This window comes from Rhodamnia argentea, chromosome 4, assembly GCF_020921035.1.
Source record: "Rhodamnia argentea isolate NSW1041297 chromosome 4, ASM2092103v1, whole genome shotgun sequence".
NCBI lineage: Eukaryota > Viridiplantae > Streptophyta > Magnoliopsida > Myrtales > Myrtaceae > Rhodamnia > Rhodamnia argentea.
This window is the reverse complement of record NC_063153.1, coordinates 15,795,110-15,937,649: the sequence shown is the minus strand read 5'-3', so window position 1 is coordinate 15,937,649 and position 142,540 is coordinate 15,795,110. Positions and strand designations below refer to the sequence as shown.

At 39.7% G+C, this 142,540-nt stretch overlaps 7 protein-coding genes, 1 long non-coding RNA gene and 3 pseudogenes across 17 annotated transcripts; 6 read left to right on the top strand and 5 right to left on the bottom strand.

Annotated features, from left to right (window-relative positions):
- Nucleotides 1–12,827: 12,827 nt before the first annotated feature.
- LOC115757006 (myb family transcription factor EFM) lies at nt 12,828–15,748 on the bottom strand. The gene is made up of 4 exons (XM_030697057.2): nt 15,246–15,748; nt 14,190–14,843; nt 13,806–13,882; nt 12,828–13,601 (listed from the first exon to the last, which is right to left on the bottom strand). The coding sequence occupies exons 1-4, from the start codon at nt 15,439–15,441 to the stop codon at nt 13,059–13,061; spliced, it is 1,470 nt and encodes a 489-aa protein (XP_030552917.1). The 5' UTR covers nt 15,442–15,748; the 3' UTR covers nt 12,828–13,058.
- A 12,725-nt stretch (nt 15,749–28,473) lies between these two features.
- On the top strand, nt 28,474–31,441 carry LOC115756988 (pentatricopeptide repeat-containing protein At5g55740, chloroplastic). Its single transcript, XM_048277871.1, has 2 exons — nt 28,474–31,220; nt 31,263–31,441. The coding sequence occupies exon 1, from the start codon at nt 28,487–28,489 to the stop codon at nt 31,181–31,183; it is 2,697 nt and encodes an 898-aa protein (XP_048133828.1). The 5' UTR covers nt 28,474–28,486; the 3' UTR covers nt 31,184–31,220; nt 31,263–31,441.
- Nucleotides 31,442–31,615: 174 nt separating this feature from the next.
- On the bottom strand, nt 31,616–35,631 carry LOC115756989 (annotated as a pseudogene).
- Nucleotides 35,463–35,831, top strand: LOC125314777. Its single transcript, XR_007198208.1, has 2 exons — nt 35,463–35,612; nt 35,679–35,831. It is a non-coding gene; the product is annotated as an uncharacterized LOC125314777 (long non-coding RNA).
- A 9,058-nt stretch (nt 35,832–44,889) lies between these two features.
- On the bottom strand, nt 44,890–52,709 carry LOC115756986 (nonsense-mediated mRNA decay factor SMG7-like). 3 transcript variants are annotated; one of them, XM_030697023.2, is made up of 8 exons: nt 52,538–52,709; nt 51,143–51,280; nt 50,459–51,067; nt 50,228–50,350; nt 48,353–48,567; nt 46,354–48,273; nt 46,147–46,265; nt 44,890–45,529 (listed from the first exon to the last, which is right to left on the bottom strand). In XM_030697023.2, the coding sequence occupies exons 2-6, from the start codon at nt 51,206–51,208 to the stop codon at nt 46,377–46,379; spliced, it is 2,910 nt and encodes a 969-aa protein (XP_030552883.1). In that variant the 5' UTR covers nt 51,209–51,280; nt 52,538–52,709; the 3' UTR covers nt 44,890–45,529; nt 46,147–46,265; nt 46,354–46,376. The 3 variants fall into 3 exon arrangements, with proteins under 3 accessions (XP_030552883.1, XP_030552882.1, XP_030552884.1); XM_030697022.2 differs by having other exon boundaries at nt 51,143–51,245; XM_030697024.2 differs by having other exon boundaries at nt 44,890–45,521; nt 51,143–51,245.
- Nucleotides 52,710–56,444: 3,735 nt separating this feature from the next.
- Nucleotides 56,445–64,272, top strand: LOC115756985 (nonsense-mediated mRNA decay factor SMG7-like). 5 transcript variants are annotated; one of them, XM_048277185.1, is made up of 9 exons: nt 56,445–56,514; nt 56,658–56,937; nt 57,512–57,604; nt 57,679–58,287; nt 58,389–58,511; nt 60,289–60,503; nt 60,584–62,512; nt 62,606–62,735; nt 63,522–64,272. In XM_048277185.1, exons 3-7 carry the CDS (start codon nt 57,539–57,541, stop codon nt 62,487–62,489), a joined length of 2,919 nt encoding a protein of 972 aa, XP_048133142.1. In that variant the 5' UTR covers nt 56,445–56,514; nt 56,658–56,937; nt 57,512–57,538; the 3' UTR covers nt 62,490–62,512; nt 62,606–62,735; nt 63,522–64,272. The 5 variants fall into 5 exon arrangements, with proteins under 5 accessions (XP_048133142.1, XP_048133145.1, XP_030552881.1 ...); XM_048277188.1 differs by lacking the exon at nt 56,445–56,514 and having other exon boundaries at nt 56,662–56,937; nt 60,289–60,354; nt 60,418–60,503; XM_030697021.2 differs by lacking the exon at nt 56,445–56,514 and having other exon boundaries at nt 56,662–56,937; nt 57,509–57,604.
- A 6,581-nt stretch (nt 64,273–70,853) lies between these two features.
- LOC115756990 (transcriptional corepressor LEUNIG-like) lies at nt 70,854–78,381 on the top strand. Of its 3 annotated transcripts, none has more exons than XM_030697030.2 (13): nt 70,854–71,344; nt 72,040–72,137; nt 72,298–72,407; nt 73,436–73,732; nt 73,855–73,998; nt 74,295–74,537; nt 74,871–74,967; nt 75,087–75,196; nt 75,361–75,510; nt 76,100–76,255; nt 76,339–76,455; nt 77,483–77,689; nt 77,893–78,381. In XM_030697030.2, exons 1-13 carry the CDS (start codon nt 71,313–71,315, stop codon nt 78,034–78,036), a joined length of 1,905 nt encoding a protein of 634 aa, XP_030552890.1. In that variant the 5' UTR covers nt 70,854–71,312; the 3' UTR covers nt 78,037–78,381. The 3 variants fall into 3 exon arrangements, with proteins under 3 accessions (XP_030552890.1, XP_030552889.1, XP_048134214.1); XM_030697029.2 differs by having other exon boundaries at nt 70,855–71,344; nt 74,865–74,967; XM_048278257.1 differs by having other exon boundaries at nt 71,202–71,344; nt 72,045–72,137; nt 74,865–74,967.
- Nucleotides 78,382–84,306: 5,925 nt separating this feature from the next.
- Nucleotides 84,307–85,674, top strand: LOC115757001 (deoxypodophyllotoxin synthase-like). Its single transcript, XM_048277758.1, has 3 exons — nt 84,307–84,731; nt 84,819–85,149; nt 85,358–85,674. Exons 1-3 carry the CDS (start codon nt 84,346–84,348, stop codon nt 85,607–85,609), a joined length of 969 nt encoding a protein of 322 aa, XP_048133715.1. The 5' UTR covers nt 84,307–84,345; the 3' UTR covers nt 85,610–85,674.
- Nucleotides 85,675–105,413: 19,739 nt separating this feature from the next.
- Nucleotides 105,414–106,880, top strand: LOC115757000 (annotated as a pseudogene).
- A 1,538-nt stretch (nt 106,881–108,418) lies between these two features.
- LOC115756982 (ABC transporter G family member 32) lies at nt 108,419–119,393 on the bottom strand. 2 transcript variants are annotated; one of them, XM_030697012.2, is made up of 24 exons: nt 118,952–119,393; nt 117,971–118,091; nt 117,777–117,865; nt 117,612–117,696; nt 117,173–117,332; nt 117,012–117,088; nt 116,870–116,923; nt 115,923–116,013; nt 115,544–115,845; nt 115,191–115,472; nt 114,655–114,971; nt 114,413–114,573; nt 114,236–114,339; nt 113,209–113,365; nt 112,979–113,101; nt 112,799–112,890; nt 112,381–112,713; nt 112,019–112,309; nt 111,454–111,537; nt 111,181–111,314; nt 110,869–111,096; nt 109,597–109,768; nt 109,252–109,506; nt 108,419–108,904 (listed from the first exon to the last, which is right to left on the bottom strand). In XM_030697012.2, the coding sequence occupies exons 1-24, from the start codon at nt 119,236–119,238 to the stop codon at nt 108,632–108,634; spliced, it is 4,272 nt and encodes a 1,423-aa protein (XP_030552872.2). In that variant the 5' UTR covers nt 119,239–119,393; the 3' UTR covers nt 108,419–108,631. The 2 variants fall into 2 exon arrangements, with proteins under 2 accessions (XP_030552872.2, XP_030552874.1); XM_030697014.2 differs by having other exon boundaries at nt 117,971–118,086; nt 118,952–119,090.
- A 16,230-nt stretch (nt 119,394–135,623) lies between these two features.
- LOC115756996 lies at nt 135,624–136,270 on the bottom strand (annotated as a pseudogene).
- Nucleotides 136,271–142,540: the final 6,270 nt, after the last annotated feature.

The window sequence follows — 142,540 nt, the reverse complement described above, 5'->3', positions numbered from 1 at the left end:
GGTACGGTTAAATGATCGCTGGACCGTCGATTTTTTGTCCATCCACATGCCAATAGTGTCGGTCGAAGCAGACATTCATTTCGAGGTTTCAAAATCACCTCGATAATTCCAAGTGATATGTAATTTCTTCGTGTTCGATTCGGTCATTTCAAGCCAGTTCAAAATTTCGGTCAAAATGTTTATCATTTAAATGACAAATTTTGAATTATTGGAACTCACTAACGTTTTATAGATAGTATTGATGATTGATAAGTACATACTTATCAAGACAAAAATTGACTACTTGAAATGAAAAAAAGGGGGTCCCTATGGTAATTTTGGAACGGAAGCTACCGAAGATAATGAAAAAGTTACTTATCGTAATTTCTGTAGACCGAAACTTACTGTTATGTATAAAGATACTGAGCAAAAAGAATGTTAGAATGTCTGATATAAAAAAACTTAAATTCGTAGGTAGCAGAGACCATACAACATGTAAACCCCATGGTCAAGCGATGCATGATTTATCAATACTTCCTCTCATGTGCAAACTAGATTACGAATGACATGTGTAATTTGACGATATACGGACAAGCGAATTGTATAATTTTAATGTGGAGAATCAAATAAAATATGAAAAACTTCCCGATATCTTTCGATAGAGAAGAATTCCTTTAATTTTTTATTGGTTCAAAGTTACTTTTCTTATTCGAAACTTACTAAATCTTTCATTAAGGTTCTATTTGTTTCATCGAAAATGAATGGTTTGGAAAACACCTTTTCGAAGATAATCGTTTGTATTGTTTGAAATAATTCATGAAGTGGGAAATATTTTCATTAACCAAACAATTTAAGTCTAAATATTTTTTGGACGATGATAAAACTTTTCATTCATTTTTTTTAAGCGATATAATCTATCGGTTTTAACCAGTGAGAAAAAGTGTTTAGCCAAAGCCTCATCATGCCTTTCTTCGTTCATGGTTCGATATATATGGTGTAGAAATATTTTCAAAAATTGTAATTCTCCTCGAAACAAATTGGGCTTAAGTCACTAGTTGGTCACAATCAATGTATCAAGTGATTATATTAAGTAACTTTTTTTTTATGAAAAAAATTGGTGGTGGCTTTTTATGGTTTCTGTTTTTTTTTTTGGTCGAAGGTGGCTTTTTATGTTAAACAAGTAAATATTACCGGTAATACTTTCATGCGACCGGTAACTTTATAAGAAACCCTAGGGACGGCTCACATGAACATATTCCACTGACTTCTCTAAGCTTCACGACAGACTGTAGAAACATTTGAAATTCTGGAAACTTATTTAGTAGTGTCCTCACTGAATTTCTGACAGAATTGATTGATCCATTAAAATCTAACATTCTCTTTCAGTTTGCACCCATACAAATAATGATAGAAAATGCTTTTCGGACAAGATTATCAAGGACGATACAATCTCAACCGCAGATCCACACATCATTACCACGTGTTTTGCATAAAATACTTATTGATTGGAATGTCGTGTGGTCGAAAATAATTGACAAGACTATCAAACTGTCAAGCTAGAAGCTTCTAATTATGATAATGATTCCGGCAAAGTTGTACTGGTGAAAATGTGTTGGCTAAAAAGCATATTCATTAGTAACTATGACTTTACTTTTCCGGCCTAATAAAGTAGCGTTATCTATTTAAATAACTGCGTTAGTTTTGTATGTAGTTGGCGTAGAAATTAGATCCGTCCCTATAAGAAACAAAGTAGCTTTCATTAGTATTAGCAGTCAGACACTGTTCATATCAAACTCTCAAGGCATTAGCAAACATCAATCCTTGCAGGTGCCGGTGTTTGTTGATCCGAGCCTTTTTAATTCAACCGAAATGCCTGAGCTCGACGATCCTTCGGATCTTGGATGAACCCTAATGGTACCTCGGCCTGGAATTAGGCAATGCGGCCGAGCCTCGTCGTACTTGAACAGGCTTCCGGTGTGGCCCGTCGCAGTGAAGGTAGCGGAGCTCCCCCCTCCGGCACGATCATTCTAGTGAGATGCTTGTCTTGGAACCTTTTTCGAGTGGCCTGTCTCACCGCCCAGATTTTGCTACAGCCTTCTTCTCGCCATTGGACCTTCGCCGCAAAGGTTGCGCAACATTGGTCGGAGGCTGCTGCTCGTAGTCGTTGTCGTCAGGCTGTTCTTGTGGCTCGATCGGAGCTGGCACGTATGAAGTTGGTTGTGTCCCTAGATTAGTGAAGGTCTACCGCTGATTTGTATCCACTATAGAATCGAAATTTTTTGAGAAATTATAAGGGAGTGCCGTATAAGGAAAATTGGATTAAGGTGAAAATAATAGGAGTTGAATTTATAAAATTTTACTGACGATATGCAAAAAAATATATGATGGTCTGAGTCGGCAGAGCTCACCGATCGTTGCTACATACAGTTTTCAAATTTATATTATCAAATACACAAGTGACAAAACTTTACTGCACAACCGCAACACCATTACACAATACCATACGGAAATTTAATTTGATTATCAAACAAGCGCTTCATCCAAGTAAACTAGACAAACAGGAGTCATTTCCTCCACTAAGGAGTCATGTCTGATAGCCCATTATCGATTAGATATGTCTAACCCTAATACCAGTGATGTATCCTTACACCAACCATATCAATTGCACAAAGGATGACAAGGATGCCATATCAGATTTGACATCAATCCTCCTACATTTCAAGCCGAAACCATGCTTGAAATGCGACTCAAAGGTAGCGATCGCAGTAACATCAGACATTCGAGGCAAAATTCCTCGTCGAGACACAATCGGAACGGGTTCGGCTTGGCCGGGATCTCTGCTGAAATTGGACACAAGTTAGGGGAAGAGGACTGTTGCGGGAAAAGAAAAAGCAACTCGAGGGTAAAGTTTGGAGATATCCCAAAAGATATGGAGTGGTCCCAATGGGGATAATGTTGAGATGGCGGGGGTCAAATTGATGTTGTTTATGTTTCCACTAATTGGAAAAACGTGCGACAGGAGGCTGCGCATCGGAACTAATTTCGTTCAACCCGAAGATTAATTCCAATTTGGATAAAGGCAGTCTGACCAATTGAGGCGAGGTGAAATTCATCATGATTGTCAATATGAAGTGACCCCTTCTGTTGAAACTTGCTTATTGTTGTGCATGAAAAATGAGTTGGTTTCCTTTAGCAAACCGTCCAAGTTGGCTGTTATAAATTGATGGGACTAGACCAACACCCTTAAAAACAACTTTTTGAAAGCATCACGAATGATTTTTTTTTTTTTTTTGATGACTAGGCGGTCTAATTCAGGCAGGTACGCGAACCCGGAACTTTAAAATGTTCCACTCGCTTTGTGGACAAGATGAGGCTTGATATAACTTAAAATAGGTGGTTAAAACATAAGATATCGCTGGTAGAAAATTGAACTCGTGTCATGCGCTCGATCCACAAACTTAGATATCTTTTCTAATCATGCTAACTCTGTTAACCTTAACTAGTCATGTACATGCAGGAAGTCAGATACATCCATTGAAGAGTCAGTCAATTCAAAAGCGATTTCAAGTGGGAGGCTATCGAGAACTTTCGCACGATCCATCCTTTTTTTTTTTTTTCTCTCTCTCTCTCTCGGATTCAAATGTCATAAGGTTGAGTGGTTGAGGGGAGTGGACAGATGCAGTTGACTAATTTTTTTCTAAACTTAGAATGGCTTGCGTGGTGTGTAGTGGCTCACTTGGAATACAAATTTTTCGTGACTTGCCCGTGACTATGTATCCTCACTAACTATTTTTAGTCTCGGCAGAGCGTGACCCGAAAGCTGCACCTCCCTAAGTTTTAATGGAAACTTTTCCTTTCCTGAGTCATCTTCATATCCTTCGAATGGGCCACTAAGCGAGGAAATTGTCCAAAAACCCCTAAAGTTATTGTACTTTTGTCAATTTAATCCTAAACATTTTAATCGTGCTAATTGAGTCTTAAATATTTTTCATGTTTTGTCAATTGAGCTCATTTGGCTAATTTTGATCGTAAATACTAATGTGGAAGCCGGACATCCTACGTGACACGGTTCACATTGACGTGGATAATTTTTAATAAGATTTTAATTTTTTTTTGAATTTTTATATAAAATTTGTTCTTTTCTTCTTTTTCCTTATTTACTATTTACTTTCTTTTCTTTTTCCCTTTTTTCCCTCTGCTGGCCTCAAGCGAGGGCCACCCGCCTACTACGGGCGAGGGATGCCCGGGCCTGGACTAGTGAGCGCACCCCTTTGCCAAATCGAACTAGGGAAGCCCTCACCCAATCACCAGCCTAGGCCCTCTCGGGCCATAGTAAATGAAAATAAAAAAGAATAATTATAGAAAGAGAAGAAAATAAAATCATAAAAAGCTTTAAAAACCTCCGAAAAATTCTTCACGTCGGCGTCGGCCGGCGTCCACAAAATTGGTTTCCAGCCAAAATTGGTCAAGTGAGGTCAATTGGTACAACATGAAAATGTTTAAGACTCAATTGGCATAATTAAAAAAATTATGATTGAACTGACGAAAGTGCAACAAGTTTATGACTTTTTAGACAATTTTCTGGCCACTAAGCCAAGAGATAATGACATTGAAAATGGCCTCCGTTCCATTTGAACCTTGGCGGGGTCAGCATCAAAGATGACTAGATAAGTTCTAGGGTTTTCGCCCAACCATTCACGCAAAACGTTCTTTAGTAATTTGGATCTCCGATCAATAGTTAGGACATGTGTAGATTTCATCACATGAAATCTCAAACGTTGAGCAATTTCGCAGAAGGGGGCATGTGGGATTCTGCACCGATCGAAGCAACAAGACCCCTCCACCGCCTGTGATGATTGTGGACAGAGAACGATAAGAGGAAGAAGATGATGGAGTGGGGGTGGTGGTGACGGTCACAGGAGGGCAGGAATGAGGGAAAACAACTGACCACTTCTGCAGCCGCCGTAGTCCCTCGCGTTCAAATCTGCATCTTTACCACGACGTAATCAAGCTGCTAGGGTTTGGATTTGAGATAGGATTCGCACCAGCTCCGCTTCATTCCTAATAGAGCTCAAACACATTGTAGTTCCGCATAAATGACTAGTTGCACCAATGGGACGTAGCACTTTGGGCCACATAAACGATATCGAAGTCGATTACCTGAGTATGCCCTCGAGAGGATCGTGCAACTCGAGATTCGCCCTCGATCGACGGTTGCGCAACTGCGATGAGGCCGGCAACCGATTGCGCACGGCCCGAGCGAGCCATGCCTTGACCTCGCATGCCTTGGTTCGCATTGCCTACGTGGGGGTTGGTCATTAGCATAGATAGTGGGGGAATGGTCAGGGGCGGGTTTTGGCTTTTTATCGTAAGGGCTTCGGATGATTGTGAGAATAACAATATGTTGTGGATCCACAAATTTTCGAAGAAGTGGACCTAACAACAATCTCTAGTTATAAACAGGTTGTCAAGGACAATCATAGAATCATTTCTCTCTCTTGCGGTAATATTTGTCCTGCTATCTATCTCCACAACGTTGTCCTATCATCTAATTAAATTTGCCGACGACGATGGAAAGACTCTGATCGGCACAAATCTTACACGTCAATGAACCACACCACACAAATTAAAAGTTCTGTACCAGAAATGTAAGAAAGGCATAAGTTAAGAGGAGTAGAAACCCAAAATCAATCACTCTCTGTCTCTCTCTCTCTGTACCGTTTGATGGGCATTGGATTCGGATCTGCTGATGACCTGGTGGGGCAGGGCCCGGCATCAATGGGTGGGACCCGGAGACCCGGCACAATCACGTGTCAGTCGCTCCCCACACGGGTCGAAAGCGACGCCACCATCCCTCCCCTCTTCTTCTTCGGGTCAATTAATGATTTCCTGTGCCGGTGGTGACGCAGACCTTTCCCTCCTCTTTTTTCTTTTTTTTTACTGTAGAGAGAGAGAGAGAGAGAGAGAGAGAGAGAGAGACCCGTCATCTATGGCGAAGGGCCCAGCTCGAGACGTGGAGGGGTCATGCATGTGGATACCATATGCCTCCACGATCACTCTCTCTCTCTCTCTCTCTCTCTCTCTACAAAGCTGGCTTCTCTCTCTAAGGCTTTTCTGTGCTTCTTCCTTCTCCTTTGTCGAAGTGCTGTGTGTGTCGACAATGGTGGAAAGTCTTGATTGATTAGGATGTTGGAGTTGAAGTCGAAGTCTCGTGTGATTCATATGTTTATCTGCCAAATTACTTCGGGGTTAGTGCATGGCATCATGCCGGCGACCGACTAGAGAAAGGAGGAAAGAAAAAAAATATATATATATTTTATAGAAATATTAAAATATCATTAAAAAATATCCATCTCATCACAGATAGTACTACGTAAAGATGGCCGGCATGCAGCTAACGATTTTCAGTCGAAAATTGGCTGGATGGATTGAATCGGTACAAAATAAATAAATAAAAAAGATGTATGACTAAATTAACACAATTGCAATATATTTATGATTATTTTGATAATTCTATTGGAAAATTCCTCACAAATTTCGCCTTAAGTCAAACCTTAATCGATGAAATTTTGGTTTTGTGACCTTGGTTAAACCTAATACGTGTTAGGGTAATTACATATTAAAACACGTATTCATCTAATAGCTTAAGATTTTAGAACAATTGGTAGTGGATCCATAAAAAATATCACATTTCGTATAATACGGCCATTTAAGACAACTAAGTCGACGCACTTCAAAATTTTGTCACCTTTGGTGTATTCCAAGACAAAAAAAAAACAGAAAAGAAAAAACTTACCTCTTCGCCTTCGTTTGGACATAATTTATTGTTTTTATCGAAAAAGTCTCATACAACGAAATGAAAATCTTCTTTGAATAGCACCACAAAAAAAAAAAAAAAAGTAGCATCGTATTTAAAATATGCTAATAGAGATTGTCGTTCAATGTGGATAAACTCAAGGTTGGCAGTCATGAAATGAATTGACTTTTTTTTTTCTTCCAATGTAGTCCTAATGTAGTCTTAAACCTTTTGATAAATGCAAAGATTGTTCGTATTAGTGCTGGTCGTGTCTCGTAGGATGACCGACATTCAAGTTTTCAGTTAAAATTTGCTAGAAGGACTATAGAAAAAATCGTTAAAATGTTTCAAACTAAATTGGTTAAATTGAAAGGTTTATGGCAAAATTAATCACCATACAAAAAGTGTAGGACGTTTTGGACAGTTATTTCGTAGATTAGTAAATGCTAAGTTTTATTCCTCTATGAAAGTTATCATTGGTAAGCTTTAATAGCTTCAATTAACTGTAAACCTATAGGCAATGAATCCTTTCGCTATATCCCTAAGTGTGTGCTAGGAGCTTCATGCGTTTCTTTCATTAGCTAATAGATAGAGTAGTGATAAATTGATAATGCTTTTATTTTTATTTATTTTATTTTTTTTGGTAACCGAGGTGTCCGCACGGCCGGCTAGCTATGGCTCAAACCAGCGGTGAAAAAACACTACCCCGCTTTAGAGTTTATGAACCCAGGACCTCCCGTGAAAGGACGGCCAAACCATCAGCCCGATGGGTGGGTTGATAATGCTTTTATTTCCTGGGCTAATTCCCTAAAAAAACACCAACTTTAGATCTAATAACGATTTTGACCTACATTTTTTTTTTGTCTCATAAAAAAGCACTAGCTTTAGGTCCAATAACGATTCTTGGCCCAAACTTTTGTTCATCTCATGAAAAAGCACAAACTTTAACTCGAGTCCCAAATCCGAGCCCTCTTAATTTGGAACCATTAGTTGTCGAACATTGCAATTCCACATCATCAATAAATTCACGCGGCTTGTTGACGTGGATTTAAGATGCTATTCATCATCTTCGTAGCACAAAATATGAAGTTGTTCATCCGCTATGAGGAGGGGATAGGATGGGGCTTGTTAAAAAAAGAAGGCTCTAGTCGTGAGCTTGGCAATCTCATCCATGGCGTCTCTCCATGGGTAGTAATACATAGCTTCGAATTTCAATTAAACAACCGATGCTTACGGGTGAAGTGAAGGAGACAATGAATAGGTTAACCGTTGTCATTCAAGTTATGCTAGAGATGAAGCAAATTAACAACTTCAAATTTCGTGCTATGAAGACGATGAATAGTGTCTTAAATTTACATAAGCAAGTCACGTGGATTTATTGATGATGTGTAATTGCCACGTTGGACAACTAATGGTTCCAAATTAAGGGGGCCGGATTTGGGACTCGAGTTAAAGTTTGTGCTTTTTTATGAGGTGAAAAAAAATTTGGGCCAGGATCGTCATTGGACCTAAAGTTGGTGTTTTTTTATGAGACAAAAAAAGTTCAGGCCAGAATCATCATTAGAGCTAAAGTTGGTGCTTTTTTAGGGAATAAACCCTTTATTTCCTTGTATGTTCTACAAAATTAAAGTTTTGATTGCAAGTACTAATGATTTGTGCTTGTCCTTGTAAAGAAATGTTTTTATGCTAGCAATTTCTTGATAACGGAAAAACATAGTCTGAGACTTCCCTCTTGCTATGATCCCCCCTACACCTAGGGTATGGGAGAATTCCCAAAAGGAGTCCTAAACTTATTGTAATTGTACCAATTTAGTCATAAACCTTTTTTTTGTCAATTCAATCCTAAATCTTTTGTATTTATGTCAATTCAGTCCATTTGACCGGCCAACGTTGACGTGTATTTTTTTTTTTAAAAATCCAAAATATGATTTTTACTATCAATTTATTTAAATTAAATTCAAAAAATAAGGGAATTTTTAAAAAAGAAAAAAAAGGAGAAGCAAGCGGTCGGCAAGGGTCACCTTGCCAGCCCTTCCCGATGATGGTGGAGTAGCGGCGATGAGGGCTTCACCGCTTTCTTCTTCTTCTTCTTCTTCTTCTTCTTCTTCTCTCCTCTCTCTCTCTCTCTCTCTCTCTCTCTCCTTATTTTTTGAATTTATCGTAACATAATTGGTATTTAAAATTAGATTTGGACAAATGAAAGTCCACATCGGCGCCGATAGCGCCACGTTAGTGACGATAAGTCAAATCAACTAAATTGGCATAAATACAAAATGTTTATGACTGAATTGGAAAAAAAAAAGAGGGGAGGTTTTATAACTAAATTAATAAAATTGCAATAGATTTAAGACTTTTTTGGTAATTTACCCCCTAGCACGTTACCTGGGCCAAGAGCCATAATGAGTTGATGCTGCTGTTATTGTTTATTATTATTATTATTATTATTATTATATTTAGGTCGAGAAAGCAATGTTAATGTTAACAGTTAAAGAGTTTTTAAATAAAAAAGCGGACAAAGGGACATCCTAACATAACGATTCCCATATAGAGGATAAGGGTGGCCTAGAATAGTTGCTGTTTCCATTTGATTTTTATCGTACTAGAAAAAAAAAAAACATCATAAGACTGATCCAATCATTCAATTACACTTATTTTAACATAAGATTACTTTAAAGTTTCTCACCAAATCATGAATTTTGAGCAAACTTTCTTAACATAACGCAAACTTTTCCGTAATGTTTTTTTTTTTTTGAGTACGTCCTATGCCATCACATTGTTTCGAGCTTATCCCTTTAATTATGTAGTCATCCATCACATTATATTGTGTTGGGAGAACAAATTTATCCCTTTTTTTTTTAGAAAAAAACATAATAATATTTCATATATGTTTTTATCATTGAAAAAAATGGGAGCCAATACGGCCCCACTCGGGCCCGCAGTAAAAAAATAATTAAAAAAAAAGTCAAGAAATAAATGTTTTCTTAAATATATTATTTGCTTTAGAATTAACTTGGTCATTAAAAAGTAATTGGCTGGATTTTTCCCTGCTGCCCGACGAAAAAACAGTTCGGCCGCTTCTCAGCGACCTAAATGGTGGCCTTTAGCGACGGGACGTTCATCGCTAAAGATGCTGCGGTGAATTTTCAGAACAGAAAGCCCTCATCCCCCCACAAACGTGTGTCTGGTTGTCTTCACCAACATCATCGCCACCGCTGCCGCCGCCGCCGCCGCCCCGTCGGCGCAAAACATTTCACCCGGTGTACGTGACCAGGTCACTCACTCCATGGCAATCAAATCCAGTTACTTGACTAAGATGTGAAATACCGGTATTTTCCAGAGTGTGTTGGCGCGCACGACCTCACATTCGAGGCCGTGCGACCTAGGTTTGAGCTCGAGCACCTCCGGTAACGGAGGTTGCAAGGAGAAATATGACGGTGATGAACAGTCACGAAGGATCCAGGTAAGCAAGCAGACGGTGTGGATTCTCAGCCGACGTGGAAATGCCACGTCGAATGACCAAGGGCGCTTTTGGACGGAGTGATTCTCGACTGATTCGCCAATTGCCATGTCCATCTCTCCTACAGTGCTCGAGCCTTGAAATACGGTACCTTGATTAGTACATTCAAACTCGTAAACTTATTCATTTCGTCGTTGAATAACGGGCACTGGTTCACCAATGAAATCGTGATTTCGTCTCGGATTACTACAAAATGAGTTTATTTAAACTTGTTTTTACAAGCACGTATTGCCGCGCATCAAGGACGACATTCTAAAGATCATCATACGTGATCTACCAAATACATATATAAAAAAAAAAAAACCTTAGTAGGCTATAACTTGAAGTCGATACAATCGGGTTTTTATTTTTCCTTTCCTTTCCCTTTTTTTTGGGGAATTCCCAACTGATAATCCGGTATGCGCTAATTATGTAATCATCTCCCATAAAAATAATCTAAATTCTAGATCGAATCGACTCCGGAAAATGTTTAAATTCCTAATTGCGGTGACAATTAAGAAGAGGGCAAGTTTTTGGATTAGCTACTTAAGATAAGTCTAGAGATGGGAGGCCCGGAATTAGGACAAACGGGTCTATGTTCTTGGGCTCAAATGGGATTGGGAAATGTGAGCCCAGTGCCCAATGTCGGAACGAGGTTGGTGGTCGTAATTTCAAAAGAGTAAAAATCGAACGAAACTTGCATTTATTGATGAGATGTCGTCACAACAAAAACAAATTAGGAGAGTCAGCTCCTTTCTCGAAGAAGAAACTGTCAAATAAAATGTAAGTATCCCGTTGAAAGGACGTTTTAGTCCCTATAAAAACATAGCTATGTTTAGGCAATAGAACCGTAAGAAGGGCAATTTATGTAATACCAAGATATATTTATCTTTCTGTGAGGGGAAAAGTGCCAGAAAATTTCTAAACCTATTGCATTGTACCAATTTAGTCTTAAACCATTTAATTTGATCAATTTAATCCTAAGCATTTTTGGAGTGATACCAATTGAGTATATTCTATCAATTTTGATAGGAAATCGTTGATGTAACGGTAGCACTGACGTGAACGTCACCACTAACGTGGTCATTTTTTAATAATAATTCAATAATTTCACGAATCTTCTATGTATATATTTTTGGTTTTTTTCTTTCCTATTCTTAATTTTTGTTGCTAAGGCCAGCAAGGGCGCCTCAGAAACCCTTGTCAGCACTAGGTGAGTGGGGCCCTCGCCTAGCCCAAACACAGCGAATGCGTCCCGACCCTCAACAAAAAATAAAATAAAAAGAACAAAAATTAAAAATTAAAAAAATTAGAAGAAAGTGATATAAAAAAAATAGAATATCATTAAAAAATATATCCACGCCGGCTCCGACTGTGTAACATAAGAAGGCCATCATCCACGTCGCCGATTTCTAACCAAAATAGACCGGATTAACTCAATTGCACAAGTGCAATAGGTCTAAAACTAAATTAGTCTAATCACAAATTTATGATAGAATCGGTATCGATGTAATAGGTTTGTGACCTCTTTTTTTGTTTTAATACATTTCCCTATTTCTGTATCAATTAAATTGGGGAATGTGCACTTTAGCTTTTATCATCGGCTCAAGGTGTGAATGCTACAACTCCAAAGCTTAGGTAAAGGCACTGTTTGGATCAAACTAAAGAAGAAGGAAAAGAAAGGCAAAGGGATGAGGAGGAAAGTGAACTTAGTCTTGTGCTTCGAAAGAAAAAAAATTTAAATTAAGTTTGTGTTTTTCTGAGTCTAAGCTGCTGGAAAAGAAATCCAAGCAAAGAGAAAAAGCTCTTTTCTTTCGGTGTCTCTTCTTTTGAAGAGCCTCCCTTTTAATTTTCCCTTCATCAAATTTTGTTGAATCGTGCCAAAGGCTAATTAATTCGAAATTGGTCATTTTAAGGCTTTTACCTTTTGAAACTTCATGTTAACCCTCGATTATTCATTTCATGAAAAGAAAAAAAAAACCTGTCATTATTCCGATTTTTTTTTCGTGTAAATAGGATTTTTCTATCGAGGGTAATCTTTTTCTTGGTCAAGCCGAAAGACCATGCTTTCGATTTCTAAACTCAACTAGTTTTAGTTGGAAAAACTCCTTTTGCTCAACCAGGTGAAATTTTATCAAAAGAGGTTAAAGAAACTATACTTGATATGTTTTTGTTTCGTAAGATATAGAGTACGCTCTTGCTTTTGACATAGCGGTGGTAGAGCGCACTCCTGATAATTACGTCGTTGTGCCAGAGCTATGAGGGCTCTTAGTCACATGGATAGTTCAATGTGTTGATTATCCCTTGACCTTGATATGTGGATCATCCAAGGCATATTAGCTCTTTACACTGGAGCCCTTTTTCTACTCACCTCGTACCAGCATCATCCACTTAATATTCCATCAAATTGCGGTCCCAACTCCTAAGTTGCTATTCTCTTGGGGTTGTGGGTCAATAAATTTTAATTTGGAAGTTCATCTTTCTATATAGTGGCAAATAAGTAAATAAACCGAAAGTAACGAGACAATAGCACAAAATGCCAAAGCGTCCATATAAATACAATCTTTCAATTTTCTTCCCAAAAGGACATGAGACATATCAAGGAAACATGACAAGCGCGCCCTTTTTTGCCATTATGCGCCCTCCTTTTTTTTTTTTTATCCCTCTCTAGATATTTGCACATAAAAATCAGAATAATAAAAACAACAATAAAAATTAAAAACCCAAAAAAAAATAATCTTGATATGAAAAAAAAAATGAAACCCTAAAGAGCCTTACATGAAAATTTTATTTGTCATAGAACTTGAGAGTAATCTCACTTCCATTACTCTCCTCATTGTTGTTATCTCTCATGGTGAGCAATCCCTTCCTTTGGTCTCCGCCGTTGACGTGATCACCACTGTCACCCTTCCAGCTGCTGCTCTCGGACTTGCCGTCCTCGATGCTCTCCGACTGGCCATCCCCGCCGCCACCCCTCATCCCGGACTCCGGTGAGCTTTGTGGTTGGGGATGAGACGTCCCCTTGTAAACTTGAATCTGGTGGTGGTGGTGGTGACCATGGAGGGGGTGGTGGTGCACCACCTCGTGGTGAGCTGCCGTGGCGGAGTAGAATTCCTGCGGCATGGCCAGAGGGGTGCAGTAGTGGGGCGACGCATGGGCATTCGGGTGGGCGCCATACAGCGGTTGAGTGCCGCCATGCGCGGCAGCGGCGGCCGCGGCCGTCGCGTAATCAGGCGGCATCAAGATGCCACTTAGGACCACCAGCTGCGGTGCGGCGGCGCCGGCTGATTGTGGGCTTGGGCTGGGTCGTCTGGTGTGGAGCCTGTATTTCTGTGTTCACCAACCAAGAAAAAGGAGAGAAGAAAAGATGGGTCAAGCTGCCGTGCTTCTTCTTCAGATGTCAGTTTGAATTCCAGTACAAATGTTTCTGTGTCTCCCTCTGAGGTTGTCAGTTGGATATAGGAAAAGTCTTGTCTTATCACAGGTTTGGCATGTCTGAGAGGGAGAGAGAGAGAGAGAGAGAGAGAGAGGTACCTGGAGATGGCTTTTAACTTCATCATTAGTCAAACCGTCAACCTTCATCAGCTCCCTGATTTGCTTTGGGGTGGCCACTGCTTGTTCATGAACCACAGACACAGAAAAAGACATTAGGCCCACTCCTTAAATTAATGATTGCAACAATGATGCATGGAAAGAGACTCATGGTGGTTTGACTGTAATGATGGAGTTGCTGACCGTGCAGGTAACAGCCCAATGTTCTGAGACCGTTCTTAGATGAAACATAGTTTTTTATGTGAAAGAGGAACCAACCAAAAAAACAAAAAAACTTGAACGTAAATGTCAAATTTTTAGCCAGCTAGGGTTTTTCACCTGCAATATCCAAATACATGAATGTTCATGATGAGATTCCTGTAGTACCTTGAGAGCCGCCAAGCATCTGTAGGGCATTTACAAATCTTCGGTGCAAGTCCGGCGACCAGCACCGCCTCGCCTTTCTATGAGTCTGGCCATTCGTGGTCGTCGTATTAGCAGCGGAAACATTAGCTGCCGCCGGAATCTGCAATTCTGTGGAGCTCGTGACTCCTTTTCCCACTTCGTTCGCCGCGGCGCCATTACCGATTTTGCCGCAACTGTCTCTCCTCGAGCACGAGACTCCGTTGCCGTTCTCAGCTTCCGGATACTTCTTGTCTTCCATCTCTTTCTCGGGTGAGCCGAGAGCAAGCTCAGGGAGAGCCCTCAAGCTCGGGCTTGGGCACGACCCGTTGCGCTCCTTGGAGAACGGAAGGAAGGCTCCCCCGTTCCTCTGTTTGTTGTCCAAGCCGAGCTTCGGGCTAACAGTGAAGCCAATTTCGGTTTCTTTAGGCGCCGATGGTTGTTGCTTGTTGGGGTTATCGTTGCTTGTTTGGCTCCATAGTTGAGCGGATGTCATCCAGTTTGCCTTATCGGATAGGTTTGGCGTCTTCTCGGAGCCTTCAGATGATGAGTTTTTCATTGGTATGAATTCTTCAAGAACCGGCCTTGGTCCTTGATTTGCTCTGTAGGCTTGAAGCTGCTGCTTTGATGCTTCTACAGCTGCAACGCCAACAAAAAAAGAAAAAAAAAAGGTTCGAAATTTCGATCGATGAAATAAATTATGACAAAGGAAACTAAACAAATCATAAGAAAAAACCCTACTTTGTCATGTCTGAACACGGCCATACATATTGGCAAAAGGATTAAGAAAATTTAGAATATCTTCAACTTTGGATTATATACATAGAAACAAGCGAAAAGGAAAGTATTAGTTCACCCCCAGAAAGCCAATCTCTAACTTCAATAAAATGAAAAGAAAAGCCCCCCCAAAAAAAGGAAAAGGTCAAAAGATTGGCACTCAAAACCATGGAACGTGAATATGCATGCAACGATTAAACGATAATCTTTTTTTTTTTTTTCCTCTCTTTGAAATTAATGTTGAGATGTGTACGTGGATAATACCATTGGCGAGGAGCTGCATGCAGAGCGGGAGCTCGCGCTTGAAGGCGTCGATCTTGAGGCGCTCCTCCTCGAGGCGGGCGAGGAAGTCCTCGAGCCTCTGGGTCTGGTCGGCGGCGGCGTGGTCGCCCAACGACTTCAGGAGCATGGAGTAACTCTGGGGCTTGCACTCTAGGGTCAGTTCAGAAGGAGAAGCCATGGCTAAGTTCTCGAGACACGCACTCGAAGCACTAACAGTTACGAAACGATGCTGGTATCGACTGCACTGTGCTCTGTCCTCGGACGGTCCTATGATAAAGAATAAGAATTAGCTATTCGGGTGTGTTTGTGGGGGTGTAGGAACAAACAAGGGCAAAAGGGTGTGTATGGACTACTCTTCCCTTTCTGAGGTTTGAGATGATGATGATGAGATAGATAGAGAGAGAGAGAGAGGGGGGGAAGGAAAAGAGAGATGGTGTAGGTTTGCGAACACAAGGAGGATCGAGAGAGGATCACCTCTCTTTTAGGGGGTGAGTTCAAGGGAATAAAGTAGGGTTCTTCCCTCACAGAGAGAGAGAGAGAGAGAGAGAGAGAGATGGGAAAAGGAAAAGCGAGGAGAGATAAAGCGAGGGGGGGATGGTAACTTCTTGCAAAGAAAAAAAAAAACCAAAGGGGCAAAGGAAAGTTGAGAGATGGAAAATGGGCTGAGGTTGGTCTTTCTGAGATATAGAGACAGAGAGAGAAAGAGAAAGAATCAAAGGGCTTCTGACACCAGAGAGAGGGAGAGGGAGGAGTCATGTGCTTCAGGCCCTCCTGGTCATTTCCCTTTTCTTGGGAGAACCTCTCTTTTGTACGAATTCAAAATCACAAAAACAAAAGATGATTCTTCTTCTTCTTCTTCTTCTTCCTCGCCCCTGCTGTCCTTCATTTTGCTTTCCCTTCTCTCTTTTTCCAATTTTTTTGTTGTTGTGGCTTTCCTTTTGTCTTTTGGTCCCTCTTCTTACCTACGAATCCCTCCAAAGTAAAAACTGTATACATTCCTAGCTTGATCCCCATAACCCTCCTCGTTTTACATTGATCATGAGGCATTCCGATCAATCTGTTTCCGGCTCGATGATTGTAATCCCATGAAAGCCATTAGGTTTCCATGGCTAATGTAGGGATTTCGCAAAAAAAAAAAATGATGCATATATCCACGCGCCAACACGTATAAAGTTCAACGTTTTAAGAAGAAAAAAGATGGGTCGGTGTCATGGTTGAGGTTCAAAATGACCTAGGTCGAAGATTAAATGCTGCAAAGTTAGGCATCGGATGTTGGACACGTGTAACGTGAAGTAGTACTTACATGCTGTCCTCGCAAAATGCCTTCTCTTTTCCTTTCCTAATGATATGTATACTATTATGGATGATTCTACCATGATTATCATTTATTTATGTACATAGATGTCCTTTGGAGGGAGCTAGCTTAGCATATACTATATATCCATTATGTCTTGTTACCCATATTAATATTCACACAAAGATATACGTATATATACTCGAATAGTGCTATGTATCAATCCCCTATGCAACTTTCTTTTTAGGGTTCAAAAGTTTGCATGATTGTTCTAAATTTGAGTGCATTCAGAGAGAGAGAGAGAGAGAGAGAGAAAGAGAGAATATCTAATCTGCATGAAACATTCACCATAAAGAATAATATATTGTCTTTCAAGGAAGGAATATCTTAGTTCCAATTCTACGACTCTGAATTAAGGGAACGCACCCACAGCACACACACGAAAAAAAAAAAAGCTTAAAGGTCCAAGCAAAGAAAAGTTTAAATAAAGAATCATCTCCTAAAAAAGAATAATAAAGGGGGGCTAAGAACCGGGAATCTTCTTCTGCTACTAGCTTTAATGAAGTGGGTAGGAAGGTAACAAAGATTCTTCTGCTAATACTTTAGTGATTATAATATTGTGTTGGATGTGTTGGCATAAGCTAGGGTTTAGGGCTTGTTGGTTGTATTTTCATGAAGTATTTTGCTGCATTCTAAAGGTGTCTTCTTTAGGGTGTGCTTGACATTTTGGCTTTGGGAATATATCCCTGGATCTCGATTGGTTCTGAGGGAAATACCTGCATATTATCTGAATATAATCTTGACTATGCGCTAATGAATTCGTTAATCTATGTAGACCAAGCAAGCCAAAGATAGTTTATTGACTCGTCTACTGCATAATGTTTGATATACAAGTATAAGTTGGTTTACAAATTAATAACAATTGATGTGTTTAAGTATCCAATATAAGAATTGACAACATCATTCTTTCATAAATCGCACCGTCCTACTCATATGAGTCCGGCCGGTTTTACTCTATTGTCAACAAACTCATTGCTACCCTAAATATAAATGAGGATAATAAATCGATCCATAGGGAGGAAAAATCGTCTCACTCTTCCTATCCTAAGGAAAAGTATGACGTCAATCGATGTATAGGATCTCACAACCTTTAGTAGAACTACGTGATATAAAGCATACGTTCCAACAAGATATGCACATGGGTTAAATCATGAAATGGTTCGGAGGGAAGTAAAAGGGTCGTGAATTACCACGAGATCTCTACATCCAAATCCTGCACGTACGCATACATACATGTTCATGTATACCAAAGAGGCTTAGGAACCGAGGAATGACCAGTTGAACCCGACATTCGATCGGGGACAGTAATCTCAACCCGCTCGAGCATAAGGCCCCAAACCTAACTCACATGCAGCGACAGTAACTCATCTCTTTTTACAGAACCTAAAACTTCTTTTCCGCTTTGATTTTTTCCCTTTAATCTCTTCTTTTTGTTTTTTTTTACCCTTTTCTCTGGTTTTAGGGTTAAGTCGAGAACGAGGAACGCAACACACGCGCCTTTCGAACGAAAGATAAAGGCAAAGGCAAAAGGAGGGGGAGGAGAAGTGCATCAAATTCCCTGAGCAGCAATTATGATGGTTGGTCGCTTTCCATCACCACTCTTCTCGTACAAGCCTCCAACCCTTCCGTTTCCCTCATTTTCCATTGATTCTCTCTCTTTCTCTCTCTAGGGTTAGAGTGAGAGAGTCGTAAAAGAGATTCCCCTCGTGACACGTGTCTTTATATTCCCCCATATCGTCCTTCTGAATATCCCTTTTGTCTGGAAGCAAAATTCGGGTGGGAATATTCCCCCTTCCTTCCTTCCCGTTGTTATTTGTTTGATTTTTTTCAGCTTCTGTTTTGTTGTTTTCTGGGGACATTCTTGTGGAAAATCGACACCGAGGTTTGTGCCGGGAAACTCCAGCAACTGAAAAACGGAACTGGGTGTTTTTGCTAAGTGGAAGTTGAAGATGGCCGCCGCAATTGGTGGCGGGTTGATGGCTCGAATGGACCACCAGATCAGTGGGGACTTTAGTCTTTGCTAGACCCATCTATGGTTTGAAAAACATGTTCGAATATGTCGTAAATGGTACGACGGTCGCAGCCACACGATCGCAATCATCATGTCGAAATTATGGGGCATGTCCTACTACTTGTGAATTTCGTTTGTTTTCAGTTCTGAACTGCCATTTTGTAACTTTTGGTCTGATTGGGGAAGGACTCAAAGTGCATCAAAGTTCTAAGCTTTAAGACATACGAGGATTGAAGTGTATGGAGTTGATAATTCTGGAAAAACAACTATCTTGTACACAACGAGAACTTTAAGATTTACTTATTTTTATATACTAATTTCAAGTGGTTGCAATAATTGAGGAAGGCTTACTCTGAAAAATTTGGAACATGGTTGGTAATTTTAGCATATACTTAACTTGTCTGTAAATTGGCCTGGTTTAAATATCATGTATCATCCACCATACCCGATAATATCTTATCATCGTATATTTTAACGAGATGTGGATGACAGGTAAGAGAAAAAATGGGTTGAAAACCTTTTTTCAATATTGGCTTCGTGGTACAAATCAATTTCATTCTTTTCTTTTTATGGGTATTTTGATGTTAGTTTCTTTTTATGCCTCTACTTTCGGAGTAGGACACAGTTCACTTTCGAAATTTCTCAAAAATTGCAAAGTCAAAACCGATTATTAATACGACAGAGCAAAAGTCGAGAGAGAGAGAGAGAGAGGAGAGTTCGTGATCAGACAAACCAACAAAAAAAAAAAACCGACTATTAATTCATGGCACGTACGTGTATGTACAAGCATCTAAAATAATTGAATTCTTGGTCCTAGTCTCGTATTGTTTTTCAACAAAAATTTAAAGACAAAAGTAGTTCCTCTATACGCAAACATGATTGACGGAGGAACCTATGTATAAATTTGGTTCAAAACTTTTTACCTCTTTTTCTCATAACTTAAAAAGTGTCAAATAAATTATTAGGGTTTCTTGCACACTTTCTTAGTGGGGATCAGAGACCAGAATAGGAATAAAGACTTCCACTTCACGAATGAAATAAAGGAGTGACAACATTTGTGACTCCCAAAATGCTACATCGTTAATTCGGTCTTTCATTTTTTTTTTTTGGCTAAAAAAAAAATTAGGTCAAGATTTTTAGTTAGATAATCAAGATCATTTCATTTCTAACCTAATATTCGAGTTTCTTGTCGGCACCTAGTCCTCGAGAAGGAGACATTTCTCATATACAAATCATCTATTAAATTCTGCCTTATATAATAATCATCCGCAATTCAAAGAAGGCAATGACCAATCGTTTATGCTTGAGGAGATTGATGTCGATCAAACGGAATTACGACTAACGTTTGACACGAGTGAAAGAAAGAAAGGAAAAAACGTCAAGATTCCAATTCTCGTGAATCCACTAATAAATTAGGGTTTCTCCGTAAAAGATCACGAGTTCAAAATTCGAAAAATTCCGTCCAACTTGGTCTTGACAAAGTGGGAATACGATTTTATACTTAAAAAAGAAAGGGGGGGAGAGAGAGAGAGGGGAAGAAGAACAAAGAGAAAAGGAGAGGGGAATGGACTGACATTGCCTTTATGTTGCATTTAAATGAGATATTCCAGGGCTTTACGGAAAGCTAAAACTATGATGAGTACATTTACGGGCGGTGAGGTTTCAACAAAGAATCCATCATCAAGCTCAGAAAATTCTATCTTTTTATTTATTTGGGTTGATTGATGCTGATGGTGATGAGGATGAGAAACTCTTTCAATGGTTCTGCTAAATTCCATGCACCCACATTTTGGATTAGATTCCCAATTGGAGCATCAGAATTTTTTAGATTTTTTTTTCTATTGACGGCTAGCTGTAGGGGGGATTGAATTATTTGGATTCTTGAGAATTATCTTAATGAGATGATACTTTGTGGCTTGTGTTCACTTCTCCTTTTCGATTACCCCACACTTGTGAATTACGAGTTTATCTTGACATTATTTTCTGAATGAAGTGATGAGGAAGAAAAGAAAGGCGCGTATGTTGGGGTAGGGTTCATACTCTCTGTCGATAGGAAAGCACGTGAATCCCGATCCCGCTCCTCGATGATCGGGCGAGAGTCCAGGGAGCCATTTCGGCGGGGTATCAAGGAGGCAGTGATCTTTAGACATTGTAGGGGTTTTATAGTTTAACACCATATTTTATTAATAGTTTGGGCAACGCCTCCTGGACACCAAGGGTGTGGGGTGCTAATTATAGTGAAGTCCTCTATTGAATGTAGCAATAGTTTAAGGGTAAATCGGGATAGACATTTAAGTCTCGCTTTCTCTTTCTTGCTACTCTTTATTTTTGTTGTGGTTATGCCCGAATCCTAACAGTGTATTGGGTGGGAGCTAGGGTTTGGTGGAGGCGTTGGACTAGAACAAGTGACAACATTTTTGCTTTGAAGTGATTAAGCTTATGTTGTGTTTACTAGGAGTGATTAGATGGGAAGAGAAATAATGCTTATCATTTTGAATTATCTCACATTTTTGAGTGATTTCCAACTCATTAATTAACTAAAGAGATTATAAGAGGGATTCAAGAAGCTCTCAATACATTTTCTCTACTTTCACCCGAATAAAACAAATGAAGTGATCTACAAAATCATCTCTTCAATTCCTTGACTTCTCTCTGAATCCCTCCAACCAACATAGTTTAGTAATAGTGTTAATACCATAAAAAAAAAAAAACCTTAAACTGGTACATCCGTGATAAATTTACCAAAATCTATTTTTTTTATTACAAAAAATCCCAAATTGGTACGGTCGTGATAAATTTACCCTAAACTATTTTTTTTTTACCACCAAAAATCATATACTGGTACACCCGTAATAGATTTACACTAAAATAATTTTTTTGATCATGAAAAAACCCAAACTAGTATACCCGTAAGAAATTTATCCTCCTCCAAATTGGGTTAATACCACAAAAAATTTCAAACCGATACGTATGTGACAAATAAATGGTAAAAATCTCAAGCTAGTACACCTGTCAATTGCCACGTATCATACAACTTAGTATTTTAACGGTTAGATTTAACAAAAACTAACGAAACGTAAATTTGTTAAAGATGTATCGGTTTAGGGTAAAATTGTCACAAGTATATCGGTTTAGGATTTTTTGCGATTAAAAAAATAGTTTGAGGTAAATTTATCATATGTATACTAGTTTTGGATTTTTTGTGATATTAACCCTTAGTAATAAGAAAGCACATATCAAGTGAGGTAAATATTGGGCCCATATGATCCTCCGGTAATTTACCCCGCAGTTTTCTGGTAAGGTGCAAAACTAAAACCCTAAATGAGTGGCCCTTCAAACAAGCACCGGCAAATATGCCACTTTGGCGGGTCAAGAGCCAAACATTTAACATGTTCTTTCCATACATGTACTTGTATCATCCTTAAACACTAAGCCTCATAGAAATGCGGAATTTCTTACTAAAAGAGCCGAAGAAGCCGCTCTTTCTAATCGCCGACGGATCAAAACCTAAAGCTAATTCTCATCTGCGCTCTCGCCAAAAGTATCGGGTCTTCCGATATACTTATCCATTTATCTTCTTATTTTAGAGCGTAGAAAAATCATTTGCGCGATCGAGCTTGCCCGATTAATTCTTTCGGTTTCCCACCCAAATCCAACTGGTTGGAGTTGAGGGTCTCCCGTAGCGTGCTAATGCAATTGGAGCTCCATACGATCGACCCTTTTCTTCAAGCACTTGCCTTTGCACAATGTTTGACCAAAAAGATAAGGATTAAAAAAAAAAAAATTCAGCATCTGAAGCCAAGGCAGTGGAGGATGGAATTAGAATCGCTTTGGTCGGCCTCTTACCAAAAGACGAATTTCTCTGAATTGGAGGGAAAAAGGACAAAAACACTTGTATAAGTCTTCTTCAAGACAACCCCACTTTTCTTTCAACTACATAGAAAAGAACAACATGCGTCTACACAAAATTTAAACAAGGGTTTGAAGTTTTGACCTATTGTTGTCGCTAGTGTCAACACAGAGTACCTGATATAAAAAAGAAAATTCTCTTCCACTGTTGAAACGATTCGGCACGTAAGGTGTCAGCCGCTGCCCGGTCGAACAGAAGGCGGAGCTCATGCGATGTCTTCTTGATATTCTTCGAGAGGCCGATTCTTTATGCCTATCGTGGGAAAAATTTCTGTGTTATCGTACGATTCTGATGGCGACTTTATGGGGGGATTCCATGCTTCCTTAGGCTTGTTTGAAAGTGGTCGCCAGTGAACGACGGAATATATAAACGTGTAGGCACTTTGCTAAGTTCGTCTTCATCTTGTCGACGTCCTCTCTCTATCTCTCTCGGGTGCGCACAGAAACCCTAATTCGAAGCCATTAATCGATGAAATTATGTACGAATAAATTTGTAAACTAATTGGATCTACAAGCTGTTAATGTGACGAGTTGTGAGTGATTCTTGAAGCCGATAAAGTTTGGCACGGAATTTATTTGCAAACCATTCTGAAAAAGTACCAATCTCACTATTTTAGTATTGGGATTAACTCTTGGACGATCATGAATGAAGAGGCGAGGACATCATGGTCGTGAAGAGGTTTCGAAATGGTACGAATAACTTTAAGTCTCGACATGTTAAAATGGGTCATAAATTAGTTTTTTTAACCATTATATGATGGGTTGAGTTGTTATATCAATTGATTTTATTCAATAAATTGTCATAAATGGGTTAATTCTCTTTTACATGGATCATAGAAACTTACAAAGATCCAACCTACCTCTATAACTCTCTTTTTCCGTTCTCTCTCGCCATTATTTGATCTCGCGCTCACACGTTCCGCACTCACATCTCAATTTTGGTACGAGTTTTCCTAGATTGAGTTAAATATGAAAGTGTTTTACAGAATATGCGTTGGATATGTAGGTATGGGTAACTAGATTTTGAATGAAAATAAGTCAAAACATGTTAATGAGTCTATTTGGGTCAATCCATTTTCTACCCGGTCCACTCGCTTCACAAGTCTACTTAGGCTTAATAAACAAGGCTGGAACAAAATCAAATCCAAGCGGTATTGTTGTTTAGACAGGCTATTTTTAAATTTTTTTTTTTTTATGGAGTTATGTTGCCTTTTGATTTTGGCGCTCTAGTAGTTTGCACTACTTCAGCCCTTCTATCGTTTCTTAATTTATTTCGAATTTCGTAATTTCTCTTAGTTTTTATTTTTATTTTTATTATTGCAGGGTTTATCATGAATAATTTCGTTATTTTGTTCTCGCTGTAGACAACTTTCCTCATAGATATACATTCGAAACTTTCCTCAGATATGATTCCTACAGAATTAGTCCAATTTTGAGGATTCTCTAATTTATGTGGGCCTTTCATCTCCGGTAACTGGGCCTTACGCGGCCCAACATGTTGTGGCCCGATGGGCCCACATGCGAAGCCCAATAGATGCCCAAAACTACGACGGTTGACTTCGACTCCAGGAAATGTGATTTTCTTTACTTGTGCTTGATGTCATGCAAGTTTTTATTTTGGAGAGCTGTGCAATTCGAGACCTTTCCCATGGTTTTGTTCATCAAAAAGCTCCTGTTGATTATGGATAGAGTTCAAGCGGAGGAGAAGATAGTAATTCCACGCAAGTGCATGCTCAGCTCGAACTTTGGAAAGTTTTGGACTTTATCCTAGATCTCCTGTCTTTGATTTCCTCTCCTGTTCTTGTGTGCGGGGTTGGTGAAGATTCTTGGGCTTGTAACTTCTCATTCATTGCCTTGTGGCCCTTGTTAGAAATAGAGGCGTATGATAAAGAGGAAAGCTTTCCTCTGGTCTTTTTCTTTGGATCTTGCTGCAATTCTTAGGCTCAGTTGCTTCTAATTACGAGGATGCTATGCGCCCGACGAACGCAGTTTATACATATGGCCGCATTGCGGAAATTGAACAGCAATGTAGCAGTTATTTGTCGTCTGCTGTTGAACTGAATCTGGATAGGAACAGAGTATTGAAATTGAAGAAAGAGGTTTCCTTTTATAATGGTGATTGGGAGCAAGAGCCCGGGGGAGCGCCATTGATGCCGTTTCGTGACGACATGCTGATCTACACTCCCTCGAAGTTGGTGAGCTTTGAGTTGAAAGATGTGAATCCAGTGCGCCAGTTGAGAAATGCAGTGAGTGGGGCTGGATATCTGACTGTTGGTATATACAGGGATCTGCCCTGGGAATTCTACCCCGGATTCAAATCGGGTTTTACCGGGAGGCCCGGCATGTCCGTTCTAGTTGTCATGTTCGAAGGGGTGTATCTTGAGACGGAGGAGAATGGAGGACAGAGTGTGTTGTGCTTGCTGGGGAATTCAACTTTGCCTTCATGGAGAGGAGTTAATGATCATCTGCTGTATCTGCCGAATGATTACGGATTTGTTTCGGATGGTCAGCCCTGAATTCCAGCCGATGACCAAATTCTTCTGCTTCTACGGTATCCACAAACCTTCAATTTGACCAGCCAGCCGGGTGATCAATGGCGAAATGAAGAGCTTAAATGACTGGGAAAGCTTACGGTACTTTGATCGAGCATACATTAATTAATTCGCAGCTAAGTGATTACTAGAGATACCGATTCTCCGAAGGGATCCTTTCAGAAGCTTGTGATGTTGACCTGTACTGAGATGAATGGATTGAGGATGGCTCAATCGCGTTCACTGTTGCCGAGTTCTGCAAAGTTCTCCAGGCTAATTCTGATACAAACTTCACTGTTAAGCCGAACTACAAAAATGATTTGGCACTAAGCCATGTACACCCCAGGAAATTTTTAGGCCCTTTTAATCCTGGAAACAATATGGGAGTTGCAAACTGGAGTTATGACGATATCGAGCTCATTTTCCAACAGGTGCACTGCAAAAACAAAACTGAAGAGATAAGCAACGGCGTAACAAGGGTTTCTGCAACTGTCCGAGCTATTGTCGGGTCGTCAAATTGGTATTTGGCGAAATCCATGACTGGTCTTTCGGGTAGGACACTAGCTGCTGAGGGACTATGGAATTCTTCAAGGGGCAACCTTTGCATGGTCGGATGTCTTGGAGCGGATAATTCAGGTCCTGAAGGATGCGATTCCCGGGTGTCGCTTTACTTCCCTAGATATTTCTCCATCACACAGCAGAGTATCATCACGGGGAGTATAACCACCTCTGGAGATCGAAATGAATCATTTGTGCCATTGCGCTTCAGTTTTAGAGAACGCCCGTCTCAGCTCGTTTTGCTTGATCGGTATTGAGACTGTTATAGATATAACTTCTCCAAAATTGACCGGGCTAAAGAACTTTGGGGTCGAAACCGGCCACTCGAGATCATCAGCATCATCAAGCAATCCATCTTCACGTATCCAGCGCTGAAAAACGCAGATGGCCTATTTTCTCAGCTAAGCATTCTTTCGGAGGACCTGCATTTCGACTCAATTGCAGTCCCGAACCTGTTTTATAATGATCTGAGGTCCATCCTATTTGTTCAAGCAGATGTCCTCTCCCTGGGTCCATTTTGTTCATGTCCACAGACCTATAATTTTACTTCGAAGGATAAATCTGCCGATGAAGTGGAGCTGTTCGACAGCCGGTTCTTAAATGTCTCGTTGCACCTGATGTTCTCCAAGCCACCCTTGTTCTACAGGGAAGCGAGCTATAAGGGCGTGTCGCGACTGTTCATGGAAGGCCTATACGATACCCTCCTCGGTGAAATGTATCTGATCGGTTGCCGAGAGGTCGAAACTGGGAGCGCTCTTACTGAACGAGGCCTCGACTGCTTGATCGAGTCGAAGATTCAGTACTCTTCTGAGACTGCACGGTGGCTGAAAACTCCGACGATCAAACTATCCATCACCAGCCGGAGAAATGCAGACGACCCCCTCCATTTCGGGCCGATAAGCCTTCAAACTCTACTGATCTCATCTCCGGCTCACAAGCGAGATTTGGCCTTTCGAGTAGGCTCTGAAGGAGCTACTAGGATTCTAATCCTGGCATTGGAGATCGGAATCATATTGAGCCAGTTCCGATACATGAGCAAAAACGCCAACGTCATTCCGTGCATATCTCTTGTGATGCTCAGCATTCAAGCTCTCGGGTATTGCGTTCCTCTGATCAGCGGTGCATCAATTTTATTCAGATCGAACGAGTCCAAGTCCTATGTTAGAGATCGAGAAGGTTTCGCCCGCAACGGGCTCTTGATCCTTGTTCTCGAGTACTTTGGCAAGCTTCTTGTGTTAACCACCTTAATGCTGACACTGAAGCTTTTCAAGAATGTGGTTCGATTGCGAAAAGCGTCTCCTCTCCACGACACTACCAGATCGAAGTACGAACCAAGCGATAAGCCGGTCCTGTACGCGACCCTGGCGATCCATATCGGCTGGTTCCTACTTCTGTTCGTTCTTCCGGATGTGCTGCTTGGGTTCAGGATCGATTGGAGGGAGCGGCTTCGAGGCTATCACCATCTGATGCAGACTTTCTTCCTGCTTCCTCAGATCTTTGCCAACTTCATGGGGCAGAATCATGTGGAACCGGTGAGGAAGTTGTATCTCGTCGGCTTTACGCTGTTGGGCTTGTTGACCAGCAACTACGACCACGTTCGAGATACTTTCAACGTCGGAGGCGACAGGCCGAGCTCCGACAGTGATGCTTTCTCCGTGGTCATCATAGCGATGGCGGCCACGGTCCTGGTCCGGCGCTGCGTGAACCTGTACCAGGAAAAGTAACCTGATTTGGAATTGCTTGAAAATGCCCAGTTTCTTCATTTTTGGCATGATCATAATGTGAGTTTCTTGAGGATCATTTAAGGCCTGACTTGCATCAATTTTTAACATATCATTATTTGGCACAATTGAAAGGTTTAAAGTTAAATTGATATAAGTATAATAAATTTTACAATTCATTTGATAATTTTCCGCATCTCTTCTTCATGTGTTCTTTAGACTTTATTTATGTTTGGTCAATTGTGTTTGCACCGACACTCGGTATTTCAATGTGTTCTTTAGATCCGGGCAAAGGCTGCTTCTCGCCTCGTGGCCGGCAAGGCCGCGAAGGCCTTCGCCGCCGAACGAGGGCTCGCCGGCCATTGCCCAACTTTTGCGATCGGCGAGGGTCGCCAGCATAGAAAAAGGAAAAAAGATAGAAAATAAAATAAAATTAACAAATTGAAAAAAAAAAGTAAATGAATAATTCGAAAGAAATACTAAAATATTATTAAAATCCATCTACATCAACGCCGACCGGTCTTGCCACGTACGATGGTTGGTATCCACGTCAACGATTTCCAATCAAAATTGGACGGATGGATCAATCGGCAAAATGTGAAAAGATTTAGCATTCATTTGATAAAATTGAAAGGTTTAGAACTGAATTAGTAAATATGCAATAGATTTAGGAATTTTTGGATATTTTATAAGTATATTGGATCGGCTTCATGTTGTTGGGCTTTTTGAAATACATTTAGATCAAATGAGAACTAGTGAAACCCAAATTGAAACGAGGGTAAAAACGGGGTTAAGATTCAAATTTTGGGGTCTTGAAAATTATAGACCAACCAAAAATTGCCAAAAAAAAAAAAAAACTAGTTAAGGAATACAAGACACTTGTTACGGCATAAAGTATATAAATTATAAAAATATTAATTATACAGCAGATGAGATTTTAAAAATTCGCATTTTTTTATTTCTTCGGATTAAAAATTGAAATATTGGAAATGGAAATCAATTTTTTTTATATTAAAAATATTATTTTATTCTAATTTTAATAGAATAGTTAACTAAACTATTCTATTAGTTATAATAATCTGTAATATTAGTTATTTTGATAACTTTAACAAAACTTGGATTTTTCTGGTCAGATATTTATGGATAGACGAGAAAGCCCTTCCCGCTTTTTGTGGCAGCTACGGGCGCCGTTCGCCATAGCCATATCTCTTCGCCTCTTCCATCTCCATGCATGCATGGCTTCTCTTCCGGTCAAGACCATACCAACCCCACAACGTTCCCTGCCCAGGCATCCCAAAATCCAAAATCCTCGTAAGTCAACGCAGACCCACTACACCAATTCTTCCTCGGATGCGGAGATCGATCGTAGAGTCACTTGCAAATCTTACTTCGCCAACGTATCCGCTCTCTGCAAGGACGGCCGGATTCCGGAGGCCGTGGACTTGGTCACCGAGATGGGGCTCAGAGACGTCCGAATCGGGCCCGAGGTCTACGGCGAGCTCTTGCAGGGGTGTGTGCGCGAGCGAGCTCTCTCGACGGGCCGTCAAGTTCACGCTCGGATAGTGAAGAACGGTGAGTTCTTCGCGAAAAGCGAGTACATTGAGACGAAATTACTGATTTTTTATGCGAAATGCGACGTTGTGGACGCTGCGGATGTTTTGTTTTGCAGGCTGAGGGTGCAAAACGTGTTTTCATGGGCCGCCATGGTGGGATTGCGTTGTAGAGTGGGGCTCTGTGAAGAGTCTTTGATTGGATATTGCGAAATGCAGGAAAATGGTGTTTTGCCGGACAATTTCGTGATCCCGAATGCGTTGAAGGCTTGTGGGACTTTGATGTGGGTTGGGCTTGGGAAAGGGGTTCATGGATATGTGGAGAAGATGGTTCTTGGTGGATGTGTTTTTGTGGCAAGTAGTCTCATTGATTTTTATGGGAAGTGTGGGCTTTTGGAGGACGCACGGAAGGTGTTTGATTCTATACCTGAGAGAAATGTGGTCGCTTGGAACTCGATTATAGTCAGCTATGTTCAGAATGGGATGAACGAGGAAGCAATCAATGTGTTCTATGATATGAGAGTCAAAGGTATAGAGCCCACACGAGTTACTGTGTCAAGCTTCCTTTCGGCATCAACAAATACAGGGGCAATTGAGGAGGGCATGCAGGGGCATGCAATTTCAGTTTTGGCAGGATTAGAACTGGATGACATTTTAGGTACTTCCATTATAAACTTCTATGCTAAGAGTGGTCTGATGGAGGATGCTGAATTGGTTTTTGACATGATGGTTGAAAGAGATGCGGTGACATGGAATTTGCTTATATCTGGATACGTTCAAAATGGACATGTGGAGAGGGCACTGGAAACGTGCAATGAAATGAAACTTGAACACTTGAGATTTGACTCTGTGACATTGGCATCTCTGCTTTCTGCTTCAGCCAAGACACAAGATATAAGACTTGGTAAAGAGGCTCATGGTTATTGTATCAGAAATAATCTCGAAGATGATGTTGTGGTTTCAAGTAGCGTTATGGAAATGTACTCTGCTTGTGACAGAATTGAGTCTGCAAGAGATGTTTTTGATTTTACCAGAAGAAGAGACCTTATAATGTGGAATACTCTGATCGCTGCTTATGCTGACATCGGTGCAAGCAGTGAGGCCTTGAAATTGTTCTATCAGATGCAACTAGAAGGGGTGCTACCGAATTTGATATCATGGAACTCATTGATTCTCGGGTTCCTGAGAAATGGACTGGTTAAAGAGGCTAAGAACTTTTTCTCGCAGATGCAATCTCATGGCGTTCGGCCCAACTTGCTCACATGGACCACCCTTATCTCTGGCCTAGCTCAAAATGGCCTTGGCGATGAAGCAGTTCAGATATTTCAGCAAATGCAAGAAGCTGGTATTAGACCTAATAATGTGTGCATTGTTTGCGGGCTTTCTGCTTGCAGAGATGTGGCATCAGTTCGATTGGGAAGAGCCATCCATGCCTATGTCCTGCGGCATAACCTCTCTTCATCCTGTAAGATCACAACATCTTTAACAGACATGTATGCTAAATGTGGAAATGCTGAGGAAGCAGAGAGGTTCTTCGGTACAATCTTAATCAAAGATACTGCAATCTATAATGCAATGATCTCGGGTCATGCACTACATGGCCGAGCTCATGAAGCCCTTGCACTATACAAACATCTAAAAGACAATGGTCTCGAACCGGATAGCATCACATTTACTAATGTCTTGACTGCATGCAACCATTCTGGGCTGGTAAATGAAGCTATGGACGTTTTCAATGACATGGTCTCCAATTACCATGTGAAGCCTAGTATTGAGCATTACGGTTGTGTGGTGAATCTACTCTGTCGGCGCGGCTATTTGGAAGAAGCATTTGACTTGTCGCATACAATGCCTTTTGAGCCAGATGCATGTATTCTGGGATCCTTGCTCGCTGGTTGCAGAGAACACGGAGAAATCGAACTCAGGGAGTATTTGTCCAAAGAACTGCGAGAATTGGAACCCGAAAACTCAGGAAATTACGTGGCCCTTTCTAATTCATACGCGATGATGGGGGAGTGGGATGAAGTGTCTAAACTGAGGGGAATCATGAAATCGAAAGGACTGAGGAAGACTCCTGGGAGAAGTTGGATTCAAGTCGGGGCAGAGGTTCATGTGTTCCTCGCCGGGGACAGATCGCATGCAGAAACCGGTGAAATTTACGGAGTGTTGGCGTTGTTAGATGAGGAAATGCGAGCAGCACAATCTTGCAAACATCCTATGATTGGCGCGGGCGAACCACCTTCGCAAGGGCCAACCACCTTACTTTCCAACCATGAGCCTTCCTGATTCGACAGCCAAAACTATAATGAACAATATTTGGCATGTCCATGGTGAAATTGGAGTTCGGCATTTGCCAAAGTTGCAGATCACATGTACCTGAAAGGCTGCCGTTTATCTAGGACATGCCTATGTGTATAGGTTTTGCAGAGCATGTGTAATTACTTGTGAAGAGTGCTTCTCCGCACCTTGAAGAAGACGACTTGGACGCCGCGGCATTGGTATAAGCTAGTCGACCATAGTGGAAGAAAATCTTTACTCTGTTTAGATTCATTAAGTTTCTCTGTTCGCGAAAATCTTTTATATCTTGAGAAATTTAAAAAAATTTCTTACTCATATCAAAGCACAAATTTCCCGTTCATCCAAGTCAATCATTGCATCTTAAGCGATACAAAAATTCCGTACTTTTTTTTTTCTTTTCCAAAGCTGTAATATTTTTCATGTGATGAATGACCCATTTGAATGGATAAAAATGTCTACTCTCAAAACACTCCCAAATTCATTTTACTCTGCAAGGGATGTGAAGCTCAAGATGTGGATCCTCTAGGCGGGGTTTTCATCTCTTTAGGTGGAGTTTGACCATCCGATCCTTTCGATGGATCATCGGACACCGGTCGGGTCCCTTCCTCGGCTTCGGTCCTAGTCCTCCTCACCTCCTCCATCATGCGCGCCACGTCCAACATCCGAGGCCTCTGATCGGGTACGATGGCGACACAGGCCATCGCTATTTGCAGCACCTGCACCATCTCCGCCTCCTGATCACCGCCCCTCATCAACTCCACGTCGAAAACCTCCGCCGTCCATTCCTCCCGAACCACGGACTGGACCCACCGGGGCAGATCGATACCTTCCTCGCCAAGCAACGCCTGACTGGGCGCTTTCCCCGTGAGAAGCTCTAGGAGCAACACACCAAAGCTGTACACGTCGGACTTGAATGTCACCTTGCGAGTCTCAGTGACTTCCGGGGCACGATAGCCTACATTTCAAGTGTAACATGAGAGAGACTCAAACACGAGAGGAGTAAAAATTGACGCAAGAACACGGAAAGTGTTGCGCCTACCTACGACCCGGGTGGATGGGGTGGAGTTTGGGCTCAAGAGCTAGTTCAGCCCGAAGTCGGACACGGCGGCAGTGCCGTCGAGCTGGAGCAGGACATTGGAGGACTTGATGTTGCCATGGACCAACTTGGCTGATGTGTGGAGGTGGGCGAGGCCCCGTGCTGTGTGGATGGCGATCCTCAGCCGGTTGTCCCAATCAAGCGGCGCACGGCCTGAGCCTCGGCTACCTGCAGGAGATGGTTTTTGTTTACAACTTTTAATGGACCATGTAATCCACATTCGTGCAATCATCAATGTGTCGTGGGCAAGAGACACGGATAAAATGGCGTTCATGACGTGTCCTAAACTAACTCCTAAAGATCATACACAATCCGACGGCCCGAAATTCGACACGGGATTGAATAAGTCGCTTAATCAACCATCGCAGAAACAAATCGAAGCACGGTCCAGACGTGTGCTTGCAATGCCGCGGTTCCGCTTACTACGTAAGTAACATGATGGCCACACGTTTCGGTCCAACACATGATCACATAATGAAAGATAACTCGCGAGGGAAAGCTATGAAAGAAGCCAAAGTGCACGAAATTCACTGTGGCAACCAAAGACGATGTCGGACGCTGCTCGTTGGACCACACCCTGTTCTCACGGGAACGCGAAAAGAGTGAAGGGGATCGGGTTGACCCGTCGTCCTCATGCTATCAAAGTCCTGGAAGGGGGGGGGACGCATCATGGACTAGGCACATAGCTCTTCAGCTGAGCACACGTCCTGCAAGCGACCCCGCCCTTCAATTGCGTGATCCTTTTCTATTCTGACGTGAATGGAAGACAAAAAGGAAAAGTACAAAAAAAAAAAAAATTGTTAAATTTATTACAATGATACCAATTTTGAATCAATTTAATTTTAAATATTTTATATTTATATCAATTCAATTCATTCGGCCAATTTTGACAGGAAATCTCGGACATGGACGCTGGCCGACTGGCCATCCTACATGGCACGACCGTCATATACGTGAACAAAATTTATAAATTTTAAATGTTTTTCTCTTCTTCTTTTTTCCCTTTTTTTCCCCTTTTTGTTTTCATTTTGGCCGGGGCCACCACAAGGGCCGTGATGGCAAACCCTCGCCTTACCACTTGCGCCGTCGTTGTTTGAATTTGCTAACTTTGCTTAAGTTTTGTCTTTAGCAATCACTCCACATCTCCACTTCAATTATTCCAATAGCCTTATCTTACGAACATGTGAATTCGTCCGACGCATCTTGACTTGTCGACGCCGACTACCCTCCGTGCCACGGCAGCATCGACCTTGATTCGAGGCCCCAGGCCTCCCTAATGCCATGGACCACCTCGAATCAAGGTGGTGAGAAATGGTGGTGAGGCCGTGGCTAACTTTAGAACAAAGCTATCACTACGAGTCTACGACCAACCTTAGAACAAAGCTATCACTATGACCGTGCAGCTAAGAAAACGTTTAGATTAAATTGTTATTGAGAATGAAAATCTTTTTTATTGATTAATTATTTCAAGCGAAACGAGTGACCACTTTTAAAAAAATACTTTTTAAATCGTTATTTTTTTCGCGAAGATAATTGAGGAATGAGAATGACTTAAAAGAACTCCTTAAAAAGTCGTGTGTAAAATCAGATGGGAGAGTGAGGAAGGACGTACCGTGAAGAAGAGCAGCCAAGCTTCCATGAGGGAAGTAGTCGAAGACGAGCAACTTCTCGTCCTTGGAGTAGTAGTACGCCTTCAGCCCCACCACGTTGTCGTGCTCGTGCCTCGCCTTCCCCACCGCCTCCATATGCTGCCCGAACTCCCTCTTCCCCACCGCCACCTCCCTCAGCCGCTTCACCACCACCGTCGTCCCTTCCTCCAGTACCGCCTTGTACGACGTCCCCCCGCTCCCCTTCCCCAGCACCTCCGCCGACGCCCTCAGCAGGTCCTCCAGGTCAAACCCGAAAGCCTCCGGGCCTGCGAATTCCCCGTTATCGCATCAAATTCCAGCGTCGAATCCATTCTCTGTCGTAACATTTTTTTTTTTTTGTCGGTTGGTTAAACATTAACATTGCCACATTTGGCTAATTTGATGTATGTTTTGGTAATTATCAATCGTGTAGGTAAAAGTAAAAACAAATCAACGGGCTCGTACCTCCCATGAACACTAGCTTGTTCTTCTCTGCAGCTTCCACGGACCCGCTCGTGAAGTCCTCCTTTGACGAGGACGTCCCCGCCTCCGCCACCGCGGAACTGCGTGCCCCTACAGCTGCTGCTGGCGGCTTTGGAGGCTTCGCCGGGTGCCTCTGCCATCTTTTGCGGCAGAGCAAGAGGAGGAGCAGGAGTAGGAGGAGGAGCATGAACAGCGAGCATCCGACCACGATGGCGATGACTGCGGTTCTGGATAGTCTGTTGCGCTTCTTCCGCGGCGATGGCGAGGGCGAGGGGGAGAACGGCGTGCAGGGCTCGAGCGGCCCATCACAGAGGGCGAGGTTCCCGGCGAATGCGGATGGGGGGAAGTTGGACAGGCTTGAGGGGATCGAGCCGTTGAGGCGGTTGTTCGACACGTTGAATCTATCCAGGCTGCTGACGCTGATGCTTGGAAGCTCGCCGGAGAAGTTGTTGTTTTCCAGCAACAGGCCCGTCAAGTGGGTCAGGTTGTTGATGGCAAATGGAATTTGGCCGGAGAAGCTGTTCGACGAGATGTCGAGCCGGACGAGCCGGGTCAGTTGGGTAAGCTCCGGCGGGAACTCGCCGGCGAACGCATTGTCCTGGAGGTAGAGGCTGCGGAGCATCGTCAGGTTGGAGAAGTCGGAGGGGATCCGACCCGAGAGCCCGTTGGAGCGGAGGCTCAGGACCCGGAGCTGGCTCAGCCGGCCAATCGTGCCCGGCGGAATCTCACCGACGAGCCCCACTCCAGGCAAACGCAGGGAATACACGGAGTTCCGATCCGGGTAGCATCGGACCCCAACCCACTCGCAGGCGGAGGCGGAGTCGTTCCACCGCACGCGGCCCCCGTGCGGGGTCTCGCTGAGGAAGGCGAGGAGGGCCTGCCGGTCCTGCGTCGGCTCCGAGCCGACGAGCCGACTCAGGAACACGAGGGACATCGAGAACAGCAACACGGGAATCGCCATCCGCAATGGAGAGAGACACGATGGGACGACGAAAAGGGTCTTGTCTCGTCTTCGCGTTTCTGCCGGCTGTCTTGGTCGTTTGCCTCACGAAACAGGTCTCGCGAGAGGTGGCCGGCGGCGGCACGGTGTCCGCCGGCAACCAGCCATAGCAAGGGCTTTTCGAGAGAGAGATCGAAGAGGGTCTTGTAAGAGAAGATGGGAGGTATCACTCCGAGGTGAAGCGAAACGGTGCAGAGATAAGCAAGAACAGTACGAGAAACGTCTCTCTCTCTCTTTTTCTCTCTCTAGAGTATCTAACTGCCTCTTTGAATTGAGGAGTCAATGAAAGCAACGTAGGTGGGTGCTTTGACGGTGCACGAAAATATCATACGCGGAATCGAATCGCCTGTCGCCGCCGGGTCTTCGTCGCTCTCCGGCGGAGGCGGTAGTCGGCAACTCGCCCCACGTGATGCAAGAGGAGGATAAAAACATGTGGCCACCGTGAGAACTGCCGATCCTGCAACATCATAAAGCCATTCCATGGCCGTGGTTGTGGAAATTTAATGTTTTCCCATCTCGCTTTTCTTCGCTTCCCAAGTCAACCCTTGGAGTGTTGACTTGGCTTACCCGTTGGTGGTTGCCCTCGCTGACATCTCCGGGCGCGCGTGATAGCGCGTGCATTGTGGTACTTCGAGTTCGGCTCACCCTACAATATCGTTTATAAACTTTTAATTTGTTCAATATTATCTTTAAAATAATGATAAATATTCAATGTAATCCTTAGATTATATGAAAAATATTTAAAAATTCAGAAATCATATTAAACATTAGACCAAAGTTCAAGAGATATTTATTAAGCAAATCAAAAGTTCGAAAATGACATTGCATATACATTGAATAAGTTAAAAGTTGAATGGCGACATACTACATTGAATTTAAGGACTATTTACGTCGTTTCCCCGAGGTTTTTAAGACGTGTGTTTTGAACTTTTTAAGAGAGAAAATAAAGCTAGGACCATACATGTTAGTTTTGACACGGCCTCTGTGAAATGGGTTTTCGACACGTGGCATCAACATGTGTGTTTTTCCCCTCTTGGCTGTCTAGCAATTTCCATTTGGCGGAGCAAATTCGGCAGGAAATTGAAGGAAAAGTCTCAAGATCATTGCCCTTTTTTTTTTTTTTTTTTGGTAAGTTGCATTTTTTTGGCAACATAGTGAATAATATTGTTTCTTCGTGTGGATTGATGAAACGGTTGGGGTTGGTCGAGATTCAACTGACATTTGGTTCTTCCATCTTTTTCCTTCGTCTCACAATCTTCTTTTGTCCAAGCAATAAATATTGATTGGAACCATGGCCTGTCCAAAGCAGGGCGTGCAATTTGAACATGATATATCCAATTCAAGATTGATTCGAGTCTCCGTTAAGTGCTTAAGGGTACCGTGGAGGCGATTATGATCTTCTTTCTTTGAAGTTGTTGTTGATTTAGATTTGGATCTAGCTTTTAGGCTTAAGGGATTCCAGGTTCCTTTCAAGTTTCACCTTAAATTTATTTGTCGAAATCGGTTCCTTATTTTATGGAACCTAGAACCTATAACCTAAAACCTATTACAATTCGCTAACCACAACTCATTAGACACACAAAGAATATGAAATATTAACAAAATAAAAGTATCGGCCATGAATATCCCAAAAATGGAAGATCGGACTAACGATTCAATATTACACACTCATCATTAGACGCCATGAAATAAGAATAACACAAAAACTCATTCCTCAATTCCAGGTTCCACCCCTTAGAACTTGTAACCTACCATTTGGAACCGATTCCTTAGTTTTTAGAATCTAAAATCTATTCTTCATATATTGAGACCTAGAACCTACCCTATTTTCTCCAGTCCGATTTTCGGTTCTGCCCTAAATTCATGCTCATCCTTACTAGCTTTTAACTTTTTACGTGGTTGCCTGGAGTTCATATTATTTGACGCCTTACTCGAATTACGTGAAAATTAACATTCATAGCGATGGTATTGTTTTCGTCACTCCCAAATGATCAAAATGATTTTATTGGATGGCAACAAAGTAAACCACAATGCAATCATAAAACACAAGATTATTTTTGTCCTCAACTTTTTCAAGGCATAAGTGGGAAAATGCGTTGCGTTTTTGTCTTTTGGTAGAATTCAGACGGGGAGCGTATGAATCTCTGTATGAACACCAACTTGTCTTGTCAGCCGCGCTAGCAGCCGCGTACGAAAAACTGCACAAGTCAATGGACCGAGTGAAAAATGGAATTATGCCCTGGTTTGAAAGTTGCATTACCTCATCCGCAAGCAAGTTCAAATTTTCAAATTTGTGTTCCACGCTCCTATCCAAGCTCACTCGACTGAGAAATAACTGTCGGTCGAGGGAGGCTCCATTTTCTCGACTCGAATTGAGATTTTTGCTCCCAATCTTATCTGGGGTGCATTATATTACTACTTATGTAGTCTTTTGTTGTTTTTCTTTTTCCCTTGTTGCTGATGCTTTTCTCTGCTCGTCAAAAGTATATTTCGCTTCTTCCGTTAGGAATCAGCCCGATGTTTTAGATCCTCCAAACTAAGAAGTCCGAAAGGATCAAAGAGGAATACGATGAGTTTACACTGCAGTGGAAGTGGCTATATGACTTCTCAGAGTTTTGGAAGCTCTCATCTCTCGATCTTGACCTAGATTTGTGAGCTCTTCTCTCTCAATCTAGAATTACATCTAAGAGTTCCTTAGAAACGTTTCTATGGTCGTTTGATCTCTCCTTATCTAGATCTAGATTTGAGAGCATGTTCAACCTCTTTTTGGTGCCTTCATATGGCGATGTTGTTGAGGATGCTGAACCAAAGAGTGAACCGCCGATTGGGCAAGTTGTAGCTATTGAACAATGAGATTAGGATGTGTACTCTTCACTTATGATGATGCGAGATTCGATGATCGGCCGCCGTTCGTTTTGTTTTGATGCTAAGATAGATTTGTTTTTGGGATGATAGTGTGCTCATCACAGTAGTTTGTGTTTTATTGTTCTACTTTGCTGTTTGGGATTTTGAGATATGAATGAAATATTTACTTTAGAAAAAAAAAAAAAAAAAAACTCGTGTTAGATAAGTGAATCTCATATTGATGAGACACCTTATATTAATCTCATTGTTAGACTAAAAAGCGAATCAAAACATGGTTTAGTAGCCGAGAAAGTAAGATTATTAGTACGCAATTGTACGAGGATGTTAGTGAAATAGCATCTTATATCGGGTATGAATTGAGAGATGGAATAATTAAGATATCTAATTGGCCCATGTCTTGAATACTTAAAATTTGAGAAAATGCGAATATTGAATTTAGATTTGGATAGTTGCTTGGTGATCTCTCGATTATAAGATATCAGATTTCTACGGTGTTTCCACAACAAGTGGAATCCAATTCGGCAGTTAATTGGATGTGTCCTCCGTTGTAAAGATCACTATAAATTTCTCAAGAAGGGACCTCGTACATCGTACGTAGAAGTCAAGCGAAGATTGTCATCACGGTTCTGATCGACGGAAGAGACTATGAACGAAGGCGAGTGTTAGTGTACGGAAACGCACTTGTCTTCAAGTTCGCCGTGCCGTCACCGGTTAGTTCGCTTATGACTAAAATTGAAGTAATAAGCAAGAATGGTGTTAGATGGAGAGTTTAGGTTTAGATATGATGATGCAAATGGAATAGCTAGATTTAGGAAGTTGGCCAAACATGGAGGGCTCACGCTAATGGGGAAGGTATGTAAGGTGAAAGAGTGAGGATGATAGAAATAAACATCGGGTGTGTACGATTTGACGAGGAATTAAGCAATTATTAAATATATTTAGTTAGGTAATAACACCATGCCTAAAAATTATTGATAAAGGTGTCCGATTGGATATATTTAATAGTTTCGGACATATGCTCTCCTCTTAATTATATCTTAGGATGAGGTATCGGAATTCGATTATGTTTCCACCTCTCAAGGATCAAGTAATTAAGTAGCCAAGTTGAAGTGAGGCGGATGACCATGACATAGAACCGATTACTTGAAAAATTAAAAAGTTTGAGACCGAATTGACATCCATATGATAAGTTTTAAGACAAATTGTATAATTTTTCCATTAATTCATACGTGATTATCAATTTCTAATCATCAAGTCCTATGGGTTATAATCCCCGAAATAAGGTCGTTTGGGACCCCAAAGCGAGTAATCATAAAATGATTGGCCGGAAGTAAAGTCGACCGAGGACTCTAAGTGACAGCATTTAATATCGACCTTGACAAGAAGTAATCGTTAGTTATTACGTTAGGAAAGAGGAACGCGTACAAGATAGAATGAAGTTGAATATAAGAAGGATATAATCCGAATAAAAATATTATAGGGGATAGATGGAATAAAAGTGAATATCATTTTTTTTTATATCCATGTTATAAAAGTTGTTTTTATTGAATAACAAATTTTTAAATTGAAAAAATCCAAAATAATCAAATACAAGATAATATTTGAAATCTAATATAATATAAGAAAATCCTAAATAAGAAGAAAATAAAAAATCATTTTTATTTATTCTATTATGTATTTGAATTTCTTTTTATGCTATTATGTATATTCTATACATATATAGTTCGCATACATAATTATTATATATTTTAAGCATATTAGTCGAGTTTATTGTTTAATACATTTTTATTAAGGAATAATGGAAGGGAATAGAAAAGAAATAAAAACAAGAGGGGGGAAATAAAAAAAAATATTCAAATAAGAAATGAAGCATAAAAATCCAGATTTTAAATGAATAGATTCAACCTAGAAAAGAATATTCACATTCATGTTGAAATTTCATGATTTATCCGTAGTTCTTTTGTTCACATCAAAGCTTCATGAAAACGACGAGAGAGTCGAAGTTCCTTCTCTTGTATATATCTCTCTAGTTCACATTAAAAGTCTACGAAAATAGCAAGAGAGTCAAAACTCATTCTCTTATATAACTCTGTTGTTCATGTTCAAGTTTTACGAAAGTGGTGAGAGAGTTGAAGCACTATATTTTTCAGAATCGCGAAGGTGGATGATCATGATTTCTCTCTCTTATCAGATTATGGCCTCGGAATGTTGCAATGAGATCCTTTTTCTTTTTAAGATTTAGATCGTACAGTAATTATGGATTCATTGATGGAGGTAATCTAAGTTTGTGCATTTGTGGTTTCCTTGTTGGAAAAAACCGTCAAGAATGGGATGAAATTGAAGTAGACTTTGAGGCATGATAGTACTTTCTTTAAGGATTTATTTGTCCCACAACGTTACTAGTAATTTTCGGCAAATAACCTCCAAAGTACAACAAAGTCTCAATCGAAAATAGTAGATAGTAATTTTGATATTTTTCCAGGATCTCTTAAGAGAAACAATTGAAAAGGAAGGCTCTATTTCTTTACGAAAATGAAAGTGAAAGTTGTAGTTTAGAGAATAATGAATGGGATGTACTATATATATTAGAGAAGAACCTTTGCGAACAGACATGTTATTCTGAAAATATCACAACTTTTCACGTCAGAAAAGAATGCAACTTTTCATATCTTGAACTGTTACAACCGGACGCAACTCATCATGTACTAAAAACTGCTAATTCGGACGGACACGACTCTTCATATCCGAAACTATCATGTCCGAAGAGTTGTAACCATTAGACATAATTTTGTATCCCATCATATATTTCCTATCCCGACTAGAAATCTTGACGAGCAAACGCAGATTTTTTTTTTTTTTTCGAAAAACGCAAGTTTAGGACTTGCATAAAAAATAGGTAGGTATAAATGAAACCACATTTGACAAGTTACACAATACTATTAAGATTACTGCCAAAAAAAAATTCACAATAAAAGCCGAAGAAAACAGGCATTCTCAATTAGTTTTCTGATTCAGACCAAGAAAAAAAAATTGGTCCTCTGATCTAACCCCCGTTGCCTACTCGAAACTATCTATTTTCACTTCAAGATTTATTTTTTTTTCGAATGTTTAGTCTGAGCCGTCCTAACGTTCCGAGAGCGAGAAAGGACGGACAGACGAAAGGAACATTCTTTGGCCAGCATTGTCGGACCGGCGAAGGAAGGCGCGCATTCGAAGGGATTTGGCGATTGCTTAGGACACAACTCATCCATCCAACATGATCTGTGCAAGTACTCGTGTTTTGTACAAATTTAAGAACAATCGACAAGCAGTAGATGGAAGAAATAACACCGAGGACCTACCGCAACACCATAAAACTATAGGAGCAACTCATCCATCCAACATGGTCTGTGCAAGTACTTGTGTTCTGTACAAATTTAAGAACATTCGACAAGCAGTAGATGGAAGAAATAACACCGAGGACCTACCGCAACACCATAAAACTCTAGGAGCAACCAAAAATGGATGTCAAGTAGATACAGTACGATGAAATAAAGGGGGACTAAATGCAGGTGGGTATGTCAGAAATCTGCCATTTCATTCCATTATTGCTATTTTGGTTTGTACAAAACTTGCTGGTGATCAGCATTATTGTGGCATGGTCCATTCAAAAACCAATTTGGTGGTACTCCTTCCATCTAGAAAATTTAATTTATTCTTTTTGAGGGGGAATCAAGTGATCTGCTCATTCACTTCTTGCAGCTACTTAAAAGCCTAACAAAGTCCCCACCTTTAAATTCTTTGTCCAATCTTTTTTATGAAGAACGGCTGCACCTGAATCGAGCTCTCTGCATCAAGCTCAGGAAAAATCTCTCGTTAACATCACCAACCGAAATAATATGTGAGCCGATCGTAACAAATGTAGAACAAACACAAGAGTTTGTGTTTGCAATTGATGGTATGGAAGGAAAAAAAAAGAAAGAACAAACTCGTCAAGCACACATGAACATACACAAGATCTATATTGTTAGAGTAATTGAATATTATACTAGCTTAAGTTTTTAGAACAATTGGCAGTGATATCGAGTCTTGAACATGAAATTATTCACATTTGATGTGTTGTGGGAAATCAAACCTATATTGCGTGCCAAAATCCAGATATAAAAGTCGGCGGGACTTATGTTGCCTCAACCTTGCATGGAGTATAGACCTATGTTTTTCAGGTATTCATTTTTGTTGCGATAAATCATATCATGGCTTATCACATTCTTTTTATAATTGCGACATGGCTAGACCTAGTAAGGTTGAGATGCACATACGAGTTGCGTTAGGAAAGGCTCGATGTAGTGTGGAAAAGTTAATATATCCCAATTGGTTCATAATTTATTAGCTTAAATTTTTAAGTTTTAAGTGAATGTGTGCTCAACTGGATATATTGATATACTCGATCTTGACCTCTCTCTCGATGATTTAAACTTTTAAGTTTTAAGTAGGAGATGAGGACGTTTTGCCAACATTCGAGCGTACGTCATGTTTTACCTCTTATGTGTGGTGTAGTGCCATTCTACTACTACTACTACTGCTGCTGATACTGCATGATGACTTGGTGAGTGAATTTTTGAGTGCCGACTTTCTTTGAAGCTCTTTTTTTTTTTTTTTGTGTGTGTGTGTGTAATTTCTGGTGCATCAATGGTGTAAAAATATTAACTATAGGGAAAACAAGTAATTCCTTACCTTTTCCCCGTTACTGTAGTTATAAAGTGAAACTTCACTGTGGTGCCATCTTTCAGGCAAAAGATGCAAACCAGAGCACCGCTTTTCCCTTAACAAAATTCTTTAGATATGTCCAATTTATTCATACCGAATAATTTCGAAGACGCGCGTGTTAATAACTATTTTGATGATTCAAAAGAAGCACGTTAGCATAACGGTATGATTCGAAGAAAACTTGATATTGAACATTTTAGATATAGTTTCGACTTGCTTAGGTCACAAGATAGTCTGGGTGTGGAATCAAAAGAGCTAAAATCTTGATTTAAGTGTTGAATTCGTTCACCATGTGTGACCCAGAGATGTTCCTGACAAGAGAACCTTTCCACGATTCAATAGTCGACCTTGCTTTAACAAGGGAAATGTTTGCTTCTTATCGTTGCCGTCGTTGCTGCTTCTCTGGGTGTTCTGCTTCACTACGTCGCATTTTAGAATTAAACGCAACGCTAATATTACGTACCAACTAGATATTTGGAATTTTTTTTTTTTTTTTGGGTTCAAAGTAGCATTTCATTCATATCTGCAATAAAACAGAAAAATATCACAGTCCAACTGTTATAACTTCAAAGAACAACAATATCCAAATAACAAAATAAATCATCAGAACAATGATAAAGGCAAATCTATAAGTTCTTCAAACCAAAATTGATGGTCGATCACTGAATTCGTCTTCGGTAATGAGCACACACACTAAGATCTTCATATATTGCTATGGTTTTACCTTTCAGCAGTGCGCCCCTAGGTTCGGCATCCCCAATACTATCACCATGCAGAATAAGAATGTTAAACGAGCATATATATGATAGTGAGAGTAAAACCTTCACCAAACTATTCCGATCTCCTTCAAAACTAAACTTGTACGCTAACGAAATTCGAGGAAAGCGAAACCCTAAAAACATACACTAAAAAACTCTTTGAAACTGGAGAGAGAAGCTTCCAAATCTAGAGTAGATTGGAAGAAAAAAGCTCCACGGATAAAAGAAAAGCAAAAAAAAAAAAAAACAGAAAACTAAATCTGTTAATGAAAATGGGAGGGGAGGGAGAGATCTAGCTCAAACCCTTCCCTTCATAGAGAAAGAAGAAAAACCTATGTGAAGATGGAAGGGAGAGGAGAGGAGGTGGCGGTTAGGGGTGAAGAAAAAAGACTGCGACATTTGGAACTTCGAAAATACTGAGTATATCTCTTTAGGTTATGGATTTATGATGAGAAATCAGTGGAAATACCCACTACTAAAATAAAATAAAAAATTCCCATCCTATTGAATTGTAATCTCTCGAATTTGTGTAAGCAAACATATTATTCTATTTAATTTTATTAGATGATATAAGATTGTGCCAATTAAAAGCCTAGATGCCGCTTTTTCGTACTTGTTAGTTTCATTTTGGTGTCGTTCACTACGCAAAACTGTTCTCAATTAAAGTCATGATTCACATCTATCGGCCCATCGCCATCGCCATCTCCATCACCGTGCCTCTGCTAGATGGGATCAGCTCCATCCTCGGGCTGCAGTGATTAATGGTAGATCGGAGACGCGTTTACATTGACTTCTCCTTAGTACCTTTCAAGATAGAAGACGATGCACAATGATCCGGTTCCATCATCACAGATTTGGTAGGACACAGGATTCACGTTCGCTGCAACGTGATGAAACTAATCTACCCAATGACAACGGAAATTTTTACTCGGCTTGTTCTTTTTGTCATCGATTATTAGCACAGTCAAGCACCTGTCGACAACTAAAGATCCCATAGACAAGTTCTCTGGAGAGAGAGAGAGAGAGCCCAGAAAGCTCACTTGCGAGACTACGAAACTATCGGAGCTGCTCGGATAAGCACGAGACCTGATTCTAGACCAAATTCGAAGAGCATAGAATCCAGAACAGCAGGTCAGTATCGAATCAACATGAAGTAATCCATATGTCTAGCCAATTGTGTGACAATATATAAAAAGCATGGCGCAGACAGACGCACCGACACTAAAAAGGAGAGCACGAGGACTTTATTGTGCTGAAGCTCGACCTGGACTTCAACAAAGACGAGACAAACTAAGTCTTCTATCTCGGTTCTTCAAACCACTAAAGCAAATATGGAAATGCAGATACTCGGTTCCAGACATGTCATCTATCCATTACTCAGACTCGACCCCATCACATAGCTCTGGATGGGATTATTCTCATCAAATACCACCCCGGCATAGGCCAGACAGTGCCAAAGTCATGACTGGAGCTCTCGAATTTCTGACGGGCTGATCCAACAAAACGCTTCCGCCAATCGCAAACTGCCAACACTAGATGCCCAAACTCATCATGTGACAACCCAGTAGAACAGAGAGCATGCCATCCACATTCCATCATTCAGATATAATAATAATCCCCAACAGTTAATGATCTCAGTATCCAACATATCTTTTGACCACTGTCACCGATGCAGCTGCTTACGAACCTGGCATTAGAAAAATGCTCGACTTCCTCAAGATTTCCTCCTGAGCTCCCAAGCTTGGCTTACCTGTTCAACTGAAAGAGTCACAGTCAAGACAAGAACAGATTCCAAAAAGAAAGAAATGGCACAAAACCTGCTGTACTACATTTGGTATGCAAAATTGGTGTATTAAGCATGTGGCAGACTCTTATTACGACAACTGTTTTAAATGTCTACTTGTAGTCTGGCACAACATTTGGTATATCAATTTTGTAAACTAGTCTTCATATACCTAACATTATTCAGAACATAAACTTCTGGATCAGAGGGAATACAGCTATCCCTAACTCAAATCAAGAAATGCATGTCACTTTCTAAGAAATAAAGAAGATACAAGGAAAGCCGAGAACAAGAGACTGCATTGAACAAATGTGACAACTGCTAAATTTGTCCTACAAATAGACAATGCTGACACAATCAACTTTAGCCTGCAAAACCTAGTTTCTCAAGGCATTTTTTTTTTCCTTTGGATGGGAATTCATAACGCCTAATTAGTAAAGTCATTGTTGAGAGATTTAATAGGGCTTCTCTGAGTCATCTGGCTCCAATTTACTCATCAGCTAAGTTTATTAACCAAACAAAGGCTAATTTAGTTGGTAATTCTCATTTCTCGGGGGTTGAAACACAATAATTGTGAACAAAGAAATCTCACTTGCTAAGTAGAACTTCCAATCTAAAAGCCAAGGCCATCCATACTCCAACAGAAACTTAGCATTGATAGATCCGCCTAACTGGAGCTTGATACGGCAGAGGGCCTCACCAAAATCATTCCTGACAAAAACAGATACATTTAGTTCCCACTCCATAAGGCAGCAGATTGACCACACACTCTTAAGAGTTATCGTAAACTTAACCATACCACAATATGCTGTCACATTGATCTCACACAAAATGACGACCTGTCCAGACTGATCCTTGGTACTGCTCTGGCAAAGGACCAAGCTGTGGGTTCCCATTAATCATTTGCTGAGTTTGCTGCATCTGCTTCTGATGCTCCACAGTCTCGTGATCATGCCAGCCTTTATGATTCTCCGTTTGGTGGACCGATGGAACTTGCTTTCCTGGAAACGGGAAGCTGACTGTCCCAATTGAAGCCGCACTGCTACTAATGGGCGGCAAGTTAGCAAAAGACGAATAACTGATGGAATTGTCCCCAATGCCCCCAAATGCGGAAGACATCTGATACCCATCCAACCAGCTATAATTGTCCAACATTTGGTTCTGATAGGTCAAGTCTAAACCAGAAAAGGGTCCATTGGCCTGCTTAGGAACAGCACTAAAACCAGGGGGAGGACCAATATGTCTGATTGGCCGAGCAACTGGTTTCTTCTTCAAACCTACAGGAGAAGCAGATGATGGCTTTGCAGCCAAAGCATCAACACTAACTCCAGAAGACATGAGAGGATTATATATGAATGAAGGAACCACAGCATCTGGAGCATTGGCCTGATTCAGAAACAAGCTGTCACTATTAATAGCAGACTGTCTGATTGGAAATGAATTAACAGCAGGGAAAAAGTTGACCGTGTTCTCATTGATCTCAGCATGTGCCAGATGCCCATTCTCCAGCATCCTTAGATCTTTGAAGCTATTAGACAGCAAAGTTTCCTCTGTCAACCAATTTGAAGTATGTGATTTGATCGGCTGTAAATTACCAGCAGAAACAGGGTTCCACGAAAAAGCATCTGAAGTGGTCAAATGCAGAGAGTTATCCGGAGGCCCTGACATAGAAGCAATTGAGAAGGGTTGATCGCTTCCAAAGGCATTTTTCTGTGGCTGCTCCAACATCTTAGAAGAGACCATATTTTGAACAGCAGTGTTTGTTTGCTTCTCTGCTGCCGTCGGCTTAAAAACAATCTCTTCATCTTCCTCTTCCCCCTCCACATATAGTTGAGAATTCGACAGGAACTCTTTCGATTCCACGGCCATTTGCACTCCATTTTCTAGCAACATGTCATTTGCCTTAGGCACAGTAGACTCGGGAGGCCGAATGTCCTCTGCTGACAGTTGACTCTCCACACCAATGACAAATTTCTTAGCCTTTGAGTCATACCAAACTGTTTCATTATTGATTTCAACCCCTCCTACAAGCACTTTCCCAGCTGCAAGAGTTCTTTTAACACGAGCATTTTTTTCCTTGATCCCTTCGCTTCCAAAAGAATGCTTTCTTGAAAAGTCCAAAATGGTTTGTGCGGGAACAAGCGGCAGAAATCCTCTCAACTCAAAATCTTCCCACAAAGCAAGGCGGTTTCCAGTTTCCCCTTCTTCATATCTGCTCATGTTATCAAAGCAACTTTCATCGTCACAGTCATCTATGGACATCGACCCGATTGACAAAAGCTTATTCATAAGAGAGATGTAATGACGCCACAAATTTGATCTAACAGTTGCCTGCTTCTCATCAACATCGCCGCCCGTGGCAACATCAGGATAAGATGCCAACCATTCCACAAAGACCAAAATGCCAGGTAAGAGGTAACTCAAAGAAGGATCACAAACTTGTTCGCATCTCTCCATCACAAGTCCCATGATCTCAAAAACCGCAGTCAATGCATTCTGAAGGAGTACAGCACGCTGGACGATTTCTGCATAACTCTGGCCTTCACTCTCGCGTTTCACATTATGAATAGTATATATAAGGATAGACACAAGCCTGATAATGAAAAGACCATTCTCAAAAGCATCATTTCCAAAACGCATCTCTTCTTCCGGCCCAGAGGACATAAGATCACATAAACCAGTGACAACCAAAGAGAGGACTTCTGCAAAGGTCTCCAAGCTACACCAAGAATGCCAATATAAACAGCAAATACACCATGAAAATAGAAAAAAGCAAAAAACTACTAATAAGCACTTACCTTGTTCGAGTGAACAGAATCCCATTTAGACGGACAAAATGGATGCAAAGTGAGTTGTAGGTATCATGGGTGTTGGAGTTACTTTCTCTCAAAGTTGCAGCTTCAGCAACAGTATCTTTAGATGCAAGCTTGGCTGGCTGTCCTCTCACTTTTCCAGCAGACCGAACCACGGAAGTTTTAGCATCCCCATGCAGTAGAGAGAAACTCTGACGATTCTGACAATTCAATAAAAGGTAAAAACAAATATGTCAACTACCTTTTTCCCCAGACGCACCAACACAAAAGGCACCATAAATAAGTGCTTGCTAAAATAAGCAATGCCGACATTAATTACCAAACAATTTCCTAGCTTTTTAGGTTGAGTGCTACAACCTCATCATATAGTTTACATTACATATCCAAAATGCTTATCAAATTAAGTGAAAACCCGAGAGACTTGTCACCCTAACAAATAAACAAATTATAGCAACGAAAATCTCCAATGCAAAATGTTTTTCAAAGTACCATCTTTCAGTAGGCAATTATAATGACTCCATCTGGACTCCAAAACTGAGGAAGTGCACAACCCTTCCATGACTAATGAGTAATGAGATTCCCCATTAATGTATATGTTAACACCATTCCAGCTGATATTTGGATCATTGCAATTGTATTTACTTTATGCAAACTCCCCTTAAATAAAAATGATTCCATATGAAACCCAGATGTTCTTACCAGCTCACCAATGTTTGAGGAGCGTATTTTTATATGCTTCATACTTGAGACCCCAATCGTTAAGGAGTTTATGATCAAGTCAGCGGAGTACAATACTGAACATGGTTAAGACCCGTGTAGATCCAGGTGGGATCTTGACTCTAGTCCCAATACTACGCATCCCTCTTTAATTTAAATTTAGGCCTTTTCAACACTTTTGGAGAGCGGTGGTGGAGGAGGAGAAAGGAAATGACATCTCTCAATGCCATAATACATAAACTATGGCAGTAGAGTACAATACCGAACATGGTTAAGACTGATCCTGTGTAGATCCAGGTGGGATCGTGATTCTACTCCCAATACTACATGTCCCACTTTAGCTTAAATGTAGGCCTTTTCAACATTCTGGAGAGTGGTGGTGCAGGAAGAGAAAGGAAATGACATCTCTCAATGCCATAATACATAAATTAGGTCTAAAGTCTCAATGGCCAAGAGCCATCATGCTCTCAAAACAAGCTTTTAGGCCCATTTAAAACAGTAGCAAAAGAAAATTAGAAGCAAGCCATGAGAATATGTCGTGAGAGATGCCACTTTCTTCCTCCTCCTGTACCGCCACTCTCCAATAATATGACAGACACCCATATCCATTTTGTTTCTCTTTCTTCACACCACTTTCCTGGTGAGCAGCGTCAACATCTCCAGTTCTTCCTCTTTGAATTTTTCCTTGTTGTCTGGTGCATCTGATTATGGGTTTGTCATATGCACTTTTGTTTATCCTCTATGCGGTTAGATCCTATGCATGCTTCTTTGAGATATATCTTTCTTGACAGTCCTCGATTTCTCTCAAATTAAGAGCTCTACATTTGAGCTTTGTTCCTCTTTCTAAAAAAAATATGCAAGTAACTGACAATTTGTACATATAGTCGTCTTGCTCAATTTGTTGCACCCTAAAATCCTTGATGAAGATCTTACCTTCAATCCAAAAACAACCAAGAAAATCTTAGGACCCAATCCTAACTCTTCTCTCAAGACTCAATACAATAGACATCAGAAAAGAAGATAAGAAACGTAGCATCTATGAGATTGGAGTATCACACGACAAAAATTCAACAATCTAAGGAACAAAACCTACAAAATCACAAGCTAGAATGTCAGTACTTCATTGTATCTTGAAAGGAATACCTTTTCGAAGGCCACAATCAAGTTGTCCCTTGCAGTAGAACACGGGTTATCCACAGCCAAACTCCGAAAGTATCGGTAAACAGTCAGCAAATCGTCACCAGAATAAGAAGCTAGTATCGCAAGCTGCAGAGAAAGTGAATTGACACAATATAAACATCCAGAAAGCACTATAAAGCTGAACAATTCGCCTCAATAAAAAATTCATAAAATTATTACTAAATAAAATGAAACCTGATGATGTGGATTTCCAATAGACGGCCAAAGAGATGCAGCCTGGAGATAGTAACTTGAAGCTGCTGCATACTCACGAGATTTTGAGTCAGGCTCTCCATACAGTCCTTTGTAGCGTGCAAGGTCACCCAAATAAATCAAGCAACGGTGACAAGATATTAGAACCCTTTTTAGATCCGCCGATTTTTTTCCATCTTTCTCGGACAAAAGTCTGCTGTCTACATCCTCAGAGAAGTAACCAAGAGGGAGACCGTACTTTGATCTGATTTTCAAGATCAAATCATGATAGAACCCAGTTGCTTCAGAAAGGAAAGTCTTAAAATGCAGTCTTATTTTCGTTATTCGATCCGGACGAGAGGAGGGTCCTTTCCCATTGACCGATGCATTTGGATTAGCAGATGCTTGAGCAGCACTATAGTGTGCCCTCAATTCCTCAATTTTCTTGTAGTGCAATTGCCATAGAGCATGCTCAATATTGTGTTTCTCTGAAAATGAATGATCCTCAAGAATTATTGCTTCATAGTTCTCACGCATCTGTTGCCATACGTTTGGGTCAGATGGAATTCGTGCCTGGGCAGACTTCCGACGCTTATTATCCAACTCAATGTTCTGTACAAAGAGGCATGCATCAAAATGCAAGATCACAAGTACTGTCAGCAAATATAATTAGGTAAAGAAAAGTACCTTTTCATAAAGTCGTCGTGCACGCTCCCAAGACGGAGCAGGCATATTATCTGTTGGTATGATCATTATCCATCCACATTAACACCACTTGCCTTCTTGTTTGCTTCAGTGCCATGCAAATCGAGAAACATGTATGAGCTTAAAATGACCAAGAATAATTGATAAATAAAGGTAATGCAGAAACATTAATGCAGTGACACAGCTGTTTGGTGGTGGAAGAGTTTAATAGCTAATTAATGAGAATTTCATGCTTGCACCATGAAATAGCATCACCAATTAAATGCATGAGATGTAGACACGGATTTTGCAATTCAATCAATATCTACAGAAAAGCAACCAGATAATTTTCGTTAGAACAAACTACCCAGAAGAGACACCAAATATTGAATGGTGACTACGTACCAAGTCTGATACTCTTCAAACAAAACCAAAAGGCACAAAATATGGCATGGCACGATCAAACAACAATTTCCCTACAACGTTGTCTTCGGTAGATGTGATTAGAAAGGAAAAGAAGGGGTTCGAACATGTACGGAAGAAAAGAAAGAGAATGGAAATAAATAAATAAAACACTAAGTTATGATAATGTTTGTCGGAATAGAGAATAATGAATCATGACTGCTATGTCCTTTTGTGTAAGAATCATTTAATGAAAGCGCCAATCCTTCCGAATCGCTCCATTTTGGACGGATGCACATAAGATTAACTTCACCTAATCTCTCCTAATCCTTTCCTTTCCACTCCCTTCCCTCCATCCAAACAAGTCAGCATATTTAAAATCCTCTCTCTTCCTACTTAATCTCCTCCAAGATACAAAGTGTAAACTTCTAGAAGGATATTAATGAGAATAGTAACGAAACCTCAACAAAATCGACCCACTGCTCGACGCCATACCATAATTCTGGGGAAAAGCACCAACTGAAACCCACAGACCAACCACTAACGTCGGTTGGCCGGGTGCAATCCACCACAACATGAGGGCACATATCTCATCATGCAAATCACTTTCGACTTCCAGCGATCAAATAGACGATACTGCCAAAAGCCTCTAGTCTCAGCGTTAACCCTATCACCCGATATCTGATCAATGTCCATCTATTAATCAAGCAATAAAGTGAACCGCTACTAGCGAAAAGCTCAATTCTGGCAGCTGTTTCAAGCGGGGCGGGGATCCCGTTGTGAGGCAGAATTGAAACGACAGAATAACAAACACGGCGCTCGGGACACAAAAAACAACGACGACGGACACGATTACCTCCAAGAATTTGCACAGCGAAAAATCGAAAGAACACGCAAGAGATTCTGATATTCAAAATCAGCAAAGATGCAACTAAAAATCGGAGGAAAACAACAACGAGAGGAGATCGTCGATACATGAACCAAAACCGAGTTCACCTGATTCGCCGCAAGGCCGGCGGGTCAGATCGGAGAGACGGGGAGGATCGGAAACCGGCACGGCGATGAGAGAGACGGAGCTAGGAGAGGGAAAGAGGAGACGACGAATCTGGATTGTGGAACAAGAGAGGGCTTTTCTACAGTCCTCGGAGAGAGAACGCGAGAGAAGAAGAGAGGAAGGACCCCCCTTCGAATAATTGCTTTTATACTATTTTAAAATTATTATATGTCCAAATCACAAACTTCTTATCTATAAAAAAATTAAAAATAAAAAATAAAAAGCGGTCGGATTTTATCCGAAAAAGAAATTTCAGGGAAAAGAATAAATACATGAAGATTTGAGCCTAGAGAAGGCCGGTTCGGCCGAACCGCTGATTCTAGTTTGGGTTCGGAACCACCGGTTCCCGAGCTCAACGGCTCTTTTTTCCCGAGTCTCCTTTTTTTTTTTTTAAACGGGTTGGAATCGGCGATTCCGGGCCGGTTCCAAAAATTTAGAAACCGAAACCGGCCCTTGAGGGCCGATTCCGGTTCCGGGCCGCCGGTTCGGGTTGGCCATGTCTATTTGAGCCTATCTAGGATAACTAGCTTAAATTATTTTAGGTTGGCAAAAGTTTAAATTCACATTATTACCTTCATTATTTTTAATTACGTTGCTCGGAAAATTCGGAAAGAAAGACATAAAGCAAGTACTACGAACTTTTTTACGCAAAGGATTGAACGGTTTCAATTGGATTTGATCCGCCGGTTATTATTGCACTATTACCCATAACGGGATTCTTCGAGTGTTTTCCGTGTTACGCATTTCGTCCTTACTAATATAGTAATAGCTTTAATGGAATTCAACGGAAAAAGTTTGAAATTGAAAAATCGAATTTGTTTTTCCATGCAAAGAGATATATTTGCTTCGAATTCCAACTGTAAAATTTGTGCTACAATCGTAATTACATATCTGTTTAAACAACTAAATTTGTCACGAAATAAAATATGAGGACGAAAATTAAACAAAACAATACCATGTGGACCATTTTTTTTTTTTTTTGGGTTGCAATTATCCCTAATTTGTGGAAGATAAGAACATGTGGATATAACTTGAACTCTTGTCATGATTAAAAATTTCCTACCATGAACTACCATAGATAGCCAAACATAAGATTGTTCCCCATAATGTAGCATATTACCAAGCATGATGAGACCTTAATACCATAAATTGAAGATATTGTACTATAAATAGATATTTTAGCTGTTTATTATTATATTACCGTAAATGGGGAACCTACCCCGCTATGAGATACTTTACCATAAAAATCAAATCCTTCTATTGTGAATTACAAATTGATGATTTTTTCCGGATACACGGTACTTTACTATAGATGAAACTGTTCTACGAAACATAACCAAACATGCCATTTTAAATTTCATTGCGAGCAAAGCGATATAACTATGATAACTTGTTAATGCAAGCAAGTCCTTTCTTACATCACAAGATGTTTCACCATGAGTAGAGAGCTCCTTACGAAGCGGTGTATTTTATCATGAACGAAAGTTGTATCATGTACAGGTCGGTTTGATCTCGAGCAAAGCCCTCGGCAACGGAGTGTTTATAGAAAACAAATCAAGTTTTATTTCTGACACCAAACGATAATGTGATTCGATCGCAATCGAATGCCTTTAACAATATTAGTTGAATTTCAATACAAATGAATCATTTTTCATTTTCTTATATTTAGACAAAAGAAAAAATTATGAAATCCGAATTTTGAATTTGGTGTGAAAAAAAAAAGTGCAAAAAAGAAAAATTGTTTCATCTCTCTATTAATTCCAAAGGGACAGGTTTTCATTGGGTTATCAAAATCGAATGATGATGACAATTTTGGCCAACGGCAGAGACATTTATGTAACTCAACCTCTCTTTAAGACGCCGCCAATTTGGCTGCCGGTACCGGTGAAGTCATTGTCTTCGAAAGTTCTTATCCTCTTGGTCAAACCCGTTGACCAGTGGCAACGGCCAACGATATTGATTATTTAGTATTGTTTTCCTTTTTTTTAAATCTAATTTGTCTTTTACGACCTTCGGAGGATGTTCCGGTGAACGGCCCAATTTTTTTTTTTTTTTTGGTGACATGAGAAGGTGATATATGTGTAAAACTGATGAAGTCGTCCCCATTCATCGGCCGGCATACATCGTGTTTGGTCGTTAGGGGTGAGCATGATTCAAGTAAGTTCTCTCAGAAATCAAAGATCGGACCAGCGATCCCGATTTTCAATTTTTGAAATCGAGATTGGATCGGACCACCGATCTTGGTGGGCGGTCCATCGACGACCAACACTCCTTTCATTGGTTGGACCTCGACTTTGTAGTTGTACTCGCCATCCTCCCCGAAAGCTCCCACCTTTCTCTCATCCCCTGTTTCTGCAACCTCCTTCAGGGTTGTCTCCTCCAACCTCCTGTCAGAAGCCTCCTCCCGTCGGTGCACACTAAAAGCTTCACTCTCCCTCTCTCTGGGAGCTTCTGGCAGCTTCAAGTTAATGCAGAGGATCGATTTTAAAATCTAACGAAAAACCAGCTTGACCCAACAAAATCACTAGCTGCCTTCTCAAACGAGTCTAGATAACATACCCTTTGTTCTTGAAAATAAAAAATAAAAAATTAAAAATTTATCGGCCCTAGTGAACAGTCCATCGGTCCGGTTTCTTATAAATCCGGGAACCGGATCGCCTAGACACCAATTTCATCTTAATCGGGGACTGGATTGATGACTTCCAAAATTAAACCAATTCTGCGGTCTTGATCACTACGATCTAAAGAAGCCACCACATAAATGGTGGCGCTGATCGACCACCATGAATAGAAGGTTGGTGCCAACCCGGTCTTGGCATGTAACCCTAACATGGCGCCCGAGCTCTCATTAAAAAAAACTAAGCGAGTATTTTTGAACTACTATGAATGATAATTTTATTGATCATGTGAATCATTGTTGTTTTTACCATGTTCGGTCCTTTAAAAGAACACACACTAAGGGGGCATTAGTAATGTAACTTCTGAAATAGAAATCCGTTTGATAAAAAATTTTGGTTCCGAAGTAAATTTTCACTTCTGAAGTAAATTTTCACTTCTGAAATTGTTTGTTCCCCAATTTGAGAAGTTAAAAAAAATAGCTTCTCTAATTCAATAAGTTCTTCTCGCTTCACCTTTTTTTTTATTATGCCCTTACCCTCTTTTCAATCATACCCACCCCCGCCAACCTATGCCACCGGGGATTGTCATCGGCCGCCGCCCACCACCGACCTCCATTGGCCGCCGCCCACGACCATCGCTAACCGCCGACCATCGCCTGCCCCCTACCCATCGCAAATCTCCGTCGCCAGCTACCCGCCAATTGCCCCCAATAGCCAATCATCACCGACCTCCGCCGGCGACCACCCATCACCGATGCAACTACCGACCACCACCGACCTCCGTCGGCTAACGCCAACCTCCTCCCACCGCCAACTTTCACTAGTTGCGATCGTCGCTAACCGCCGATCTTCGCCGATCGCCAGAGTAAAAAATAAATAATAAATTTTTATTTTCATTTTTAAAAATTAAATAATATTTAATAATACAATTTATTTTTAAAGAATTTTAAAAAGTTCAAAAAATGAAGTAGAAATTTTTCAACTTCCGATAATAATTTTTCATAGAATATTTTGTGTTAATAATATTTCAGAAGTAAAAATTTCCAACCATTATCAAACGAATTTTTTTGATTAGAAATAATTTATGGAGTAAGAAAAATCAACTTCTACTTTTGAAGAGAAGTAGAAAAATTAACTTCTGATCACAAATGAATTTCCGAAGCAAAAGTGTTACTATGCGCACCTTCACGGACCGATCATTGCTGTTGAATTGAAGAGCGACGAGGAGTTGACGTTGGTGGCGCTGATCCGCTTCTGCCGAACACGACGGCTCGTCGTTTCGGACCTTTCCACCCTCCATGGTACGAAGACTCCGCCTCTCTCTCTCTCTCTCTCTCTCTCCAGTATTTTCCTAATCCCTTATCCTTTGGTTTTTCAATATTTTGTATTTCAGCTTTTCCTTTCGAATTAATAATAACGCCTCAGATTGACCGGTAATAATAAGTCATCGAGGGGATCAGATTTCTCGATTGGCGACCGGTCGAGGAGGTAAAAAGCGTGGGAGAGAGATCCGAGCGGTCGAGATTACGCTGGCGGCGATCTAACGGCTGAAGAGTCGGTGGGAGGGTCTCACGAGACGACCATAGAAAGTCGCTCGCGGATTTTCTATTTCTCGTCTCCTCTCTCTCTCTCTCTCTCTCTCTCTCTCTCATGGCCGTGCCGGATTTCGCCTCTCTGGTTCGATTCTTGGAAAACCCTAACTCACTGACCGTGGGGCGAATCAGGTAAATCGGTTTCGGTTCATCTCGTGATTGCTTGGATCTTTGTTTTCCGATTTCTTGTTTGAAGCCGTTGGTTTTCAATTTGCATCTGGGAAATTGGGGGAAAGTTTCTCGATTGTCGTCGTCGATTTTCCGAGCTCTTGACGGGATCGCCTGAAAGAGTGACCCGGATGCGAAGAAATTGCTGATTCTTTCAGTGGGAGGGCCACCGATCTGGTCCGACCGAATTTACGCTTTGGCAATAGTGGCGGCTACAGTTGTTTGATCAGGGAATTATAATAATACGTGATGTTTGTTGTCGTTAGGTTGTTCAAGCTAAAGTTATCTGGTAGGTTTTCGAAGCTGCAGGTTTAGCCGTTGAATTTGTGTTTGAATCTTGTGCATTTGATTGATGGTGATAGTCCGTGTGGCAGCATGAAATTCTGTTAAATTAGCAATTTGAGCTGCATTTAACCCCCCCAAACAGCTCTCATGCTGCATTGCTGTTTCTGCATTACCTTTAAGTCATCAATTATTCTTGATCATTTTAAACTTATCTGGTTTTTCAAATTTGCATGGCGTTGAAACGAACAAGAAGGCGAAAAGTGTCGATGCTTGGTGGATAATGATCATTCTGATGGATAGCATGCCTGCTCCATCCTGGGAGCGTGCACGTCGTCTTTATGCAAAGGTGTTTTTCTTCACCTACTTTATTGAGAGATCTATGCTCATGTTTCCACATTTTGATGCATGCTCTTCGTGCAGAACATTGAGTTGGATAATAGGCGTCGTAAGTCTGCCCAGGCACGAATTCCATCTGACCCGAACATATGGCAACAGATGCGTGAGAACTATGAAAAGATAATCCTCGAGGATCATTCATTTTCTGAGAAGCACAATATCGAGCATGCTTTGTGGCAATTACATTACAAGAAAATTGAGGAATTGAGAGCACACTATACTGCTGCTCAAGCATCGGCTAATTCAAATGCATCATTGAATGGGAAAGGACCCTCCACTCGACCCGAACGAATAACAAAAATAAGGCTGCAGATTAAGACTTTTCTCTCTGAAGCAACTGGGTTCTATCATGATCTGATCTTGAAAATCAGATCAAAGTACGGTCTCCCTCTTGGTTACTTCTCGGAGGATGCAGACAATGGGCTTTTGTGTGAGAAAGATGGAAAAAAATCTGCTGATGCGAAAAAAGTTTTAATATCCTGTCACCGTTGCTTGATTTATTTGGGTGACCTTGCACGTTACAAAGGTCTGTATGGAGAACCTGACTCGAAAGCTCGTGAGTTTGCAGCAGCTTCCAGTTACTATGTCCAAGCTGCATCTCTTTGGCCGTCTATTGGGAACCCCCATCATCAGGTTTTGTATATCAATAACCCAACAAAACTTTGAGGGGGTGAATTGCTAGACTTGCTAGTGCTGTCTGGATGTTCATACGTAAAAAATTGCTTTCTCTGCAGCTTGCTATATTAGCTTCGTATTCTGGGGACGATTTGGTAACTATTTACCGATATTTCCGGAGTTTGGCTGTGGATAGCCCATGTTCAACAGCAAGGGACAACTTGATTGTTGCCTTCGAAAAGGTATTCCTTAAGATAAAATGCATTCCTTACATGCTAGGAAAGTAATTCTGCAGGTTTAATTTCTCAAATTATTGAGTTTATTTCTTGCCAGTTTGAGAGATGTTACGTGTCCTGTCTTCTTTTCTGATGTTTATAGTATCACATCTTGGGAGAGTTTATTAGGATCTGGATCCTAAGTAAGATATTACCTTATTCATGGATGGATAGTAGGATCGGATCAAAGATCATAGGGTGCTACAAACGAAGCAACTTATGACGCCTATTCGGATAGATAGTCAATTATCTGCATACGTGAAAAGAGAAAGGAGGCTTAAAAATAGAGCTCAAAATTTGAGAGAAGTTGAGGTGCATACAAGGAAGACATCTTAAAGAGGCAAGCATTCAACTGAATGGACGTTAAAGATAAACAGGCTTCTATATTTATAATTCATCACATTGACACGACAAACAGTCGGTGGATGCACTAGAGAAAGGAATAAAGAATTTAAAGACGAGGAACTGGAGATGGTGATGTTGATCAATAAATGGTGCGATAAGAAAAAGAATAAAATAGAAATGGATTAAGCTAGGGGTGTAAGTGACTCGAGGTACGTGTGAGCTACTCGACTTTGACTCCAAATTACTCGCATTTGGCTCGATTGTTTTCAAGTTCGAGTTGAGTTCAAGGAATTTTAGTACTTTATTGAGTCGTTTTGAACTTGAAAATGCTTGAATCAATTATCTCGTAGGCCTAATCGTGTAAATGTGTTCTATCTATCTCGTTTGTACATATTTATAAAGTAGATAGACTCCGAAATTTTTTTTTTCCAGTCCTGGTGTATTTACAGAATTCAAGCTCAAGTTTGAAAAATCAAGTTCAATCGAACTCAAATCGAGTTGGAGCCTCCTTGAGCTCGAGTATTGAACTGTTTTACGGAGCTTTACTCTATTCCTCCCCTATGTTGGACTGTCAGATTATTGGGGTGCAGGAGAAAGAAATGGACCTTTCAATTCACGTGGCTCTATTCTGCTTTTCTTTATCTACTATGTCAGACCTAGAATTTTTTCCTGAGACCCTGACCTCATGATCTACTCCTGTGGCTTTCTTCTGCTTGTCTTTCTGTTATTGTCAAATGGGCTTTACAGCTTTTTTTGAGAGCATGGTGGATGATCTTCTGAGACTTTAGACCTAATGTATTTTGTGGTTGAAAAGCCTAAATTTAAAGAAAAGTGGAATGTTTAGTATTGGATTGGAAAAAGTGATCCCACCCAGATCTATGTGAGATTAATCCTACTCATGGTCAGGATTATACTCTGCTGAGTGGATGTAGGCTCAGTAACACTCCTAACAATCACGTTCACAAATTTCAAACAGATGCTAAATGCAAATCTCGTTCAATGAGGCGGTAATGCATTTGGGTTTCAAAGACAACATTTTCTTCTGAAGGGATAAATACACATTAATTGGTGATTCTTGTTAGTTTTCCTATGGGCAGTAGCTTCCACGATTTATTTATTTATTTATTTTTCTTTTTTTTTTGGGGGTGGGTTGTGGAATGGGTCAATGTTTGACTGCCTTTTCTCTTAATTTGAAAAAAAAAAAAGCCTGTATATATGTGGTCAACTATATGATAAAAGATTGTAGTGCTTAACAAATTCGCTAGGAATTTTTTTGTTAAGTAGTATCGGCGTGCTGAGTTTTTAGAACTGATTCATGGAGCTTTATGGTGGTGAATTTATGAAAATCTGGAAGTAGTTAAGTTGACAGCCATGTTTTTACCTGTTTTGGAATTGTCAGAACCGTCAGAGTTACTCTCAACTGCATGGAGATGCTAACACTTCTACCGTGCGATCTGCTGGAAAAGGAAGAGGACAGAAAGCCAAGGCTGGATCCAAAGATACCGTTTCTGAAGCTGCAACTTTTAAGGAAAGTAAAGCCAACAGTCATGATACCTACAAATCGCTTTGTATCTGCTTCGTGCGACTAAATGGGATTTTGTTCACTAGAACAAGGTAAATGCTAATTGGTGATTCTTATGCTTTTTACTATTTATGTGTTGTATTTGCTGTTTATTTTGGCATTCATGGCGTAGCTTGGAGACCTTCGCGGAAGTCCTTTCTTTGGTTGTCACTAGTTTATGTGATCTTCTGTATTCTGGGCCAGAAGAGGAGATGAATTTTGGAAAAGATGCTTTCGAGAACGGACTATTCTTGGTCAGACTCGTGGCTATCCTCATATTTACCATTCATAATGTGAAACGCGAGAGCGAAGGCCAGACTTATGCAGAAATAGTTCAGCGTGCTGTGCTGCTTCAAAATGCATTCACTGCAGTTTTTGAGATCATGGGGCATGTTGTGGAGAGATGCGAACAAGTTCATGATCCTTCCTTGAGTTACCTCTTACCTGGCATTTTGGTTTTTGTAGAATGGTTGGCATCTTATCCCGACGTTGCCACGGGTAGCGACGAGGATGAGAAGCAGGCAACTGCTAGATCAAATTTCTGGAGTTATTATGTTTCTCTTATGAATAAGCTCTTGTCAATGGGGTCGATGTCCATAGATGACCATGATGATAGTTGTTTTGGTAACATGAGCAAATATGAAGAAGGAGAAACTGGAAACCTGTTTGCTTTGTGGGAAGATTTTGAGTTGAGAGGATTTCTACCTCTTGTTCCTGCACAAGCCATTTTAGATTTTACAAGGAAGCATTCTTTTGGAAGTGAAGGACACAAGGAAAAAAGTGCTCGTATTGAAAGAACTCTTGCTGCAGGGAAAGTGCTTGTTGGTGCGGTTAAAATCAATGACAAAACAGTTTGGTTTGACTCAAAGGCAAAGAGATTTGTGATTGGTGTTGAGTCCCAAATGTCAGGAGAAGACCGTATTCCTCCCAATTCTCATGTCCCTACGGCAAATGATCTGGTGCTAGAAACTGGAGGACAAACTTCTGTAAAATTTGAAGAACCTCTGCCGAATTCTCAGCTATATGTGGAAGGGGAAGACGAGGATGAAGAGATTGTTTTTCAGCCTACAGCAATGGAGAAGCAAACAGATACCGCTGTTCAAAGTTTCGTTCCTTTGGGGATGCTGGAGCCCCAGAAGAATGACTTTGGAGCTCATCAACCCATGTCAATTGCTTCTACATCAGCACCTCTTGATAAGTTTCTGCATGTGACTACTTCAGATGCATTTTCATGGAACCCCGTTTCGGCTGGTAATCTGCAACCTAACAAATCACATACTTCAAATTGGTTGACAGAAGAAACGTTGCAGTCCAATAGCTTCAAAGATCGAACGATGCTAGAGAATGGGTATCTTGCGCAACCTGAGATCAAAGAGAGCACTGTCAACTCTTTTCCTGTGGTCCATTCAGTTTCCATCAGACAGCCTGCTGTTAATAGCAATGGTTTTTTTCTGAATCAGGCAAATGCTCCAGAAGCTGCGGTTCTTTCGTCCGGATATAATGCTGCCAATTCTTTTGGAGTGAGTGTTGATGCTTTGATTGCAAAACCATCATCTGCTTTTCCTATAGGTTTGAAGAAGAATCCTGTTGCTCGGCCCCTCAGACATCATGGTCCTCCCCCTGGTTTTAATGCTGTTCCTAAGCAAACCCACGGACCCATTTCGGGTTTCGACTTGACTGGTCAGAATCAAATGTTGGATGACTATAGCTGGCTGGATGGGTATCACATATCTTCAGCAATCAAGGGCATCGGGAATAATTCCATAAGTTATCCATCTCATGCAAACTCTCCGCAGATAACTAGCGGTGCTGCTTCAATCGGGACAGTCAGCTTCCCATTTCCTGGAAAGCAGGTCCCTGCAGCCCACCAACTGGAAATACAGAAAGGCTGGCAAGATTATGAGAATTTGGAGCGTCTAAAGCTACAACATGAGAAGCAGGTGCAGCAACCTCAGCAAATAATTAACAGGAACCCACAGCTTGATCCTTTGCTGGAGCAGTACCAAGGATCAGTCTGGACAGGTCGTCATTTTGTGTGAGGTCAATTTGACAGCATCTTGTGGTATGATTAAGCTTTCAGTAACTGTTGGAGTTTGTTGTTGATCTGCTAAACTTATTTAGAGCTAACCTGATAAATTCTTCTTCCTTTTGTCAGGAATGATATTGGTGAATACCCTCACCCTTCTTCTGCCCTATTAAACTCCACTTAGGCGGATCTGTCAATGCTAAGTTTGTGTTGGAGAATGGACGGCTTTGGCTTTTAGATGGGAAGTTGTACTTAGCAAGTGAGATTTCTTTCTCCCAAATTATTTAGCTTCCCTGCATTCCCACCAACCAAAAAAAAAATATATATATATGGAATATCATAACAATAAAAATCTGAGAGTGATAGGGGAGATTTTTTTTGTTTAATATAGCCGATACTGTGACAGGCCATATCGCTTTTCTGAACAATTGACTATACTAACTGAATATTGTAAATTGACATCCAAGGAATAACTAAATGCCATGGGAAACAAGTTTTTGCATGCTAAAGTGGATGATGCCGGCATTGTTCATCCATAGGGCAAATAGAACATTTTGCATTTGTTTAACTCAGTTGTTGGGCCAGAGCCTTCTTTTTTCTGTCATCCCTTATCGTTAGACGAAGAGATGTCTTTCTTGATATGATTGATTGCATGCTTTTTATTCATTAGAAGGTGTACTAAGACTTCTTCCCACATTGGTATAATAATAGATGTGATGGAGTGCCAGTGGCCTTTGAAACTAATGAGTCATATTGAATATCCAATGAGTTTGCCACATCATTTATGCTTTGTTTGAAAAGTTCAAGGAAGGCGGAGGAATGAAGATAATGAGGGAAAATGTTAAATTTCCTTCTCTCCCCTTCACAAGAATTTGATTTTTCTTTTTGTTAATTTTCAATACAGATTTTCCCTCCCCTTTCTGTAGCTTCCCAAACTGAGCTTTAGCGTATCAATTTTGTGGACCAATCTTAGTATAGCAAGCATTGCTCCCTTTTTCTTTGTTTGAGATTGTTCTCTTCTTGACTTTGAATGCTCTTGTATCAGTTGAACAGTAAAACAAGCTTTGAAGCAGAAGTTGATCTTGAGGAAGTTGGACATTTTTAAAATGCCAGGTTTTTATGTGGTGCATCTTCTGGTAATCATGGTGAAGAGTGCTGGATAGTGAGATCATCAGTTGTTGGGGCTTATTATATTATCTAAAGATTTGATGGAATGTGGATGAGGTGAGCACTGTTCGACTACAAGGCTTCTGTCCGAGGGAATGTGATGAGATTTGCCATCTCTGGTGTGGTCAGCTTCCAACGTGGGATGCATTATATTGGATCAGCTTGTCAGAAACTCGAAAGCTCCAGTTATGACTCTGGTTCTGGTCTGTGCCGATGGCATTTGATGAGTATATTCCCGTGAAGAGTCTGAGCAATTGATGTGTCTGGAAATGAGTATCTGCAGTTCCATGTGCTTTAGCGGTCTGAAGAATGAGATAGATGACTTAAAAGTCTCGTTCATGTTGAAGTCAGCTTGAGCTATACAACACAATAAAGTAATCGTACTTTCTTCTTTTTAGTATCGGGCCCGTATTATCTCTTTGGAGACATCTGTTAAAATATTGTCGGGCCATTGTTGTGTCAGCGTCATGCATTTCTATAGATATATGTTGTCATAGATTTGGTTTGACATAAACTTTCTTATGTTGAATATGGTACTATGGTGGTCTACCCTTTATATTCCTATTTGGTATGGTAACAGGTTTTGAGCTTCTCAATTACAAGTTGTTCGCTCGTACAATTGGCTACAATGTTTTCGCCCATTTGCCAGTTTTCTCTATTTACAATGAGCAACACTGGCTTGCGATAAGTTGTCCTAAACCTTTATGGAACATCATTTATGGAACATCATGTAGTCTTCTAGACTTATCACGGGTATAAGTTTTGGTGTCTCAATTGTCCTAAGTCTGTCAATGTTTTCCTCAACCTTTTGTGGATATTTTCAACTGCCGAAGCTCGGGGGTCTTTCCTTCTGTGATTGATGACATAGATGGTCACATTGTGTGGCAGCGAGCTTCTGAAATGATTTAACACGTTAAGGTTGCCTTAATCGAATGATCGAGTCCTCTCATATGCGGCTTGGCAATGGGTCGGAATGGATGTGAAGTCGGGATGTTGACAGCCAGGTGATATTAGTCAGAAATGAGTTCATAATTTATAGACCGTCTTATATTGGACAAGAGCAAGCTTCTGACTCAACTCTTAAGTTAAGACTCATCTTCAAATGTTCATTATGGAAGTACTTTCGAGGGATTTGCGGGTAGGTCGGCGTTGGTTCATCACTGTTCACTGGATCTGGTAGCAACTTTTAAGATAAAGGAGGGTGGAGAAGGAAAGAAATACGATAGGTGTCTTATAAAAGTTGACCCTGATAGAAATTTTTGATATTTGGTTTTGGATTCGTAAATGGAAAGACTGGATTGACAGTGTAGCGGTTGATTCCCTCGGTTTTACCCTGAATGGATCATGCATTGTTTGATATGCATCAAAAGGATAGGACCCGTCCAATGTGAACTTGAATGGGTAGTGAAATTATTTTAGTGCGAATTTCTACTATTTCAGTGTAGACCCGGAAGCTTTAGTGGGCACCCATTGTGTGTAGGCTTTAGCATATGTGATCCATTGGATCATGTGGACCCACGTTTGGTACTCACATGATGGGACGGTTTATATGTATTGGGCATACTGCTTACAATGCTTGCAACAAGATCTCTCGGGGACCCATGTGATAGAAGTGTTAAATGCGATTGGCTTTAGGGAGCAAATCGTGTAGAGCTGAGGTGTTCACTTGATATGCGCAAAAGTTCTAAATCGGTACACTCGTTGATTGTAGATCTGTTAAACGGGGTGGGTTGGATCAAATTTGAGTCAAGTCATAAATGGTCCAACTCAAATTGACTCATTAACCCGTTTATTATCCATTTATATATAATACAAATTTATTGACTCGTACCGACCTATATTACGAAGACACTTCTATATTTAATCTAATCTAAGAAAAATTAATTCTTATAAATTTTTGAAAATACTATATTACTAAATCATTGTGGCAATATTTTTATTTTTTTTATAATTTTAAAAATATAATTTTTTTTTATTTCTTTTAAAATGTGATTTTTTTTATTTTTTTTTTATGAATTTGACCCGATTTATCCTGCTTTGCACCCGTGGTTTATTGCGACATGATTGTCATCTCCATGTGAAAATATTTTTTTTTGGTAAAAAAGTGAAAATAATTGAAGAGCTGCACTTCCGTCTCCTCTTTTGTCCTTTTCATTGCTAAGCCACTCTCTCTATTAAGCTCCCTCCTCCATCCTCCATCTTCATCTGTAACTTTTCTTCATCCCCTTTTTCTGCTTCTTCTTCTGCGATGATGCCCCAGCTTTGTGGCAGAGCTCTCGCGTCCATGGCCACTAAAACTGAGCTCTGCCATAGAGCACCCTCGGCCAAAACCGCCATGGCCGAGCTCTGCTGTGGAGCTCACGCGGCTAGTCGTGTGTTTTCCTTTGGCTAGTTCACCTTTTGTTAGGTGGGGAGCTGCTTGAGGGCGGCCCACTGGAGTGCTGCCTGGTTGCGGCCGCCGCTGTCTTTGGCAGAGGAGGCGCGGCGGTCGAAGACGGTCTCATCCGAGTTCCATGTTCAGGTGGAAAAAAAAAGAAAAAGATAGAAAAAAAGTAAAAAAGGAAAAGTAAAAGGAAAAGTAAAAGAAAGGGAGATGCATTAAATGAGTTGTCTTAAATGGATTGTAAATAGGTTGATAATGGACTCATTTGCTACTCACTTAGTTTGGCTTCTTAAATGTTAATCTTATATGTTGGTCTGCTAAGTTTGTTTTGATCCATTTAAATGCTTGTGAGTTTTTTTTTTGGTCGAAAAATGCTTGTGAGTTATTAAATGGGTTTTGGACCCATTTTGACAGGTCTAGTCAATTGTCATGTATCATCTAACTTGGTAATTCGACGGTGAAACTTAACAGAAACTAACGGAGGGAAAATTTGTCATAGATGTACCGGTTTATGATTTTTTATTGTCAAAAAATTAGTTTGTGATAAATTTATCATAGGTGTATCAATTTAGGATTTTTCGTGGTATTAACCTTGTAAGTAAATAAAGCTCATATAAGATGACTATTTAAGGTAATAATATATTGCGATATCAATAACGAATCAAGATAAATACAATTGAAGGAGATTTACGTATAATCTTGAGAATTATGAAGAATAAAGGAGAATGCAATCGAGTCCTAAATGCCTCTGTGAGTCCACGATTTTTGTAAGTTCACGATTTTGTCTTTTTGGCTTACAAATTGGCATTTTCCTAGACACCCATCTTGGCTCTGCTCCCACCCGAGCACGCCGAATATTGGAGTTCTTATGCTACGCTTGTTATTACGTGAAAAATGCATCCGTGAGTTACTTCTAGTTTTTACATATATATATCCGATGCACCTTCTCTTCCTGTTCGGTGTTTAGTTCGGTTTATTCATACCTACTTCGCCATCCTAAAAGTCTGCTTGGAGCCGCTCAGTGTTTGAGCCCACTAATCCTAGCCTTGGCAACCACTCCTCACTCTAGTTGGACTGGGTCATTACGGGCCCACTAACTTTCGCGTGATTCATTCCCAAACCACATACTTACTAGAGAGGGTCCCACTCTGATACCATATTGTGAGATCCTAGATAAACTCACTCAAGGTATTGTTCGCTTTGACTTGTCCCAAACCAAGCCTTAAGTTTCTGTTCTTTTGATGTACAGATGAGCACTTTTCTAGGAGGTTACCCATCTTAATGGTATTCTATCTTGAGCACGCTTAACATTGAAGTTCCAATGCTAAGCTTTTCGTTATGTCAAAAGGCGTCCGAGTTAATTTTAGTTTTCACACACACACACACACACACACACACACACAACCCCATGCATGCTCTTTCCATGTTTCGTATGCAATTCGTCTCATTCCCGCCCCTTTCGTCATCTTAGAAACATGCCAGGAGCATAAGCATGATTCCGGAGTAGAATCAGGAAATGGTGGAAATATGGTAGTTTTAGGTTTTAGGGTATACGGGGAAGTTTTTAGGTTTTAAAAATTTGGGGAACATGTTCCAATGGATATGTTCTAGGAGTCGAAACCTAGAACTTAGAATTTGGAACAAGTTTTAGTGTTTTTTTAGTTCTATGTCTTTACGCGATCTTGTGATATTCCATGGCATCTATGGTTAGTGTATAATATGGAACCATTAGTTTGAATTTCCATTTTCGACGATATTCATGATAGAGACTTTTACTTTGTTAAATTTTCATATTTTTTGCGTGTCTAAATATGAATTATTATCGATGGAGTGTAAAAGCAGCAAATGATGATTATTAGAAGTGATAATTCACTACAAACTTTTAACTAAAAATATAAGTGCAACCTGGATAGATTGTGGAACCCGCAACAAAGTAGGTCTAGGTTTCAGAGTATATGCATGGTAGGTTTTAGGTTCCAAAACATAAGAAACTTATTTCGACGCGAGGAGTCCAGGTTACTTAGAACTTGAAAGGAACTTAAAACTGCTCACCTCTATTGAATATCTCTTTGTTTAAGCCCTCTGCTCGGTTACCACTCTCGCCCTCCTTGGACTAGGTCTTTACAACACTAATTCGTGGATAAAAAAGGGTTGTACCAAAGTATGTCGGTTTGGCATTAAATGTGGCATGAGTATATCGGTCGCTTTTTCCAAATGTAAAAGCAGGAAAAATAAAAAAATTAGGATGACTAATGGCCATTATTTCCTTCAACATGTAACTCTTTAATAAGGAAATTTATCCTCACAGTCACTTTTTCTGGACTTTTTAATTGTTTCTCTCCCTCTCCTCAAGAGAAAGTATTATCTTCTCATATTCTTTTCCTTGCATAAGAATATGCGAAAGATATAGTTGCATAATTCTTTTTTATATATTTTTATGTATTATGATGAAGACGTCCATATTTATAGCCTTTATAAGGTGAATATTTAAGGTAATAAAATGACACGATATCAATTATAATCAATCAAGAATACGTACAGTAAACGCATAGAGTTATGGAGAATTCAACCGTAGTTGGAAGAAAATATAGAAAACAAAATGCATAGAAAACGGCTCGAGCACTGCATGAGAACCATTCCGGTTCTCCGATTCTGTTTTCTAGAATATAAAAAAAAGATGAGAATCCTATTTGGTAACGTAAATGATTTTGATTTTGATTATGTTCCCAGAATCGGTTTTAGAGAATCAAAATCAATTTTAGAGCAAAATACGGACCACAAAAAAAGTTGGTTCGGAAAAAAAGAACCACTTTTGAGAATCACAAAATAGAATGAAGTCTCACATATATCACTTTTCCCTTTCAGTTCTCTCGTCACCTTTCCATCAACCCAATAAAATAAAATAAAAAATTAGAAAAAAATTGGAAAATTTTTAAAAAATAACAAAAATTTTAGAAAATCTCTAAAAATAGAAGAAGCTTAGATTAGGCTAGTTTGACCTCATTTTCATAAATTTGGGCCGAAATTTTCTAGATTTCACTCTTCCGCAAAAAATGTTACGAAAGATGAGGGCATCTAACATGTGGATGATAACATATTTACTCGTAACCATGCGTCACAAAATGTGACCATCTGCACATGGAGCTAGAGCCAAACACCCACTTGGATTTAGGACAGAAGCTGCAAAATGATAGTGAAGGACTTGTACTTCGTATCAAGGAGGATAATACGATTTTTTTTTTGTCGGTGGATAATTTGATTATTTGGCTGCTATGTTTATATGTATTTTGAACAACGCAACATTTAAAGAAAAAAATGAGTCCCATGCTTCAATCAAACTTCAAACGTCGTGTATTAAAATTTGTGTTTAATTTATGACATGCTAAAAAATATATATTTTAAATTATTTTAGTATGCATTTGAAATTAGTCTTCAATTTAAGATGAAATTTTACAAAGTAACTACATAGTTATTTGACTTAAATGAAAAAAATTAGAAAGATAAATAGTTTTTTGAAATAGAAATTTTTTGCAGTTATTAAACACGTTTCTATTCCAGGAATAGAAATTTTGGGCGATTACAAATGCCTTCTGATTCTCTAAAACTCATCCAGGAACCGATTCTCTAAAATTCATCTAGGAACAGAATCAGAAAAAAATCATTTTAATCGAAATCGGTTTTCCGGAACAGAATAGTTACCATGTGTAGCCTCGGTGTGCTGAAGTTTGAACTTGTAGACTCGTGAGGCTACACAGCAATAAGCTGACGTGGCTCTTGTGTGTCTGCCATGGCTTATGTGCAAGTTACATGACAACAAAATGTCATGGTTTTTTTTTTTTTTTTTTTGGTCGAAACAATTGCTGTGCAGGCTACATGGCAACGATGTTGAGGATCGACTTTGAGATATGAATGTTAAGTAGTAATTGAAAAGAAGAATGACACGAGATGCTTGGCATGCTTTAGGTATGCTCCGAGTATGATGTGTAGTCGCAAAATTTTCTTATAATGCTTCGCTCCGATATCATGATAAGAATAAAATATTCTAATAGCAATTATGATATTGGAATAAACACAATCAACGAAAAATTTATGCACAATCGAGTTAGGAAGAATCAATGAGGACATGAAAATTTTCATATATATATATATATATGTGTGTATATCAATCCTTAAATTTGAGTTTCCATTTGTGTAGGAGTTTTTCTACTTTTTACCTTTATGAATATTTCTTTCTTTAAAATTTTAAAACGAAATAATTTTATATTCTTAAAAAACCGTAAAAATTTAAAAGTGATGTGTGTGATGATACTGCTTTGATCTCATCTTTAAGTCGGTCTCGAGTTCGAATCCATCCTCGCGCACCCGTTTCGGACTCACTAGGGTGCAGTGGTGGAGACATTGCTGCGCCCGAGCAAGTAATTTTTTTTCCAACACGGCCGGCGCAAGTAAAAACAACCCGAATTCTCTCCACAGTCATAAAAAATACTTCTACATGTATATTTTTTTTCAAAATTTCAAATAATCTCTATAGCAATATTCTGAAAATTAAGAAAATTATAACATAAAAGTTAAAGACAAATTTTTTTTTTTGGTGACCGGGCACACTTTATGAGCCCCACAGTAGTGGTGGTAGGTTAGGCTTTCAGGCATTTTTCCCGTCTGTCCCGCAGACAAAACCCAAAAAAAGAAAAGAGAAATTAAAATCCAAATTTCCATTTTTCGTAATCCTGTCCTCCTCCTTCTCCCTCGGTCAACATGCCCGTCTCTGTCCAAATCCCAGAAACAGTAACGCTGTCAGCTCTCTCTCTCTCTCCTCGTAATTCGCGTGACTTGCGAACCAAGCTCAACATGGTCTTCGTCTTCCTCCTTCTGCTGCTGCCATATTAACCCCTCCTTATCATTATACCCTGCATGAAGAATCTTCGCGGAACCCAACAATGGCGGTCTCTCTCTCTCTTCTGTGCTCGGATCCCCATGACGCTTCCTTCCTTCTCTCCTTTTCCCGCCGAACCATGGTTTGAATGAACTCCGAGACGACTAGGAAGACAGTACGCAACGCTATCCACTGCACACACAGAGACAGAGAACAAAGAAGACGAGGAGGCGTTCACTGTTGCCGAGGAGCTTGGCGCTTTCTTCCTCTTCTTCAGCGAAGAAAACATCCACGAGGGACCTCTCGTTTCGTGGGGCTTTTGCTCCTTTTTATTTTTTTGTTTTTTATAAGTGCTTCTGTTGAAGGGTTCTGGTTACTGCTGCGAAGTGTTTAGTGTTGATACGACGCAAGCCATGTCTCGATCAAACTGGGAAGCTGAGAAAATGTGAGTGCTCTGCACATTTATTCAGCTTTGTTGCTTTTCCCCTTCTTTCTTGCTCGCGCCGCTTGCATGCCATCTATTCGTTGCGAAGGTTGTCGTGCTCCTTATTTCATCACAACTCTCATGGCGTCGTTCATTTTCCATATCCTCGTTGTCCGATTTCTTGTTCGTGTGGTCGTCGACAGTGATCGTCGTGCTCGTAATGTCGTGAAATGGTTCCGTTCGTTTGCGGATTTTGGGTCTCGAGTTTGTCCTTTCGTCGGAATTTGTCTTGCATCTTTTGAAGTTTTGAACCATTTTGAAATAGCGATTTCTATGTCACTTGCTGACTCCCCCAGTCATTGGGCGTGCAAAGGGTGATTGCGATCATTGTTTGGCTTGCGTGGACAGAGACTGCAATTTCTCTTGCCCTATGAAAAGCTCACTCGAAGGACCTAAGTGCTGCTTCTTTCTTTTTGCCCCTTTTCAGTGATTTCCTTCTTGAACAAGGCAAACTGAATGAGAAGAACGAGAACAATGCTGTTGGGTCAATTGGTGGAAATTTTATCTGTGGAAGTTTAGTTGGTTTACTTTTTGTTTGTTCCTACAGAACAACTGTTGCTGTTGTTTGTTATTGAGTTCTGTTGTCATTCACATAACTATACCTGCCTCTGTTATCCATTGAAGAAGTCATGGAGCTCTTCCTGTTTCCGTGGCAGGTTAGATGTCTATGTCTACGATTACTTTGTTAAAAGAAACTTACATGCTACCGCGCGGAATTTCCTAGCCGAGAGGAAAATCTCAACACTCCCTGTTGGTGAGTTCTCTGTGCTTATTGCCAGCGCCTTAAAATGAATTAAAACAAAATCTGCTAGTTTGAAGAGTTATGGTTGGGAATTATTCTTATCTAGAATGTGCTAAATCCTATCATTAATTACACAGTTTAACTTTTGATACTCATAAATTATCTGTTTCAGCTATAGATGCGCCTGGTGGTTTTCTGTTTGAGTGGTGGTCTGTCTTCTGGGATACATATACGGCGAGGATTCATGAGAAACGCTCCAACGCTGGTACATCCTATGCCGAGGTGCATTTCCATTCCTCTTATAGCTTAATGAGTTCACAATTTTCTATATTTGTTTGTGTTATTCTAGGTTTTGTATAGTGTAGAATACATGGAATTTGATTCATCCCAGGATTGTCTCCCCGTTTTAACTGGAAAGTAGATCCGGTTGATTCTGGAATTTGCTTGTATAAAAACATGGGACTGGGTTTGCATGCATCCTTGACAGTAGTAAAAGTTCCTTGTACAAAATGTACGCACCCGCATCTGGAAACATTCGCATTTCTCCATGCTATCGGGCTCATAACACTCTTGTTTTACACCACTTCACTGGAATAATTTGTTTGATTGCTTGTAACCAACATGTTTCTGTTTTAAAATATAGAAAATGTGAAGAAACCTTTTCGAAAAACTCCATACTTTATGTATATACATCACCTATCATTAAAATGTGTTGTGGACTTGTGGGTAGTAGATGCATTGCTTAGACTGAATTCCTCAGCAACCATCTGACCTGAAACTCCACTGGCGCCAATAGAAGCCTGCAAAGACAAGGACAGGTCTCGCAAATACTTCATACATATATCTTTGGCCTTCCTAAGATCCTCAGTCACATTGATTGCTGGATTGGCTTGACTGATCACTGTGTGGTTCATGAACGTTTTGTCCTTTTCGCAGCATTCCCTGTCTGAAACAGGGTAATGTTTGCCGTCAAACTTTAATGTAGGTAATTGCAACTTATATCATAATCACATAATACATAACATGCAAGCAATCATCTTGTGCGAGTTTTACGGTAACCTACTTTTGCATGTGCAATGGGAAGATGAGTGGATGATACTTTAAAAGGCTGTTTCCTGGGGTTAGAGTGGTAACTGCCTGCAAGTCCTTGCTGGAGGGCGTTGTAGAACCCTTAGGTCCTCCAACATAATCTTTTCCTTGGTAGGCTAATTTGGTCGACTATTCGCCTGATATTCTTTGGAGTCAAATGTCATATAACTGATACTATGGATGACGTGTCCCATCTGATTCATCTTTAACTACTTTTTTAGGGACACAATCAGCATCAATTTGGCTTCAACCACTGGCCGAAACCTTGGATGCAGTCATATCATCCTTCCAGTCAACTGCAGTTGCAGGAGCAATCGATGCCCCAAGCACAGCCAATGACATCCCCATCTGTCCATGATTTAGAAAGCAGAAAATTAAGGGTGCTTCTCCAAAAGCAGAGTCTAGGTTTTGGAATAGATCAGATGATTACTATGGGTGATGTACTTGCTAATGTTCGGCCTACAGCGTGGATTGGTCACACTGTACCTCCCTGCGGTGATGTGGACGTCCTATTGAAGGTGCTATTATCTTTCTGTACTAGCAATTAGCCCATCAAAGAAATCTTCCATTTGTGCCTTTATACGAGGTTTATTTTTCCAACGATACTTGCTTACAGTTGGTATTTTTTCTGTTAAACCAGCAACCGGAGTATCCACAGGGCTCACTTTTGAACCGTCAACATCAAAATTCTAGTATTCCTTTCCTGTTCCCTGATAGAGTTATCTCTTCAGGAGGTCTGAATGCTGATGGAAGCTTGCAAATGACTTTCAAGGAACATTACCAGGTCAGCCAGTGATGTTGCAATAATCATTTGTACTTCAAAATTCTAAGGATTGCAAGTATTTTCTCTTCAAAAACAAATATATGCTAAGTATATTTCTCCAAAACATGTATTGGCTCTGGAACACTATTTGTGCACATATTCCGACATTAAATTTTTATCTAAAGCTTCAGCTTCATCATGCGCACGTTTGGATGATAGCCATCATTGATGATTGTCGTCATGAACTAGATCGATAATCTAAAATGACATATATTGCAATTGTTCTCACCGAATTGTTTTTGTTCCATATTTAAAAGGCTTCACAAAAAGAAACTGCACAAAAGAGAAAGCGACCAGATTCAGCTTCATTCCCCGCAAAGCATTTGAGGAATGTGGATGCTTTTGGACTTTTCCCTCCTATATCCTCAACACCTTCTATCATCACACTGGATGACAAGATTTCTGTACCTCCTTTGCCACAAACTGGTCATTCCTCTATGCCTTTGCCCTTAGTTGGCTCTCATGCTACAGTTCCAGTATCGTCAGCAACCAGCAGATTGGTAAGCACATACAGTTTTGTTTCTACTCTGCATTTGGATTTTAATGAATGGTAATGGACTTCACAAGTTGATTTCATTTTGATGTTGTGCATCTATATAGCTGTTAGATATATGACGTCTCAGTGTCCTAGTCATATCAAACAAGCTTATGTAATAGATTAAAGGTATTTGACTCGTCACTGAAGAAGAAGAGGAGTGTGGATAATTTTACTCCGTGCAATGAGGAATATGGTAGCCAATATTATTCTCTGGACAAAGGAATTGTTTCATGCAAGTTATTGTGAATTGCGCTTGTATGGAAAAGAATGATGTGAGGATGTTGTGTAGGCCCAGACGAACGTGGTTTTGGATGATGCATCTTTGGCAGACAACAATGAGTCTATCTCATGCTATGAAGATTTAGTCACCAGGGACAAGGCTGTTAGCAAAGGTATGACAAATTACTGATCCCCTTGGCTCTGTTTTTCCTCCTCACCATTCAATGATTTATGCTAAATCTCTTGTAAAATGACGAACCACCTGAGGTTAACGTCCATTTTGTTGGTTTAGGCCTCACTATTACTGAATTCCACAGTCTTTCTACAAGTCCATGTGATTTTGAAGTTTGTCACTTCTCATACGATGGGAAACTGCTCGCAACTGGTGGACATGATAAAAGGGTAAGAAAATAGTCAAGGGTTCTCTCTGAAATGGACAGGTCTATTGAGACAGTTTGCTGAATTGTGCTGTCAAATACAATTGATTGTTGACTAAGGGATCTTTTAATTGGAACTTACCTTTTTGTTGATCGAACAAAGGATGTGTGACTTGTTATAATCTGCAGGCAACATTTTGGTGCACCGAGTCGCTTAGATTGAAGTCAAAGCTTGAGGAACATTCCGAGTCAATTACAGATGCCCGCTTCAGTACAAGAATGCCCCGTTTTGCTACTTCATCAGCTGATAAAACTGTCAGAATTTGGGATGCTGATAATGTCAGTACACAGTTTCTAATTTTGTCTCCTGCTGATATTAGTTGCATGAAGGCATTCCGACTTTTTAAGCATGTTAATGAACCATTTCCTGCCAAACTACAGATGGCTTTTTATTTATGATGCTTATACCTGGGGAGCCTTGAGAAATCTGTTCATTCTCCTTTGATGGCAGGGAGCTACTGCTGTTGATTTTTATTTCTTGAAGGTTACCAATAGTATGTGTCACACGGGAAATACATCAAGAAGGTTCTATCATTCAAAGGATAAATCATCCACCAATCCTTTTGAGAGCATGTTCTGTAGATGGAGAATCGTATGAGTGCTTCTTTAACGGGATATTCTGTGTTATCGTGTGTGACTTCGCTATTGATGACAAGATTGTACCAATCCGTGGAGTTCTTGATTCTTTTCATCACTTCAAATATTCCCCTGTACAAAAGTAACATAGTCTTCTGAAGCACTTTTGGTCGTGGATTTCATGCTCTGCCTGTGGGATGCATTTTCCTCTTTGTATTGGAACATTTGAGATGAATGTGCACATAAATCCATTTCACACGCGTTAATGAATGTTGAGAATGTCAATTTGCAGCCTGACTATTCCCTTCGAACTTTCACTGGACATTCTTTTGCTGTTACATCCCTGGACTTCCACCCACGGAAAGATGATCTCATCTTCTCCTGCGATAGTAACACTGAGATCCGGTATTGGAGCATCAAGAGTGGCCGCTGTGTGGGGATTATCAAGGTTAAGTAATGGTGCTTTTATTTCTGAGAAAACTGTACCACAAAGCTGTGCATTCTCAGGCTGAGATTCTCCCTATTATGTAGGGCGGTTCAAGCTGTGTGAGATTTCAACCTCGGGTTGGAAGGTTTCTTGCAGCTGCTGCAAAGAATGTTGTTTCAATACTTGACGTGGAGACTCAAGTTTGTAGGATGAAATTGCAGGTCATTTCCAATTTGCTCAGTCTTGACATGTTGGTTTCAATATCTTTGCACTAATTAAGATGATGGGAAAATGTGCTACTTCATGTTGGATGTTGATGTGTAGGGTTTTTCTGTTTGATAAAGATGGTATTCTTTGCTTATTAGTTTTCCATGGATGTAATGTCCATGAGGGTTTTAGAGGAAGAAAATTTTACAGTTGGCAAATAAGACACAGTATTGTCCAGGCAATTTCTTTTCCCCTGGTGAATGGCGTAAATCCTTTTCATAACCTTGTTTAATCAAAATCACTTTCTGCATCTTTTCCCTTGACCCCAAGTAGCTTATGCTCAACTAAAAGAGCAAGTTTAAGTTATTTCCGTATTCACAAGTCGTGGTCATTTGATTGTTTTTGGACCTTCAAACATACTGCATTATATATAAATGCCAGTGAGGGTTTTCATTTTTCATGAACAAGCTGTCATATGATTATGTATTCATGGTTTGAACTTCATGACTTTTTACATCTTCCAGACAGATTCAATGTACCCATCAACCCATAAGATACTTTGGTGAGGCATATGGACTGATTTTAGGGCAATGAGTAGAAGTTGAAATGATAAACTGTGTATGCGTGGGTACAATTCTATATCACTCATCCAAGAATGGCCATGACATGTTGGGCCAATTATTCCTTATCCAAAACACTCGACGACATTTTATGTCAGGATTCACCGAGGTGACCCTTTGATTAATGATCTTGTGCAAATGGAAGCATGTACCCCTAACTGCTCTCTCCTATTTGTTTATTTTACCAATGCTACTCTCTACTGTAGAAGGGGGTTGCTGAAGAAACTCTCTATTATAAAGAAAGACTTCATGAATGGTTGGGAATGAACTTGGGTGGTTGAATCAATGAGTGTGGTACTTTGGTTTATGCTCTGCAATGGTCCTTGGTTTCGGTTTGGTCCATGATGGACGATACTTGATGAGAACCTTTACCAGTTAGAAGTTCTAGTAATTGATAGCCAGCGTGATGATGTTACTGCAGGGTCATGAAGGCACTGTCAATACTGTCTGCTGGGATTCTACTGGCGAGCATTTGGCATCTGTGAGTGATGATTTGGTTAAAGTGTGGAAAATTGGCTCCACCGGCGATGCAGAATGTGTTCGTAAGTTGGTGTCTGCCAGGGACAAGTTCCATGCGTTCGCCTTCCATCCGACTCATCCTTCTGCAGCAATCATTGCATGTTCTGAGGCAAGTCATTGCTCTTTGTTCTTTTCCACTTGATTAGCTAGTTGTAACAACCGCGTAAAATTGGAACATGGACACTCCAATATGAGCAATGCATGGTGTGCATCCCTACCTGATAGGCCCTGGAAAATACTCCCTACAATTCAGCTTCTTCGTCCAGGTTACGAAACTGTTGTCTTTTCTGATATGGAGTCATTTGTTATCAGAATCTGGAGCTTTGGGATATTGCCGAGAACAAGAAAGGGACCCTCCATCCGCATGACGGACCGATATCTTGCCTAGCTGCATCAAGTGCTAACGGTCTTATTGCTTCCGCTAGTCGCGATAACTGCATCAAAATTTGGAAGTGAGGTGATAGTTCCTGGTTTGGTTTCTTCTTTTTTGGTTGGTATAGGTCTTGACGGGTATACACACACATATATATACCAGTTTTTTAAACTATAGTTTGCCACTGTGGGGTAAGGGTCTTTTTATTGGGTTTTGGCTTTACCCTTTTGCTCTTGAAGAGCTTGCATATAGTACAGTCTTTCCTCTGTTGCCAAAGTCTAAAGGCTTGCATATAGTACAGTGCAGTATGCAAAGAGTACTGTTGTGACACATGAACTTCAGTGGGAAACCTTTCTGCTGGTTTCTTTGGTTAATCTTTGAAACACTATGATATGCTATACATACGGCACATTCCCATGGATCGTGTTTCTTTAGTTACAAAGCTCGAAGTCGAGTGTGAGCGAGATCGGATGTATATGGACCCTCCCAGTGTATCCTCCTCGGACATCGACTTCATGTATTCGTAGGTACGTGATGATATATGTATGTGCAACGAATGAGATATCATGTACTTTTTCAAACAGCGGAACTCAGTAGACATAAGCTCATAATGCCATTTGTGCGCCGAACTCCATAGGACAGCCTCTAGGTAATACTTGTCAATGATATGTTGCATGTTTTACAATGAATGGCACTGGGTGAACGTGTAAATTATGTTTGCTTGGAGTTTGATTGGAGGCGTCAAAATGGTTTGAAAGCTCATATTTGAGTTAGTCAAGTTTTCAATAGATGGGTTGTTAATGTAATTTGAGTTGCAAGTCTTTCTTATACGTGGATTGTAAATGGGTACAAATTTATTTGCAACTCATTTAGCTTTTAAAGGTTATTAGTTGAGTTGAGTCAACACATTCATAAGATATCATTCTCTTCAACAGTTTTTATATTATATAATGTTTTTAAAGTTTTGTTTTTTATTTATTTCTAATTAAAAATTTTCTCTTCTTTTTTTTTTTTTTTTTACTTTTTTTTCCTACGAAGTCCGACTAGACTCACAGGCCGAACCTTGTCTAGTGACGAGTGAGGGCCGATATCGTAAAGAAAAATAAAGGAAAAGAAATTAAAAAAATATAAAAACTATCCCTTAAATTTGTATTGCATGGAAGTGTTTTAGTAATATAATTTTTCTTCAAAATGATAGTGTTTAAATAATATGGACCGGGTTGGGTATGAGTCATTAGGCTTGTAATGCGTGAAAATGGTTCAAAATGGGTGATTGAATCATTTTTTACTTGACCCAAACTCAATTCGATCCATCCGTTTGCCAGATCTAAGTTTCATACATATTGGTAAAAGTCCTATGCATAAATGTTCGCATAGTTAGTTTTAACTCCTCCAGAGTTAAATCCAATTAGCAAACGATGTCTCTTAACTTAAGCTGGCCATGTTGGATGGCACAAATATGACATGCTGAAAGATTGAAATAATCTGAATCCGACTGGATATGATATGTCTGGCGGTATATAGACACGAATTAACATTTAAACGAATTGTTTGACCACTTAACTTGATATTTTTTTCAACGATGCACCTGGCTGACCAATTCTCCAAAGATACATACCCAAACTAATTCTTTACCACTAAAAATAGAGTTCATATGATGTAACTAGCTCCAGCTGAGAACATTTTTTTGTAACCAAACAAAAGTCTTTGCTTTCCAACGTTAGGTTAACGAGCACCATGCGTCGTCGTGGACGATGTTGCGAAAGAATTGATTGATAAAACACATTTATATATGCAGTAGTCTTTGCTTTCAAAGGTCAGTTAATGAGCAGCCTGCATAGCTTTTATTTGTGTTTTTATCAAGTTGTAGTCGCCAGAAACTCAACGTTTTCAATGGTTAAAGTGTGTTAATATTTTTCAAATCATTCACTTTTGCAAAACAAACGGAAATTAAAATTAAAGTACATACGATGTGATTAGCTTCATGATAACTGAAAACATTTTTTTAACCAAACAGAAGTTTTTGCTTTCGAACGTTGGTTAACGAGCACCTTGTGTCATTGACGGCCTTGCTAAAGAATTAATTAATCGTATGCATTTATATATGTGATAGTCTTTGCTTTCAAAGGTTAGTTAATGAGCATTCTGCGTAGCTACTACATGTGTTTTTGTCAAGTTGTTTTTTTTGTGTACTATTAAAACCCACTTGATGTTTTCCAAATCACTTATTTTTTCAAGAAACAAATGGACCTAAAAATAAAGTTCATATGATGTAATTAGTGGGGAAAGTCATAAAATTACCAATTCAATCATAAACCTTTTACTTATGCCAATTGAGTCCTAATTCTTTTCATATTTTGCAAATTGAGTCTATCAAGTGAATTTTGACTGGAAATCGTTGATGTGGACGCCGTTTGTTCTAACCGACACGGTCAACACCGTTGTAATCAATCTTTAATAATTTTTATATATTTTTTTCCAATTTTTTTTTTTTTCTTTTCTTTACAAAGGTGGTTGCAAGGGCATTGTGATCGACAACCCTCGCTTGCATCTAGGCAAGGGCCTGCACCCCAAATCAACAAGGGTCGTTGACCGTTGGCAGCTACAGTTGCAAATAAATAAAAAAATAAAATACAAAGATAAGAAAAAGAAAAGTAAAATAAATTTGAAAAAGTGGTAAAATATTATTAAGAAATATTGTCCAAGTTAGCGACTTCCATTAAAAATTGGTGCAATCAATCTTTAATAATATTTTAATATTTGTCTAATTTTTTATTTTATTTTCTTTACAACTATGTATGCAAGGGCATTGTGGCCAACAACCCTTGCTTGCATCTAAGCAAGGGCCTGACGTCCTTGCTCGTGGCCCTGTGAGGGCGCGATGCCCTCGCCTAGATCAAGCAAAGGTCGTTGACCATCGGCAGCTATAGTTGCAAAAAAAAAAAATAAATAAATAAAATAAAAACGAATAAGAAAAGGAAAAGTAAAATAAATTTGAAAAAGTGTTCAAATATTATCTAAGAATAAAAATTGGTCTGATAGACTCAATTGACGCAACTAAAAGGTTTAAGTCTAAATTAGCAAAAGTATAATATGTTTAGGATTTTTTGGACAATTCTCATTAATTAGCTCCATGATATCTAAGAACATTTGTTTGTGTAACCAAACAAAAATCTTTGCTTTAGAACATTGGTTAACAAGCATCGTGCGTCATTGACGACATTGGAAAAAATTGATTAATGACGTGCATTTACACATCTGATTGTCTTTGCTTTTAAAGGTTAGTTATTGAGCACCATGCGTAGCTGTTATGAGTGTTCTTATCAAGTTTTAGTCGCCAGAAATTCAATGGTTTCAATGATTAAAGCCCGGTCAATTTTTTTTTTCTTTTCAAATCATTCATTTTCTACGGAACAAATTAAACCCAAAAATAAAGTTCATATGACATAAATTAGCTCCATGATAGGCATTGCTTTTATAGGTCAGTTGTAGTTGGCAAAAAGTCGATGGTTTTGGTGATTAAAGCTCCGTTCATATTTTCTAAATCATTCATCTTTGACGAAAGGCTAAAAATAAAGTTCATATGATGTAAGTAGTTCCATGATAGTCGTTGCTTTCAAAGGTTAGTTAATGAGCACCATGCATGGCTCTTACGTGTGTTTTTATCAAGTTGTAACCGGCCAAAGTCAATGGTTTTGATGATCAAAGCCCAATTAATATTAAACAAACGATCAATCAATGCGCTAATCTAACTTCAGATCAACAATGGATGAATTCATATTATTCTAATATGCGCTGAAGTCTCATTGACTTTGTAGGACTCGAATTACTAAGACAATGCACGGGCAAATAATTGGATAAAAACAATGGAAATTGCAAACAAACTCGCAGTGATTCACGGATGCCATGTCCGCTCGATGACTGAATTTGAACAAAAACTCCTTAATGGAAATTAACGGAGTGCGAAATGCGAAAAAGCTCGTAAGACATGGCCGGAAAGCTTTTACAATGGAAGACAAGTACTGGAAGTAGGAAACTTGATCTAATTCGCACCAATTGTTTGTTTCGCAGAAAACAACTGCTAAGAAAATATTTTCCAGATTCTCCTGCGTTTGGTTCACGGAAAATAAGTTAGTCAAGGAAAATATTTTCTACCCATGAAAAAAACTCATTTCAAAGTGAGAAAAATATTTTCCTCTTTTTAAGATGAAAATAACATTTTCCCTCATCTTTATTCTCTCAACTCCTTTACATTCATTTTTCTATCAATATAATAAACGATCTTGAATTTTTTCGATTTTAAAAATTTTAATGATAATTTTAATTTTTAATTATTTTTTATTTTGTCCTTTTCTTTTTATTGCCACTTGCCCAAGGCCGGCAAGGTCAAGCCTTGCTAGATTTGATAAGGCTTGAGCTTGTTAGGATTCGGGACACAATCAAATTGAAGTAAAATGTAGCGAGAATGAGAAATGAAGACATGAGATTTTATTATAGTTCATCATTAAATTAGGGTTAAGTCCAATAGAAGATTCCACTATAATTAGCATCTCACACCTCTCGTTACATAACTAATTACAAACGAATATATATATATATATATATATATATATATATATATTCATGAGCCCAAACCTAAACTAATAATGAAAAATTATGGGCGTAAATTGTAAAAGCCCTTTGGTATCCAGGAGGCACTGCCCCTCTTGTTTTTCTATTGCTCGGGAGTATGAATCACACCCCAACAGAGCTCACTAGTCTTCTTGGGCAAGGTTGAGCCTTGCCGGATCTACCAAAGTGGAGCCTCGGGTGCACGGCCGTGGTTGTGGCCGGCGACCGACAGAGAAAGAAAAACATAGAAACACAAAAAAATTGTTTTTTTAGTCAAAAAATAAAAAAAACAATTAAAAGTCAAAATTTTTGGCAATTTTTCCATGGGAATCCTTGCCAAACGACGAGGATTATTTTTCAGTTCATTTTTAAGTCTCAGCTAAATACCAGAAAATATCATTATTTTTTTTTGAAAATGACTTTTCGAAAGTATTTTTCGAAAGCGAATAAACGGAGCCTCAAAAGGAAAAGCAAATCCGAATCATCTTCTTCAAAATCTAATCGGCTCCTTGTGATTTCTGACGACTCTTGCTCGTACTGTATTTACTATCTCAAATGCGTGCTAGAGATATGCGCGTGAACTATTCATATCTTTGTTTGTTTTTTCTTCTTGTCCTTGTTCATTCATACCCAAAACAAATTTTTTATTTTTCTCGAGAAAATTTCACAACTACCCCTCTCCCTCTCTCTCTCTCTCTCACCCAGTGGTGGCGTGGTCGCAATGACAAAGCATAAAAAATGGAAAAATAATTATAAAATATGATAAAATAATTATAAAAACTATCACATCGGCGATTTTCAGTCAATTGGTCAAATGAGCTGAATGCACACAGATGTAAAAAGTTTAGAACTAAATTAACTAAAAAAAATATTTATAATTGAATTGACATAATTACAGTATGTTTAAGACTTCTTTTGATACGCCCCCCTCACTCTCTCATTGCCAAAATTTTGTTGCATAAATGGTTCTGTCCTCACATAGTTTTTGCAAGCATCTTTTGTTGCTAGCACACGTCCATGTGCTTCGATTCCTCTTTTGTCTTTAACGAGCGAATGTTCCTTCAGAAAAAATTTACATAGACATTTTTTTTATTTTCTTTGATTATTATTTTATTATTTGTGTTTGTCGCTACTGACAGAATTAGGTGTCAATAGTGTTGTCTCGTTGTTTTATGTTTTCCTTTCATTGTTCCCGGCGGAGGTAGTCAACGACCCTCACCGACCATTGGTGAGAGTCGCGGCCTTGCAGACTGGTGGCGAGGTGGCCCTCGCCCATATTTGGCGAGCTTGCTAGCCCCACCAGTAAAAATGAAAGAAAAGAAAGGAATAAATAATTAAAAGTTTAACTTTAAAAATTATTAAAAAAAAATCCACTTCAGTACCGATTGCTCAATGTAGGACAACTAGCGTCTATGCCAGTAATTTCCAATCTAAATTGGCTGGATGGACTCAATTGATATATATGTGAATAGATTTAGGGCTAAATTAGTTTAATTAATTGTTTAAGACGGAACTGATGTCACTGCTATATGTTGATGACTCTTTTGGTACTTTTCCCCGTCAATAGTCCACAAAAATAAATCATGCTGTGCCATACTGTGATTGGCTCTGTCCATGCATACATTAACAAAACATATTTAATACATCGGTTTTGTGTAAACAAAGATTGCGCTTTGTGAGTATATATGGCTCTTGTATGTGCACGGAAGCATTGCGACTCCAAAGGAAAGTTGAGAATTCCGAGCACTAAAGTGTAGCCCACAAAACTGCAATATATCAAAATGAGTTCTGATATTCCTACTGAGCATCAGCTTCCGAAAGTTGATTTCTCCATCTTCGGCTCGGACCCGGGAAGCACCTCTTGGGACTTGGTTCGTGGCGATGTCATGGCCGCCCTCGAAGAGTATGGATGCTTCGAGGCCGTGTACGATCAGCCCCTCGACCGCGAGCTTCACACCAGTCTCTTTCGAGCATTGAAAGAGCTATTCGATCTCCCGGTGGAGACCAAGAGAGGTTTCACCGACACCAAGAGACCATACTGCGGCTACCTCGCCAGCCTCCCTTTCGCCCCAGGGTATCAGGCAATGGCGATCGATGGAGTCCTCGACTCTCCGGCTATTCAGAACTTCACGGATCTCATGTGGCCCGAAGGGAATGCGAAATTCTGGTACTTTTTGACCCCATGATTTCTTCTTACTCTTGTTGCTGCTTTTTCCGGCGCAATCACTAACTCGCTTCGGCTTGGTCTACACAGTGAGATTGTGCAGTCCTATTTATCGAAGGAATCAGAACTTGAGAGGATGGTGAAGAGAATGATGCTGGAGGGATTGCAGCTGCCAGTAGACAAATATCGCGATCTCATTGAAAAGGCGAGCTATTTCCTCCGGATGACGAAATATGAAGCGCCCAAGAAAGGAGTGACTCAGCAAGTTGGCGGAATCAGTCATAACGACACCAGCTTCGTGACCATTATTCGCCAGGACGGATCGGTGAACGGTCTGGAGATCAAGGCCAAGGATGGCCAGTGGTTTAGGGCAACTCCTTCAGCTTCCTCCTTCATAGTCATGTTAGGAGATGCAATCCAAGTGAGTACGACACTGATCTCTACCCTCTTCTTTAGTTCCTGTATTCGAGGTTGATGACTCGCGTAGTTTCCATTTGATCCGCTTACGGCCAAGACAAGTCGTTTCCATAAACGTCATATGGTTCATTAGATCAAGCATTTTCTCACTTTGTCATCGTAAACAAATGTATCTGGTTGAGGGATAACTCAGCGTCCATCTCTACCTACAGGGATGGTCCAATGGGAGGTTGTACAGTCTGTTGCACCGGGTGATGATGAGCGGGACTCGGGCAAGGTACTCCATCAGCCCGTTCTCGACGATGAAAGGTGTGATTCGGTGCCCCGGAGAGCTGGTCGATGAACAACACCCCTTGCTTTATAAGCCCTTTGAAGAAATCGATCTCTTGCTATTATCTCGCGTACACGAGACTGAAGAAGGTTGGGAACATGAGTCTATTCTTAGAGCTCGATATCTTGTGTGAGAAGAAAGAAACTAGTTCTGGGTTTGATTTCTTTTCCTTGGTTTCTTTGTCTGTATGGAGGTTCAAGAGGGAGAACTTCATTTGGCAATTTGGAATTTGAGTACTCGTAGTTTATAATCAGTATCTTTCGACGATGTATCGAAAGATGTGTGGGTTGTAATATCATCTATGTATAATAGGAAAAAAGTTTGCAGAACAGACATCTTTCGTTGAGTCACGTCATCATAAAAATCAATTCCTAAACATTAACTAAAATAAACTAAAGTTTTCATTTATTTTGTTGTATAGTCACAGTATCGAAATAGAAATTTCTAATTATGCGATCATATCGCAGAAATTAAAGGAAAAATTAGTTGGTCGATTGTCAAATTTGTGTACAAAACAAGCGAGTTCATCCATGGAAACCGTGGATTGGCGAACGTGAAGTTAGTTCACATGGTGAAGCACTTGATGTTATGTGGGCTAACAAGTAGAACTGTTCATATTTTCCCACTCATTCTCTCTGATATTTTCCTTGATTATGAAAGCTGATAGTCCGGCGAAACCCCGAAGCATGCGAAGTTCGACCATGTTTAATGTGGACACAGTCAATCCAACTTCTCCAAAGCTAAGCCGGCCGTTTCATTAGTATCCCACTTGTAAGGATGTACACTCGATGATCCATTCGACATTGAAGATGCAAACCGCAATTCCGTACCCTAAATCGTTGAATCTTAAAAGATTTCTCAAGGATGATTCATCCAACGGTCCTTTCGGGATCATGTTCTGCAGATTGGAGAATCGTATGAATTGCTTCTTGAACAGGATATTCCGTGTCATTGTATGTAACTTTACTGATGATGAAAAGCTTGTAGAAATACATGGAGCTGTTCACACTTCAGATATTCCTCCTGCACGGAAGAAACAGATCTCCTGAAGCGCTTTCGGTCAGTGGATTTCGTGCGCCGCTTGCAGGACGCATTTTCCTCTTCGTATTTGAACATTTGAGATGAGTATGGTTGCGCGCATAACTCCATTTCGCAGGTGTTGATGATGTCGGAACTATCAATTTGCAGCCGGACTATGCATGTGGGGGCACGCATAACTTCTGAGAAATCCTTTCATTTGATTTCACACTGCATTCATGTAGATGAAGTACATCAATGAGTGTTTTCCTTTCCACGAACTAGTTGTCATGTGATTTACGTACTCGCGGTTTGAACTTCATTGCATCTCCCAAACTGATTCAATGTATTCCATCAACCCAGGAGATACTACCAGTGAGGCGCATGGTCTGATTCTAGGGCAATGAGTAGAAGCTGAAATGACAAACCGGGTATACGTGGAACAATTCTTGGGTTCTGTTTCGCCGAAAAAGCATCGACAGAGCACCTTTGAAGATATGGATCGATATGAGAATCGACAAAGGACGTGAAGGGTCCTTTGTTGATGCTTGGACAGGAAACACGAAACACGAATTGACGAGAAACTTAAAGGTACGAATACTGAAGGCAATCGTGCTGAGCCATTTAAAAGGATATTGAAATATAAACAAATACATCAAAATCAAATAAAGCAACTGGTGTTCATTGATTGATTGGCAGTAACTTGCTCGAATTACGATCCTTATAGTTATCGCTACTAAAAAATGGTTTATAATAGTTTCCAAAAAAGCAAACAACACCAACGTGACTCCTAGAATTCAGCAACGTGTGACAGCTACAACAACCCATATTTCTCAGTTATTATCATTAGTGGCCTTCAAAATTCATGGCATCTATGAACTGGTGATCTTCGCTTTTAAGTTTGATCCTCTGTCAACTGAATTGAGTTTCACTTATCGACACCTCGAGACTCGACACTTGTGATTTCATTTTATAATACCTGCCCGGCAACTTCCTCTCACCTCGTTGATTGTCTGAAGCTACAGACCAAAGAGACTTAATCAATTTCAGCCTTGCCATGCCTTACTAGGTCTTATTTAGCCTGAGTTCTCTTAACTTATTGAACATTGCCGGCGGGTGTCATTAAAATGGGAGATTCCATGAAGTTAATTGATGCTGTTGTTGCGAAATCGGTACCGCAGCGGAAGCGGATTGTGACCTGTGCAATTATATCGGAAGCTATAGAAATCGATAGATAAATAAAACGAGGAACAATAAAGGACACAAGATATATGTGGTTCGATCCGAATATCGGAACTTACGTCCACGGGAGAGCCAACAACAAAATAATCCACTAATAAATCAAAGAATTACAGATTATAATCACTTGCGTTCAAGTGTTTCCCAATCTTAGATTATACACCCGATACCCACAGTGTTTAATAACTCAACACGATTAACTCAACGCGATGAACAAACTTCTCTGGGCTCTAGACTCTTGTTGTCTCTTGAGCTCTTGTTCTCTTGCCTCTCTCTTCACATAGGTCTTTGCTCCATCTTATGGGATAGGTGAAGGAGATAAGAAAACATCATTATTAGATTTCTTCTTGAAAAAAGTCTATGAAGGTATCTTACCTTTCGGTTCCCACGTTCACCATAATCCATTGGGAATCTAATGATGATGGATGGTGGATGGGCACCCACAAGTAATAAGGAAAAGAAATGGACGTGCACTCTTCCGACCTTCACTTTCCTCTTGTCGGCCAAGTGATGAAAAACTAGCAAAGAGATAAGAACATAAAGGCAAGAAGACAAATGGAGCCCCATCTTCATTGAGCATGCACTTCTTTACGTTGACACCTAAATTTTGACTAGTCTTTGTCAATCATTTTTGCATAAAAATTAAAACTAATCAATTCTAAACAAAAATCATTTCACATATTTATTTTAGCACCCATTGCATTTAGTTGGACTAGTAGTACGAGATTAAGTTTAAATTGAGAAAAAAGAGGCATCCGAGGAGCGACTTGGCTCCTTTCGGTGGGAAGGTGCACTTAAGTGCATCTGAGTGGCCGCAGGGAGAACAGATGAAGGAATGGAACCATTTGTGGTGTACTTGAGTGCCCTCAAGTACACTGTAGAGATGAATCGCACAAGAATGGGCTGAGGAGGAGATCCAGAGGGAGAGACGAAAGTAGGGAGGAAAAAAGCAAAAAATCCTCCACACGAGCTCAAAAAAGGGAGATTGAAGAGCTTTGAGGGGAGATCTCCCGAGCTTTGTCGACAATAACCAAACCCCGGCAAGTCTTCAAGAGGAAGTCCACAAGCTTCGTGTGATCTCAAGGAGTACGACGAACTATCTTCTTCACTCGGAAACGTAAGTGCATTTTCAAGCTTTCGAAGGTCCGTTAATAGCGATTTTGCTTCGCTCAATCATTCCGCAAGATCTTTAGTTTAAACTACTCCTTAGACATTTCTAACAGCGCTGTTATTTTTCGTTTGGTCTTGTGTTTGCATTAAAAATCCACGGTTGAGTCCCAAACCCACCCAAACCTACCTTGAGCTATTTGGCTCATTCTGGACATCATTGAGCTGATCAAGATACGAGGTGAGCATGCCTGGATCTCATGGATGCTAGTCGTAGCTTTGTTTTGAATTGATATCAGGCAAGACGCGTGTCCGTTCGTTGCCGTGGCCGAACCTGTTCTTGCTGTTTTCACATAGTTTCAACTGTTGGATTGAGCTGATTTTTGTATATGTGATAGCTGAAGTTGAGACGATTTCAACGATACCTAGGTCGCCCAAATCGAACAAGATCTCACTGTTGATTGTCGCCGTAAAGCTCTCAGCCGTCCTTCTATTTTTCTGAATATTAAAATCAAATAGTAGTCGGACGATCAGGAGTTGAAAACATATCATGTTTTAAAGCGACAGATCGAAAAAAATGGGTGGGAATTCGAAAATTGAATAAAAAAAGAAATATAAAAATGCTTTAAAAAATGCTAAAATTTTTGGAAGTCCAAAAAACGTCGTCGTTTTGCTTTAGACCGGTCAGGACTCATGCAGGGCAGGTTGAGCACCCGCGGGGTGTGGGCCGGGTCACCTAACCCGGTCCAGATAATTTTTCTCAATAAAAAAATTCGAAAATATTTTTTTTTAAATATCCAAAAAATTGGAAAAGTCATAGAAAAATAAAAAATAGAAAATTTCCAAAATTTTTTAGAAGATATAAAAAATTAGGAAACGGCCACGTTCAACTTTCCAACCTATTTTTGGGATTTTTTTTCCCGATCCCTTCTGAAAATGACGATTTTACTCCTTAAGGGTAAATCGTCTCCGAAAATTCTAGAAAATTACAGAAATTCTCAAAAATTGAAAAATGACCATAGTCAACTGGTCAATCCTATTTTTGAGATTTCTTTTCCCGATCTTTTCAAAATGACATTTTTACCCTTTAGGGATAATTTGTCTCCAAAAATTCTCAAGATTTGCGAAAATGCCAGAATTAAGCTTTGGGTAAGCTTAGGTGACCAATCCTTCTTTTTTTTTTTTTTAGTTTCTTTTTTTTTTAAAATGACGATTTTACCCCTCAAAAGGTAAATCACCTTTGATATTCCAATGAGTTGTGGAATTTGCTCGGAATCGGGGTTTGGATTAGGTGGGTGGCCAATTCTTCTATTTGGGACTTTCATGTCTCATTCCCTTTAAGAAATGATGATTTTACTCCTCAAGGGTAAATTGTCCTAAAAAATGTTAGAAAATTCTAACAAATGTCGGAAATTAAGAAATTAGTCGGTTTAGGTGGCCAATTCTATTTTTGAAACTTTTCACTCCGGATCTTGTTCGAAATGATAATTTTTCCCTTTTTGACCAATTGTCCCCAAATTTTCTCAAAATTACGATTTTGCCCCTCATGGGTAAATCATGTCTAAAGCACTCCTATTTACCCTCCGAATCGTGATTGGATGTCCTCTAAGCTAATATGGCTCTACTAGGAATGCCATGCTGATTTGATGCGATTTATCAGCATGATCCGATTCCTTGATTTGCGCACTTTCTTTGTTAATTGTGTTTGCTATGGTAGTTATTTCCATCTACGTGAACTACTAGATTTATGATTCGTACCCCATTCATCTGCATGAAATTTCAAGTTTAGAAAATTCAGTCAACTTAGGTACCGAAAGGGCATCAACTCTGACAATTGGCGTAACTAAGTCTTCGATCCCATTTCTCCGGTTCTCGTAGAATCGAATAGAAGCATCCAACTACTCGATAGGGTTTTCCAATCATACCCTCTAAGAAATGATTGGTGGCGACTCCTTGGCATGCACACGTAGTTATATGTCATTAGATCGCACTGAAAGGTCGACCACGTTATCCTCCGTTGCGATTTGGGTGATGGGCCTTAAGGGAGGCCCGCGTTCGAAGGTCCACATGCAACCGGGCTCGAAGGGCGATTCATTAGCCCTCGCTCGCAGGAGGGTCGCGACACTTTAATGCTAGGATTTCCATATCCTTCATGTTTTCTATCTAAAATCAAATCTTCTGATTTTGCTTGTCATCCCGCATGAAGAGAAAGGATGCGCGTAGATTGAGCAAGAAATACTCCACGTGTGTCGGATCTCGTGAACGGGCTCAAACTCGAGACACAATTTTAACAATTCTTTACCTTCACACAATGTTTCCAGATAAATCATTGTGCTTAATTATTCATGTTAGCTCTCCCAGCGATTCGACGGGCGCTCATACTCTATAGACACCGATTGAGCTCAAGTAGAGCTTGAGCTACGCGAAAGGAATTGGGTTCGTCATGATATCCGCCGGGTTCTTTGCTATTGCTATTTTCATAACAACAATAATGGCCTTCGCTATGACATCTCGGATAAAATGATACTTGATATCGATATGCTTTGTTCGCTCATGATATATCAGATTTTAAGCCGGATATATCGCACCTTGGTTGTCACAATGTATAGTGACACTTTTCCGCTCCAATCCAAGGTCCGAGAGCAAACCTTTCAGCCATATCGCCTCTTTCGCCACAAAGATTAGTGCCATGTACTGACGTTGGGTTGAGGATAAAGCAACATGATCCTATAAGGATGCCTTCCAACTTACTGCACCACCTGCTAGCGTAAACACGTACCCTGTTAACGATCTGCGGCCATCTAAATCACCCGCATGATCCGATCCACATACCATGTGGTCTCATTGCCATTCCCGTCTCTTCGGTATATGATACCAATATCTATTGTCCTCTTCAAATATCCGAAGATCCATTTCACAGCTTCCCAATGTGTCTTACATGGGCGTTTCATGTAACGGCTGACAACGATTACAACTTGTAAAATGTTAGGCCTAGTACATACCATGGCATACATAATACTGCCCACTGCACTAGAATATAGAACACGGAACATATGCTCCTCCTCCTCCTAAGTCTCCGGTGATAACTTATCAAAAAGTTTAAAATGTGCGGCTAAAGGTGTACTTACAGATTTTGCTGATTGCATATTAAATCGTGCCACGATATTCTCAATATATTTTTTTTTTGCGATAGACGCAAAATCCCCGCAGCCTTGTCATGCAAAATCTTCATACCCAATAATTTCTTAGCAGCACCTAAATCTTTCATTTCAAACTCAGCACTCAACTGCCTCTTTAACACATCAATATCGGATATTTATTTAGCTGCTATTAACATGTCATCAACATATAATAATAGATAAATCAAAGATCCATCCTCCACCTTTTTGAAATAAACATAGCTATCCATTTAATTTTTTGAATAGTCTTGACTAGCCGTGAAAGTATCAAATCGCTTATACCACTATCTAGGAGACTATTTCAGCCCATACAAAGATTTCTTTAATAAGCAAACATGGTCCTCCTTACCCGGAATAGCAAATCCCTTTGATTACCTAATATAAATTTGTTCCTCTAATTCACCATGAAGAAATACCGTTTTCACATCTAGTTGCTCCAGCTCGAGATCCCGTGCAGCAACTAAGGCAAGTAATCTGCGAATACAAGTATGTCTTAACACAGGAGAGAACACCTCATTATAGTCGATGCCTTCTCACCGAGTATACCCCTTTGCAACGAATCTTGCCTTGTACCTTGCTGCCTCGATATCGAGAATGCCCTCCTTCCGTTTGTAGACCCATTTGCACTCAACAATCTTTTGGCTTTTGGTACTTTGACCAGCTCCATGTCCGATTCTAATAGAATGATTCTATTTTTTCACTCATAACTTCTAGCCACTGCGATGACCTAGCACTAGCCATCGCCTCGGAGAATGATGAAGGCTCATCTGTCTTCACTTCATTACCTACAATCAATGCATACGTAATATCGGAATAACCATAACGTCTTGGTGGTTTGATTTGCCTTTTTTGTCTGCTCGTAACTATATTACGCTGCGGCTCTGCTGGTTGGTCTGTATCACCGTTTCGGGAACCGTGGCCTCGTCTACGGTGTCTTCCTCTATTACCCTTGAAGTCCCCGAAAGCTCCACCCGAAGCTCCACCTTACTTCTGACACCATGATTTGTTTTGCTTTGCTAGTTGAGTCTCAAGACTCCTTCTTTGAAGCATTGTAGTTTCTTTGAAGATCACGTCTCTGCTAATTATAAAATGGGGGGGGATATGGGATTAGCGCACTACAACCGGTAGCCTTTCACCCCTTCTGCATAACCCAGAAATATGCACTTCTTTGCCCTCGGTTCAAGCTTACCATCCCTTGCATGAGCATACGCGGAACATCAAAATATCCGCAATTCGAAGTAATCAACAGGTTTCCCTGACTATACTTCCCCGAGAGTCTTCTACTCAATAGCGGAAGATGGAGATCAATTAACCAAGTAACAAGCTATGTTCACCGCTTTGGCCCAAAATTCCTTACCCGATCCCGCATGTGAAAGAATGCACCAAGCTTACTCAAGTAGGGTTCCGTTCTTCTATTTTGCAACACAATTCTGTTGGGGTGTCCCGGGAACCGTACGGTGTCTCACGATCCCTTCTTTTTGGCGTAACTAGGTAAAATCCTTACAACAGAACTCCATATTGTTACGGTTCTTAGGCACTTGATTTTTTTTCTTGTCTAATTCTCAATCAATGCCTTAAAATTTTTGAACCGATCAAAGACCTCAAATTTATGCTTTAGGAAGTATACCCATACCTTCCTCAAATAGTCGTCGATGAATGTCGACATATATCGCCCCCCTCTTTTTAAAAAGGGGAGGGTCCCCCTCGGAGGTTTGAATGAATGTATTCGACCGATTGCTTAGTCGAATGCAAAGATGAACCGAATTTAACCCGTCGCTGCTTCTTGAAGGTGTAGTGCTCACATAGGTCCAGTTTTTCTATCTTTTGACCTTTCAACAACCCATTTTCACTTAATATTGTCATACCCACCTCACTCATGTGCCATAACTGCATATACCATAACTAATTTAAGTTTGAATTTGACTCATCCGATGAAACTATAGTTGCTCCTGTTATTTTTTTCTCTCGGTAGATGATAGAGAGAATTCATCTTTGTCCCTTTCATCACTGTCATGGCAACCCGAGAGATCTTTAGTACTCCACTTTCAGCGGTGTACTTGCATCCGATGTCATCGAGTGTCCCCAGAGAAATAAGGTTCTTCTTGAGTTTCAATACATGCCTCACGTCCGTTAGCATCCTCTCTACGCCATCATGCATTCGGATCCGAACTGTCCCTATCCCCACAACCATGCATATTGCATTATTCTCCAATAGAACTCTACCACCATCTGCAGTTTGGTATATAGTGAACCACTTCCCGTGAGGGGTCATGTGATAGGAACATTCAAAATCTAGCACCCATTCGTCTCCTAACGAGGACGGCCTTGGCATCACTGTTATTCAGTTCAGCAATATTTGCCACATTGCTTGTGGCATTTTGCCCATTGCCTTATTTCTTAGTTTTGGACAATCTCTCCGCATGTGCCCTACCTCGTGATATTCAAAGCATTTCTTGCGACCTTTGAATTTTCTATGTCGCGATGTTGACATGCTTTTGCCTCTGCTTCTGTTAGGACACCGATGTTGATATCAGCCTCGAATCACCGGTCCTCGCACTCCATCTTGAGCTAGACTATCATTTCGCAACTTCCACTGCTACTCCTTTGAAAACAGGGCAAATTTTACCTCTTTTAAGGTAATCGTAATACGCCCTTATAACAAGGAGTCGGTAAAGTGCTCCCATGATTCTCGTAGAGATGCCAACAACATCATGCCTTGTTCTTCATCGTCTAGATTCTTTACGATATTCTTCAAGTTTATCATGAGTTTATTAAACTCATCTAGGTGAGATTTGATGAACGTACCTTCGATGTATCGAAACCGAAACATCCTCTTCAGCGTGTATAATCGATTGTTCACCTTTGTAACATAGATGGCCCGAAGTTTTGCCTACATCACTGCGGCATCTTTTTCATCAACTACCTCTATTAACACCTCATCCGATAGGTTCAACAGGATTATGTTCCAAGCCTTTCTCATTAACTCGTCCTTGTTGGCATCTTTCATTGTTTCGGGCAATTTGTCCTTACCCTGCAATGCTTTGGCCAAACCTTGAGTTGTCAATAGCGCCTCCATATTGACGCTCTATAACCCAAAGGTATTCTTCCCCATTAAATTTCTCAACTTCTACCGTGGCTCCGGACATAATTACAAAGTCTTAATGCTGATACCAATTGTTGTGAAATCGGTTTGCAACGGGAAGCGGATCGTGACCTTTGCAATTTTATTGGGAGCTATAGAAATTGACAGAGAAATAAAACGAGGAACAATAAAGGAAACAAGATATATGTGGTTCGGTCCGAATGTCGGAACCTACGTTCACGGGAAAGCCAACAACAAAATAATCCACTAATAAATCAGAGAATTATAGGATTACAATCACTTGCGCTCAAGTGTTTCCCAATCCTAGATTATACACCCGATACCCACAGTGTTTAATAACTAAACTCAATGGATTCGACTCGACAAACAAACCTCTCCGAGCTCTAGACTCTCGTGTCGCGACCTAAAAATCGATTTCAAGTTAATGGATTACTAGATTAATTAAATTAACTAACCTAGCTCGAGTTCCCCTAAACTCTACCAATTCGCAACTTAGGTTCAATTTTTAATATGTCGGGATTTTAATTTGGAGTCGCCACTAATCATTTAAGGTAGGTTGATCAGAAATCTAAATAAAATAGCGGTAGTACTATTTTATTTCTACGAATCGTAGATTATGAGTCCAGGAACTTGGTTACGCTAGATTACTCTAATGCCCTTTCGGTACCACTTCATTTCATGAAAACAATTGATCAAGCAGCTTTAATTGATTTTGCCTAAGCCACTAACATAAGTTATTATGCGGGTGCGCAATCAATTAAAGGAACATCTAGAATTCAAAGTAAGCGGGGAGCATGCGCGAGAGAATTTATTCTCTCTTTTGGATTTTAACTTTTTATATGAAATCTAAACTATATGCAATGCATGAATTCTAATCTAAATGCAATGACATGAATAAACGCAAACTATCCTAAAAATGCATATGAATCTAATTGAACTACAAGTAACTCTATGTGACATGCAATTAAATAAATCGTAGCATGCAATCTACATAATGAATTAATTAATTAACCTAAACATGCAACTCTAAGTGACATGGCAAATGTAATTTTTTATATTTTCGGATTTAATTACGGCCCTAATATAAACTATGCCTAAAAGATAGTTATCTTACATATTTTAGGATTTAAATTGACTTGAACCCTAACACATTAAAGATAAATTATTTTAGGCATAATTATCTATCTAAATATGCATAATATAACCTAGAATGTGATCTAATCTAATTTATTCCATGAATCAAATAAACATGCAATCCTATCTATATGATTTTATCCTAGAATGCAATTTCATTTAAACATGGTAATTCTATCTAGAATGATATGTAAATCTAATCTATATGTAGCAATTACCTATATGCAATATTTTTTAGAGATTTTCAACATGCATTCAAATATTGCGAAAAGATAGCAATCCAATTAGTTCGATTCAAATATGGAAGCAAATAAATCATCTTGAATATTTCGTAATTTCTTTCAAATCAAGTTTCAATCTAAAGCTTGATAGATCGACCCTAAAAATTCGAAATACCCGCTACGTCAATGATTCCATATAAAACCTTATAGATAGAATCAAATCCATATGTACGGTTGCGAATCAGAAAAGATTTTCCTAATTGATCACCTGCGGCTCAAAAATATTTTGTTAGATCACGAAATAGCTCAAATAGGTAATCAAATATTTCAAATTGTGGCAACAACTTCCAGCATATCTCGAAATAAGAATCATTAGCTAATCCCAAAGCTTTAGCAGAAAATCTTAAGCACCAGGCGAATTCTCAAACCAATTAGCTTGGGAGGTTTCGTATGCATGATTAGGACTAGTGAGGCAAAATCACAACAGCTATTTTGCACCTCGAACAGCACCTAATCAGTGGAGAGATTGCGCTCAAAAGTGTGGTACTTGATCCGAACGGCTAGCAAAAATCTGCACTGAAGAGCTAATGAAATCGTCCAAAAAATAGCACTTTTTGGAGTAAGAACAGCGACAAAATAAGACTAGAACAGCAGCAAATTCCAGCACTAATCAACAGGGGATTCCAATACCAAATTGCAGCTAGAATAAGGGCCGAACGGATGCAAAACAGCGGTAAAAATCAGCACTGAACAGCGGACTAAACAACTGCTAAGATCGGGACTGAAAAGTAGCAAAATTAACACCAAACCGTGCATGATCAGAGGCCAAACAGCAAAAGAATTGCTCTTGAACAGCAGCTCGAGACAGCGAGAATCAGGAGCACCAAACGAGCTTGAACAGTGGCGGATTGGCTTCGGTGGACTCTTAATTTTAAACGATTCATGTACTGGACTAGGCGTAAAAGGAAGCACTTAATTTGACCTGAGAAAAAAAACCTTCGGGATGATATGCAAAAATAGAAATTCTCCAAGTGTCGCCCTCCAAATCTGCCGATAAACATACAAAAGAAAAAAAAACAAAACTGATTAGCGATAAAAATTGAATTCACTCGACATGAACTACAAGAGATGGTGACTGTTGAGGTTCGAAAAAGCAACGATCATCGTCAAGTGCATCGGCTCGACTCATTGATGGAGAGTGGGTCACGAATCAGCATGTAGAAGCACAATGAGGACAACAGCTCAGCTTCTCGGGCCATAGCTTCTCCATTGCCTGGACGTTAACGAGATTGTCTCATGAGAGACGTGATTATTGACTCTACAGATCTGTGCATGTTTCATACGCTAGAGTAGCTTTGTTGTGGGAACTTCCTCGTCATGGTTGACCATGGAGAATAGAATCCTGCGAGAATTAATTAAAGAAGACCCTCCATGTATGATTAATATTAAAAATCAGAGAAAGAAAAGTCTTCTCCCTTTTGTCGCTTTCTCTTGTATTTTGCCCAGTACCTGAAGGCCTCTTCTCTTTTCTTTCTCAACTTTTCTTCGCTGGACCTTCCCTTCAGAGCGTGGATGAAAGACCAGAGAAAGAGACGCCTCTTAATTCTTGCGTCAGGATTTTTTTTGTGGCCGAGTATTATGACCAATCGCCCTCTCCTCTGCCGTGTTCTTCAATTGTGTTCACCTCCTCCTTTCTCAATGCGCCATATGTCTATAATGAATGTGGCCCCCCTTGTTTGTGAAGCACAAACATGCTTATATAGGAAAAATTACGTCATGTTAGGGGCTCTAACTTATGACACTTTATGAAATAGACCCCGAAGTGCAAGACCTTTTTTAATTAAACCCCAAAGGACTTAATCACACTTAATCAAGTTCAAATCAGCCCATATTCCTTAAAAATTTCGGCACAACCTCAATTCAGATAATTCAATTAAGTTCAAAACCTTGAATTAAGGCTATCCATCACTAAACCAATGAAAATGTGAATGCAATATACGCTAAAATAAATATGAAAGCTAAGTTAATTATTTTTGGTAGGAACTAAAGTTCAATTCCTGATTTTTATGCAAAATAAGCGATTGAAAGGAAAAGTCAAAATTTAGGTATCAACATCTTGTCGTGTCTTGAGCTCTTGTTCTCTTGCCTCTCTCTTCACAGAGGTCTTTGCTCCTTCTTATGGGATAGGTGAAGGAGACAAAAAAACATCATCATTAGATTTCTTCTTGAAAAAAGTCCATGAAGATATCTTATCTTTCGGTTCCCACCTTCACCATAATCCATGGGGAATCTAATGATGATGGATGGTGAATGGTGGATGGGCACCCACAAGCAATAAGGAAAAGAAATGGACGTGCACTCTTTTGACCTTCACTTTCCTCTTGTCAGCCAAGTGATGAAAAGCTAGCAAAGAGACAAGAGCATAAAGGCAAGATGACAAATGGAGCCCCATCTTCATTGAGCATGCCCTTCTTTAATGCTAGGATTTTCATATCCTTCATTCTTTCTATCTAAAAACAACTCTTCTGATTTTGCTTGTCATCCCGCATGAAGAGAAAGGATGCACATGGATTGAGCAGTAAATACTCCATGTGTGTTAGGTCTCGTAAACGGGGCTCAAACTCAAGATACAATTTTAACAGCTGTGGTAAAGTTCATGTAGATTTCGAGCATGAAATTAAGGCTTCGTTTATTTCATGTAAAATAATAGTATTTGAAAAATATTTTTTCTAAAAGTGATCGCTTATATCGCTTAGAATTATTAGCTAATAGAAAATATTTTCGTCATCGACAATAATTTATGTTTAAATATTTTCATGGATGATGAAAATATTTTTCGTTCATTCAATAGCCATACAAGTGATCATATTTGGAAAAATATTTTGCAAATATTTTCATGAAATAAATGGAGCCTAATTTTAAGGGAAAGAACATCATGAGAGTGCAAAAGAATTGACTAATCGTATGTTTTGCATGTGTCATAATTCTTGCTTTCAATGGTCAGTTAATGAGCATAATTGTAAAACTTTCACATAATTATAAATAAGCAAAGATGCATTACGCATTTTTTCCAAAATGCAACTACTAGAATGTTAAAAGAGGAAAAAGTTATTAAAAACCCCAAACTATACACATTGTAACATATTTACCCTAAATTTTTGTGACACCGAAGTTCTCAATCTTGTACCCGTGTAACACATTTACCCTACGCTGAAATTCGGTCATTGAACACCGTTAAAAATTGCTTATATTGACGGCGGAAGGCAAACCGTGTTGATATGGCGCAAGCGTGACTTAAGTGAAAGAAAGAGGGAATATTCCAAATAAGAACTTGGAGTGTAATCATTTTCTTAATTAAAGGTATGAAGTGGACCTTATTTCAAATAAGGGTCCGAAATGGCCATGTCAATCTTAAAGAAGGATATGAACTCGTTAGCCGACCAAATCTTCCGACAGGTCAAGGGCATTTTAGTCATTTATATTTTTTTCATTTTTGTTTTATTTTTTTCCTCCCTTCTCGCCGGTGGCCAATCTCAAGCAATGGTCGGCCACCGGGGAAGGCTGTGCCAGCATACCCAATTTGGTGTCGGTAGCCCTCGATAGCCACAAAAAAAAAAAAAAAAAGAAATGGGAAAAAAGGAAAAAAAAATAAAGGACGAAAATATCCTTGACTAGCCGATGAGGTCAAGCCATTCTTTGAGACTAACATGGCAAACTCAAGTCCTTATTTGAACAATGTCACTTTAGGCCCTTATTTAAAATAAAATCAACTTTTTCATGCCGTTATTTTAAAAGAAGAGGGTACTTTATGCCATTATTTGAAAATTTTCCAAATAAGATTAATGCCATTTTGGCTTGAATGTCATATGAAGCCTTGATGAAAGGTAAATGTGTCACATACATATAAGTATGGAGTCCTTTATGTCAAAAAAGAAATATTCACAACAAATGTGTTATAATGGGCATAAAAGAAACCCTTTAGCAAGGGGCATAATGGGGTAATATAAAGCAAAAAGAAAAAGAATTAAGAAAAAGAAGGCTTTGACTTTTCGGCCTCAAAACCAGCCGCCGGAGGCATGGCACTTCATTGTGCAAGGAATTTATGATGTATATGCATCGAACATTTCATTGAGATGAAACCTAAGCTAGGGAAGCAACAAAAAAAGGGAACAAAGAAAAGGAATCCACGACTTCACAAAATAGGAAAGCGCTGTACCATGTGTTAGCGAAGCAGATTCGACACATTCCCATTTCATGTAGCAAAGAGCGCCGTGAGTTGGGCTTTGTTAAAAGGAAAATGACTAACTGACGATTGAGTCAGTTTTACAAAGAATGGCGGTCAACTCTTGACCACAAAAGCATTTCCTGAGAACTGGATGACTTGAAGTGACTTTCTTTAAAAGAACATAGGGAGGATATGCTTTTCACGGTACAATTTCAATCGTAGATCCATGCACCATCACTACGTATTTTGCATAAAACATTAATTGATTGAGAGATCGTGTGATCAGAAACAACTATATGCTTCTTAAGGTACAATTCCAATCAATCCGCTTTCTGCGAAACTTTCTACAAAAAAAGTTGTCTTTCCACAAATGTCATTAGGGTTCATTAGATGAAGCATTTTCTTTACTTGGTCATTATAAGCAAATGCATCTAGTTCACAAGTTATAACTCTGCTACATGTAGAGATGGTCCAAAGGGAGATTGTGCAGTCCGGAACACCAGGTGATGATGAGTAGGAATCGAGTAAAGGCACAGCATCGGCCTTTTCTCAACGATGAAAGGCGTGATTTGGTGTCCTCCAAGGCTGGTCGACGAACAACAACCCTTGCTTTTCAACCCCTTGGAAGAAATCAATCTAGTGCGATCGACTCGCATACTCGACACCGAAGAAGGTTGGGTAGTTGAGTCAGCTCTTGCCTAAGAAATTTAACCTCTTTTCCTGCTTTGAGTTGAATGTAAGGAGGTTGGAGGTGGAGATTTTCATTTGGTAATTCAAAATTTGTGTGGTGTTAGTTTCTAATTTGTATCTCTTTTGACAATGTGTAGGTCATAATACCATCTCGTGTAATGAAATTGGATTAGTAGAAAGGAGATATGTGGTTAAATGACACAATGACAAAGCTGTTAGGATCGATACACAATCGCAGTGAAGTAAAACGAGCAAGAAAGAGAAAATTGAGACACGAAATTTTATCACGGTTTATCCTTAAACTAGGGTTACGTTTAGTAGAGGATTCTACTATAATTAGCACTTCGCATCTTTCGTTAAAGCCCGCTTGTGTCCAGGGGGCCTTGCCTCCTTGAGACCCCCCACCGGGAAGGCTCCCCGGATCCCCGCCCGCTCGGCTTGGAGCGGGACCAACGTGCTTTCTTGTAGCAGAGAAGTATGAACCATACCTCAATAAAAATTACATTCCTTAACATTAGCTAGGATAAACTATCTTTCGTGGTCCGACAAGCTAGCAAGTCAACTCAATTAGTTGAAAAAAAAAAATCTTTGCATGGAGTTTAGATCTCGAGATGCTCCATATTCACAGGACCAATATTATATTTACTTATGACGTATACAAGATAGGAGGGTCAACTGAATACATGGAACATTTTGATGAGATAAGACGTTCTCAATTCTAATATGTTACTTGATCGACAACATAGATAGCTTGAACTATTTCTTTTTTAGGGCGGTGTAAGCTATGCAAGATTTCCGACCTCGATCAAGAGATGGTGGGAGAGATGTGCTACTGCATCTCTGTTTGATGAGACGGAATTCTTTCATTCTTAGTTATCTTCCGTGGACATAATGTTAAGGAAGCTGCTAGCCCAATAGTCGATAAGTAGCATCGGTTCTTTCTGACCACACGCGATGATGATATGTGAATCTATGGTTGAGATTGTACCGTTTCTAACATTACTATCAACCCCAACGTTAATGTTGGTTTTACAGGAGATCGCCCTACGGTTGGCAGCTACAAGACAGTATTTGCCCATGCATTGATATAACATTGGTCGATTCAAATTAGTGTTTTTGTCTGCATCCTTTCCCTTGACCCCAGGTAGCCCTCGCTCAACTAGAAGAGCAAATTTAAGAGAAGGCAGAAAGCGCGATATATGGGCCCATAACCTCAGCCCATTGAAAAGCCAAGCCCATTGTTTGTTAGTCATAGCCCATGGAAATTGAGAAAGCCTTCTCCTTCCTCCGAACAAAGCTTCGCGAATTACAAAGAAGAGGAATTTGACGGATAATTCTATGAAATTTTTAAGACCTCACTGATCAGCCTCACACTTTTTAATTCATAATGAATGAAATGAACCATGGGGGGCCTAAAGCAAGAAGAAGAAGCGGGTTAGTGGAGAAGGAAAGAAAAAAGGAAAAGAGAAAAATTTTTGCTACTTTATGATGCCGAAAATCTCGACAAGCCAAATCAACTGTAAATTACAACGTCAGCTAAGTATTCAAGTCTATTATTCGTTTTATAGGAGTTCGAAGTTTGGTCTTAAATTAAGATTTATGTGAAAGCCGAACTGCAAGATTCGATTGAGGAGCTATTGAGCTTTAGATTTGTATGGACATGATAGATTAGGGTACTATGAAGCCGTGGGGTTTCATGAAAATCGATTCCGAAGTACGGGTTGATTGGACCGAACTTCCGAAGTTTTGAGGGTAAGTTACGTGTACCGAGCAATATGCGTCAAGGAGAAAGTTATAAAAGAGCCGTATTATGGGAGATTAAGCGTAGTTAATCAATTCATTCGTTAGAATAGTGTTTTACTTGAATTTTGATACCATCTTTCAAATTTGATGGGAATATGAGTGCGTCACCTTGAGTAACTATCGTATGTTGGTTTTTAGCTTTCTTAGGTGAGTGGTACTATCTCTTTTATGAATTTGCAAACTCATATCATGAAAGTGGTAGAGATTTAATATAGTGTGAGGTAAGAAACATCATATTTCTTGCGTAAATTGGATTGAGCGTTTGCTTACTTTTGAGTCAATTGACAAGTTATTGGAAAGCATTATTTGAAATACTTCGGAATGATCATTTTGTAAACGTCTTGATTAAATGCTTTGTGAAGGGAATTACCAAAAATATTTTATATATATACATATATATATATATATATTGATTTTGAAATGTTTTATGAAATGAATTCTATTTGATAAATGAAAAGGCTATATGATTCGGTCTGTGAAATCAATTCACGATATGATTTCTGATTTTTGGTCGCGAGTTATTGGAGATTGAGGTTGATGGATTATTCTAATGTCAATCTAATTAGTATCCATTGAGGGCTTTAACTATGCATATTGTATCAAAACGTCCTTCGGGGTTGAACCATTAGCTGATATTGGGGGTAGACCTATCCAAGAGGGTAGACTTGGTCTCCTTTGTCACGGCGTCAAACGTGACCATAGCTAACATTGAGCATTAGATTGATCAATGGAATGGAACATTGAGATTTGGGTTCAATGAGATTGGTCGATGGAATAGATCATTGATGGATGATTTATCATTATGAGTTGATATGTTAATTGATTTTATACGTAAAAGTTTTGTTGGAAAGATATCATCCACTTCTAATATTTTAGGTATATCGTACACTAGATTTGGAATTGATGAGTTGTGATACTATTTTATAAAAGATGAATAGTGGATATTCGATCGGCTTAGAAGAGATGCATTACTCATTGGGCATGTGACTGCTGACACCATTTTCTTTATCAACTTTTCAAGTCCTTTAGTTAGCAACAAGTAGGATGAGAGTGCTGATAGGTGAAAAACTTTCGATAGTTGAATTTGGGTATTCGTCAGATATGTATGCATACTCCTTATTGGATTATAGAAACTTTGAAACGTTGATTTGAATTTGAGGCTGCGTCCTTTCTGTGGGGAGAAGGATGACCACGTTGTTACATCCGTTCATGCAGTATTTGGGGCGTGACAGAAAGGTTTCGTCCCTCTCGATTCAGGTGAACCTACTATCAAACGAGGACGGCATCCCATCAATCAACCCCAGAAGTTCTACTCCCGGCAAGGCGGATGGTCTTATTCTAGGGCAAAGAGTAGATACTGAAATGATTCCCTCTTGTATTTTAAACGTGGCCTTTCCTATTCCCGGCTCATCTTAAACAACCTTCGTGTTTCTCAACTTCTTCTTCGGGCTGGCATTATTGTTGTTATACAGATTATTCTGTCCTCACATTGGTTCTTCGAACATCTTTTCCTGGGGAATGGTTCAGTTCCTCACACAGATTCTTCAAGCATCTTTCCTTGCTAGCGCGCACCCATCTAGTTTGATTCCTCTATGTCTTTTATGAGACTTCCTCTCGTTCGTAAAAACACAAGGATAGACTCGATTTAGGTAGACCGACACTATCATCGCCATCGAATATGTCGGCTCTGTAAAGGGGCCACGTCATCAGCGGGTACGATGAATTTTAATCGAACGTGGAACCGAGTCGGGCCCTTAGAACTTCTCTTCACACGCCGAAATCCGCAGGAGGCGAGGGATTTCGGTGCAATACTAGCTCCGCAATAGCCGAGAACGTTTCCTTTTAACCAAGGAAAAGAATGGTGGGTGCTCGGGACTAAGATGGCGATGTAGAAAAAGCTAATCAGTGAAAAATTTTCGCAGAGAAATCATCATTCCATCTAAACAAAATTTAAACTAATCAACCAGAACAAACGTCAAGAAGCATCTGCAAATTTTGAAATCAAGTCATTTAGGGTAATTTTAATTAAGGAGAAGCATGCGTCGTTGATGGCGTTGGGTACGAATTTATGTAATTATATGTGTTAATGTATGTAATTGTCTTCGCATACATATTGCGCTTATTTGAACTCGGAAGCATCGCCACTTCTAAAGCACGTTAAGAAAGGCGGTGCAACTGAGGGTAGCCATTTCGGTAGAAAAAGCCGCGATCTACAGAAAATGGCTCCTCGTAGTCCTACTGAGCATCGGCTTCCCAAAGTAGATTTCTCCGTCTCCGATTTGAGCCCGGGAAGCGCCTCTTGGGACTTGGTTCGGGGCGATGTCGTGGCCACGCTCCAAGAGCACGGGTGCTTCGAGGCGGTGTACGATCGGCTCTTCAACTGGGAGCTTCACACACGCCTCTTTCGAGCCATGAAGGAGCTGTTCGAGCTGCCGGAAGAGACCAAGTGAGGTTTCACCGACATGAAGAGGCCGTACGACGGCTATGTCATGAACCTCCATTTCGCCCCGGGGTATCAGGCCATGGGGATCGGTGGAGTCCTCGACTCTCCGGCGATTCAGGACCTCACGGATCTCATGTGGCCCGACGGGAATGCGAAGTTCTGGTACTTTTTGATTTCATGATTTATTCTTACTCTGCTTCCTACTTTTTCCTGCACACCCTTTGATGTTAAGTATAGTGTTGATCTTTCAAGTCGGTCAACTTCTGCTTCATTTGAAAATGCAAGGACACTTTCAACTATTTTACTAAGTAATTGTTTAAGAACATTCTTCAAATCAAGGGTTTTTTTACCTAAAAGATGGACATTACCACATTAAAATGCCATTCCCATAGCATAGAACCGAAATTCGGTAATCTGTCGACCTAGTTCATCACTAATTTGCTTCGGCTCGATCGACACAGTGAGATTGTGAAGACGTACTCATCCAAAGTATCAGAACTAGAGAAGATGGTGAAGAGAATGATCCTGGAGGGCTTGCAATTGCCAGTGGAAAAGTATGGCGACGGTGTCATCGACAAGATGAGCTATTTCCTCCGGATAATGAACTACGATGCCCCCAAGAAAGGAGGGGCCGAAGAAGTCGGCAGGATCAATCATCGCGACTCGAACTTCATGACCATTCTTCGTCAGGAGGGAGTGGTGAACGGTCTGGGGGTCAAGGCCAAGGATGGCCAGTGGATCAAGGCGACTCCTTCAGCTTCCTCCTCCGTAGTCATACTGGGAGATGCAATCCATGTGAGCATATAAACACTTCATCTCTCTCTTCTTCTTTAGTTTATGCATTCAACTAGTTTCCGATTTGATCCGCCTGCTGCGAAACGGGTTGTCTTTCCACAAGCATCATATTGTTCATTAAGTGAAGCATTTTCCCTTACTTGGTCATAGTAAGCAAATGTATCTAGTTCAGAAGTTATAACTCAGCTACATGTAGGGATGGTCCAATGGGAGATTGTACAGTCCGTTGCACCGGGTGGTGATGAGCGGGACGCGAGAACGGCACTCCATCGGCCTCTTCTCGACAATGGAAGGCGTGATCCAGTGCCCCGAGGAGCTGGTCGATGAACAGCACCCCTAGCTCTTCAAGCCCTTTGAAGAGATCAATCTCGTGCGGTTCCATCGCATACTCGAGAAGGAAGAAGGTTGGGAACTTGAGTCGACTCTTAGAGCTCGTTATCTTGTGTGAGAGAGAGAGAGAGAACTGGCTCTTGGTTTGATTTCTCTTCCTGCTTTCTATTTATGTATGGAGGTTCCAGATGGAGATTTTTATTTTGCACCGTCAATGTCTAATCAGTATCCCTCGGGGTTGTGTATGTTATGGTATCTTCTATATATATTAGGAAAGAAAATTATTGTCCATGAGTCACACCATCACAAAACTCAATTTCCTCATAAAATTACTAAAAAGAATCCTAAACCTATCGCAATTGTAGTTATTTAGTCCTAATCTTTTTTTAATAACGTGTGCTAATAGGTTGGCAATTCAGCTCAATTAGTTGAATTGCATAGTCTCGAGATGATCAATATTCAGTCATTAATGTAATAACATATAGAAAGCTGCAACTTAGTTTAATATTTTAGGCATGCGAAGTTTAACTTCGTTTTATGTTACATAGTCAAGGTAAAACCGGTCATGTTCATTAGAATCCCACTGAAGATGCACACTGCAATTATATACCCAAATTGAGTAAGACTCGAAAAAAAACAATATGGTGTCCTGGGATTAGGTAACTTGATAGATTGCTAGTAACTTTTTCCCTTTCTAAAACAGGAGCAGTGAGTATACATATGGTTTTCTGATAGCTTCCATAAATGGATTTCTCTAAATTTGATATCAAGTTATGAAGCCAGGAAGCACCTCCTCGGTTTTCTGCTATGGATGCTATGCTTATTTTGATGACTAAAGATTGAGGGTTTGCTATGGATAAGCATGGCAACGACTGGACTTTGCTAGCATAATAGTATTTGGGTGACCGTGAGAATAACAGTATATTGTGAGCCACAAATTCTTAAAAAAAGGACCTCACAATAATTTTTAATTAATTATTTCTTTTTTGTTGAATATGTGTGTGTGTGTGTGTTGGTCTTCCAGTTACAGTCACTCAAAGACTGTTCTGTAATCAATTCTAGAGTTAGACTCGTTAATCTTGGTGACACCTGCTCGATCACCATCCTCAATCAAAGATCATGTGAATGGCCGTAGAAACAAAAGCCAAGGATGGATAGCCAACGTCTCTCCGAACTTAACCAATGGCGCTTTATGTGGTTTTTCTAAGCATGAAATGGCGAACACTGACCTAGCGATACCCGAGTTCTTCCCTGAATCAGAGACGGCTTAATCAAGCTCTTAGGACGGCTGCTAACCTCGACGGAATTTTCTACAGCACGCTTCGAATTGGCCAAGGAATCGGAGATTCTCATGGTGAATCGCTTTCCCGTGTTCCCATTTCGGTTAAGGTTGGATTTGATTGAGACTTTTGCACCACCACGCACGAGAAAGAGACGTCACAGCTAATGAAACTAGAAAAGCCCCTCGGTTAAATGTTGAGGACGAATAACGAGTCGGACCATCCAGCTAAGCATGCAGTCGAAATTACCCGCTAAATGAACCGAGACGTACAGAAATTATAGGGAAAATGTCCATGCTAAAACGAGGACAAGAAGTAATTGCAGCATTAAGACTAGCAAACGCTTATGCCTGCAGTACTGACAAAATTTGTGTTACAGAGTGAATTTATCTCTAATTTTATTGCATAAAACTGTATGTTTAGATGTTGGACTATCTTAAATCTGCATTCTCGTATCAAATGAGCTAATTATGAATATTCAAGTGTCATGCTCCTATACATTACCATTTCTGACGCGGAATTGATATATTTCTGGATGCATGTCCAGAAACCCACGAGCAGCTGCAGACAGCGAAGTTTTATTGTTCTCTCACCTCTTTTGGAAGTTGAAGGACTTTATTGCATATGCAAAGATGACAGCGAACAATAAGCAGAAACCAGCCACCATGATCCCGGCAACACCCACGAAATCATGTCTATACCCGAAAACATCGTTGAGGAACTGCCTTATAGGTACCAGAGTGTAACCATCCGCTAGCTTCAAAAGTTCATCATCATCGCCGTACTGGGAAACAATGAGGCCATACAGACTCCAGGCTATTGGGTTTGCCCAATAATACCATCTCCACCAGATGGGAATTCTCTGCAATATAATTTGAACCGGTTATTGCTAGCATAAAAACTAATGAATAACAGCAGAAGAAAAAGAGTGATGCTTGTATTGGATTATGGTTTTCCTCCGTTTTATATGAAGATGAGAGAGAAATAGATAAAGCTGGATAGTTAAAACACAACAGAGTAATCAACAGACTTTTTTTTGGGGGGGGTTTCGAAATCAACAAAGTCTTGGAGTAGTGACCAACAAGTGATTTTAGCCAACACTGACCAGAGCAACTTCAGGGAGAGCAGTAGGAAAACAGAACGGTGATAAATAACGAATAGATTTGTGATAGCAGGTCATGAAATTTTTTGTAACGGGCTGTTATTTACCTTGTGGGGAATCATGAAGCCACTGAAAAGGTTCCAAAGCATGTAGAAGGGAGCAGCAATAATCGCGGCCACGTTGTGATTAGGTGTCACTGCCGTGGTCATCATCCCGTAAAAAGTGAAGTACATCATGGTAAAATACATAAAGAACAAGTACCAAACGAACTTCAAAAACGTCCACTGGAAAGAGGCCATGGAATAAAAGACGGTGCAGTAAATAAGCGCCTGAGCAAAAACATAGGGGAATTCTATGACGACCTGCAGACATTAAATTTTCGAGCTTAGATAACATACAAAAGCTTCCTGCAAGTCAAAGCTCAACTAGAGATCTATTGTTAGAAGATGCACCTGAGCAAATGCAAATGACAAAGCTGAGTACATCCCTGCAGCTCTTTCTCTGTATGAAACAAATCTTTCAATAGAAACAACAGGTTGAACAGCAGTGGCGTTGGTAATCCCAATAAACAGGACTGCTGCATACATGGATCCCATGGCATTAAATAAGTCCTGCTGCGTCTCTCTGTCTCGAAAGCAAACCAGTTAATTTTCACCAACCTACTGAGGGATGCAAATATATCTAGGTGAGTGAACGGAAGTTTCCTAAGTGTCTCAGAAATAAAAAGAGGAAATTTGCACTGTTTTTTTTTTCTACCATAATTTCAATTCAACAGGGAACATCACGAAGAATTACATCATAAAGTTAATTGAACACTCAAGCATCATTCTTCTTTCGTTGTGTTCAATACTGAAAAGGACAAAGCAATAGGCCTCCAGTGATTTGTACAGACAATAAGCAGAACTGGTCAAAAATTTCTCCAACGTACTAGCCCAACAGAGGGAAGTCCACTCCCTCCATCCAACTGGACCCCTTATTAGGAAACAGATTAGTGTTAGGTCAGGTCAACTGGCTTAGTGATTAACATAAGTGTTGCTAAACTCGAATCTTTCCAGAAGCACAGATGTAGAGTGTGGTCCATGGTTGCCAGGATCACTTCATGTTTAAGCCATCCAGCTTTATAGTCATAGGTCATAGGCCTATAGTGCGTGGTAATCATAATTGATATGACAGAAATACTTCTTCCTAAAAGTAAGCATCACAAATTCTTGCATTTTTAAGAGTATCTTTACTTTAAAAGTGCTTTGAGCCACGCAAAGTGGTTAGTAAACGTTTTTCTGAACTTAATTACCGTCATAAACAGGGGGTATGTTACCAATCAGATAGAGCTTTCTTTGGCAAATCTGCAGATTTGCTTCGTTATCATCACTTTTACGGAGGCTCAAAGTAGAGAGAAGTTTGCTAGATAAAATCCTTCTTGCACATGTAAAACACAAATATTCCACGTTTGATGGTCTCATGAGACATAAAGGTAATCAATCATGAGGCCAACTATATAATAGATTGTGACTAGCTCTATAGATTCCCTTTTTTTTTCCTTCTTTTTTGCTTTGTTTTTATTAGAAACTTGCTCTTGTTGATTCGATCTCCTAGAATCCGACAAAAGGCTACTTGTTTCGACCAGTAAGCTTGATAACCCGGCTAAAAAAAGTAGCCAAGAGAAAGGCAACAATTAGAAATAAGCAACTATAATTTTGGATGTGGTAACACTATCAACCAAGTACCTTTTTGCACCAAATCTCCAACATATGCTCCCAAGCATCAAAGAGATTACCACAGTATAGAAGAAGCGAACTGCAGTGTATTGAGGGTTTCGCCAATATGAAAGATTCTGCTTCCAAAGACATGCTATAAACTGCTCAAGGTATGATTGATTATACTTGGTTGGGAACTTCAGCTCCTTGTAACTACTGTTAGGCCTGCTTAGATTTTCAACCAGTTCTTTGTTGTGTCTGGATCAGAAAAGCAAATCACTAATTAAAAAGGTTGAAAACATGGGTGAGCATACAGAAAGCATAAGTGCAAAAGATACTAACCGAAATAGATATGATCGCCGGTAAAGTTCTGCAAAATCCAAGCCCAGACGATCTTCTTCATCTGACGAAGTAACCTCGAGCATCCAAGCAGCAGGATTATATCCAGCTCTAATCTTTGGCACTCCTTCAACTGCCTACATAATACACTGGCAACTGTAAGAGGGCCAAGGCAAGGGTTATCTAACAAGCTAAACTTCCCCCAAAAAGGAAACAAGCTAAACCAACCTAGTAGAAATCTAAGATCTACGATGCACAAATATGCACAATCCCCACCTCAAAATACTTGATGAGCTCACAAGATTTGGGGCCAAGAGGACCAGCATATATAAGCTCTCCTCCACGCTTCATAAACAAAAGCTGCAATCAGACAAAGGTTAATGTTATTTTTAAGTAGATACAACTAAGAGATGGCTTTATACTCTCATGAAACAGAAAACATCCTGCTGAGACATGACGCAAAGTCGATTATGCTATTATGATTGTTACATTTTGACTGTTCAAGAGACATAAAGGTGATATACTCGAAGTAGTCCAACTTAAAATTTTCCTATTTATTTTTCACTTGAAGTTAGATGACCTGTCTAGACATGCGATTACAATGAATGTATACTCTTCACTCCACGATAAAAGCATGGAACTGTTTCAATGGAAAGTGAAAGAAAGCTTCAGACCAGAGTAACAAATAGCATGTTCCAAGATTTTGCACTTTATTGGGGGAGATTTCCTAGTTAACCTAATAAGCTCAACTCCATCAATGCAAGCAGATCACAATCGGAAAAAAATGAAAGAACTGCTACAGATCATCTGAGGCAAAAGCTCGAGTCAGCAGGAAGATGACCTCATCAAATGATTCAAAAATGTCTATACTCGGCTGATGGATGGTGCAAACTATTGTTCGGCCAGTATTCACAATATTCCTCACAGTCCTCATCACAATAGCTGCAGCCCTTGCATCAAGCCCCGACGTGGGCTCGTCCATAAAAACCATAGAAGGGTTAGCCACCAGTTCAACAGCTATTGTTAATCTTTTCCTTTGCTCTGTGGACAGACCATCAACTCCAGGAAGACCAACCAATGCCCCAGCCAATTGTGTCAGCTCCACAAGCTCCATAACCTCTTCAACGAAAGCCTATAAAACTCATTCTTTAGAATGCAAGTTTTCCAGCACGTTAAGTTCACAATATCCAGAAAAGCAATTACCCTCTGTGTCTCCAAGTCAACATCTGCAGGTAATCGGAGCCAAGCAGAGAACAGAAGCGATTCCAGAACAGTTAAGCAGGGGGAGTGGATATCATTCTGCTCGCAGTAACCAGAAATTCTTGCAAAAGTTTCTTGCCTTTTGGGGTATCCTGATATATGTATGCTTCCTTCAATGACACCACCAGTCTTCCTCCCTGCTAAAACATCCATGAGGGTAGTTTTACCAGCACCGCTAACTCCAACCAGTGCTGTAAGCACACCAGGCCTAAACGCTCCAGTGACATTAACAAGTAACTGCAACTTATCTTCCATAATTCCCTGTTGCTTTAATTCCTGAAGCACAAAAATCAATTTGACACATTACTAATCAATAAAATGAACATGATAATTGGCATTGGAGAATGATACTTGAACGAACCAGAGGCACATCTACAAAGTAATTGATATTGCTGAAAGACATCGAAACAGGTTGAAAAGGCAGAACCATGCCTCGCCGCTTAAAATACTTTCCTGCACAAAATAGCCAGGTTGAAGAATGCATTCACTTCTATAACCATAAGCAGTTAAGAGGAAAGGTCATGGAGTAAGCTCAACCAACCAACTCGTGATCCTGAATGCTGGAAGTACTCTCTTAGCTCAACGGCAACACTTTCACCTTTCCTTCTTTGCTCTCTTTCTTGAAGCTCTTCCTTAGAGACAACAGCTTGCTGCTTTCCTAAAGCTGCATATGGCAGAAGTGTTGAGTTAGAAACTGAAATTGCTGCTTAATAAAAAACGAACAGGAAGTAACTACACCAGCCAGTTTGTAATAGTGAGGAGATGTCTTACGGTTAAGGTAAGTCAGGAACAATGTGAAAAGGATGTTAAACAAAATTGTGTATCCAAGCAAAGCACCAAGTCCGATCCAATACCAGTAGCTCTTTGGAAAAAGACTGCGTGCTCTCAATAATGCTTCACCTAATGGAAAATCAGAGCTCCCAGCTTTCTACATATAAACACGACACTGAAGATATATGAGATTACACAGAAGTAAAAACAGCTAAACAATGGCTTATGGCAGATTGAATGCATCCACCCAATGCCCCCCACGCCCCAAAACAAAGAATTAAAAGAGAAAGATGATTTGGGCACCTAAATAAGCCTTATAAGCCGGTGATCTCATCGACACAACCCTCCCTCCCTCTCTCTCTCTCTCTCTCTCTCTCTCTCTCTCTCTCTCTCTCTCTCTCTCTCCTTTCTCTCTCTCTCTAATCGCAAGCAATTTCTCTTCGCTTTCTATTAGGGATATAGGTATCCGCATATATTAGTATCCAGCCTAGTGGAATGCAAACAACCCGATAGCATTAGTGCTCCAGTGATGCACTGTTAATTATCAGGGCACATTCATGAAGGAAAAACTGCAAGTCGCATAGGTAACTAAGCATAATCTCTAAAACAATGTGTATGCTATTTCAAGGACCCCTTCAGCTAAACTCCCATATATTGTAGGATGAGTCAAATGCAGTGACGACTGCTGGCAACTAATGCAATTTGAGAATGTGAATATGTACATGCATAACTATTCATATGGAAGTTTCATATGGCATTGCTGTATCAAGTTCTATTAAATGTGAAGCATGACCAACACCTCTTAGAATTGGAAAATGTTCTTTATGGAACATCAGAGAGTTTCTTTCATCTCATACAGGATTCAGAAGCTCATAGTCATTATATCTACTCTGCATCTCCAGGGTAGATCTCATAGATTATCTCCTTTTTTTAAGCTCAAATGGATGACATTACTTATATGTCTTCCCTGGTCAGTTGTTCAGAAGAGCTCCAAGGCAAGTACACGGGATGAATTGTTTTATCTTACCTTTTCCCAAGAATGCCCAAGAAATTCATTGACAGAAGCTGCATTTTGAGCGTAGGCCAAAGGGGAAATCCAGAAACCCCATATCCACCAACTTGGTATGCGATCTACAATAAGCAAAGAAGAAAAATGAGTGAAGGTAAAGCAAAAACTTTTGCATATTAAGTTTATCAGCCAGACCTCTTGAAATGATGTAGCCTCCAAGAGCCATCACAACCAGCATTGCGAAAGATCCAAAGGTGTTGGCAACTATCATGTTTCGACCCAAAGATCCCATTACGCGGAAAAGACCGATAGACATCTGGTGCAGAAAGAAGTATAACAAGAATTGTCGGAAAAATCTGCAAAGATGGCATGATTAGAATAACGATGCAACTGCAATTCATTTAAACTGAAAATATCTCCTCAATAGAATGGCATACCTAGTAATATCAGGGTCATATCCGATTACATAATAGGTAACTGCCACCCAAAATCCAGACTCCATGAGTGAAGTTGGAATACTTAAAGCCCAAGAAGGTAATGTGTAAACCCAGCTAGGATAGAAGTGCAAGTCCCTGTGCTTGTAAAGGACTGGAAGCTTCGCAACCAGCATAGAAACCTCCGTAAAGCCATTGAAGAGAATGATGATCATAGAAAAGTATAATGCTCCCAGATATAGACCTCCATCATCGATGGTGTTGTGATGAATGGTCGAACGGAAAAAGACACTCATGGTGATGAGTGCAACTAAAAGAAGCTGAAAAGGTAGAAACAAAATGATAAATCAGCAATTTGACCTGATACAATCCTCTGATAGATCAGCAAATGATAATTCAAATGCATTTTCTCAGAGGATTTAGTTAGTTCATGCTTCAAGATATGAGCTGCTTTGGAGCTCCAAAATCTACAATGGCAAATGTGAGATGGAAACAGAGATTTCTTAGAAGCCGAATGCTCGACAATTAAGGAATGGTACCTGGATGAATTTGAATACATAGATAAACAAGTTTCGTTTTATCAGAAGCATCTGCCAGTCAAAGCTGGTTTTGAGAAGTTCTTTCTTGGTAGCACCATAGCGAGCAGTTGCCAAGGCAGCTGGATGATTGTAACGTCTGTCAAAAGGAACATCCAGTTCCTGCAACAGGTTTTTTCCAGCAGAATACAGACGAAAAGCTTCTGCAAATTTTCCCACAGGTATATATCTGTATGGGCAATATGGTTCAGACCAATACTGCTCTTGGTCCTTCTTTGATGTCACCTGCACACAAGAACTACATAATCGATTGAAGACAACTAAGCAGACATCAGGTCGACAGATCAGCTACTTACTTCTTGCAAGAAATCCGCCACATTCTTCCTTTCCGGACAACTGAACCCCACAGATTTGAAAAAGTCAAGAACATCGCTGCGGGGTCCTTGATACACTATCTGGCCCTCACATAAAAGAATGATATCATCAAATAACTCATATGTTTCTGGAGCAGGTTGAAGCAGCGATATCATGGTGGTCCCATCAAGGGCTTTGGTGGAATGCCGAAGATACTTAATTATTTGATAAGTAGTTGAACTGTCAAGACCATTGGATATTTCATCCATGAACAGAACCCTTGCGGGACCAACAAGTAATTCACCTGGAAATCATAAACATCAAAATTATACAAAGTTAAGATAACCTTTCTTTGACCACAACAGAAAACAGCAGTGAAACCTGTTGTAAGCCGCTTCTTCTGGCCCCCTGAAATCCCCTTCAGCATTTCATCTCCGACCAAAGTATCAGCACATATGTCCAACCCTAAAATCTTTGTCAGATAAATCTTAGTCCCAGAGCACTACAGTTCTTACGTATTTCAAGAAACACGAACATGCCACCCCACTCTTAAGGATTATATCAAAAAGTAAGTCATGAAATTCCAACAGCTAAAATTAACTGACAATATCAGTATGTCTAGTGAAGTTGTCAAATCTGGAAAAATTCTCCCAGATGTTATCACTTTAAGTAGAAAGATGTGCTTCTCATTTCACAGTCAAATTTATATGATCCAAGCTAGAATAGACAAGTGTGCTATCTGCACTCTTTAGAAGTATTTTAAAATCTTTAGCTCTTCTACTTGAACAATGTCCTAAAGATGGACGTAGGGATCAACATCAACAGTAATTATATTCAAAGTTGTTAAAAGTTTGATAAGAGATTACTGTTGTGACTAAGCAATGTAGTAAGAGACCAAAAGCGTAAGACACTAAAATATGCTTTAAGATGTAGATTATCAGCCTGCAATATTTAGCTAGTCATGAGAAGCTTAAAAAACCTAGTAACACTTGCTTGGAAAAAGGATCAGAAATCATTAATTGAATCTGTCCTTTTACATACAAAAGTCATGTTTCCTTATTTGATTTTCCATAGTTGTGAACCTGCACTAGCTTAAAATGACGCAAGCCTGCCTCAAATGAAAAAAAAAAAATCTACCATAAACAGTTTTTAAGTTACACAACAGTGTAGACGTAAAAACAATGCACCAAAAGAATTACTTCATGCGGAAAAAAGGGAACTAAAAAAGAAAAAAGTGATCGTTGGACAGAATATTTTCTTTCTGTTCCCTTGTTCAGATAGTAAACTGAACTACTAGAACTGCAGGAAAGGGGGCATGCAGAGGGTACCTTCATGATGTACTCCACCACAAGGCTAGTCTCTGGTCCTCCAAGTGCAAGTGACTAAATAAACGAATTATTAGTTGGTGAACCATCAATGACAGTCATAGCTTTCCAGGGCGAGAAAGCAAAATCACATCCAAAAGCTTACCTTCATGAATATATCAAGATCCTCATCAGGTTTGATCCCAGCAATCTTCTCTCTTCGTGAAAGCTCTAGTAACATATCTGTGGCGATAGTTGTAGTTTTCAGAGCACTGAGTACGGTCACGTACAAAATGCACTACACCACAAAACAATTTTAGTGCTTACCATATTTGAAGCCAACACCTTGACAGCGACCCGCAAACTCAAGAGTTTCTCTCACAGTCATCTCAGCCACGTTCCAGTCTTGTTGACTTACATAAGCGGATGTTCTCTGAGGAACAAACTCATGTAGGCTGTGCCCATTATATGTAATTTTTCCTGACACCTTCAGATCATTAAAGAGAATCATTTTGTCAAGATAAAGCACAGTAATTGATCTAATCAATCACTTTAAATATGAACACATTGAGAGGGATATTAATGCACATCCAACATGAAGTATTTTGGCCATTTTAAACAACTCTAAGCAGAGTCAGTCCGCCCACTTAAACGATTCCCCAGTTTTAAGTACCAACAACGTTTACAGAGAGGCAGCTAATGGATGGCAGTACAGAAAAAAGCGTGTAGTCTTCTCAAAGAGTCCCAACTGAAGATCTATAGATACCTGTAAATCTTTTTTAAGACGGCCTGCAAGTGCCAAGAGCAATGTCGTTTTTCCGGAGCTTGGAGGACCCAGTAGAAGCGTTAACCTACAGAACAACACCCGATGACATCCTTTTCAATCTTAAAGACTGAAAATTTGACACCTGATTTAAATCGCGCAATCTACCTGGAAGGCCTTATTATGCCACTGATGTTGTGTAAAATTGTGAGCTTGCTTCTCTTTCCCCTGTAAATCCGCGTCTTCCTTAACAGAGCCTAAATGACAGCCAAATTGAGTCATTTCAATCAGAAGCTCAAACACCTACCAGTCCATGAATTTATTTCATAGGAGTTTTCCTTTGAATTGTGTTCACTGTATACCTCGGTCATGTTGCACATGAAATTGGGGATAGTAGGTAGAGCTCTGCTACCAGTGTGGACGAATGATTCGATTGTCAAATCCTGAAAGCGAACCTCAATCTTTGGAAATTCCAAATCTACTCTATAGACAAAATTAGAAGGATACAATTAGCACATTGCATATCTAAAATAGTTGAATATAACATGACTGCAATCTAGCGCAAAGAGCATGTCTCCTGAATAAAAGGTACAGATATTCCAGATTTTTGCAAGAACTATGTAATCACAACAACAGAATCTTCTATTTATGGTTGGAAACCCCAAATTTGCTACATTCACAAAACGTAAGACTGTCCAGAAACTAGACAATTGGCATAATGCTTCAGAATTGTTAATCTGGATAAATCTGTATCCATCCTTTAGTAGAGAAAGCCCATAAATTCACACAACACACAGAAAAACGTGTCGTAAATCTGCTGTTTCCGCTAGTTTTTACGCGGAAAGGCTAAAGAAGACCCTGTTTCGCTTGCAAATGACTGAACTCATCAATGAGGATCTAAGTCGGATTCCCCAGTAAGTGCTCGGTTTCCCGTCTCATCATTCAGTGTTTCCAAATGCGAAAATCTTAAAGCATATTTCATTGACGTCTATGATTCTGCAATTTCTGGGATAAGGCAATGAGTATGACAGTCTCCCCAAAAGCTCAACCACACACCAGAAACAAAAACTTCATGTAGTGAAGACGGAGAAGTCTGAATTCAGTAGCGTCTACGATTCAGAGTTTCCTGAACCAAAAAACAGTCGTCACTTCTCTTCCGCTATTTTCCCGCCGGGAGCGAAAAAGAAGAAGAGAAAACAAAATCTCACGCTCGAACTATTAGTGAGGGAGACGCATTCGACTAAAACTTGCCCTTCTCGTTGCACCATATCGAAGGATTCACCTATGCTAAACACCGATGCTACTAAACTTTTAAGTACTGAGCGTGTGTTTAGCATCTTTACGCTTCGAAGCGCTGGCGCATCTGCTCGAAGAACCGCTCGGGATCGTGATCGACGGAGCTGACGAGCCGGTCGAGGAGCAGCCTCTGCTCCTGCGCCTCGAGCTCGCTCAGGCCGACCTCCTTGGACCCGCCGCCGAGGTCCTTGAAGATGCCGCGGCGGACGCGGGCGTAGGTGGGGAGCCGCTCGAGGGCGGCCCACCGGAGCGCCTCCTCGTCGTCGCCGCCGCCGCCGCCGCCCCCTGAGGAGGAGGCGGAGCGGGCGAAGACGTTCTCCTCCGAGTTCCACATTCAGGCGGCTCGCGGGATCTGGAAAGAGCAAGGATCGCCCGGAGATCGCATAACAGAAACGGAGATAAGGCACGCACAGAGAGAGAGAGACACAGATATAGAGATAGAGAGAGGCAGAGAGAGACAGAGAGCAATTATAAGTGCGTGACTCGTGAGGCTTGGACGTGGGGGCGAGGAAGCTTTCAAGCGCCAACTAATTCGAGTCCAGAGTTTGGTGGCTGAGCTCTGTTGAGCATTAATGGCGGTCTCCCTCTCTGTCTCTCCCTCTCCCTCTTTCTCTCTCTGTGACCAACATGTTAAGAGTACGTAAAAGAGAGCGAGAGGAGGAGAGGGAGACCGTCCTTGCAGCCCAGGGAGGGCCCTCATTTAATGGCCGCGGGGAAGGACACCCACGCGCGCGAGTGCGGCGGTATTCCACACCCTCTCGACAGCCGGCCTTCTTTTGATTTTTTTTTTTTTACTTTAAACTTTTGTTCAAGAAATTAGATCTTTTAAGGACAAATAGATCATATATCATAACTACAAAACTACTGGCCTAATCCGCTTGGACAACCTCGACTTTAGATTCAGTTTCAATTCTTTATAAAAGAAAAACCGTCAACTTTTAACTTTAGCCTCAAATCCGCTCCATTAGACCTCCATCCGAAAATCTACATGTATTCGTCCTTAATTTTCATATCAAAAGACGGCTCCTTTTGTTGAAGATAATTTTTCACGACATTTTACAGATTAAAATTTGGTGGCTTTTTTCAGACGAAAAAATGAAGTTCGACTAGAGAATACTAGAACGATATCTTATCGCTTTACCAAAGCGTGATTTAACATCATAGTATTCTAACATGTAATTTTTAAAAGTTCTTATTGTTCGATTTAGATTCTGAACTTTTTGGATTAGGTTCAATATTGCCGTTGCGTCAATTTTCGTGCCAAGCCATGTGATTTTTTATTTTTTTTATTTTTTGCTACTGTTGATCTCCGCGTCGGCGATGGAACAGCCCAACAAATTGATATTAATTTGACTAACATAAGAGCTTAAATGAATACCTTAAAACCTCAAATCGGTACACATGTACCACATTTACTTTAGACTCAAATTACTATACGCGTGCCGCATTTACCCCGATCTAAATTTTGTGCCACAAAAAATTTCAAATCAACATACTCATGCTACATTTATCCCAAATTAATATACTCGCGTCATAATTATCCTGAATTGCGGTAAATCTTTTGAGGGTGAAAGTGGCTCTTTTCATCTGTGTAATGTCAGCAGCCAGCAGGGATTAATTAAAGCACTAAAGAACAACCATTAAATTTTTTTTTTCAGTGTAATTATTGCTGGCTTGCTTTGCCCCGCCCGGAAAGGGTGGGGTTTGGACGTCACGCGAGGGGGGAAGGCGAGTGGGAGTTGGGGGCGGGGCGTGAGAATTACGGCGTAGGAATTCAAAACTAAAACGGTTGGGAAGACGCGCATTTTTCACCTTTCTTGTGGCTTTCGGTGACGAAGGCACGTAAGATTTGCTTGATCGATACCCCCGTTGCAATTTGCATTGCCACTAAAACGGTCCTCATCCATGCCAAAAAAAAAAAAAATCCCCCATAGTATCCGATTTCATATGTAATTTTTCTTTCTTTCTTTTTTTCTCAAAAGAGAATGACGCAAACGATTCTTGAACTATAATTCAACGTACAATGCAGTCGAAATTTTTAATTTATTTAATATCATTCATGAACTCGTCCGTAAATTTTTAATTTATTCTATATGATCCTCAAGCTTTTAGTATATCTTCAAACTAATCCCCTAATTTTATTCCTGAACTTAAATTAATGAAAAGATAGTATTACTTATTGTCATATAATATGGGGATTAGTTTGAACATTTAACAAAAGTTTAGAGATCGAATTGAACAAATTAAAAGTTGAGGGGACAACATTGTACATTAAGTTAAAATGTAGGGATCACATTGAATAAATCAAAAGTTCGAGGACCACATTGTATAATAGGCTAAAGTTCAAGGACCATTTGTCGCATTATTTTTATTTTTATATTTTTGGTTCTTATAGAAGGCATTCCACGTGTCGCTTATATTGCACAAGCATTTATTTAGTATCTTATCGAAACAAAAAGAAAACGAGAGATGCATTCTAAATTTCTCGAGTGGATAGAAAGGAGGAGGTTGATTGCGTAGTAAGGACAATTAGCTTTTACCGGGTAGTTTTTTTTATAACCACTTTGTCGTCTTTGATTTGCGGTTAGAGAACAGTTTTATAACGGGTTCAATGGAAAATGCAAATAGTGAGACAATTAGGTTTTTTTCCTCATATATATTAGATGTAAATACATGTTCCCCTAAGTTTTTTCGAAACTTCAATTCGCATCTCTCCAAATTAAGACTACCCGTTCATCTCCCCGCACACATCGAAATGCTACACTCTCTCTCTCTCCCTCCCTGCTAACATAGCTCCCTCCTCCTTCAATAGATCTGTCGAATAGGTGGGTCGGGTCATGTTTTGGTCAGGTCATAAATATTCTGATTCAAATTCACCCATGAATCCGTTTTATGACTCATTCATTTGTAATGCAACCTTTTTACCCATACATGACCGAATCCATTTCATATTACTAATACACTTTCATATTTGACCCAATTTAATAAAACTTGTTACATACAATTTTTAAAAAGGATTATATTGCTAAAATGCTTTCATGCAATACAAATCTAGTTGTGTTAAAACACTTCCATGCAGTACAAATCTAGCGGACTACTTCTATAATTTTTTAAAAAATTGAATGCTTTTATTCTTTTTTATTTCTTTTCATTTTCATTCTTTCCTTTTCCTTTTTTATACTTTATATATATATATATTATATTTTTTTTTTCTCTGTCCTTTTCCTTTTTTTCTTCCTTACAAAGTCTGGCGAGGGTTGCCGGTGGACCCTCATCAACCATGTGCGAGGGTTGGTCATCCCTTGCATGTGATTGGAGAACCTCGTCGGACTTCGTCGAAAAAAAAAAAGACAAAGGAAAGAAAGAACAAGAAAAAAATAAAAGGAAATAAAAAAATCATAAAGGATTTTAGAAGAAAAAAATTATAAAAATCTTGTTAATTGTTGGGTCTCTTAAATGGGTTAAATCCACCTGATAGTAAAAGGGTAGAAGCCTCTTAAATGGGTAGTCTTAAGTGAGTTGTAAATGGGTTTACAATGGACACAGTCATTTTAACATCTTTATTTTGTAAACCCGTTATGTTGGTATGCTAAGTTTGTTATAACCCATATAAATGCTTGTAGGTCAGTGAAAAAAAAAATTGACCCATTTTGACAGGGTTAATCCTCTGTCAACAGCTCCCTCTCTCTCTCTCTCTTTAATCCCTTTGCATTGTTCTTGATGTTCCTCTCGTCTCAATTTGATTTGATCAAGAACTCGTAGTTTTTTTTATCTAAAAAAATAGCTTGTATTAAAATAATTAGTTAATAAAAAAATATTTTTATTATCGATAACGATTTATGTATGAACATCCTCGTGGATGATGAATATTTTTCGTCAATTTATTTAAATAAACGTTAACACACTAAAAGTTACCCACTCACTTTAGCGGCAACCTTCTCACGTATTTATTGCTCTAGGAAAGGCAAAGAAACTGCCTTCCCACTACAAACTTTTCCGTACATATTAATGGAAACTTCGCTTCTTATGGTTACACCCATCTCTTCAATGAATTTTCTTTATTTCAAGCATGGAACTAAAATATCTACATTACCTAAATACATCTTAAGCTAACTCGTGGAAAGGTTTGAAGACATCCCAATTCGAGCTCTAAATTTTCTGTAGCATCGCTTCGTCCGACGATAATGCCCGAACACCTTATTGTACTTCTAGCTAAACATTTAGAAAAAAAAATTCCATGTTAGGTCTACCACCACCACCAGTGTGATAAAGGACAAACATCCAACGCTGAACGATTGACATGTGTATTTGAACTCGTAGACGCTTAATCTATCACTTAGATTTTGCTAGGGAAAATGACACAAACGATCTTTAAACTTTGGCACCGTGGTTCCTAAAGTTTTAATATGTTCAATATGGTCTATGAAGTTTAACCCAATATGTAATATGATCTCTAAATTTTAGTACATATTCAATATGGTCCATAAACTATATGAAAATATTCAATGTTGTCCTTGAATTAATGGGACAACATTAAATATTTTCATGCATGCATCAATAGTCTAGAAATCATATTGAACGAAAATTCGAAGATCACATTGAACAAAATAAAGTTGAGGGATCACATTACACATCGAGCTAAAGTTCAGAAATCATACTGGATAAATAAAAATTTATGAATTAAATTACACACTGAATTAAAGTTTAGAAATTATTTATGTTATTATACCATTGTACTATTATGGGTGAGCAATGAGGCACAGAGGATGAGTACTACGGTGGTGTGGACCGACAGAAGTCCACGTTAAGTTTGCTGATTTGATATCTTTGCATTCATTGCGGGCTCCCTATTTTTGGGTTGTGGTCCTTAGGGATAGGGCAACCTGCCGCATCCCATGCTTTATTTCATTTTACCATATTTTATTTATTTTTTAAGATAAATTAAAAAAAAATTACCTATCTTATCGCTAATTCTCATCTTTTTTACTTTTGCTCTGCTTCAATTACAAAAACGGGGAAATTGAACCCCGCATCCATGATACTAGCGTGTCTACCCTCTATCCCTTTACCAACAGGGTCGCATGCCTATTGACAGATAGACCAAATTTATTTATTTATTGGTCGGATTGGATGGACCAAACTTAGCGTCTGCACATAAATAGCTGTTTTTCCACATGGCAAGAAGACAAAAAACGAAGGTTTGCTATTCACACCGAATTCCTAAAACGGTTAGGCCAACCTAATGATTTGCACCTTACCTTGTCTTTTCAGACATTGCAAGGACAGATCCAGTTAGGAACAAGAAAAAAAAGTGGGACAGTTGTTGAGCAGTTATGACCAAATCTCGTGAAACGAATATATATTTGTTTAGCATATGATCATGTTTGTACTTCGGAGTCAGCCTAGGATAATTCGCCCAGCAATTTGTCTACATTTTACACATCGGTGACTAGGAGTCTCTTCAGGAATTAGGTAACCCTTAGCTTCCTTAGCTTGGAGAACCAGACGTGGATTAGAAGTTTGAAATTTCATTGAATTGGGATTATGACTATGAGCCAGGCTCGTTTGAATTTGTGACTCTAGTTAGGAGTGCCTGAGAGAGACGACATCGAGAGAGCTGTGCCTCCTTTCCCTTGTCATATCGTTCTTCGATGGCTTATTCTTTTAGAGAAGACGATCGAAACACTCAACTTCAGTAGAGCATCAGAGGCAAAAGATCTTTGCGTGTGGATTCCTCAAAGAAAAGCAATGACCGAGAAGAATGGAATTAGAATTTGAGGCATGAATACACTCTCTTTAAGAGAAAATACTAGATAGCAATTTTCGTATTTATCTAGGAACTCTCGAAAGGGAACAATTCAAAAGAAGGCTTTTATATCTTTTGAAAGAAACGAAAATGGATCTTGATTAGTGCCAATTCTGATCCGCGTTAGTGTAAAATTGCTCTTAATAGTCCCGCACACAAGGTATTCTAGGGTTCAATCTACTTAACTCATTGTCTTTATTTGTGAGAATAGAAGATTTCCACACTTATATATTGGTCTATACACTTTCATTTATTTTACATGGGACAAGGCACTTCTAAGTTTATTTTACAAACAAACTACCGACAAATATGCCATGAGCTTTCAAAAGGTCTTGTAGGTTTTCGACGTTCTACGGCCTTCGATCTCGTGAGAAGTTGTGTAATGATGTAAGATACATTGTTCTACATTGTTTTCTAACCCACTTAACCTTTTCCAGCAAGACAGGCACGCATTCTACTTCGACGAGACTTAACCAACACTTCATGTTCGACAGCCGGTCCATTTTAGCATCGGACATCCCATTTCATCCCAAGGATTTCAAAAACTCTATATGAGGTTGCTAACACGAGCCTCGGCCGTTAACTAGATCCTCACGGTGAAATTGAAAAATTACCAAAAAAGTCCTAAACCTATTATAGTTGTGCCAATTAAGTTCTAATTTTTTTTTTTTTGATTCAATCCTAAATATTTTGCAATTATGCTATTTCAGTCCATTTGGCGGAATTTGACCGGCCGGCAACATAATATGTAATATTTTTTAATTTTCTTTTTCTTTTCTTCGCGGCCTGTCGGAGGAAGAAGAGGGAAGGGGAAGAAAAAGAAAACAAAAAAATTCACAAAAAATATTAAAACATTATGTTGCCAACCGGCCAAAATTCGCCGGATGGATTGAAATGACTCAATTACAAAAAGTTTGGGACTGAATTGGCTTAATTGCAATAAGTTTAGGATTTTTTGGGTAATTTTTTGGAATTTATCCTTTCACAAGGAAAAATTCTTATACGCATTGAATGCATGTGAGTCCACTTGATTTCAGCTATTAGAGATTCACGCGAGCTGTTACACGAGATCTTTGTGATTATTGGGATCGATTAAGCCCTCATGTTGCTTGGGCAAGCGACGATGACTCGTGTCTCAAGTGCGAGAGAGGGCGAACTACCTCTCCGACCCCAAATTACGAGCTCCATTTTCAAATTAACCCTACTTTCAGAAACTTATACTTCCAATTTGGCTCAATCCTAGCTTAACCAACCAGAGGAATTGAGAAGAAGCAAGAGCGGCAATTGCAAGACTCAATCTTAAAGCTATTGTTGGTGACTAATCAAGGTTAGACTCAGCTTTTCTTCTACACAAATCACCCCTACTCTTTCATTAATTCTCACTTCTCTCTCACTTTCAATTCTTGTCAGATCTACCTCAGGAAATGCTGGTGAGCACAATGCACTGCCTATAAAGTCTATTTCGTCCGTTATCTTTTACGGGACATTATTTTCTTCTAGAACCCAAAAACTACTTACGAGAACGCGTGTCAAAAGAATATGATATTGTCCACCAATCAAGTAATTAATTTTATTTGTGACTTTCTTATATAAGAAAGCAATGAATGATACCCTAACATGGAACTGTCGAGAAATTCTACGGTTCAGTCCAATAATGTATAGGATTGATCTAGTATGTCATCCGGATTGTTGGATCAAAAGGAAAAAGAAAATTTTAGCCATCTAATGATTTTAATCAGGTAGTAACTTACGACTATGAACGGGGGTAAAAGCGCTCACGGTAAAATTAGGGTTTTTATGATTTATCATGGACAGCTATGCATGTCAGGAAATTCAACTTACTAGACTTTAAAGGTAAATTACTTCATGTGAGGGATGCCATCTAACATGTCATTTACAAGGATTCATAGAAAAGTTAAAATTATGGAGGACAATTACTGAGCATAGCTACCATCATTAACAACAAATTAAAATAATTTCACTATTATACTGATTAATTACTAAGCGTTAGCATTTTTACGTTACAAATTTTTTTTACTACAATCTGTCATACAAGTAAAGCACCAGCGGTAGTTGCAAGCAAGTTACATCCACTCCAGGAAAGTTACGACCCTTAAATTACTACCTATAAGTGCAACTGATTTCACGATTGTTTTGGGTAAATTAGGGAAAATTTAGAAAAATTACAGCTAAAAAACGAGAAGCATCCTAGAAGTGCAAATACTTCTGCCCAACAAAGTGATTCATGATAACATATCGCACATGTTTTCCTTAAAAATCCTAAAACATATTGCGAAAGTGTGATTGAGTTTTAAAACTTATAAAAAAAGGCAATTAAATCCTCAAACTTATCGAATTAGTACAATCAAGCCATTCCGTTAACTCGGGCCAATTGAGCTAACGAAAAATGGTGACATAGTTTCTTCTAATATTCTCTCTCCTACATAGCTTTTTCAAGTATTTTCTCTATCATACAAGGCATTAATCTTACTATAACATGAAAGATAATATTAAAACAACATGATATTAGTCTAGATCGTAACTTTTAACCATAATCTTAATTAAATGAAAAATAAAAAAATGTACTTTTGAAAAAAGAAAAGAAAAGATAGGAGAAGGGCAAGGGCCCTCGCCACCGTTGCCCATCATTGCCGAAAAGGGCTGACGAATCGCCGCGGTCTGGCTGAGTGGAACCTATCTTGGTGAGGACCGATGGCCCTTGACCAAAATGGGTGGCAGGCCATGATCCTCACCGGGCCCCTACCAACAATTTCCGGCGATGGTGGGGCGATGGTGGTGAGAGCCAACCACTTGCGCTTGTTTTTTTTTTTTTTGTGTTTTTCTAAAATATTTTTTTTATTTTCAATCTAACTTAATCAAGATTTTGGTCAAGAATCATAATTTAGGTTAAAAGGAAGTCGTTTTAATCTTATATTTCATGTTTTACTAAGATAATGCCACGTAGGAGAGAGAAAATACTTCAAAAAAAGTCACGTCGGTAATTTTCATTAGTATAAATGTATGAAGTTAACAGAAAGACTCGATTGCATCAATTTGATAAGTTTTAAAACTTGATTGCACTTTTTACAAGTTTTAGAACTTAATTGCACTTTCGCGAAATTTTTTTGACTTGTAGTATATTTGTCCCCTCCCCCCTCGTTTTTGGGAGAGATAAGTACATCGAGAGTGCTATAACTTTTGTATGGTTTTCACTTGAGTGTCATAATTTTTTTTCGCTCACTTGAATGCTACATATAGCAAAATCATTCACTTGAGTGCCATTTCCGGTAAATCATCTTACGTGGACTTTTATTATTATTTTATTTATTTTTCAGTGACGGGCAGATTTTTTAATATTTTATGGATTTATTATTTATTATTTATTTTGATGTTTTTGAAAAAAAAATTGAATTTCCCCATGGCTAGCAAGGGTCACCGTAAGGGCCCTTGTTGGCCAAGGTTGGCTAGCCTAGGGGCGAGGGCAGCCTCGTGCTCGCCCCCGGGGGGTTGGGGGAGGCGACGATAGCCGCCCCAGCCTGCGGCTGCCGTCGTGGTCCCAACGGCCACAAGAGAGGGTGCGAAGGCCTTGGGCTAGCTAGGTGTGGCCAGCGAGGGCCCTCCCGGTGACCCTCGCCAGCAAATGAGGAGGAAAACGAAAAAAAAAAATTCAAAATAACTAAAAAAATAAAATAAAAATCCACGTGTATATTAAAAAATTCAAAAAAAATTGCTCAAGTAATGCCACGTCAGATTTCCAACGTTCACGTAGGATTTCTAGCGGGGAAAATCGGCAATGGCACTTAAGTGATCGTGTTTTCAAATTTTTGACACTCAAGTAAGTAAAAAAAAGTTGTGGCACTCAAGTCAACCCTTCACATAAGTTATAGCACTCCCGGTATACCTATCCCTTCTTTTTTTGGGAATGAGACACTAGAAGCATCCTAGAAGTGCAAATACTTCTTCCCAACAAAGTGATTCATGACAACATGTCGAATATGTTTTCGCATGTTTTCTTGTAATCATTAATTGGGTCTTCAAAATATTTATCACGTTGGAATTTCTTTACCGGGAAGATTGCCGTAAATGTTGGAAACTCCGGATATAGTTAGCTAAAAACCCCGAAAGTAGGGGATCGAACTTGCCGCCATTAATTTATATATGGAGTGTAATCAAATTCTAAACTTTGTAAAGTTATAAAATCTTTTCAACAAAAAAAAAAAAGGTCATAAAATGGAGTTGGAAAGCTACACTAAAAAGCACGAAATTAATTGCACCAGCTATATGTAGAAGGTTTGAAACCTGTGCACCCCTTCCCCAATTCTTACCTTAGTATATGTACCCGATATGTAAAGCTTCGAGGAATTGCCATCTGATTTTGACTTGTTAGTTACATGCAAGAGGGTGGACTTTTCATGATGTCCCGAGTTTTCCCCATGTGACATTAAATATGGCCAACAACTACTAGACCTAGCTGCTAATATTGGAACTAGAAGTACATGCTTAATATTCGACTACTCCTTCATTTAGGTTGGACATAAGGAAACCACCAAAACCATTTTCATTTTCCAAAAACTGTACTTTTGTTAGTTTCTATGTCTAGATGTATGCCAAAAAATAGAACCACCAATTGCAATCGCTAGAAAGTTCAGCCTAAAAGTTTCAGTTCACTGGTCAAAAAAGATTAAATGAATAAACCATAGACAAATAATTCGAGATACTTTAACATTTCCCTTCACGTGTAAACCTGATTGAGAACGGGACGTAGTGTAGATAGGACTGATAACGGCACATGAAATTGAGGAACGGAGTGCCTCTCGCTGTATTTAATTATGGGACAGAATTTGGCTCTAAGATCTTGCCGAAATGTCTAATCTACATGAATGTAAAGCTTACTAAAACCACCCCACAAACAAGCAACGCAGGATTATCAAACATCAATCTTTTTCAAGTATTGTCTTTTTCAAATCCGACCTTTTTAATATGTCGACCATTTTGATCAGACTCAAGAGCTTAACCAAATTTGGGGACAATAAATGCAAAGTAAGACTCTAGATCATTTAAGTGATGCTGCTTTAGTTGTTGGATTGAGTAGTTTTGACGTTAGACCAACTTCACATCCACCTACATGTTGTAGGCCCATATAATGTACTGTCTAGGGTTTTATTCCCATTAGAAAGTTTGAACACACACTAAAAAGGACGATCTCATTGATGGCATGTGATCCAAGTCAAAGTTTCATTTACCCACCCAGATGCCTTTTTCCCCTTTTCTCCTTTAGGTATAATTTCTAAATGAGATCATATTTGAAATGCAAATTTCGGACGAAAAGTACCAAAAAAGTCTTAAACCTATTTCATTGATATCAATTTAGTCATAAACTTTTCAAATTGATCAATTTAGTCATAATTTTTTTTTTATTGGTATCCATTCAATTCATCTAGCCAATTTAAACAAAAAAATCGATAATATAGAGGCCAACTATCCTTGATGTTGACATTGACATTTTTATATAAATTTTTAATATTTGAATATTCTCTTTTATATTTTTCCCTTTCTTTTTTTTTCCCATTTCTATTTGCCGACGGCGGTCAGCTGGCCACTGACTACTGGAAAAACTTAGTTTGTAAACAATGCAAATAATTATTTTTAAGAAAACATTTTTCAAAATAATTCATTTTTCACGAAATAAACGGAGCCTCAAAGTCAGGTCAAGTGTGAATGCTTTTGTAATTTGGTCATCGAATTGCAATTCCTTACATTTTGATGTAACAAACTTCATGAACATTCGAGAAAGACCCAATTCACAAATTTTGAAAACTTATGATAAAACGATTATTCTTTCTAGAATAGATCATGGGCACGTCTGAACATCCGATGCGGTGAGGACCCAACAGAGATTACCATGTCGTGGGTGGGCCTTGCCGTACTAAATTGGATCTATTTTCCCTTGACATACTGAAAACAACACCCAAAAAAGTCATTGTCTACCATCCATAACCATCAATTTTCGATTTGTATTCAGTGCACAGTTGTACATCCTTGTGATTCACAATGTGTAGGGGAACAATAATTTGTGGTCCAACGATATGGCGCAGTATGCATATGTTTGACTTATTAATCAAATGGTGACCTATTTTATTAGATGAAATAATAAATATGAGGAGTTCCTTTCTAATTCTGGGTGAGTTTTTGTCGCGAAAAAACCTCGAGATATGGAAAACATTTTTCGAGAAATAATTGGTCTTATCGCTTGGAAAAATTAGTCAAGCGAAAATATTTTCATTAACAACAACAACTTACTACTAACTATTTTCCTAGGTAATGAAAAATTTTTTTTTATTCAATTCATTTTTGCAAGAGATACAAGCGATCGTTTTTAAAAGAATATTTTTCAAATCTTGAATTTTCGTTGAATAAATGTACCGTCAACTTGAGTTTCCACTTATATTAATAGTCATAGCAATCCATGTTTATTTGCGTAAGGTTATGACATTTTGTCAGGAAGATTTCTCATTTTTTGAATCTCAATCACTTTGTTTATTCTAATGTAGTTAAATGACCAGTAAAACGAGCACACGCTTTACATGTGAAAAGAAAAATAAGTCGTTCACTTCCGACATGACAAAAACTTAAATTTACATATAGGAAAAACATAAATTTATATATGAAAAATTATTCGAGATTTAAGGAATCGTGATTTAAATGTAGCAAAACTGGGATTTAGTTAGCCTTTGAATTGCCCTTGTATGAGACTGTAACATATGGGTAGAAGTTTGATATTGTATTCCATTTTGAGTTTACTTTATTATTCGAGGGAGAAATGTATGATGATCATCGTCTCTGGGGATTGATTTACCATTCTAAATCGAGGAACCCCATTTCACGATTAGAGAAATATCTTGTTTTGATCAACTTTTTTTTATTGGTAAGTTTCAGTTAACATTATATTGACTTCATAAAGTAATTGGCGTTCATAATTCATATATGCACCTGATCAGAGACTTGAAAAAAAAATGATTTGGAATGTTGATATAATCAGATGAATCTAAGGCACCGTTGTGTTTTGGGGAAAATGAACGATTTAGAAATCTTTTTTCTAAAAACAATCGTCCGTATCGCTTGAAATAATTAGTCAACGAAAAGTTTTATCATTATCGATAGCAATGTATGTCTAAACATTTTTGTGATCTCATTTCGGTAAGCAATAAAGGTTACCATACATTTTTCGCGAAGCAAACCCACCATAAGCGACTATTTATTGTCTCGATAAGAATGACAAAAGGATTTTTTTTATATCAATGAGCAAGAAAAAATCATAGTTTTCAACATATTGTTTTTCCGGTTATGCGTAACTAGCGATTAAGATCTCAAAAATTGAAATATCTATTATTAAGCATGCTTAATAAATACTTTGAAAGCACTTATCAGTGAGAAAGACAATAAAACCAAAGAAAAATAAGTCAAATACATAGTATGTTTAATTTTAGGAAAAATTTCAAATATAGGCCTAAAATGCTATCATTTTTTCAAATAAGAGCCTAAAGTTGGACCTTATTTCAAATAAGAGCACTGAAGTGTTTTCATTTTTTTCAAAAGGGTTTGACTAAGGGAATTTTTGTCATTTCCCTTTTTTGATTTTATTTTTATTTTTTCCCTTTCTTTTTCCCTTTCTTTTTTTTTTTTTTTTTTTGCCCTAGCTTCTCACTAGTGGTCGGCCTAGCCACCCTTGAGGGCCTTGCCTGGGCAAGGCAAGGGCTATCCTCCTCGGCCTTGAGGGTGGCCTCGCCCAGCCCTCGCTAATGGATGGCCCAATCACCTGCGAAAAGCTAGGGCAAACATAAAAGAAAAAAGGAAAAAAAAAGAGAAAGGGAAAAAAAGAAAGAAAAAGGTGAAAAAGTTAAAAAAAAAAAAAGGAAAATGATGAAAATGTCCTTAGCCATATCCTTATTTGAAACAAAAAAGGTACTTCATGCCCTTATTTGAAATTTTCCATTAATTTTATCATACTCTACATAATCAATAATCTTTTAGCCATAGACCCTATATCTAGAGCTAGTTTATTTTGTTATAGCCAATTTTCATTTCGTGGAAATTGCCAAGGCACCCTTCAACTACTCCAAGCCAAAAGCATGAAATAAATGCACGCATCAAAATGCTGGTACAAAGCTTTAAAAGTGATTATTATTATTATTTTTTTGGGTCGAATTTAAAAGTGATTTCGAATGCCCACGATATCATGACAAAAGCCCATAATTGTCTTGTGGGGGGGAAGGCGAGACTTGCTAAATCGCTCCGGCTCTACTAGCTCGACCCGATCCGGAATTCCGACGTGCACATACCAAATGATTCGAGACAAATCTGTACTTCTGAAGCGGCGTGGGAAAACCCATCAAGCTCAGTTTGCTTCGCGAAAAGAAACGAATCATTCGAAAAATATTTTTTTTTAAATATGCTTTCAATATCGATAATAATTCATATCTAAATATTTTTATGGAAGATGAAAATAGTTTTGTTCGTTCGTTTTTGTGAGTGATACAAGCCAAATCATTCATTTTTTTGGGAAACAAACGGAGCGCGAAAAACAACTTTTAGGAAAATATTTTTCGAATTTTTCCGGCATCCGATTCACGAAAAGTAAATGAGTTAAGGAAATTATTTTCGGTCAATGAAAAAAAATGCCTTCAAAATTGGGAGAAATTATTTTCTTTTTTTGAAAAAAGGGAATCATTTTCTCTCCTCTTTCCTCCCTAGACTCATTTACATTTCTATTTTTTTTTATTTTCTTTTGTTTCTTTTTCGTTTCCTTTCTCCTTCTTCCTCCTTCATCCTTTGCTGGCTATGGGCTTTGACCGTAGTCGGTAACCCGGCGATCGGCCATGATGTAGGCTGGCAAGCTTGAGCCTTGCCGGCTTGTGGTGAGGCTCGAGCTCATCAGTGGCCATCGCCGCGGTTGGCGACCGGCCGAAAAAGAATGGAAAAGTTATAAATAAAAAAAAAATATTTTTTTAATAAACAGAAAGTAGAGAATAAAAAATAAACATAAAAATGAAAAATTATTAAATGAAGTGCACGGAGAAAAACTAAATCAGATTTTTCATATCAAAAAAAGGAAAATGTTTTGGAGACTTTTTCAGATTTCAACGAACACAAGAAAATGTTGTCACTTTTTCTGCAGAGCCCTTCTCGTTCATATGGGCACATCATCCGTATCCAAGGATGAATGCAAAGGGTGAAAGGAGAAGGGTACTGGACATGCAGCTAAGAGGCACCTCTCTCCATTGACAACTCCCCTCGGCCGAGAGATTGTGGCAACATGCCTGCCGTAATGCCAAACATGTTGCTCCAGGATCGGTCGTGCAGTCGTTAGATCCGGCGACTCATGAGCCGGTAGATTTGCTGCCACAGAATTGTGCTACTCGAATGCCTAGGCTCCATGCTCGACCGAAACAGCGCGCCTCGACTGCAGTTTTGGTAGACCGTACACAGAGTTTGAGTAGAGGATATGCTTGTATTGTATCCGTTGTGTAGCACGTTCCATGGACCGTTCGAGAGTTTTAGATTAGATGAGCAGGTACAGGGCACAGTGGTCATGCAATGACGTGGTTTGTTTTCTGCCATGGACGACGTCGACGGGTTAAATGAGATTGATTGCGGACTTTCCATATTGATTGAACGCTGACAGGCTAACGGTGATGAATCGAGCCAGCTTATGCATGGAGTGATCGGTTCGGTTGCAGACTCTTGGAAGCTGCAATCTCCACAATCCAGATGGTGCTCCCCTTCAAGTGTCGTAGATTTTTACCCTGGTTCTGAAAATTCATATCACGAGACTAGAAAAATCGTGGAGCATCTCATCGTACGTCTATGTATCGATGTCGATTTATCAAATCACGCTACGATGTTATACTTGCATGTAGCTCGCCAACATTTCAGGGGAAGCAGCTAAGATATTGAATGTTTCATGACAGCATTACCAGATTGATGGCAAAGCAATTATCGGCTTCTGCTTGAGTTGTACATATGATTTGAATAAGCTTTATAAAGCCTAAACCCATATTTAATCCATTTTTTAAATCTATTGAACCCATATTTGATCCAAGTGAATAAAAAAGGATTAAAAAGTGAGTCAAAAACCTATATTGACACCTCTACATACGAGTAATCGATGGACAGAAGGCGGGTAGGCCTTGAGAAGGAAAGTCTTTCATGCCAGCTCGATCGAGAAGTTCTTCCATGGCCTGCAAGCAAGAATGAAATGCCATGCTGCCAGGGTTGAGGATCGACATGTTCTCCGAAACAGGGAGAAAACGACCAGGTGAGCCTGGTGTCAAATCCCAAGCCAGATGATTGAAGTAGAATTCAAGAACATCAACTAATGCGCAACAAAGGTTCTTCTCTAGCTTTATAATACAATGAGAAAGACATGATCATTGGATAATGGAAGAACGTATTCGCACTCGCGAGAAGGCGCCGGAGCAGTTCAATTATGACAAGCCAAGATAAGAACTCCTCCACGCAAACACAACTTCGCCCCAGTCCTGGACTTTTAGTCTTGGAATCAACAGATGCTCAGTCCAATCCCTACAACGCATTCAAGTCTCAGGACAGGAACGTAAACTCTCCGCAGAGGTTTCCTCCGCTCAAAACATATGAACTGACCTCCAATTCCGAAGAGCATTCTTCCCTTTTTGGTAGGTATCGTGACCTGAACCGGCTGAAATACGAGCAATGTCGAGGAACAGCACCGCCTTAGCTGTAGACACTTGACATTGAGCATCATAATTGAATGATCTGGACCAGGGTGATTGATCCATACGTTATTCGTCTATAAGCATGCAGATATTGGCACCATTTTAGTCATATGCCTAGCATCCCAAAGAAAATTAGCAGATGAAACCAGGATTTACATTGTCTCAGATGCCATTGATGGCGTTATCTTCCTGACAATCTTTTGGACTCCATCTTGTTATTAGTCTCTCTTCCACATAGTACGATGCCCTGCATGAAGGAGACGCATCCCCATGCCCGCACTTGTCGACATAAAGAGCTAAGAGCATCTTCGCTGCACTCCCGCTAAGACGAACCGCGCAATGAACATCTGACCACACCCTCAATCGCTCATTCTGGCTAGCATCCCCTTCAGTCAAAACGAGCACGGAACGGTTGGAATGGAGGACAGACGGATGGTGGAGGCATGCGACGAAGGCTACACCATACTGTGATGCCGACCTCACCGCCGAATTCTCCGTGTAAGCCTTGAAAGATTCAGGAGTCATGATTTTCTTATCCGTCATGTACTTCCGTAGCTCTTGATCAGCTTTTGGACAACCATCTGCACCGCGAATTGTTGACGCATCTCAAGGAAAAGGCTTCCTCCCTACTCAATTGCAACCACTGCTTATCCTTCTCGGTTGTGACCATCAATCGGCCAAAACATGCGCGAATCAGAAGATCGCTCTGATCCGCCTCTAGTGCACGAAGAACAGAGCAACCTGAGACTAAAACCATGAGCATTTGACTCAGTTAAAGATGACTTGAGCTGCAAAACGATCTTCAACATTGGACTGCGCCCTTCGCTTACCCTTTTCCAGAGGGAATGAACAAATCTTTACATGCACTCATTTGGCAAAATTCGATCAGGCAGACAAACTTCTAAGCAATGACATGATATATGCAACACAAGAACAAGCACAAAAGATTACTATCAAGCATCTAATGAAGTAGCTAAATTAATATTTGATAAGATGCAAGTCTTTCAAGCTTTATTTGGAAGATTTTCAGCTGTCTGCGCTTTTTAAAAATACCGGCACGTGCTGGAATTGTAAGTTCGAATATTGAGAAGTTCCAACGGAAGTTCTTTAGGATATCAATTCTTGACATAACGTGAAAATGTGAGTCGAATCCGACGTAAATTTAGTGAGACAAATCCGAACGCGATAGAATATATTGAATAATGATCGCCTCAGGCCCTTAAAACAAACATGACTGGATCCATTTTGACCATTTTTTAGGGGGCAAAAAGTTTATCATCGGGCCGATACATTTTGGTAACATGCGAACACGATAGCACAAAACATTTTCGACTGTCCTGGCATTAATGCTGACTCCTGCTCCAAGCTTAGACCTGATCTGAGGACTGGCGGGCCGCCTAAGCACAGCCGTAGCCACAAAAGCCCAAGACATTGTTGGGCGGGCTTGTACAAGGGATTTTAGTGAGAAAGCCCAGCCCAAAGTTTCATATATGAGAAACTATATAATGGGCAAGTCTAGGGCAAAGTATCAGGCTCGATCCTAAGTCCTGCCCACGCTGGCCCGATCCTCAGTCCTGTCCGGGCTGGCCCCAAGATTTGCATGAATCGATATAATAGGTAGGGGTAAGCATGATTTTAGGATATGTAAAATAAGTTACTGATTCCAAAATTTGGGAAACATGTTTTGACAGGTGGTTTCTAGGTTTTAGGTAGGTGAAATCTAGATTTTGTGTGTGTGTGTGTGTGTTTTCTTAGTGTATGTCCTCATGCGATCTCACGGTATTTCATGGTGTTCGATGATGAGTGCGTAATATAAAACAATTAGTATGAGTTAATGATGTATATGACTGCGGTTTTTATTTTGTTAACGTTTTATATTTATCTGTGTGTGTAAATATGAGTTGCAATGAGTGGATTGTAGCAGCAAGTGATGGTTCGGTGCAATCGTTTTATAAAGAATACATATAAAACTTGGGTAAGCCTTGAAACCGACCCTAGAATCTATGACATGATGCATTTTAGGTTCCAAAATGATGAACATGTTCCGTAAGGTTGATGTAGAATAGCTAGCGTATAAGTTCCTAGAAAAACTCGATTGCGCGAAATTAGAACGATTCACCGCTAATTTCGCACTTAGGACTAGCGAACTCAAATTGTGCTCAAATTTGATCAGTCATATGGAAACGGGCTAACGATTTCACCGCTAACGTCATATTTTTGCATTTCGGAGTCGTTTATATAGATTTTCGGGCAATTTTTCTATTTTAGGTAACTTTGCGATATAGCCGATCGCAATATTTGATTCGATTTCTGTTTTGATTTGATTAGATTTGATTCGTATTATCTCGTTTTATGTTCCCAAATGAGTCCTATCTATATAAAGGACGTCCACCCTATGTAATCGACATAATTCAATCTATCAATTTCAGTCAATCTTTTGAAAAAGCTTTCCTGTTATCACTTCCCCCACATCATAGGTAGATTCTAGGTGGTACATGCACGGAATCTGAAGTAGATTCTAGGTGGTACATGCACGGAATCTGAAGCCGCTCGCTCGTAATAATGGTCGGGCTCAAGCAAGAATTAAGCCCTACTCTAAGGGTCGGGCCAGCCAAGCCTACTCAGTGATCACCTATATTGAAGTTTAACAGAGCACTATATAATATGCAAAAATCCCCTTGTCCATGAGGAGCAATCGGATCGTGTGGATTGTCAGTATTGATCACAGACATGACTGCGTAGGCTTCTATAAAATTGAAGCTCGGCTCGAACATATCAACCCTACTATCTCTGGGCACCAAGGTTTCTAGGCAGCCGAAACGAATAGGCCCAGTTCGGGCTGACTAGGCCAAGCTAGAAATTGCCCTTAAGTTCCTAAACTTTTCTACTTAGTCACTTTCTTTGAAAATGCATATACGAAGGAACTTCTCATCCCAAATGGGAAGAAATCTGTGAAAAGCCGTGAACGACTTTCTGAAAGTTGTGAAGAGAAATTGTATTAGTCAATTGAGAAATTTCTAAAGCATGTTAATTTATGTTTTCTGTTAATTTTTAACGATTGTCTTACAATCAATTAAGGGCATGAGGTGTCCAACTTTGTTTCAAAAGAGGGCCCCATTTCGCCGGCAGGAAGCATGCAATATTTCCGGCGATTGGAACAGGGGCATTTTTGTCCAAAAAAATTGAATTACAAAAAGCCAGAACTTACAAAACCCAGGTTCTCTTCTTCGCTTCTCCAACCCGCGTTCATCCACAAACGGGGAGCTGGTAACGTGTGACCAGGAGGCGGCAGCGACGATTACGCTGGGGGCGTGCGACCAGGAGCGGCGGCGACGGCGACGGCGACAGTCAAAGGTGGGGGATTTTAAAAGAAACCGAAAGATTTCTCCTCCTAGGGTTCACGAAAATTCTTGGCCCCAATTCGAAAATTGTTTCGATTGTGTCTTACGTGTTACCTGCGTGATTCGGCCGAGGCCTGGTGGTGCTGGCGACGTGAGATCAGACAGCGGCTCTGCAACCGCGAGAAAGTTCCGACCACCAACCCAACCATGGCCTATTCGAAGGTGGAGACGCTGTGCGACTTGCTCAATGGAGGATCGATACAAAATATTCGAGCTTTTCAAAATGTGCGTAAGGAATTGGTTGGTCCTCCATAGATCAGTTAAATTTTGCTCGAACTCGTTCGGCTAAATTTTGCCTAGTTACTGTTGTTCCATTAAGGCAGCATGTTTCTCACAGGACATTCTTTTAGCTGGGGCGACTGATACTCAAGCACAGATGCTGCAGCTCATGCCATAAAAATCAAGCAGATGGATCAAGGAATTGGCTTTTTCTTTGCCAATCGCAGCCATGGTGTGAAGTTGTTGAATTTATTGGTAAAGTTGCTCCGGTAAGGCGTCACAACAACAAGAAACTTGTGTCTCATGATTTCAAGAGCAATAATTTGTCGAATATATTGTGTTAAGATGTGGAGTTGGTTTCGTCTGAGGTTAATATCGGTGGCTCAAGGTATGACCCAGATGTGTCATCTTTTGACCCCAGATGACTATGCCCTTGGTTATGACCTTTAAGGTGCAAATACAAATGACATGGAGCTGGACATCCACAAAGGCCTCGTTCCTCCTGAGACAATTCTGATAAAGAAGAGCTACGAAGAGAAGCGCCAGAGGAAATGCGGCCCTCGTTCATGGAAGCTTAAATACAAATTTTTGTGTTTTGCCGAATCAAATGTGAGAGTTGGCAGACATTTCTGCCTTCATTTTTGTCAGATGACATCCTATGTCCAGGACTAAGAGGTTCCTGGAAGGTGAATTACATTTGTTTCTGCAGATAATCAATGGTAAGGTTGGTCTTCAGCTTAATCTGGGACAATGAATGACTCATAACAAGAGATTATCCTTTCACGCCAACGTTTAAATATAGTCTCTGTGAAGACTTTAAATACACGGCACTTCTCTTCTACTTAACTTGGGGCTTTGGCAATGCGAATTGTGGATTGGTTTCTTCTCTTACACCTTTTTTTTTGGTCTTAATCTTCTCTTACATTGACTGACCTAGTCTTGGCACTACTCTTCTACTTAACTTGGGGCTTTGGCAATGCGGATTGTGGATCAGTTTCTTCTCTTACACTTCTTTTTTTTTTTTTTTTGGGTCCAAGTTTCTTCTCTTACACTGACTGACCCAGTTCTAGCACTACTCTTCTACCGTACGACATTACAACAAGCCACCCTGGAGCAATATGTTTTTGTCTTGTCATCTTGAGTGATCGTGTCAAGATGATTAAGCTGACATTGGGATATAGCCATTCTCAAGTTTTATCTTTACACTTCTGAATCTTGAATGTCAAATGGTTCCCTCTTTGCCTTTCTTTAGTTCTCTGAAACGTTACTGCGTATTCACCTAAGATATTGTGAGCTCCCACGCCATACGAAATTTTGAAATAAACACTAGCTGATACAACCAAATGCACCTTAGTAAGATGGGTGCATTGGAAGGATCTCCACTGCTTTCTATGCTTTTACTCATGAACACAAGGGGCCGCTACTTCAGGATGGAAATGTCATATATCGACTAACGATGTTGCTATTTCCGAGTGGGTGTGTAGAAACATTGTATTGAAATAACAACCTGAGATGCATATGCTTCTGAATATCACGTTTTACTGAATTATAAGATGAACGAATGGGAGGAAACAAACAAATTCCCATGTGCAGCAAAAGTTCAGGTCACCGTGCAGGGTAGCCATAGCAAAGGCGGTATTTCAAGAAACTCATTGCTCTATGATAGCACTTGCAGCATTCAGATCAACGGAAAGATTGAGAACCTGTAACGGTGAAACACTTCCGTTATCGAAGTATAAGATGATTAATCCTCTCTTGACAGCATTTTTTTGCCATTAATGACTTGTTAATATGACAGACCTTCGTTATCAAAGAAAAATGCCTAGAGAAGGAGACAGGGACATCCACTAATAGTTAATATGATAGTTAATATGATGCAGTTGTCAACTTCGTGGTTGTTTCGTTTGGGGGCACATTTCTGTCGTATATATCAAAGAATATTTGCATCCAATGAACCAAGGAACTCCATACCGGGTTTCAGTTCTTGTTGAGGGTTATTGGGTTCTGTTTCAGCAGTCACAAAAGCTAATCTATTTCCCTTTTGGAGCTACATTGTGGGCATAGGAGCAGCAGAACAGGTACCCGAAAGAAAGTCACAATTTGAACACACATCTTAAACTTTTATCTATCTATTTGGCAGTCAATTCTCATGACATAAATATTTGGTCGAATTAAACCTAGGAGCACCTAAATAGGGCATTGGTTCTCTGCGCCAAGCTTTTCCTACCAAATATTTTACAGCCTCCATGTGATAAAGGATGCCATTATTCTGGAGGCCATCTCAAACCAATCCAGTTATATCTTCAGATATAGGCATTTTCATTTTCCTAACAACATAATTCTGTCAGACGTGTATTATGCTTTTGTCTATAGAATGCATCTACTGTGAACCATGAGTCTACTGACAAACATGCAAAGCAAGACAGAGAGGTCTTATATAACTATTAAGCAACAAAGGGAGGTCTTCTATGGCTTTAATCCATATCCCAAGGGACCCAGTGACAACTTTTTATTTAACTACATGTGATGAAGACTCACATGTCTGATTTACGAGCAAGTGGCTTCTGCGGCAAAATGACTTGAGTTGAGTGAGTATCATTGGTATCCGAGATTGAATGGCTGATTATGCATATAGCATGGGCCGACTTTTCCGACCTTCTTGACCTATCAAGTCAAGCCCAAGGCAAAAGGTACATAATCAATATGATAACAGAGCTGCAATGATGGCTTCTTACCAGGTGATCTCCTATGCCAAAATTCTGTTTTTCCCATTCGACTTGACATAATGCGAGGGCTCACCTTACCGGGAAAATATGGCGGATCATGAGAAACTTTCTTTGCAAAACCATGGTATCATTGCAGAGGCTACAATGCTATGTTCGGTTAGTGACAGTAGAATGATGCAGAAGAACTACCAAATTTTAAGTGCAATGATTAAGCTACAAACGATATTTCATCGTAAAACACGATTTTTTGGTAAGAAGAGGATCCGAAGCTATCGACCCTCCATTGAGCAAGTCGCACAGCGTCTCCACCTTCGAATAGGCCATGGTTGGGTTGGTGGTCGGAGCTTTCTCGCGGTTGCAGAGCCGCTGTCTGGTCGCCCGTCGCCAGCACCACCGGACCTCGGCCGAATCACGCAGGTAACACGGAAGACGATCGAAACAATTTTTGAATTGGGGCGAAGGATTTTCGTGAACCCTAGGAGGAGAAATCTTCTAGTTTCTTTCAAAATCCCTCACCTTTGAAGGTCGCCATCGCCGCCGCCGCTCCTGGTCGCACGCCCCCGGCATAATCGTCGCTGCCACCTCCTGGTCGCACGCTCTGCCAGCTCCCTGTTCGTGGATGAACGCGGGGTTGGAGAAGCGAAGAAGAGAACCTGGGTTTTGGAAGTTTTGGCTTTTTTCTAATTCAATTTTTTTTGGACAAAAATGCCCTTATTCAACTCGCCGAAAATAT

What these genes read in the sequence shown, in the direction of transcription:
- LOC115757006 (XM_030697057.2), bottom strand. Translation starts at nt 15,441, where the DNA reads ATGGCTTCTCCTTCTGAACTGACCCTAGAGTGCAAGCCCCAGAGTTAC. An exon ending in CATGCAGCTCCTCGCCAATG is followed by an intron (nt 14,844 to 15,245) that starts GTATTATCCACG and finishes TTGGCGTTGCAG; the next exon opens with CTGTAGAAGCATCAAAGCAG. An exon ending in AAGTTAAAAGCCATCTCCAG is followed by an intron (nt 13,602 to 13,805) that starts GTACCTCTCTCT and finishes TGGTGAACACAG; the next exon opens with AAATACAGGCTCCACACCAG.
- LOC115756988 (XM_048277871.1), top strand. Translation starts at nt 28,487, where the DNA reads ATGGATAGACGAGAAAGCCCTTCCCGCTTTTTGTGGCAGCTACGGGCG.
- LOC115756986 (XM_030697023.2), bottom strand. Translation starts at nt 51,208, where the DNA reads ATGATCATACCAACAGATAATATGCCTGCTCCGTCTTGGGAGCGTGCA. An exon ending in TTGGAAATCCACATCATCAG is followed by an intron (nt 50,351 to 50,458) that starts GTTTCATTTTAT and finishes CTTTCTCTGCAG; the next exon opens with CTTGCGATACTAGCTTCTTA. An exon ending in ATTCTGTTCACTCGAACAAG is followed by an intron (nt 48,274 to 48,352) that starts GTAAGTGCTTAT and finishes TTCTTGGTGTAG; the next exon opens with CTTGGAGACCTTTGCAGAAG.
- LOC115756985 (XM_048277185.1), top strand. Translation starts at nt 57,539, where the DNA reads ATGATCATTCTGATGGATAGCATGCCTGCTCCATCCTGGGAGCGTGCA. An exon ending in CACGTCGTCTTTATGCAAAG is followed by an intron (nt 57,605 to 57,678) that starts GTGTTTTTCTTC and finishes CTCTTCGTGCAG; the next exon opens with AACATTGAGTTGGATAATAG. An exon ending in TGATTGTTGCCTTCGAAAAG is followed by an intron (nt 58,512 to 60,288) that starts GTATTCCTTAAG and finishes TGGAATTGTCAG; the next exon opens with AACCGTCAGAGTTACTCTCA.
- LOC115756990 (XM_030697029.2), top strand. Translation starts at nt 71,313, where the DNA reads ATGTCTCGATCAAACTGGGAAGCTGAGAAAAT. An exon ending in AATCTCAACACTCCCTGTTG is followed by an intron (nt 72,138 to 72,297) that starts GTGAGTTCTCTG and finishes TATCTGTTTCAG; the next exon opens with CTATAGATGCGCCTGGTGGT. An exon ending in GAATTTGGGATGCTGATAAT is followed by an intron (nt 75,511 to 76,099) that starts GTCAGTACACAG and finishes GTCAATTTGCAG; the next exon opens with CCTGACTATTCCCTTCGAAC.
- LOC115757001 (XM_048277758.1), top strand. Translation starts at nt 84,346, where the DNA reads ATGAGTTCTGATATTCCTACTGAGCATCAGCTTCCGAAAGTTGATTTC. An exon ending in GAAGGGAATGCGAAATTCTG is followed by an intron (nt 84,732 to 84,818) that starts GTACTTTTTGAC and finishes TGGTCTACACAG; the next exon opens with TGAGATTGTGCAGTCCTATT. An exon ending in TGTTAGGAGATGCAATCCAA is followed by an intron (nt 85,150 to 85,357) that starts GTGAGTACGACA and finishes CTCTACCTACAG; the next exon opens with GGATGGTCCAATGGGAGGTT.
- LOC115756982 (XM_030697012.2), bottom strand. Translation starts at nt 119,238, where the DNA reads ATGTGGAACTCGGAGGAGAACGTCTTCGCCCGCTCCGCCTCCTCCTCA. An exon ending in GGCATAATAAGGCCTTCCAG is followed by an intron (nt 117,697 to 117,776) that starts GTAGATTGCGCG and finishes GTTGTTCTGTAG; the next exon opens with GTTAACGCTTCTACTGGGTC. An exon ending in TGGAGATTTGGTGCAAAAAG is followed by an intron (nt 109,769 to 110,868) that starts GTACTTGGTTGA and finishes CTTTCGAGACAG; the next exon opens with AGAGACGCAGCAGGACTTAT.